This window comes from Rutidosis leptorrhynchoides, chromosome 3 (genome assembly GCF_046630445.1).
Source record: "Rutidosis leptorrhynchoides isolate AG116_Rl617_1_P2 chromosome 3, CSIRO_AGI_Rlap_v1, whole genome shotgun sequence".
NCBI lineage: Eukaryota > Viridiplantae > Streptophyta > Magnoliopsida > Asterales > Asteraceae > Rutidosis > Rutidosis leptorrhynchoides.
Window position 1 is genome coordinate 384,827,972 of NC_092335.1, and position 144,179 is coordinate 384,972,150.

Sequence of the window (144,179 nt, forward strand, 5' to 3'; positions counted from 1 at the left end):
GGCTATGTTTGAAGCTAGAAAAGTACGGAATTCCTCTTCATTCATATTCACGGTGTGTCGAGTAGTCGGTGCCATTTCCTTCAAAATAGTCAAATGGAATAATTTAATCATACAGAATATTAAGAGTAGTTAATAGTATTTCGTAGCATAATATGAACTCATTTATAAAAGCTTTTTCTTCATATTAGCATTTTATAAGTTTAAATTCGGGTAGTACCTACCCGTTAAGTTCATACTTAGTAGCTAATATACAATTCAACTACTACAATTATATATGAAAAACTGATTATAATAATATTTCGCGTTCAAACTTTTATACAATATTTTACAAACTTACAATACCGCTTATTTTACATAAAGCATGAAATATAGCACACAATAACTTTGATACAAGAGAGTTGTGAAGATAATTCTAGCTAGTACACAAGTCGTTCAGCAAAGGCAATAAATACACGTAATTCATACGTCCAGAAACAAGTCATGCATTCTGGTTTTACTAGGACTACTTCCCATCCTTGGTCTTGTGGAACATAACCGTTATGGCCGTTGATAAGACAGCGTGTTGTAACGTCGTCAAAGGGACGAGGGTTACGTAATGACCAACAGTCTCGTAATAACCTAAAAACCTCATTTCTTACCCCAATTACCGACTCCGTCACTTGTGGGAACGTTTTGTTTAATAGTTGTAGCCCGATGTTCTTTTTCTTACTTTGGTGAGAAGCGAACATTACTAACCCGTAAGCATAGCATGCTTCTTTATGTTGCATGTTAGCCGCTTTTTCTAAATCATGAAGTCCTATATTCGGATACATTGAGTCAAAATAATTTCTTAACCCGTTGCGTAAAATAGCATTTGGGTTCCCCGCAATATATGCGTCAAAGTAAACACATCGTAACTTATGGGTTTCCCAATATGATATCCCCCATCTTTCAAATGAAAGTCTCTTATAAACCAAGACATTCTTGGAACGTTCTTCGAATGTCTTACAAACTGATTTCGCCGTAAATAGTTGTGCCGAAGAATTCTGACCGACTCTAGACAAGATTTCATCAATCATGTCTCCGGGTAGGTCTCTTAAAATATTGGGTTGTCTATCCATTTTGTGTTTTTATACTATAAAATAGACAAGAGTTAGATTCATAAAAAAAAATACTTATTAATACAAGCAATTTTTACATATATCATAAAGCATAAGCACACTATATTACATATATTACACCACACGAATACAACTATCTTATTCCGACTCACTCATTTCTTCTTCTTCAGTTTTGGTTCGTTTTGCCAAGTTTCTAGGGATATATGATGTTCCCCTAATACGAGCTGTCGTTTTCCACAACGGTTTAGAAAAACCTGGTGGTTTAGAGGTTCCCGGGTCATTGTTACAACTTAAGGGCTTAGGGGGTTGACGATACATATAAAGTTCATCGGGGTTGGAATTAGATTTCTCTATTTTTATGCCCTTTCTCTTATTATTTTCTTTTGCCTTTATAAATTCAGTTGGGGTAATTTCTATAACATCATCGGAATTCTCGTCGGAATCCGATTCATCGGAGAATTGGTAATCCTCCCAATATTTTGCTTCCTTGGCGGAAACACCATTGACCATAATTAACCTTGGTCGGTTGGTTGAGGATTTTATTTTACTTAACCGTTTTATTATTTCCCCCACCGGTTCTATTTCCTCCTCCGGTTCCTCCTCTTCCGGTTCTGATTCTTCTTCCGGTTCTGATTCTTCTTCCGGTTCTTCTTCGGGAACTTGTGAATCAGTCCAATATATATTCGACTCTTCGTTATTATTAGGTGAGTCAATGTTATTCGTGCTAGAGGTAGACATCTATCACACAATATCAAACATGTTAAGAGATTAATATATACATGTTAATAATATATAGTTTCCAACAAAAATGTTAAGCAATCATTTTTAAAGAAAAAACGGTCGAAGTCCAGACTCACTAATACATCCTAACAAACTCGATAAGACACACTAATGCAAATTTTCTGGTTCTCTAAGACCAACGCTCGGATACCAACTGAAATGTCCCGTTCTTATTGATTAAAAATGTTCCATATTAATTGATTTCGTTGCGAGGTTTTGACCCCTATATGAGACGTTTTTCAAAGACTGCATTCATTTTTAAAATAAACCATAACCTTTATTTCATAAATAAAGGTTTAAAAAGCTTTACGTAGATTATCAAATAATGATAATCTAAAATATCCTGTTTACACACAACCATTACATAATGGTTTACAATACAAATATGTTACATCGAAATCAGTTTCTTGAATGCAGTTTTTACACAATATCATACAAACATGGACTCCAAATCTTGTCCTTATTTTAGTATGCAACAGCGGAAGCTCTTAGTATTCACCTGAGAATAAACATGCTTTAAACGTCAACAAAAATGTTGGTGAGTTATAGGTTTAACCTATATATATCAAATCGTAACAATAGACCACAAGATTTCATATTTCAATACACATCCCATACATAGAGATAAAAATCATTCATATGGTGAACACCTGGTAACCGACATTAACAAGATGCATATATAAGAATATCTCCATCATTCCGGGACACCCTTCGGATATGATATAAATTTCGAAGTACTAAAGCATCTGGTACTTTGGATGGGGTTTGTTAGGCCCAATAGATCTATCTTTAGGATTCGCGTCAATTAGGGTGTCTGTTCCCTAATTCTTAGATTACCAGACTTAATAAAAAGGGGCATATTCGATTTCGATAATTCAACCATAGAATGTAGTTTCACGTACTTATGTCTATTTTGTAAATCATTTATAAAACCTGCATGTATTCTCATCCCAAAAATATTAGATTTTAAAAGTGGGACTATAACTCACTTTCACATATTTTTACTTCGTCGGGAAGTAAGACTTGGCCACTGGTTTATTCACGAACCTATAACAATATATACATATATATCAAAGTATGTTCAAAATATATTTACAACACTTTTAATATATTTTGATGTTTTAAGTTTATTAAGTCAGCTGTCCTCGTTAGTAACCTACAACTAGTTTTCCACAGTTAGATGTACAGAAATAAATCGATAAATATTATCTTGAATCAATCCACGACCCAGTGTATACGTATCTCAGTATTGATCACAACTCAAACTATATATATTTTGGAATCAACCTCAACCCTGTATAGCTAACTCCAACATTCACATATAGAGTGTCTATGGTTGTTCCGAAATATATATATATGTGTCGACATGATAGGTCGAAATATTGTATACGTGTCTATGGTATCTCAAGATTACATAATATACAATACAAGTTGATTAAGTTATGGTTGGAATAGATTTGTTACCAATTTTCAAGTAGCTAAAATGAGAAAAATTATCCAATCTTGTTTTACCCATAACTTCTTCATTTTAAATCCGTTTTGAGTGAATCAAATTGCTGTGGTTTCATATTGAACTCTATTTTATGAATCTAAATAGAAAAAGTATATGTTTATAGTTGGAAAAATAAGTTACAAGTCGTTTTTGTAAAGGTAGTCATTTCAGTCGAAAGAACGACGTCTAGATGACCATTTTAGAAAACATACTTTCACTTTGAGTTTAACCATAATTTTTGGATATAGTTTCATGTTCATAATAAAAATCATTTTCCCAGAATAAAAACTTTTAAATCAAAGTTTATCATAGTTTTTAATTAACTAACTCAAAACAGCCCGAGGTGTTACTACAACGGCGTAAATCCGGTTTTACGGTGTTTTTCGTGTTTCCAGGTTTTAAATCATTAAGTTAGCATATCATATAGATATAGAACATGTATTTAGTTGATTTTAAAAGTCAAGTTAGAAGGATTAACTTTTATTTGCGAACAAGTTTAGAATTAACTAAACTATGTTCTAGTGATTACAAGTTTAAACCTTCGAATAAGATAGCTTTATATGTATGAATAGAATGATGTTATGAACATCATTACTACCTCAAGTTCCTTGGATAAACCTACTGGAAATGAGAAAAATAGATCTAGCTTCAAAGGATCCTTGGATGGCTTGAAAGTTCTTGAAGCAGAATCATGACACGAAAACAATTTCAAGTAAGATTTCCACTCGAAATAAGATTGTTATAGTTATAGAAATTGAATTAAAGTTTGAATATGATTATTACCTTGTATTATAAACATAACCTACTGTAAGTAACAAAGGTTTCTTGATCTTGGATGATTACTTGGAATGGATTTAGAAAACTTGGAAGTAAACTTGCAATCTTGGAAGTATTCTTGATTTTATGAAACTAGAACTTTTGGAATTTATGAAGAACACTTAGAACTTGAAGATAGAACTTGAGAGAGATCAATGAGATGAAGAGAATTGAAGAATGAAAGTGTTTGTAGGTGTTTTTGGTCATTGGTGTATGGATTAGATATAAAGGATATGTAATTTTGTTTTCATGTAAATAAGTCATGAATGATTACTCATATTTTTGTAATTTTATGAGATATTTTATGCTAGTTGCTAAATGATGGTTCCCACATGTCTTAGGTAACTCACATGGGCTGCTAAGAGCTGATCATTGGAGTGTATATACCAATAGGACATACATCTAAAAGCTGTGTATTGTACGAGTACGAATACGGGTGCATACGAGTAGAATTGTTGATGAAACTGAACAAGGATGTAATTGTAAGCATTTTTGTTAAGTAGAAGTATTTTCATAAGTGTCTTGAAGTCTTTCAAAAGTGTATGAATACATATTAAAACACTACATGTATATACATTTTAACTGAGTCGTTAAGTCATCGTTAGTCGTTACATGTAAATGTTGTTTTGAAACTTTTAGGTTAACGATCTTGTTGAATGTTGTTAACCCATTATTTATTATAACAAATGAGATGTTAAATTGTTATATTATCATGATATTATGATATATAATATATCTTAGTATGATATATATACAGTTAAATGTCGTTACAACGATAATCGTTACATATATGTCTCATTTCGAATTCATTAAGTTAGTAGTCTTATTTTTACATATGTATTTCATTGTTAATACACTTAATAATATATTTACTTATAATTTAACATAATTAACCAAGTGTATCAATATCTTAATATGATTCATATGTACCTAGTAAGACGTTGTTATAATGATAATCGTTATATATATCGTTTTCGAGTTTCTTAAATTAATAGTCTCATTTTTATGTATATAACTCATTGTTAAAATACCTAATGAGATACATACTTATAATAAAATCATGTTAACTATATATATAACCATATATATGTCATCGTATAGTTTTTACAAGTTTTAACGTTCTTGAATCACCGGTCAACTTGGGTGGTCAATTGTCTATATGAAACCTATTTCAATTAATCAAGTCTTAACAAGTTTGATTGCTTAACATGTTGGAAATACTTAATCATGTAAATAACAATTTCATTTAATATATATATAAACATGGAAAAGTTCGGGTCACTACAGACGCGAACGCCGTTTGGAGGCGTATGTCAAACTATAATGTTTTTACACTGGGAGGAAAACACTCCTACTTACATATTAACAAAGCCGAGCTTCGTGTAATTCATAGATTTTTGGCTAACTTGATTACATAGAGAGGTCACAATAAGGAAAAAATGACCTTACATGATTTATTTTACCTAAAGTGTATTCGAGACCCGAGAAGCTTTGTTAATATCCCTTACTGTGTTGGTTTTTATTTATCTAAAATGGTAGAAGGAATGCAGGACGGGAGTATAATAGGAGGAGGTATTTTTGTTACTCTCATTGGAGAGTATTTAGGTGTTGATAGGAACCAAGGGGGTCCATTACAGATTTGTAGAGAACAGGATGAGACCACAGGATTGCGGGTTTATGTGGGTGCTAAGGTATTGAAGAGTAGACGCAACCAGGCATTGCCCTATGAAGGTAATCATCCTCAGGTAGAGAGAGGCTCAGACGAGGAAATGGAGGAAGCGGAAGACATTAGGGATGTCTTTTGAGATGCTATTCTTGACGTCCATGTTCGTATAGATGAGGAAGCAATGACGAGCGCGGCCAGACATAGTATGTACGAGCAGTGGTACTCCGAGCGAGTATATGAGGATTATAGGCGACGCCAACACGATAGCTGGTTAGTTCATCAGCACCAAATCATGAGCCAGCTATCATATCAGGTACCAAATAATTACGTGCCTACTCGACCTGCACATTTTCCGCCACACAACCCTGACATCCGACCACCCTTTAACCGGTATGACTATAACCAAGCCTATCAGAACACCTATAACCAACAATGGAACCCACCTGACGAGATGAACTGGAACCCCTATCCAGACTGATTTAGTTCCATTGGTTATTTTTATGATTTTTATGATTTTTATCTTTTTACTTATTCATGTTTAAACTTATGTTATTGGATATTTTTATGTAATTTTTATCATTTTTATTATTATTGTGTACTAATATTTCACATTTAGGATTTGAAAGTGGGATATTAAGTCCCATTTCAAATTGCCATACATGTTTATATTTGTATGTATGCATATTGTCGATTGTACAAAACAGGGTAAAACAGCGCATTTTCAAAGACTGGCATTAAGTTCAGCAAAAGCTAGTAATTTTGACGACAAGATGAAAAATAAATGTGATGTAACAACAAGATGGAATGAACAAATAATATGCACCATTTGTCATTCAGCAAACAAACGCCAATATGTTTGGAAACTTTGGTAAAATTTAATCATTTTTCTACGCTATTTACCCTTAATAATTTAAATTGTTACTGATTTCTTGCAAATGAGGGCATTGCAAGATCTTAAGTGTTGGAAGGGGTTAAATTCTTTCGGAATTTTAAAAATTTTTTGATTTATACACTTGGTTACCATTAGAAATACTAGTAAAGCAGTAGTTGTATTAGAATCTAGTGCTCTCTGATAATAAAGAACAGCCCTAGTCTTATATACTGACTACCCAATTTTAGTAAAATTTTTCAAAATTTTTAATTAAATGAATTCAAAATCATGTTTATACATATTTATGAATGATAAAACTAGGTGTTAACACCGAAATTATTGTTACCTCGGAAAGGACATAAATTGAGAAACAACCCAAAATGTTAGAATTCATTTAAAATTGAATAGAGGACAATAAAAAGGAAAATAAAAGCCAAGTGTGGGAAAATTTACCAAGTTATTTAAAACATATATCACACATATTTTTGTAGCAAATAACTGAAGATACTTTTGTTTTGGACGATTTTAATCAGTTTTACCTGATTTAATGTAATATATTTGAAAGAAAGATGGATCTAAACGGTGAATCAATTCCATCATTAAAATAAAGTAAAGTCTTCCGAAAAAGAAACGCGCTTCTTGATTTAGGTCATGAAGTTGTCGTCCAGACCAGCTGTAGGTTGACGAAAAATCTAGAAAAGTCATCACTAAAATCAGCAGGAAATCCACGGACCTCAGCATCAAACAGGGTCGCCAAGTGGTCAGACTTATCCTAACCATGAGAGGATCTGTCTCGTAAAATGGGGAGGACTCCGTGAAAATTAGCTTGATAAGACTAATGAATCAGATCCCCAGAAAAGGATAATCTCCTTAAAGATCAAAAATCAGCTTTTAAGCCTGATATTACTCAATCCTAGAGATTGACCTTAAAGATTGAGAATTACAAACTCATAGAATTCGATGATATCTAAACTCGAACTTGAACGAGAAAATATATTGATCAAAATTACAAACCGATTTGTTTTCTGAAAACCCATTTTCAATGCGTTCATTACCATTGAACGTAAAATCCTAGGAATTCACCTGGAATTCATTAGGTCACCTGAACCAAATCGGGTGTCAACCGTAAGAACGGTGGTTGCATAGCATGGTCAAAGACAGGACCTTGTGCCAGACCGAAAAATTATAAGGGTGAGCTTTATTATTGCTCCTAAAAAGGATAGTAATTGCATCCGACATGTTATAGACCATAATTAAAAGCATGTCAGGGGACATTGCCTTAACAGTTGCTTGTTCAACACTTTCCTTTACAACCGGACGGTAGTTTACCGAAAGGTAATATACGGAGCAAGTATACTGGACGTGTTGCTTTCTCAATACAAGGTTAGCAAGTGGATGACACAAAACCACAAGTTTTGAGCAAAAGTTTTCAAATCTGAAACCCACCAAACCCACAAAAAGAATTTGCAAACACCAGAGAAGGGTTATTCCGGAAAACTTATCTAGGGTAAAAACTAGATTGAATTTTCAAAAGATCAAATGTTTTCATAAAGATCCAATTTCTTTAATGGATCTAAATTTTTATAGTCATGTGGGACTGTAAACCACATCGTTACTACCATTGTTTATACCGCCGTAAAGAAATCACTGATGTACAAAGTGTGAAGAATAAAGAAGTGATTCTAGTATATTTCAAGACTATATTGCTTGAGGACAAGCAGCGCTCAAGTGTGGGAATATTTGATAATGCTAAAAACGAACATATATTTCATAGCATTATCCCTCAAGAAAGACAAGCTTTTAGTTGCAATTTTTCTATTTACAAGTGATATTCGTTTAAATAATAAAAGGTGAAGACAAAAGACAGATTCGACGAATTAAAGATGCAAACGACCAAAAAGCTCAAAAGTACAAAATACAATCAAAGAGGTTCCAATTATTGATGAGAAACGTCTCAAAATTACAAGAGTACAAGATTCGAAACACAAAATACAAGATATTAAATTGTACGCAAGGACGTTCGAAAATCCGGAACCGGGACCAGAGTCAACTCTCAACGCTCGACGCAACGGACTAAAAATTACAAGTCAACTATGCACATGAATATAATATAATATATAATTAATTCTTAAAATTAATATATATATTATATTATATTATAAAAACCGTCGGCAAAAAAAACAAGAGCATGTGAGCCTCCCCAGCTGGCCATGCGATCGCATGGCCTTGAAGAGTAATCTTCATGCGATCGGATGAGCTCCTTTTCCAGCTTACAGGCCTATAAATTCGCGTGTTTGGTTCAGTTTAATCCATCCATCCAACTCTCTCAACGTGTATATATATATATATATATATATATATATATATATATATATATATATATATATATATATATATATATATATTATAATTTTAATTTTAATTTTAATTCTAATAATAAGGGTATGTTAGCGAATGCTGTAAGGGTGTAAGTCGAAATTCTGTCCGTGTAACGCTACGCTATTTTTAATCATTGTAAGTTATGTTCAACCTTTTTACATTAATGTCTCGTAGCTAAGTTATTATTATGCTTATTTAAAATGAAGTAATCATGATGTTGGGCTAATTACTAAAATTGGGTAATTGGGCTTTGTACCATAATCGGGGTTTGGACAAAAGAACGACACTTGCGGAAATTAGACTATGGGCTATTAATGGGCTTTATATTTGTTTAACTAAATGATAGTTTGTTAATTTTAATATAAAGATTTACAATTGGACATACCCATAAATAACCATATACACTCAATCGGACACGATGGGCGGGTTATTTATATGTACGAATAATCGTTTATTTAACCGGACACGAGAATGGATTAATAGTCTATAGAATTATTAAAACAGGGGTGAAATTATGTACAAGGAAACTTGGCGTAATTGTTAACAAAGTATTAAAACCTTGGATTACACGCAGTCGATATCCTGGTGTAATTATTAAGCAAAGTATTAAGACCTTGTTACAGTTTAAGTCCCCAATTAGTTGGAATATTTGACTTCGGGTATAAGGATAATTTGACGAGGACATTCGCACTTTATATTTATGACTGATGGACTGTTATGGACAAAAACCAGACGGAAATATTGAATAATCCAGGACAAAGAACAATTAACACATGGGAATAAACTAAAATCAACACGTCAAACATCATGATTACGGAAGTTTAAATAAGCATAATTCCTTTAATTATCGCACTATTTAATTATCGCAAGTTTATTTTATCGCACTTTTATTTATCGCAATTTCATTATCCTTATTTACTTTACACTTTAAATTAAGTCTTTTATTTATTTAATATTTTTACATTAGGTTTTAACTGCGACTAAAGTTTTAAAAATCGACAAACCGGTCATTAAACGGTAAAAACCCCCCCTTTTTATAATAATAATATTACTTATATATATATTTGTATTTTTATAAATTAAAACTAATATAGCGTTAAGCTTTGTTTAAAGATTTCCCTGTGGAACGAACCGGACTTACTAAAAACTACACTACTGTACGATTAGGTACACTGCCTATAAGTGTTGTAGCAAGGTTTAGGTATATCCATTCTATAAATAAATAAAAATCTTGTGTAAAATTGTATCGTATTTAATAGTATTTCCTAGTAAAATATAAGCTATTTCATATACGCCTCGCATAACATCAATATACCAATAGTAATTACATTTAGAAGCTGTGTATTGTACGAGTACAAATACGAGTGCATACGAGTAGAATTGTTGATGAAAATGAATGAGGATGTAATTGTAAGCATTTTTGTTAAGTAGAAGTACTTTGGTAAGTGTCTTGAAGTCTTTCAAAAGTGTATGAATACATATTAAAACATTAAATGTATATACATTTTAACCGAGTCGTTAAGTCATCGTTAGTCATTATATGTAAATGTTGTTTTGAAACCTTTAAGTTAACGATATTGTTAAATGCTGTTAACCCATTGTTTATTATATCTAATGAGATATTAAATCATTACATTATCATGATATTATGATGTATTAATATATCTTAATATGATATATATACATTTAAATGTTGTTACAACGATAATCGTTACATATATGTCTCGTTTCGAAATCCTTAAGTTAGTAGTCTTGTTTTTACATATATAGTTCATTGTTAATATACTTAATGAGATACATACATATCATAATATCATGTTAACTATATATATATATCCATATATATGTCATCATATAGTTTTTACAAGTTTTAACGTTCATGAATCGCCGTTCAACTTGGGTGGTCAATTGTCTATATAAAACCTATTTCAATTAATCAAGTCTTAACAAGTTTGATTACTTAACATGTTGGAAACACTTAGTCATGTAAATATCAATTTCATTTAATATATATAAACATAGAAAAGTTCGGGTCACTACAATTCTTACTTCCAACACTCGTTAGCAAAACTTAGGATATTGCACCCAAAGAAAAACCCCGAAGGAACCTTGCTAGATATGGACAGAACCCACCATTTACAAGAAACCTCGGAGGACTCCACAACCAATTGCAAAGGAAATTATATTATGAAATCCCTACTCGAGGCTCGAACTCGAGACCTCTCAAACACCCAAGATGGGGCGGTAATGGAGATGGTTAATTATAGATTGGGATTGGGAGTCGCAAAATTTGAATAAAAGTTAGGAGAATAAAAAAGGTTCACTTTTCTTTATATATTTATATTTATTAGTGGCTTATACTATAGAATGAACTAATTTTTAAATATTTTTTTAGTGGGTCATACAACAAAATTATAAACTTGAAAAATATATGGGATTTCTGTAAAAATTTTAATTAATGTTTGTAAAAAAATTTCCGTAACTAGTGGTGTCAAGGGACCCTACGGGTAAAGAGATAGGTTCGCCACTCTATTGAGGTGAGATTCAAGGGACCCCACGGGTAAAGAGATAGGTTCGCCACTCTATTGAGGTGAGATTCAACTTGGAGTACTGCCAACCCAGGTTGAATCCTCACTCTAAATATAACCAGGTTCAAATAATCAGGTTCAATGATATCGCCGTTAAAAAAAATCATGAGCCCATTATATTCAGCTCCTCGTCTTGCTTCTTGATATCATTATCACACGTTTCAAACTCTACTCGAGTATAACCACGTAAATATGTGTTTTAGTTTATTGTTTTTTAAGGAAATTAATCGATATGCCTTTTTCCTAAACTTTTTAACGAGACGCCGTTAAATTCATGAAATGATTATTTAAGACTACTTGTGAATTTGAATAATGTAGTTTTCTTGATATGTGAGTGAAAGTCTCTCGAATTAAGTTAGTCAAGGTAATTAGTAGTTTTAGATTTTTGTTGCAGTTAGTATAAATCTGATTATTTGATGGTTAAATAATGCTAAAAAATCATAAGCGGAATCTGTTAGAAGAATTACCAACATTAGTCTAATAATTATGAGAAATAAACGAATCGCATTTAACTCAGTGACAGTATTTAGTAATCTGATACCGATGATTATGGCTTGAACGTGAGCTGTGATGCTGTCGTAATGCTTTTCGTTATGTTTTTAAACTCAATCGCTTTTTCATCTGATAGAACATGGTTATCAACTCTGTTATTCGAACATCGCGAACCTCGATACAAAATATATTTGTGTCAAAACCTTGGTTAAGAAAACGTACTCTTCCAGATACATTGTGCATTGGAAGGACGCACAACGGTTGTAGGACATCCACCTACACTATGAACTATGACAAATGAAGCTTTTATAACGGAACATCTCTTTAATAGCTTGGAGTACAAACTCGAGCTATGCGGTGTAGTCACAAGCATAATAAGCATAGTAAGAACGCACTGAAACACAACAGTTGTAGTGAGTCGTAACACTAGTATGTACAACTCTGGAAATAACCTCTAGGATAGGTAAAGTACATTATGTCATAACATGGCTTGAGCTGTTCATTAAGCTCAGAGACTTTAATTAAATCAAAGATTATTTGTTGATAATTGATATTGTCAATTTTATACATGTTTTTATATATATATTTTATAGGCAATATGACGGTTACTTTATATGTATATGGATCAATTTCATGAACTTTCGATAATTAATTATGTTTGAATTGATTTCAGATAAATTGGTAGAAAAGATGAGGTTTTAGAGCTAAAAGGACGATTGCTAGATGATATTCAGATTCTTGTTAGCGCGCCTTCACCATATTGGGCATAACTCGGTCATACGGAATCTTATTTAGGTGAATCAAAAGTCCAGACGTCCATAACTAAGAGCTTTACAATTTTCATTTTTTGAGTTTGATGAGAAACAAGGGGCAAGCGCCGCTTCCAATGTGGAAGAGCTGTTTCGACTCTAAAAAGCACATTTTCTGACTTTTAGAGCGGGTGGCGCTTTAAGAAGGAAAGCGGCCCTTTGGCAGCCCCTCAGACCTGACACATGCGCGTAAAAGCCTATTTAAACCCACTTTTCAACCCTAATTCATTAGGTATCAACCCTAGACGTTTGGGGCCGTTTTTGAGGCAATTTTGAGAGCTTTTCAAGGCCATTAACACCATTCTAACATGAAGGATTAAAGAATCAATGGCAAACAGAATTACATCTTTTATTAGGTTAATTCTTGTAATTTTCATTATGAGTTCTTGTTCCATGATTTGTTGCCATTGCTTTGAACATGATTTTGGCTAAAATAAATATGGTTGCTTAGGCCAAATACTGATTTTGTTGGGATAACTTTATGTTATGACAATTGGATTGATTGTGTGATGAATTATTTCTTAGTAAAGATCGCCTTTTGTTTAGTATTATTAAATTGTCATTTCTGATTGTTATGCTTGTCTAATTGAATTGACAACTCATAAGATAAAATAGAATAATTTATATCCCATGACATAAGTTATGCTTGCTATATGACAATTAGCTTGAGAATGAGCGATTAAAGAAACTAAAAAACGTGAATCGAATGTGACGACTAGTTAGCGCAATTAATCCAGGTTAACATTTTAGGTGAAAAGTAATTTAAAGTGTATAGATGTTCTGTTACATTGATTATTATAAGACCGAGTGACACTGATATCGGCTAAAAAGTCACATTTTCACCCCAGTATTGAGGCCCAAAAACAATAAAGTTTCAAAGTTTATCGCCAAAATACTCGCTTTGTCGGTAAAAAGTGAAGATCAAGTAATTACAAAGACGGTGCAAATAGAATCAAGAGAATCGGAGCTAAAACAAATATTCTAGAGCGAAAACGGTGAAAGATAAGTTACGACCGCGGAAACCAAGTTACGATCCCGGGAACGAGCAAAACGATCCAAGCAAATAGCAAGACCAGGGGCAAGAACCGGCCTACCACACCGCCTTGCCCACCGGCCTGCCATATGGCGCCAGCTTGCCTATTGGCTTGGCCACCGGCTACAAGAAATGGCCACAAGAAACGGGCTGCCCGGGCACCGGCCCTTGACGCCGGACTGCCAGCTGGCCCAAGCCAAAATTCAACTATTGAAAGGGGCCATTTGTCATCCATTTTCCACACACTTCAATTCACTTCATTCTCTCTCTTTCTACAATAATTAGTCATACTTTCAAGGTCTTCGACTCTGTGCGGTAAATTTAGTACCTAGAGAAGAACGCCAAAGATTGTATTAGGAGCGCTCTGGAGATTGAAGTTGTCACTTTTGTATTTTTGGAACTTGTTTAATCTACTGGTACTTCTATCCTTTGTCTTTACATAATGTCTTCCATTATTATGTTTTATGATATTGTTACCCTTAATGATGCGCATAGCCACACATCTGTTTGCGCAATATTAGATTAGCGCGCATCGCCCTATATAATCTCACAGGATTATATCCATACCCTGGCTAAACGTGCCATCTAATCACGCTTTTATAATATGCCCACAAACTTTGGTCGCACAGTTTAAACATGGCGCCATATTTAGGGCACGAATAAGGCTAGAAATGTACTATGGCTACACTAAAGATGAAAGGACACCTGTGGCAGCCCGATACGATCCTGACATCGCAGGATGGCCAGAAAAGGACAGCAGGGTATAAAGGGGACAACACTAAGGTAATGGCAGCACTTTTACAGCTTTTTGGAATAAAAGGAGACAATACAACATGGCACCAACATATCCTTTTGTCCCCTTACGTGGCATTAAAGGACAAAAGCTCACGATTTTAAATAGAAGTAACTTGAACAAGAAAGACAGAATAATTCTGCTAATGATACGCATACCCGACTAGATCGTGTTACGCATCAAACAGCAACGCCACAAGGACTTACGAGGGCGCGCGTTAAGGAATAAGAGCGCTACGCTCATAGCGGGCGCCAGTTCCATCTGCGCGCGAGATCAGCGCCCATATGCCAGGCGATGCTGTAACTAGCAGAGGACACCTGGCAGACAAGGTCATAACCGACAAGAACACTTTTTACTTTTGTCGGATCAGCTCTCCTGAAAACGTACTATTTGCAGGCCACGATCCTTTTAACCTTATTACGTGGTGATAGAAGACAAGAAAGGTTATCCTATAAATACAAGACTTCATCCACAGAACAAGGGATCCTGGAATTCACTTTCACACACATATATTCTGAGAACAGCAACGCATAGCGCAATTATACCCGTGCTACCGGACTCATAGCCTTACACTAGACATTCTTGATATACAGGTAAAGTTCCATGAACATAAACCCTAACAACTAGCGCGATCCATCGATGTTCGGCCTACCCGCCGATGGTGGGTCTACGTTTAACCACCCCTGTTGAGATCCTCATCTCGCAAGGGGTTATTCACGGTACTCCGGACCGGAGAATTATACTCAATTGACCCTTAAATCCCCCCTTATCGATGTCAAGCATGGACCGAACCCGACCCGATCATTCTATGCTTAATCATTTGGCGCCATCCGTGGGACACTCAAGTTAAAAGATTTTGATTTGATCTTTTTCTGTATGTCCACTAACAACTCGCTTGTTTCCCTCTGATATATACAGTAACATGTATTGAGATGGCCAGCAAGCAGGAAGCACCAAAGCCCGTGCAAGCGCGAGCTACCTCACCTACAGGACCTAAGCCAGCCACCAAGGGACCGGCAGGAATTTCTGATAACGCGCCACCAAGGGGCGCCCAGATGCCTCCCCCTGGCGCATCCGCGTCGTCCTTCAAGACTCCGGAAGCAATTAGGCCAATACCATGGGCCTCGAACACCACAAGCACGGGATTTGTACCCATCTACCCAACGACTGAATCTGCGCGCAATAACCCTAGCCACACTAGCAGTCTGGCTGGTTCACAGGGCGCACGTCCTTCACCGTCGCCTCAAGAGATACCTCCCCAAATACCCCAGGATCTAGCGCTACTACTTTTGCTCATGGAACTTCGTCTGCAGGGAGAGGTGCATCCACAGAGTCACCGGCTCAAACACGCGAGCAACCCGCCCAGAGCCAAGCAAATCTGATCTATGCTTTGATGAACACCGCTCCAGATGATATGGTGCATGAATTTGAGCAACCCAGAAAGGCCGAGCTCATGATTAAAAACTTGTATGCAGGAATGAAAGGAGCACCCGTCAAACCCTCTTTTGAAACAGCTCCCACTGGAGAAAAGTTTTTAGCACAAATACTGTACCACATCTCGACGCCGCTACCTGTGATACCGATAACGTTGGGGTACTATGATGGATTCTCAGACCCAGATGACTTCTTACAAAAGTATGAAGGTATAGTACGAAACCAGCGCTGGGCTGACGAGACAAAGTACATGGAGTTCCCGCCGCTACCTGAGCGCGTGGCTCGACAGTACTTCAACGACATGCCAGCACCAGTTATAAGCTACTATGATGATCTCTGAACGCGTTTCCTGCTTAACTTTCATAACATACGCGCGACTCGAAGGACGCATGTTGAATGTCATGACATCAAGCATGAGAGAGGGGAGTCCTTGAGGCAGTTCATTGACAAGTATTGCCAAGAGGAAGTTAGAATTCCCAACTGCGCGGAGTCACTAAAAGTATCCGGTTTCATACACGGGATCTGTCGGGAGTGCCACCTAACGTTGGGGCAAACGTTAAGGACTCCAGAGACATTGGCAGAAGTGATAAGGGAAGCGCACGAACACATGCGTGAAAGGACTAGTTCATATACATTATAAACGATTCACAATAGTTGATTACATCGCGAGGTATTTGACGTCTATATGATACATTTTACAAACATTGCATTCGTTTTTAAAAGACAAACTTTCTTTACATCTAAAGTTGACGGCATGCATACCATTTCATAATACATCCAACTATAATTGACTTAATAATAATCTTGATGAACTCAATAACTCGAATGCAACGTCTTTCGAAATATGCCATGAATGACTCCAAGCAATATCCTTAAAATGAGCTAATGCACAGCGGAAGATTTCTTTAATACCTGAGAATAAACATGCTTTAAAATGTTAACCAAAAGGTTGGTGAGTTCATTAGTTTATCATAATCCATCAATTCCATAATTTTAATAGACCACAAGATTTCATCTTTCATAAACAATCTTACACTCGCAAGTGTATAAAAATCATTCCTATGATGAACACCTGGTAATCGACATTAACATAATGCATATAGAATATTCCCCGCATACTCGTAAGTATGCCATATATCAACAATCGCAATCACCATTTAATTAAAGTACTAAAGCATTCCAAATTCCAGAATGGGGTTTGTTAGGCCCATAGATCTATCTTTAGGATTCGCGTTAATTAGGGGCCATTTCCCTAATTCTTAGGTTACCAGACTTGAAGGGGCAATATTCGGTATAGTAATCCAACCATAGAATGTAATTTTGATTACTTATGTCTATTTCGTAAAACAATTATAAAAGCAGCGCATGTATTCTCAGTCCTAAAAATATATATTGCAAAAGCATTTAAAAAGGGTGCAAATGAAACTCAAAATACTGTATTTTGTAGTAAAAATATATATGACGTCATTGAACAAGTGCAAGGTTCGCCTTGGATTCACGAACCTATATTAATTATATATATTTATATGTTTGATCAATATCTATCTAACAATTTAGGTCAAGTCGTAGTGTATCACAATTCTGATGCTCGAGACTAAATATGCAAAAGTCAACAAAAGTCATATTGACCAAAATGTCTTCCAAAATTTATACATGATTATTATATAGTTTAAATATAGTCATTTTATATATTTAAATATTTTTAACAGATTTTATTAAAGTAAATAATATAGTTCTTTTATTAATAAATAAAATTTTATATTAAAATTTATATAATAAAAATATACTTTTATATATCTTAAGTAATAAAATTTATAAAGTTCATTTAATATCATAAAAATAATATGATAGGTATTATTAATGTAATTATATTATACGTAGTAAAATATCTTTGTATCACATATTTATTTGATAAAATAATATTGATAATAATAATAATAATAATAAGTAAAAGTTGTATTATTTTGTAATAATTATTATTCTTCTACTAATAAAATTTAACAATAATTATATTTTCTAAAAATGATAAAATGATAATTTTTATTAATAATAGTACTAAAATGATAATAATAATGATGTTTCATATTAACAATGATATTTTTATTAAAAATAATAATTTTAGTAAAAATGATAGTTTTAATATTAATAATTCTTTTAATAATAATAATAGTAAAATAATAAAAACAATATTTTTCCTTTAAATCAATATCTTACAATATCTTAATTTCATCATGATACTCATACTCATTATTTCCTAATCGCTTCGTTTAATAGCTTTTAGTCATCTTTTATATCGCGTTCATATTAATAATAATAATAGTAATCATAATAATTAGATGTTACTAATATTAGTTTTAATTATAATAATACTAATAATAATAATATTAATGATAATACTAATAACTATTTGAATGATAATAATAATAATAATAATAATAATAATAATAATAATAATAATAATAATAATAATAATAATAATAATACTAATTATAACCTTAACGATAATAAGGATAATAATAATAATAAAAATAACAATAATATATTTTATTAATAACGACAATGATGATGATAATAATAATAATAATAATAATAATAATAATAATAATAATAATAATAATAATAATAATAATAATAATAATAATAATAATAATAATAATAATAATTAGATTATAATGACGATAATAACGACGATAATAATAATCATTTTTACAAAAATTAAATTGACTATAACTTCTAAACCGTTCATCGAAACCATTCGATATCTAAATGAAAAGTTCTCAATTTTTCGCTAGCTTTCCAACGACATGCATATCATATACCTTATCTTAATAGCATATGTATTTAATTCAAGATTCAACATAACCTATCTAATGACAATAACGAACGTATAAGCATGCATAATACTATATACTCGAGCACTAGTCAGAGATACACTAATAATATATAAACAGTATATGTATACATATAACCTTTATCTCTTAGAATTATGACCTTCCATTTTGAAATTTTGAAAAGCACCCAGTCTACGAATTAATACTCGGAATGTTGAAAAAGCTGAATACAGTAGCAAAGACTGTATACGACCTTAACCGTCGAAAGTTTGATGATAACGAATGGAGTATTGGAAACACTCAATAGAAAATTTAGTACCAAAAAGCGGATTATGCGAAACAATGAAGGAAACCGTGAACAAATCACAAAGAATAAGTTTGACTTCAAAGAATCCTGAAGATTATGTTTCTGATGAAATCTTTAGCGAATACCTTGATTCTGACTCCAAACTCATGTGGATAAATTTTCTTCACCATCCTTCGATATGAGAAATTCCAAGATATCATCGTATCTTTCATTATAAATATCCTTCATATTTCTGAAGATATTTTCATAACTATTCTTATCTAAAATCATTAAACTCTTCATGCTATCAGTGTTACATCATATAGAAATAGTTAGTTTCAATATTCTGTAAACTTTCGAGCTTAAAAATATGAATGTTATTGAAGTAATGTTGGAAACTGATGCATGAGTTAGTATAATATGATGACACTTGATCAACGTGATTATGTTACAGTAATTCATGCTGAGTTTCTAAATGGACTGTGATGATTCACAGATCATAACATCATCTTATGCCATATTACATGACTCTTACGTTCTGTCTAATCTATAAACATATCAAGAACATATTTTCTTGATAGTCCTATCTTTCCTTAAACTCTGGTAATTTGACAAGTCCAATTGTGCTATTACCATTTCTTTCTTAGGACATTAACAATGTTCATTCTGAAACTTATATCTACGAATTCTGGACCATTACAAGAGATGTCCAATCGCAAGAAGAAGAAACGAAGGGACAAAGCTCCGAAATAAATAAAAAAAATAAAAAATTTGGAGTATAAATCGTAGCAAATAGGGGGAAGTATTAACTGAGGATGACAGTGATTATAGAAGATAGAAGCAGGGACTTCGAAATATCAGGGAAGATATAAAGCCCAGAAACAACACATAAATTACAAACCGTGAATATCAGTACGTATAGCAATATAAAGACACGGGAGAATTATAAATACAATAATCACTAGAGCATAGTAGAAACAAATAGATGCATCATGTGGAAGTTGGAAAGGAGAATGATTGTTACGACAGTCAGGATAAGGACAAGGATCAGAACTGGATTAAGCATTTTCACAATCTTTTGAATTTGGGAATTGAGTATAGGAGTGGTAAAAGTTATGGAACGGAAAAAGTTTAATTTATAATGGAAATATCAGACAGAGTAATCAAGGCAGATCACCGTATTTAATTATAGAGGTCTTAATTTCCTTACTCGCCGAAGAACCAAATCTTTTAGATTTCGAAGATTTTCTTTAAATCCCTTGAATTTCGGAATTCAACCCTAACTCTGTCAAAAGTTAAGACAAATCTTTACTTTTCCTATTTCAATCTTTTGTAATAGCTTCATTCGTGCTCTTCGAATAATCGAATTATTTTATCTGTATTATTCAATAATGATAAAACTCTATTTATCAGCTCATATTCGTTAGGAAAACATATTTATTGTTAACCATGACGACCTCACTCAAATTTCGGGATGAAATTTCTTTAACGGGTAGGTACTGTGATGACCCGAGAATTTCCGACCAAATTTAAACTTAATCTTTATATGATTTAGATACGATAAGCAAAGTCTATAATGTTGAGTCTCGAAAGTTTTGAAATTTATATTCATGTAAACAATTACCCTTTGACTGTGCTCAACGATTCACGAACAATTGTATGTAAATAAATATGTATACTTATATAAATGTATGTATATATAATAATTTTAAATTATAAAATAAATATTATAATTAAATATGTAAAATAGGATACGAAGTAATTAAGTGTAAATTTAAAATGAATCTATACATAAATATATATGATTCTATGTATAATTATTATATATATATATATATATATATATATATTGTAATTAATATAAAATTTATAAATATTCAATAAAAGTTATTATAAATGTGACATTACATAATTAAAAATATATAATACAAGTTAAAATATAATTATTATTAGTACTTCATTATGAATAAAATAAATATTAATATTAATATTAACATCAGTATTATTAATGCTATTATATGCATAAGAAAATAAAAAATATGATATATTTGACTCTGTTATAATAAAATTATTGTATCATTGTTAATATCATTATTATTATAACTAGTAGTAAAAGTATAATTTTAGTTATTATGATTATTAGATATTATTATTAAAATATATAAAAAATTTAATACTCATTATTATAATGTAGTTATATTACATAATCTATAATATGTAAATACTAATATATTAATTATAAATGTTATGATAATATTTTTAATATCTATTTCTACAAGTGATATTAATATTTGGATTTTAAAAATATAATATATAAAAATTTGATTTATGTAAATTTTATTATCAATACTAAAATGATTAGTGTTATTATTATAACTATCATTAATGATATTATTATTATCGATTTCATTAAAATTCTTATGACTTATTATTATTATTTGTATTTAGATTATTAATAATATAATTATAATTATTAAATATTAACAATAATTATAAAAAGATCATTACGTACGAATTAGAATCAATTCCGTTGCCTATCTCAATCAGTTGTAGTGGATTTTTGTTTCCTACCTCTAATTCTGTTTCAAAAATCAAATCTCAACCTCACTAAGAACAAAAACTGTTAGCAATCGTACTCACCTTTTATATTTTTTATTTTTTTTCCTGACCCCGGTTGTCTGATTTAGAAATTGATACCATATTCATTATATACTCGATCAATTTATGTTACAATTCAGACATCCAATTCCTTTTCACTATCTTTATCAAACTACATCAGTCTGTGGTAGATTATATCCATTAATTTTTTTTTATATATTATACAGCTCGCTACCTCTGTTTATCCCTTATTTTTTTTAAACTTCGAATTTGAATGAAATCCTAAAATGTAATAATGTGGTTTTGTTAATAATATTTTTCTAAAACTATCTGGAAAGTTGCACGATCCAATTTCTCAAATTGAGGTTGAATTTCGAAGTCAAAGTTAATATTCAAAAAGTCAAATAATCTGTTCTTGATAAAATTTGAAATTTCTGTTACGTTTTAAGTTGAATTAGCAATCCAGAAAGTTTCTAGGAATGGATTACAATGTATTTCATGTTGTGATCGTGGTCTATAACGGTCTTAATTTCAAAATCAAAGATCGAGTTCATTTTTTTTTTCTCTTCGTGTTTAACAGCTGGTTTGTTTTTTTTATTATTTTTGTTACTTTTCGTTTTTCTATTAATTCCATCAGATAATAAAGATCACTTACACGTTTAATATGTTTAAGTCGAGTAGTTCATGTTTGGATTTGATTCCTGGGATTTGTTCAGTGGGCGACGGTTTTAGAAGAAGAAGGGATAACATAAATGTCTAAATAAATATAAACGGGTTACCAATAAAATCAGAAAATCGGGCAAAAGCCCAATGGTTCAATGTATTGGCGGGTATTCGGGAGGTCGTGGGTTCGAGTCCCGTTGTGAGCAGTTTCTTCCTTTTTAATGCTATTAAGGTATTAATTGATATCTTAATTATTATTATCATTATTATTATTATTATTATTAATGTTATAAATTTTAATATTATTATTATTAGGATTGTTATTATTGTTATTATTATTAACTAGTATTATTGTAAAATGTAAGTATTATTATCATTATTTCAAATATTATCATTAACTTAGTTATTATTAATGGAATGTATTATTATCATTATTATGATTGTATTTATGAAAGATAACACAAGTTATTATTATTTTCATTAATAGTAGTATTAATATAATCTTATAAGTATTAGTATTATTATTATTAAGTGTTATAAATATATTGGTTATTATTATTATTATCACTAATAGATGTATTATTATTATTATCATCATTATGATTAGAATTAGTAATATGAAAATAATACAAGCTATCATTATTTTATTATTAGTATCACTTTTGTAACTATTAGTATAATTATTATTATTATTAAACAAAATTATCGTTATTGACAATATCATTATTATTATTATTAATATTATCATTTTGATAGAGTTATTATTAATATTATTAGTAAATTATTAATATCAAAACTATCATTTTCAAACAGATAAATATTTTGTACCTAAAATATACTTATTACATATATTAAAATTATATTAAAATTTCATATAACTACATATATCAAATTTATTAATATTAGTTACATAAATACATACAAATAACAAAACTATCGATTTTTAAGTATAACATTTAAACAATCACGTATATGAATATGGATATAATAATATAACTATATGAATATTAACCATTTTAAATATACACACAAATTAAATATACAAAATAAAGATATAATAAATAAATTTGTTCAGTTACGATTATATGTATTAATAAATAAACAAATGATATAGGTTCGTGAATCCGAGACCAACCCTGCATTGTTCAATATGTCGTATGTATTTTTACTACAAAATACATTAGGTGAGTTTCATTATTCCCTTTTTATATATATTTTTGGGACTGAGAATACATGCAATGTTTTAATAACTATTTTACAATATTTATATGCGTGAGTTTCATTACTCCCCTTTTAAATGCTTTTGCAATATATATTTTTGGGACTGAGAATGCATACGCTTTTATAAATGTTTTACGAAATAGACACAAATAATCGAAACTACATTATATGGTTGAATGATCGAAATCGAATATGCCCCTTTTTATTAAGTCTGGTAATCTAAGAATTAGGGAACAGACACCCTAATTGACGCGAACTCTAAAGATAGATCTATCGGGCCCAACAAGCCCCAACCAAAGTACCGGATGCTTTAGTTCTTCGAAAATTATATCATGTCCGAAGGAGGATCCCGGAATGATGGGGATATTCTTATATGCATATTGTGAATGTCGGTTACCAGGTGTTCAATCCATATGAATGATATTTTGTCTCTATGCATGGGACGTATATTTATGAGAAATGAAAATCTTGTGGTCTATTAAAATGATGGAAATGATTATTTATGATAAACTAATGAACTCACCAACCTTTTGGTTGACACTTTAAAGCATGTATACTCTCAGGTACGAAAGAAATCTTCCGCTATGCATTTGCTCATATTAGAGACATTACTTGGAGTCATTCATGACATATTTCAAAAGACATTGCATTCGAGTCGTTGAGTTCATCATGATTATTTAACGTCAATTATAGTTACATATATTATGAAATAGTATACCTGTCGTCAACTTTCGATGTAATGAAAGATTGTCTTTTCAAAAACGAATGCAATGTTTGTAAAATGTATCATATAGAGGTCAAGTACCTCGCGATGTAATCAACTGTTGTGAATCGTTATAATCGATATGGACTTCGTCCGAATGGATTAGGATGGGGCATCACAAATGACATAGTCACGATTGATTTCCGGAATTCAAGGAATTTAGAGAAAATCTTCGTAATAAGATTTGGTTCTTCGGTAATTAAGAAAGTTAGGATCTGCTTTGATTAAATGCGATAATCTGTTTTGATTGCTCTGTCGAATATTTTACTATATATCCACCCTCTTCGTTTCCTTATTTCCACAACTCACACCTTTTATTCTTTCTCCCTCATTTCATAATTTATAGCATTCACTAATATGCTCCATCCAGTTCTGATTATTGATATACTCCTAACTTTCATATCTGTCATTCTTCTTTTTTATCTGCCTCCAGAAGAATCTATTTACTTCTACTATACTCTTGGTTTTATAGTGTTTTTAGTTCTCCCGTGTCTTTATATTGCTATATGCATCGATATATATATATAGTTTGAATTTTCTCGGTTGTTGTTGAGTTTTATATCTTCTCTTATATTTCAAAGTCCCTGCTTCTGTCTTCTATAATCATTGTCATCCACAGTTAATACTCCCTCCTAATTGCTGCGATTTATACTCCAATTTCTATTTTGGAGTTTTTTCCTTTCGTTTCTTCTTCTTTCGATTAAGCATCGCTTGTAATGGTCCAGAATTCGCAGATATAAATTTCAGAATGAACATTGTTAATGTTCTAAGAAGGAAATGGTAATGGCGCTGTCTTGATTTGTTAAATTACCAGAATACTCTAGAAAAGACCGAATCATCAAGAAATATTTTTTTGATATTTTAGAGGTTAAATAGAATACAAGAGTCATGTAACATGGCACATGATGATGTTATAATCTGTGAATCATCACGTTCCATTTAGAAACTCAGCATGACTTACTGTAATATAATCACGTTGATCAAGTGTCATTATATTATACTAACTCATGCTTCAGTTCCCAACACTACTTCAAAACATTCATACTTTATACTCGAAGGTTTTAGAATTTAGAAACTAAAACAGTTTCCTTTATGATGTGATACAGATAACGCGAGGGGATAAATGATTTCAGATAAGAATGGTTATGAAAATATCTTCAGAAATATGGAGGATATTTATAACGGAAGATACGATGATATCTTAGAATATTTAAGATAAGAGGATGATGAAGAATATTGTCCGCAAGGGTTTTAGAGCTAGGAGCAAGGTATTTGTTAAGGATTTCAGCAGACACTGAATCATTTGGATTCTTTGAAGGTAGATTTCATCCTTGTGATTTGTCCACAGCCTCCTTCATACTTTGCTCAATCCGTTTTCTAATTCCAAACCTTCTCTTTTTCTGAGCTTTGCCAACCCACTATTCTTTATCATCAAACTTTTTACTGTTAAGGTCATTTAAAGTTCTTGCTGCTTCATCAGCATTTTTCAAAATTTCGAGAACTAGTTCATAGTTTAGTGTGTTTTTCAGAAACTTCACATTCGCAGTATGTAAGTCCAGGAGATAGACGTTATATGTATAACTGTTGGCGTCGACATGCTGCGAGATTTTAAAATACTGACTGCTAATTCCCAATGATTCATATGGTAATTCTCGTTACAAGATGCAGATTGGTAAATGATGGGGTTTTGATAATTATAATGATTTTTCGGAAAATCAAAAATCAGTGAAGTTGTTGGTAAGTTTATTGCTAATGTGATGGAACATAAAAGGTTCCCCGGTAACGATGGCGAAAGGACAATGTATATATCAAGGTTATAATAAGGTTGTTTCAACTGAAAAGTCGAAGTTGAGTTGCTGGAGCTGTGACAAAACTGACTACTTTGGAAAGGAATTGAAAAGTCATTTTAGCTAATAAACGCCAAAGGGTCTGACACATATACGTGTTAAACAATGACTTTGGTTTTATAAGTTTTTCAGGTACATAACTGTGGGTAACATGTGGTTGGATCATCATCTCGATTGTTCATTATTTGAAGTGTCTTCAAGAATTTCGGAGGGTTTGAACACAGATTGTAATCGTTAATATACATATGATGTTCTAGCACAGTTTTGAAGTCAAAGTATAACTTGGAAAGATATAGGAATCTAAGAGTGATGATACTGGTTATATTTCGAATTGAATTCTGCGATTTCAAGATCAGCATATGTAATTGAATTTGAATGAGTATGGTTGTTTTGATTTTTATAAAAGAATGTGTATTGTTAAGAAAATAGTGTGTATAGTTGTTGATTGCTGAATCAGATTCGAAGAATGTACCATATTAATCGTGAATTTATATATCCCTCGGGTATTACCTACCCGTTAAATTTTTTTTTAACAATTAATATTTTGTACAAAAGAATTTTATTACAGTCTTTACGAAAATATATATGTGTATATTTTCTTTAGATGTAACATAGATTTAATGAGTTAATATTAAATTAAACTCATCTGATTTATGGTTGAAACTAGAATTGAGTAAGTCTAAAACTTTAGAAATTACATAAGTATTTCTTCAATAATATTATGAATCAATACTTCGTTATTTGTTGATACATGATGCTGGTTTTTGTGAAATTCTTGTGAACTTCGCCAGGTACGAATGATGTTATTTGGAAAGTTTCGAGTACATCGATGATGAAAGTGTAAAATCAAACATATATTTAAATAATACACTTGGTTTATTATGAGTTGGAATTTATTGAATTGAGACCGAAATTGTAGCTATCGATGGTTAAGTTGCGGACGAAGGACGTTCCTCATTGCATATTAGTAATATGAATTAACCGAGTAGTTAAGATTCACACATAATAGCTTAGTATGAAAAGATTTATTTTGATCTCAAAATTTATATATATACAAAATATACATATAATTTCTTCAGAGGGAGTGAGTTAATACTTCATAACTCATTGATACAATATATGCGTTATTGATTCGTAATGATGTCCACAGTGATTCTTGAATTGACGGAGTTTGTGATGTTATAGGTGCTGCTGATTCTGATGACACTGACGGCACTGACTGTGATGGTGATGCTATAGTACTGTTGATGCTGTTGGTAAAACAAGTCTAGCTTATAAATCACGCATCATTCTTATCAGGGTTTCTACTCCTCATTCTATCATTTCGATTCACTCATATGATTTATGGTTAGGGTTAGAATAGATAATCTCTAAGACTTTAGAGATTACATAATCGCCGCGGAGTGTTTCTCCAATGAAGTTATGAATCAACACTTCATCGTTTTTTGTTGTTGGTATTCCTTGGTATCTACAGGGCGTATGACATTGGTGCTCGTGGGACAGATTATAAAGTTGAGGTTTACCACGCGGTTGTGCTTGGGGGTGGTAACGGTACTGTTGGCATTGATGATGGTAGTACTGGTTATGCTGCTGGTGCTGCTGCTGGTGTTTGTAACCTTTGCACCATATTCTCCAAAGCCACTACCCGAGCGCGAAGCTCGTTGACTTCTTTTATTACACCGGGGTGATTGTCGGTTCTGACGAGCTGATAAATAAAATCTAGAATTTGGTGTAGTATATAATCATGACGAGATACTCTGGAAATGAGAGAGAAAATGGTGTTTCTGACAGGTTCGTCGGTAAGTGCTTCAGGTTCTTCGCTAAGAGGGCAATGTGGTGGATGGAAAGAATCGCCTTCTACTTGTCTCCAATGATTGAGTAGGCTACGAACCCATCCCCAGTTCATCCAAAACAGATGATGGCTGATTGGTTGATCCATTCCAGTCACACTGCTTTCGGAGCTTGAGTGGGATTCCATATCGGAATTCGAGGGACTTGAACTAATGACGAATTCCATTTCGTTCGATTGAATAAAGGATTTTTCGATATGAAATGATTTTCCAGCTATCGGGTGGTATTCTAATTACATAGAATATCTAAATATATAGCGCAAAAGATTTCGTAGATTACGGAGGAATTTACGGGATATGTCAGGCAAAGTTTACAGTAACAGATACACTAAGATATGAATTTTTTCTATACACTATTCATACAATCAATGCAGTAAGACGTGTCTAGACTAAGAATGATAAGCAGGAAATTTCTGACAAAAATGATAAGCAAAACTTTTGACATGCAGACACGGTCGAAGTCCAGACTCACTAATGTATCCTAACGACTATCATTTAGACACACTAATGCAGACCTGGTTCGCTAAGACCACCGCTCTGATACTAACTGAAAGGACCCGTTAATATACATTATAAACGATTCACAATAGTTGATTATATCACGAGGTATTTAACCTCTATATGATACATTTTACAAACATTGCATTCGTTTTTAAAAGACAAACTTTCTTTACATCTAAAGTTGACGGCATGCATACCATTTCATAATACATCTAACTATAATTGACTTAATAATAATCTTGATGAACTCAATGACTCGAATGCAACATCTTTCGAAATATGCCATGAATGACTCCAAGTAATTTCCTTAAAATGAGCTAATGAACATCGAAAGATTTCTTTAATACCTGAGAATAAACATGCTTTAAAGTGTCAACCAAAAGGTTGGTGAGTTCATTAGTTTATCATAATCCATCAATTCCATAATTTTAATAGACCACAAGATTTCATCTTTCATAAACAATCTTACACTCGCAAGTGTATAAAAATCATTCCTATGATGAACACCTGGTAACCGACATTAACATAATGCATATAGAATATTTCCCACATACTCGCAAGTATGCCATATATCGACAATCGCAATCACCATTTAATCGAAGTACTAAAGCATTCCAAATTCCAGAATGGGGTTTGTTAGGCCCATAGATCTATATTTAGGATTCACGTCAATTAGGGGTCATTTCCCTAATTCTTAGGTTACCAGACTTGAAGGGGCAATATTCGGTATAGTAATCCAGCCATATAATGTAATTTCGATTACTTGTGTCTATTTCGTAAAACATTTATAAAAGCAGCGCATGTATTCTTAGTCCCAAAAATATATATTGCAAAAACATTTAAAAAGGGTGCAAATGAAACTCACAATACTGTATTTTGTAGTAAAAATACATATGACGTCATTGAACAAGTGCAAGGTTGGCCTTGGATTCACGAACCTATATTAATTATATATATTTATATGTTTGATCAATATCTGTCTAACAATTTAGGTCAAGTCGTAGTATATCACAATCCTAATGCTCGAGACTAAATATGCAAAAGTCAACCAAAGTCATATTGACCAAAATGTCTTCCAAAATTTATGCATGATTATTATATAGTTTAAATATAGTCATTTTATATATTTAAATATTTTTAACAGATTTTATTAAAGTAAATAATATAGTTCTTTTATTAATAAATAAAATTTTATATTAAAATTTATATAATCAAAATATACTTTTATATATCTTAAGTAATAAAATTTATAAAGTTCATTTAATATCATAAAAATAATATGATAGGTATTATTAATGTAATTATATTATACGTAGTAAAATATCTTTGTATCACATATTTATTTGATAAAATAATATTGATAATAATAATAATAAGTAAAAGTTGTATTATTTTGTAATAATTATTATTCTTCTACTAATAAAAATAACAATAATTATATTTTCTAAAAATGATAAAATGATAATTTTTATTAATAATAGTACTAAAATGATAATAATAATAATAATGATGTTTCATATTAACAATGATATTTTTATTAAAAATAATAATTTTAGTAAAAATTATAGTTTTAATATTAATAATACTTTTAATAATAATAATAATAGTAAAATAATGAGTTATCAAATGTGGTTCTAGATATTTATAAAAGTTATATACGTTTTAATAATAAAGTTCTTTTTAAACGGAAAACGTTTTTGTACATTTGAAACTAAATCAAATAAATATGATAATTTTGTTTTCCAAAACTAAATATATTTAAGAATCATTTTGTTTAAAGGTTAAAATAATGGAAATCGTTATATCATAAAACGTTTTAGAAAAGTAGAATCATATATATTCATAATAGGTTTCAAGTTTTTAAATTACAGTCTGTTGGTGAAACATGGGATAAAGTTCAAAGGTTAAATAAACGTATGAAATCATCTTAATAAAAAATGTCGAGTTACTTAACTTGTCGATATCCAACATCTAAGTTATTTACACTCCACGTTCTTACTTATAAATCACTTTACCATTTTCCGAATGTTGTCAAAAAGAATAGATTTCTTAAATCACAGTGGACCTCATAATATGGACCCGTAATCATATCACAATGTATCTGATAAATCAATCATTTGATATTATCTTCTAATTCCGTCGATAAACATATTGAAACAAATACGTTCGTGTAAAGTATTATACGTTTAATACTTTATTAATATTCTCAAGTTATAATATATATATATATATATATATATATATATATATATATATATATATATATACACACACATATATATACATATCTATTTATATATAACGGTTCGTGAATCGTCGGAATTTGGTCGAGGTTATAATGAATGTATGAACACCGTTTAAAATTCTTGAGATTTAACTTAACAAACTTTGCTTATCGTGTCGGAATAATATAAAGATAAAGTTTAAATTTGGTTGGAAATTTCCGGGTTGTCACAATACGAGCTGAAGAAGACACCACGAGATACTCTGTAAGACCCGTATAATTATTGTACAGTGGTGTAAATAGGGTACTTGGAGTGTGGGAAATATTGTGCAGTTAAACAGAGGTCAGAGCCTATCCATAGCAGGGTGCGCTCAGCGCATACTTAAGGGTGCGTGTGGTGCACTGCTACTATAGTCGGATTCTGTTTCTTTTAATTGATATTTTGGAAGGGCTTTTTGGTAAATTAACTTAGGGTCGATTTAAGGGCCACATGATCAGTGGATGGAGTGTCATAACTCCACTTTCAACCACCTTCATCTTTCTACTTCAAGTTTAGAGAGAGAAACCACTTTTGAGAGAGAGAAAGCTCAAATCAAGGAGGAAGAAGTTGATTTCGGGCCAAACTGCGTGTGTTAAAGTTGTTCATCTAATCACTAGCTACGTTGTGATTGTGGTGGTAAGCGCTAACTTTGATTTCCTTATTTTAAATTGTTTAAGGGTTAGGGTTTGGGTTAGTGATGAATATAAAATCCATATTTGGTGATTTTGGGTGTTCTTGGGTAAGATTGGGTCATGAGGACCCAAGGATGACTAACCTAGGGTTTTGGAAATGTTAAATGGACTTATGAGTCATAATTGGTTAGTTAATTACTAGCACACCTAGTTATTAAGCAAATGGGTGTTAATGGGGTTAGTGGATGACCCGATATGGGTGTGTGACTTTAAAATGGTTAAATGGGTAATAATTGACCTAGTTGGGAAAGATGGGTATGAAATACCCTAATTGTGTATTAGTTAGTGTTGTTGGACCTTAGTCACTAGCTTTTAGTGATATGTGATGGTCTTGACCTTAAATGGATGGTTTTGGTGAAATTGGGCATTTAATGCATTTAAGTCATTAAATGCACATGAGTAAGTTGTTGGCGTTTAGTCCAACTAGTTTGTGTGTTGATCGAGTACTTATTGTTTTAGGTACTTTACCTTGAAGCTCGCGGAAGTATAGAACCGTTACCAAATTGTTAAGGTGAGTGGAATAATTATGCGTGTACGTATATAATGTATTTATTTGTGTAGCGTGGAATGATGAATTGTTGCAATGTTCAAGACACCACATTCTATGTAACGAGTGAAATTGTTGCGGTGTTCAAGACACCACTCATTGATTTGATTGACATGTGGAATAGTCGCGGTGTTTAAGACAACACATTGTCATGGGAGTGGAATTGTCGCGGTGTTCAAGACACCACTCATTTGGTTTGACTGACATGTGGAAGTGTCGCGGTGTTCAAGACACCACATTGTCATGGGGATGAAATTGTCACGGTGTTCAAGACATCACCCGAGGGATTAGTGATTACGCGTCGTATGTACACTAATAGATGTTATGAACTCCTATGGTTTCTAGCGAGTACCGTTCCCTTGTACGATTGGTTAACCATGGTTGTGTAAATTTTGTGTTAGCATATTTAATTGTGAACTATATGCTTTTGGTGTCGCTAGCTTATTATGAATTGCGGATATTGGTTTATGCATAATTTTTGCGTAGTTTTCGATTTGCTAGCTTGTATGCGGTATTGTGTAAGTGATTGCAAGTAAGTAGGTTATATATGTATATGTATAATTATTTCATTCACTAAGCTTTAGCTTACCCTCTCGTTGTTTACCTTTTTATAAGCTCTGGCGTGGACAAGGGTAAGGGCGTTCGTTCGGATTAGTGATCCCGCTTTGTTTTCATATGGGATGCTTTTGGCATATAGCTTTTGGAGTTTAACCGAGATTTGGGTAGTTTAACCCCCAAACACCATGCTCATAGTGTCGTTTGAAATTTAAACTAGTGTCGTCGAAACTCATATTTTGTACGAAACTCGTATTACGGCATATGTGGGCTCGGTTTCGTAAAACTTATTTTATTTTTGAATCGTGTGAGTTTTAACTATTATAACATGTTTTAAAAAGCGTTTCATCTAAATATGTCCGGAAGTGGGAGATCTTTAATTGAAATTTGACAAAACTGGACAGAAGCTGATGAGGCTCGTGCGCGCCGCGTACCTTAGGGTGCTGCGCGCCGAGCACCTGTGCTGATAAAAATAAAAAATAAAAAATGATTCTCGTATTCGGTTGGATATTGGGTTGGGTTGTTACAAGTGGTATCAGAGCATGGTCTAAGGGATTTAGGCGACTTGAGATAGGTGCCTAGACTTAGACTTGTATTGTGTATGCGCTTTATGCGTGACTTGTAGGAGACGGGTCGGACCAGGAATTTGTTAGTGCCTAGGTTTAGGTGAACTAACTATGCACTAATTGTTTTGTGTTGTGTTGCAATCATCAAGCGAGATAGATGTTGTACTAGCAAGTTAATGCGACGTGCTCGCGTAACAATGATTAGCTACCATTGTTACGGGTTCAAATCGTGTCAAACAAGCGATGTACGACGATTGTTGAGCAAGATGGGGCGGTGAGGTGTACATATATATATATATATATATATATATATATATATATTTGTGTCTTGTCCTCTCGTTTCATTATTTAATCTATTTCCGTTTTATAGTATGAAGACGAGAAACGGACCCGAAAACCATGAAGGAGGTACGAGTGAGGATGCCGAGTTTACGGCCAAGGTTGAGGCCATTTTTAAACGCCAAAAAGCGGAGTTTCTCGAAGATGTCAAGAAGATGTTTCTAGATTCAATTGATGAGCAATTAGTCAATATGGTTAAGGAACAAGTTAAGCTTGTTCTACAAGAAGACAATGTGGGAAGGCGGGACTTCTTTTATAAGAATTTCAAGGATTCTCAACCTCCCACTTTTGATGGCGAAAGGGATCCGCTAAAAAGCAATCGTCGGATCTCCGATATGGAGGGGGCTTTTAGAACTTGTGAATGCCCTCTTGAAAAGAAGATGAGGTATGGTTGTAGCATGTTACGGGGTGATGCCAAGTTGTGGTGGGACGCGAAAATCCAACTTTATGGTGAAGAACAATGCATGGATTTCACTTGAGATGAGTTCAAGGTGGAGTTTTTCAACGAGTACCGAACTTTGGCCGATCTTACCAGACTTAAGGACGAGTTGCGTGCCTTGAGGCAAGGGTCGATGGATTTGAACACTCTCAAATCCGTTTTCTTGTCAAAGACCCAATTTTGCCCAAAGTATGTCGGGAATGATAAAATGTTGAAGGAAGACTTCTATCGAATCTTGAATGACAACTATCAACATAAAATTAGTGTAAACGTGGTGAAAAGCTTTGATGAGTTGTTTGATATGGCCAAAGCTTTTGAGTCGCTCGCTTTGAGAAAGAGTGGCTTCACTTTTGGCAAAAGGAAGTTCGCAGCTACTAGTCATTCGAACAAGAAGAGTAAAGGTGTAACCAAGAGTGTTGGTAGTGTGAAGAAAGGGGCTTCCGGAGCTTTTCCATATTCTTGTCACAATTGTGGACGAAGGGGGCATATGCCCCGTGATTGTACCAAACCATCTACTACAACCAAACTCACTTGTTATAATTATGGTAAAGAAGGGCACCGAAGGCCGGAGTGTCCCGAGTTACGGGATGATCATGTTAAGAAGTTGGAGAAGGCAGCGGGTACGGCTCGGGGACGAAATTACTTAATAACCCATGATGAGGCCAAGAAATCAAACGAAGTTGTCTCGGGTACTTTCATGGTTAACTCTAATCCGGAAAGGATCCTATTTGATAGCAATGCTAATTTATCGTTTGTTTCTCCAAGTTTTATGTCTAAGCTTGATAAACCGCTAGCTAAGTTAAGTCATCCGGTATAAGTCAAAATAGCGGATGGTAAGACGGTGCTAGGGGTTGATGTGTGTAGCGATTGTGATATTGTGTTTGGTTTCAAAACGTTTAAAATTGATCTTATCCCGATGACCTTCGGTGAATTTGATATTGTCCTTGGTATGGATTGGCTCGATCGTTATAGAGCCAATATTGCATGCCATGAAAAATCTATTCGTGTGAAGACCCGAAGTGGGGGATAGTTAATTATTCATGGCGAGAGACGGAGAAGACTTGTGCCATTATGCACCTTTGCACGGGCACTTCATTTTCTTGTTAGTGGTGGCATGGCTTTCCTTGCTCATGTAGTTGTTACTCGCGAAGCGCCACCATCCATTCGTGAAATTCATGTGGTTAGTGAATTTGAAGACGTTTTCCGGATGAATTTCCAAGTGTTCCGGCGGAAAGACAAGTTGAATTTCGCATTGAGTTGGTTCCGGGGGCTACTCCCATTGCTAAAACTCCTTATTATCTAGCACCAGCGAAAATGCAAGAGTTGTTAAATCAAACACAAGAATTACTCGAAAAGGGTTTTATTCGACCGAGTGCTTCTCCATGGGGTGCTCCTGAAATGTCCCGTTCATATCAATTATAAACGTTTCATATTAATTGATTTCGTTGCGAGGTTTTGACCTATATATGAGACGTTTTTCAAAGACTGCATTCGATTTTTAAAATAAACCATAACTTTATTTTATCGATAATGGTTTAAAAACATTACGAAGATTATCAAATAATGATAATCTAAAATAGAGCGTTTTCACACGATCATTACATAATGGTTTACAATAATATTACACAATAACTTAAGTCTTCGAATGCAGTTTTTAAACAATATAATACAAGCATGCAGACTCCAATCCTGTCTTTATTTAGCATGCAATAGCAGAAGCTCTTAATAATAACCTGAGAATAAACATGCTTAAAACGTCAACAAAAATGTTGGTGAGTTATAGGTTTAACCTATATATTTATCAAATTGTAATATTAGACCACAAGATTTCATTTATTCAATAATCTTACACTCGCAAGTGTATAAATATCATTTATATGATGTACACCTGGTAACCGACATTAAATTTAATGCATATAGAATATTCTCCGCATACTCGCAAGTATGTTATAAATTGGCAATCGCAATCACCATATAAATCGAAGTACTAAATCCATTCATAACTTGAATGGGGGTTATGAGGCCCAATAGATCTATCTTTAGGATTCGCGTCAATTAGGGGCCATTTCCCTAATTCTTAGGCTACCAGACTTGAAGGGGCAATATTCGGTTTAATAATCCAACCATAGAATGTAGTTTCGCGTACTTGTGTCTATTTTGTAAAACATTTATAAAGTTGCATGTATTCTCATCACAAAAATATTAGATTTTAAAAGTGGGACTATAACTCACTTTCACAAATTTTTCCTTCGTCGGAAAATAACACTTGGTCACTGGTCGATTCACAAACTTATAACAAATATATACATATATATCAAAGTATGATCGAAATATATTCACAATATGTTTTATTATGTTTTAATGATTTAAGTTTGTTAAGTTAACAGTCCAACGTTCGTAGTCCACAATTAGTTGTCCACAGTTAGTAGTACAGAAATAAATCAATATATATTATCTCGAATCAATCCACGACCCAGTTTATACAAGTCTTAGACTCGATCACAACTCAAAGTATATATATTATTTTGGAATCAACCTCAACCCTGTATAGCTAACTCGAAAATTACCGCATATAGAGTGTCTATGGTTGTTCCAAATAATATATATAGATGACGTCGATATGATATGTCAAAACATTGTATACGTGTCTATGGTCTATCAAGGTTACATAATATATGTTAAATTACATGTATAATACAATATAAGTTAGTTAAGTTATGGTTAGTATAGATTTTTGTAAATTCATCCTGTAGTCAAATTAACCATTTTTAACCAATTTGGTTTTACCCATCATTTCTTAGTTTTAAATCCGATTTGAGTGAATCAAATTGCTAGGGTTTCATATTGAACTAAAATTTATGAATCTAAATAGAAAAAGTATAAGTTTATAGTCGGAAATATGAGTTACAAGTCATTTTTGTAAGAGGTAGTCATTTCAGTCGAAAGAACGACGTCTTGATGACCATTTTGAAAAACATACTTCCACTTTGAGTTTAACCATGATTTTTGGATATAGTTTCATGTTCATAAGAAAAATCATTTTCCCAGAAGAACAACTTTTAAATCAAAGTTTATCATAGTTTTTAATTATCTAACCCAAAACAGCCCCCGGTTTTACTACGACGGCGTATGTTCAGTTTTACGGTGTTCTTCGTGTTTCTAGGTTTTAAATCATTAAGTTAGCATATCATATAGATATAGAACATGTGTTTAGTTGATTTTAAAATTCAATTTAGAAGGATTAACTTTGTTTGCGAACAAGTTTAGAATTAACTAAACTATGTTCTAGTGATTACAAGTTTAGATCTTCGAATAAGATAGTTATATATATATGAATTGAATGATGTTATGAACATCATTACTACCTAAAATTTAGTAGGTAAACCTACTGGAAGTGACAGGAAATGATCTAGCTTCAAAGGATCTTGGATGGCTTGAAAGTTCTTGAAGTAGAATCATGATACAAAAACAAGTTCAAGTAAGATTTTCTACTCGAATTGATATAGTTATAGTTATAGAAATTGAATCAAAGTTTGAATATGAGTGTTACCTTAAATTAGAATGATAACCTACTATAAGTAACAAAGGTTTCTTGATCTTAGATGATTACTTGGAATGGATTTGAAAGATTGGAAGTATACTTGCAAACTTGAAAGTATTCTTGATTTTATGAAACTAGAACTTATATAATTTATGAAGAACACTTAGAACTTGAAGATAGAACTTGAGAGAGTTCAATTAGATGAAGAAAATTGAAGAATGAAGGTGTTTGTATGTGTTTTAGTTCGTGATATATGGATTAGATATAAAGGATATGTAAGTCTATTTTCTTGTAAATAAGTCATGAATGATTAATAATATTTTTGTAATCTTGCTAAATAATTCATACTAGATTATAAAGAATGGTTCCCACATGTTTGATGACTCATTAAGGGCTGCTAAGAGCTGATCATTGAAGTGTATATACTAATAGTATGTACATCTAGGAGCTGTGTATTGTACGAGTACGAATACAGGTGCATACGAGTAGAATTGTTGATGAAAATGAATGAGAATGCAATTGTAAGCATTTTTGTTAAGTAGAAGTGTTTTGATATATGTCTTGAAGTCTTCCAAAAGTATAATAATACATCTTAATATACTACATGTATATATATTTTAACTGAGTCATTAAGTCATCGTTAGTCGTTACATGTAAGTGTTGTTTCGAAACCTTTAAGTTAGTAGTCTCATCTTACTTGTGTAGTTCATTGTTAATACACTTAATGATATAATTAATTATAATTTTATCATATTAAACATAATGTGTTCATATCTTAATACAATTCATATGTATTTATTTTAATTAAAACGTTGTTATAACGATAATCGTAATATATATCATTTTGAGTTTCTTTAATTCAGTAGTTTCATTTTATGCATATAACCCTTTGTTAATATACTTTGTAAGATACTTACTTATCATAATATCATGTTATATATATATATATATATATATATATATATATATATATATATATATATATATATATATATATATATATATATATATATATATATATATATATATATTCATATATATAATATCATGTCATATATAAGTTATAACGTTCGTGAATCATCGGACAAACTGGGTGGTCAAACGTTAACACAAAAACCAATTCAATTAATCAAGTCTTAAAAAGTTTGATTGCTTAACATGTTGGAAACATTTAATCATGCAAATATAGTTTTCATTTGAAATGTCCCGTTCTTATTGATTAAAAACGTTCCATATTAATTGATTTCGTTGCGAGGTTTTGACCTCTATATGAGACGTTTTTCAAAGACTGCATTCATTTTTAAAACAAACCATAACCTTTATTTCATAAATAAAGGTTTAAAAAGCTTAACGTAGATTATCAAATAATGATAATCTAAAATATCCTATTTACACACGACCATTACATAATGGTTTACAATACAAATATGTTACATCGAAATCAGTTTCTTGAATGCAGTTTTTACACAATATCATACAAACATGGACTCCAAATCTTGTCCTTATTTTAGTATGCAACAGCGGAAGCTCTTAGTATTCACCTAAGAATAAACATGCTTTAAACGTCAACAAAAATGTTGGTGAGTTATAGGTTTAACCTATATATATCAAATCGTAACAATAGACCACAAGATTTCATATTTCAATACACATCCCATACATAGAGATAAAAATCATTCATATGGTGAACACCTGGTAACCGACAATAACAAGATGCATATATAAGAATATCCCCATCATTCCGGGACACCCTTCGGATATGATATAAATTTCGAAGTACTAAAGCATCCGGTACTTTGGATGGGGTTTGTTAGGCCCAATAGATCTATCTTTAGGATTCGCGTCAATTAGGGTGCCTGTTCCCTAATTCTTAGATTACCAGACTTAATAAAAAGGGGCATATTCGATTTTGATAATTCAACCATAGAATGTAATTTCACGTACTTGTGTCTATTTTGTAAATCATTTATAAAACCTGCATGTATTCTCATCCCAAAAATATTAGATTTTAAAAGTGGGACTATAACTCACTTTCACAGATTTTTACTTCGTCGGGAAGTAAGACTTGGCCACTGTTGATTCACGAACCTATAACAATATATACATATATATTAAAGTATGTTCAAAATATATTTACAACACTTTTAATATATTTTGATGTTTTAAGTTTATTAAGTCAGCTGTCCTCGTTAGTAACCTATAACTAGTTGTCCACAGTTAGATGTACAGAAATAAATCGATAAATATTATCTTGAATCAATCCACGACCCAGTGTATACGTATCTCAGTATTGATCACAACTCAAACTATATATATTTTGGAATCAACCTCAACCCTGTATAGCTAACTCCAACATTCACATATAGAGTGTCTATGGTTGTTCCGAAATATATATAGATGTGTCGACATGATAGGTCGAAACATTGTATACGTGTCTATGGTATCTCAAGATTACATAATATACAATACAAGTTGATTAAGTTATGGTTGGAATAGATTTGTTACCAATTTTCACGTAGCTAAAATGAGAAAAATTATCCAATCTTGTTTTACCCATAACTTCTTCATTTTAAATCTGTTTTGAGTGAATCAAATTGCTATGATTTCATATTGAACTCTATTTTATGAATCTAAACAGAAAAAGTATAGGTTTATAGTCAGAAAAATAAGTTACAAGTCGTTTTTGTAAAGGTAGTCATTTCAGTCGAAAGAACGACGTCTAGATGACCATTTTAGAAAACATACTTCCACTTTGAGTTTAACCATAATTTTTGGATATAGTTTCATGTTCATAATAAAAATCATTTTTTCAGAATAACAACTTTTAAATCAAAGTTTATCATAGTTTTTAATTAACTAACCCAAAACAGCCCGCGGTGTTACTACGACGGCGTAAATCCGGTTTTACGGTGTTTTTCGTGTTTCCAGGTTTTAAATCATTAAGTTAGCATATCATATAGATATAGAACATGTGTTTAGTTGATTTTAAAAGTCAAGTTAGAAGGATTAACTTTTGTTTGCGAACAAGTTTAGAATTAACTAAACTATGTTCTAGTGATTACAAGTTTAAACCTTCGAATAAGATAGCTTTATATGTATGAATCGAATGATGTTATGAACATCATTACTACCTTAATTTCCTTGGATAAACCTACTGGAAAAGAGAAAAATGGATCTAGCTTCAATGGATCCTTGGATGGCTCGAAGTTCTTGAAGCAGAATCATGACACGAAAACAAGTTCAAGTAAGATCATCACTTGAAATAAGATTGTTATAGTTATAGAAATTGAACCAAAGTTTGAATATGATTATTACCTTGTATTAGAATGATAACCTACTGTAAGAAACAAAGATTTCTTGAGGTTGGATGATCACCTTACAAGATTGGAAGTGAGCTAGCAAACTTGAAAGTATTCTTGATTTTTTGAAACTAGAACTTTTGGAATTTATGAAGAACACTTAGAACTTGAAGATAGAACTTGAGAGAGATCAATTAGATGAAGAAAATTGAAGAATGAAAGTATTTGTAGGTGTTTTTGGTCGTTGGTGTATGGATTAGATATAAAGGATATGTAATTTTGTTTTCATGTAAATAAGTCATGAATGATTACTCATATTTTTGTAATTTTATGAGATATTTCATGCTAGTTGCCAAATGATGGTTCCCACATGTGTTAGGTGACTCACATGGGCTGCTAAGAGCTGATCATTGGAGTGTATATACCAATAGTACATACATCTAAAAGCTGTGTATTGTACGAGTACGAATACGGGTGCATACGAGTAGAATTGTTGATGAAACTGAACGAGGATGTAATTGTAAGCATTTTTGTTAAGTAGAAGTATTTTGATAAGTGTATTGAAGTCTTTCAAAAGTGTATAAATACATATTAAAACACTACATTTATATACATTTTAACTGAGTCGTTAAGTCATCGTTAGTCGTTACATGTAAGTGTTGTTTTGAAACCTTTAGGTTAACGATCTTGTTAAATGTTGTTAACTCAATGTTTATAATATCAAATGAGATTTTAAATTTTTATATTATCATGATATTATCATGTATGAATATCTCTTAATATGATAGATATACATTAAATGTCTTTACAACGATAATCGTTACATATATGTCTCGTTTAAAAATCATTAAGTTAGTAGTCTTGTTTTTACATATGTAGTTCATTGTTAATATACTTTATGATATGTTTTCTTATCATAGTATCATGTTAACTGTATATATATATATCCATATATATGTCATCATATAGTTTTTACAAGTTTTAACGTTCGTGAATCACCGATCAACTTGGGTGGTCAATTGTCTATATGAAACATATTTCAATTAATCAAGTCTTAACAAGTTTGATTGCTTAACATGTTGGAAACATTTAATCATGTAAATATCAATCTCAATTAATATATATAAACATGGAAAAGTTCGGGTCACTACATCATTTAATATATAATCATGGAATAGTTCGGGTCACTACAGTACCTAGCCTTTAAATAAATTTCGTCTCGAAATTATAAGCTGTTGGAGGTGTTGACGCATCTTCTGGAAATAGGTGCGGGTATTTCTTCTTCATCTGATCTTCACGTTCCCAGGTGAACTCAGGTCCTCTACGAGCATTCCATCGAACCTTAACAATTGGTATTTTATTTTGCTTAAGTCTTTTAACCTCACGATCCATTATTTCGACGGGTTCTTCGATAAATTGAAGTTTTTCATTGATTTGGATATTGTTTAACGGAATAGCTAGATCTTCTTTAGCAAAACATTTCTTCAGATTCGAGACATGAAAAGTATTATGTACAACGGTGAGTTGTTGAGGTAAGTTAAGTCGGTAAGCTACTTGTCCGACACGATCTTTAATCTTGAATGGCCCAATGTACCTTGGATTTAGTTTCCCCCGTTTACCAAATCGAACAATTCCTTTCCAAGGTGAAACCTTAAGCATGACCATCTCTCTAATTTCAAATTCTATATCTTTTCTTATACTGTCTGCGTAGCTCATTTGTCGACTCTGGGTGGTTTTCAACCGTTGTTGAATTTGAATAATTTTCTCGATCGTTTCTTGGATTATCTCCGGGCCCGTAATTTGTCTATCCCCCACCTCATTCCAAAAAATCGGAGACCTGCACTTTCTACCATAAAGTGCCTCAAATGGTGCCATCTCAATACTCGAGTGGTAACTATTGTTGTAGGAAAATTCTGCTAACGATAGATGTTGATCCCAACTGTTTCCGAAATCAATGACACATGCTCGTAGCATGTCTTCAAGGGTTTGTATCGTCCTTTCACTTTGCCCATCAGTTTTTGGGTGATAGGCAGTACTCATGTCTAGACGAGTCCCCAATGCTTGTTGCAACGTCTGCCAGAATCTTGAAACAAATCTGTCATACCTATCAGAGATAATAGAGATGGGTATTCCATGTCTGGTGAAGACTTCCTTCAAGTATAAACGTGCCAACTTCTCCATTTTATCATCTTCTCTCATTGGCAAAAAGTGTGCTGATTTGGTGAGACGATCGACTATTACCCAAATAGTACCATAACCACTTGCAGTCCTTGGCAATTTAGTAATGAAATCCATGGTAATGTTTTCCCATTTCCATTCCGGTATTTCAGGTTGTTGAAGTAGACCTGATGGTTACTGATGTTCAGCTTTGACCTTAGAACACGTCAAACATTCTCCTACGTATTTAGCAATATCGGCTTTCATACCCGGCCACCAAAAGTGTTTCTTTGTACATCTTCCCCGCTCCGGGATGTATTGAATATCTGGTTTTATGTGCTTCCTTAAGTACCATTTCTCTCACATCTCCAAACTTTGGTACCCAAATTCTTTCAGCCCTATATCGGGTTCCGTCTTCTCGAATATTAAGATGTTTTTCCGATCCTTTGGGTAATTCATTCTTCAAATTACCTTCTTTTAAAAATCCCTGCTGCGCCTCCTGTGACGACCCAGAAATTTCCGATCAAATTTAAACCTAATCTTATTATGATTTCGACACGATAAGCAAAGTCTGTTAGGTTGAGTCTCAAAATTTTGAACTGTTTCATATATTCAATTGACCTTCGATCATTCTCGACGATTCACGAACCATTATTTGTAAATAAATGTGTATACATATAAAGATAAAAATAAATATATGTATAGAGTATATTAAATATAAATATTTAATTATTGTAATACTCGTTGAACGTTTCAATTATTATTTAGAGAAGTTTAATTCGAACTTATGTGATTTACAAAAAAAATAATAATAATAATAAACGGTGATCCGAAAATGAGTTCTATAAATTTTAGGCTTACTAAAAATGTATTTAGGATTTAGTTATTTAATTTTAGCATTTTTTTTATTTTACCAAGAATTGAGAGGGACAGTTAGTGTAATTTTTATTTAACAAATTGAGGATCGAATTTTATACCATAATGACGAATATAAACAAAAATATTTAATTAAAAAATATGGGATTTTTATGATAACTTTTTATTCGCCACTGAGTGAACAACGGGGCACGATATAATATCCCTGAACACTGTGGACAGATGATTTAAAACTAAGGCTGCTAAGACTAATTCACATGTTTACTAAATTATTATTATATTATTTTATTTAATGTCACCTGTAACTGAATTTGTATACATATGTTATGTAAAGAATCTTGAGTCACCACTTTTTTCATTTCTTTTCTTCTCTCGTGTCCTACCATCTATCTATTCTCAATAAATTTTTACTCAAACACTGTATCTAGAGATATAATCATATCTCTTTCTCTATTATATATGTACATATAGATAGTTAGATGCAGAGAAAAACCATCAATTTATATTGATATTCGATGACACACAACTCAACCCACATCACCATTCATACTTACACTTTGAGAACCATCAACACATGGGTCGATGTTACAACTGTGAAACCAACATCAATATCACCCCACTCCCTCATCACATTCGTTGAAACAATCACCACCCTCAAACCACTTCAAACATCATGAGCAACCACCTCTTAAAATCAATATTTTCGTTTCTATTTACTAATATAGAACCACCAAGGATAACCTCACCACCATTGTGAATCACCACACCACCCCCACTATCGTGACCATAACCACCATGTTCGATATCATTACCTTCATTATTTTCGCTACTATTATCGTGTCTACTGCTGCTATTATAGTTTCCTTACAGCTATAAACTACCAAACTCTCAAACCGCCATGATAAACCATCGTGAACCTCTATTCTCTCGGTTACTTTTTATTTACTTCTTCGTAAATTCTCTTGCTACCTCTTGAATCTGTTTTGCTCGACAACTAGCATAAGGGTAAGGATTTATTGCTGTTATTCAGTTCATGCATCGATTTCTGTTTCTATTTAAAATGGCATGAATGATGGGTAAAGATAAAAGGTTAATGGTAATGTGAGTGGGATAGTAATGAAATGATTAAAGGGACAAAGACAATACTTACACCATACTTAAATATCTATTTATTTATACAAATCGTTATTGATTGATCAATAAATTGTCTGTTTATGATAATGGGATATGACAAGAGCAAATGGATTTTTAGTGGGCTGTTCCATACATAGTTTTGTTGAGCCATCACTTTGTATCTTCTTATTAGGCCGAGATATGTTTTTCTATGTGGGCCGTAAAGTTGAGCTAGTACTTCTGTGTTCTTGTACATATCGATTATGGTAATGATTATATATGACAATTATAATAAGGATCGTAAATAAAGGAAGTGATGATGATTAAATGGTAACGAGTATGATTAGGATATGATTATGATAGTGATATATGGTATATGATATAACATAGTTTAGAGGAAGATTAAATGACGATTAGTTGTTGATTAGGATCATACTTAATTATTTATTTATTTATACGAAGTATTAATAGGTATTTGCGGGATTACATCCGTTATGATTATTATTAGATGATCACTAAGATGATAAGCATGATTGTTAGAGACGATTATAACAATGAAAAAGAAACGGATACAGTATAGGATAAATAAGTTTAAGATATAAACTATAACAGAAATGGAATGGCAGTTGAATGGTTGGAGTGTTTGTGTTTAATCAAGAGGTCCTGGGTTCGAACCCAGGCAACCACAATATTTTTTATCAAGAGAAGCTGGCTTTGTTAAAAGCTTTGGCCTGTTGAGTCAATTAAACATTGGGCCGTATAACAGTAGTTGGGCCAAATCCCTTCATTTCTGGTTGGGCCGTAATTGGTTCTTGAGCTGAGACTTGTTTCCTGGTGGACTAATATGAATATGAAGAAGGAAGGGAACCCGTTAATTCGGGATATAATTAATTCAGTTGGTTTTAAAGTAGAAAAGTAGAGATGGCAGCGTGGTTGTTGGTGTTGTCACTGAGCGGGAGGTCGCTGGTTCGAGTCCGGGCAGGAGCGTATTATTTTTGAGGGTCTATTTCTTGAGGTAGTGAATTATTATTATTATTTTTATTATTACCATTATTATTATTATTATTAACATAAGTATTATAATTAATATTATCATTAACATTAATAGTGTCATTATTAGTAAAATTTATCATTTTCTTTTTTGTTATTAGTATTATCATTATTAATAAAGTTATTATTTTTATTATCAGTACATTAATATTTTCAAGACTATCATTTTAACAAATAAATATTTTGTACATTAATATATTTAATATTACATAAAAATTATGTTTTAACTAATACAATATTATAACGTTAAATGAATTATATATCAAATAAGTATTATAACATATTATAAGTATTAATAAAATATATATAAGAATATTAATCTTAATACATAACAAAATAAATATAAAGTTTATCGATTACAATTATATGTGTTAATATATATATGAATAATATAGGTTCGTGAATCCGAGGCCAACCCTGCATTGTTCAGTTGTTCAATATAGTCATATGTATTTTTACTACAAAATACATTAGGTGAGTTTCATTTGCCTTTTTTACCCTTTATATTTTTGGGCTGAGAATACAAGCGCAACTTTTATAAATGTTTTACCAAATAGACACGAGTACTTGAAACTACATTCTATGGTTGGATTATTAAACCGAATATGCCCTTTTTATTAAGTCTGGTAATCTAAGAATTAGGGAACAGAAACCCTAATTGATGCGAACTCTAAAGATAGATCTATCGGGCCCAACAAGCCCCATCCAAAGTACCGGATGCTTTAGTACTTCAAAATTTATATCATGTCCGAAGGAGGATCCCGGAATGATGGGGATATTCTTATATATATATATATATTGTGAATGTCGATTATCAGGTGTTCAATCCATATGAATGATATTTTGTCTCTATGCATGGGACGTATATTTATGAGAACTGAATATGGAAATCTTGTGGTCTATTAAAATGATGATAATGGTCATTTATTTTAAACTAATGAACTCACCAACCTTTTGGTTGACACTTTAAAGCATGTTTATTCTCAGGTACGAAAGAAATCTTCCGCTGTGCATTTGCTCATTTTAGGGATATTACTTGGAGTCATTCATGACATATTTCAAAAGACGTTGCATTCGAGTCGTTGAGTTCATCAAGATTATTATTAAGTTAATTATATTTGGGTATATTATGAAATGCTATACATGTCTGTCAACTGTCGATGTAACAAAAGTTTGTCTTTTAAAAACGAATGCAATGTTTGTAAAATGTATCATATAGAGGTCAAGTACCTCGCGATGTAATCAACTGTTGTGAATCGTTTATAATCGATATGGACTTCATCCGGATAGATTAGGACAGGTCTCTATAGTTGGTATCAGAGCAGAGGTCTTAGCGAACCAGGTCTTGCATTAGTGAGTCTAACTTATAGTCGTTAGGATGCATTAGTGAGTCTGGACTTCGACCGTGTCTGCATGTTAAAAGTTTTGCTTATTGTTTTTGTCGGAAATCATCTGCTTATCAACCTTAGGAAATTACCTGCTCATTATTCTTAGTCTAGACACATTTTACTGCATTGACTGTATGAATAGTGTATAGACAAAAAAATTCATATCTTAGCGTATCTGTTACTGTAGACTTTATCTGACACGTTTCCTTAATTTTCTCCGTAATTCACGGGATCTTTGGAAGTATGTATAGATATTTTATATATAATTAGAATATCATTCGATATTCGAAATTCATTTCATATCAAAACCCTTTAACTGATCGGGAGAGATGGATCCTACACCTAGCTTGGATTTCATTAGTTCCGGAAGCGATTTCGAGATGTATATTGATGCAAACTCCGAAGTCAATGAACCAGAAGTGCCTCAACCATTTAGTTATTTTACTTTCTGGAGGAGATGGGGGTAGGTCTAAGACTTACTCACTTGATGGAGAAATGAAGATGGTGAGCCCTACTGCGAACCAAACTTACCTCCTAACATCGGAGAAAACGATGTACTTACCGGTGAACCTATGCGCAACACTGTATTCACCCTTCTTGCTAAAGTTTTCCACCTCGAAGGACGCGTTACTGCAATCTCAGAAAATATTCAAGCTCTACTTCCGAATACCAATCGAAAGGGAATATTAGAAGAAGTTAGGGAACTTCGAATTGATAATCAAGATCTATCGAATCAGATGAGTGGATGGATAGAGATGATAGAGGGTAGAATAGAAAACCTGACAAGAATGGTGTGTGATTTATAAACTATACTTACTACACCAACATCATCACCAACCTTAGCACCAACAACACCTGTAGCACCGACAACAATAGTACCACCATCAGCAGCACCAACAGCATAATCAGAACCAACAACAACAACATCATCACACGTCTCAACCTCGCAATCTATACCTCAAGCATAATCATCGTTCTACGAATCATTCTACATAAACTATCTTCGTCCTTCATGGTGATCATGTAATCTCTAATGTTTTAGAGATTATTTATTCTAGTTCCAACCAGAAACTAAATGAGTTTAATATTATGTTAACTCATTAAATCCATGATTACATCTGAAGAAAATATATAAGTATATATGTTTTCATAAAGATTGTAATTAAAAATTCTTTTGTACAAACTGTTAATGGTGAAAATATTTTAACGGGTAGGTAATACCCGAGAAATACTTAGATTTTACATTAATAAGTTACATTGTACGTTCTTCAAATATGATTCAACATTCATTTACTATCCTACTTACATCCACAGATATACGAATCCGTTCACCGCAGAATAACCATTTTTATTCAATTTCATATTTAGATTTTGATCTATCAGAATCCAACAAGTGGCATAATGAAGAAATAATGGACACAATAAAAATTGATTAAAAACAGACTAATTAACAATATGAATTTTTGTTAAGAAACCACGCTAACAAAATCCTAGCTAACTGTTCCTAGCTAACTGATTACATTTTATTTATCGCAATATATTTTATCGCAATTTAATTCTCACAATTTTATTTATCGTCATTTAATTTCTATTATTTACTTTACGCACTTTATTTATCGTTATTTAATTTCTGTTATTTATTTTACGCACATTAAATATCGGGACACGTATACAAGGTTTTGACATATCATATCGACGCATTTATATATATTATTTGGAATAACCATAGACACTCTATATGCAGTAATGAACGAGTTCTCTATACAGGGTTGAGGTTGATTCTACAATAATATATATAATTTGAGTTGTGATCGAGTCTGAGACATGTACACGGGTCACGATACGTATTAATTAATTCGAATATTATATATTAAACTATATATGAATTATTGGACTGTCAACTGTGGACTATCGACTGTGGACTAATAACATTAGACAATTAAAATAAATTAAAACATTGATTATAACATATGAAACTAAACATTTCTTCAAGTTTGCCACTTGATTTCATCTTAAACTTCATTTGTATCTTGACGATTACAAATCTGCGTTCAAAATCTTTCATGATTCTTGAAAACACCTCAATCGAAAGGATGAACCAACTGCACATTACCTACGGAAGAAAAGATCGATGCATATTGTTATGCACCTGAAAACTCTCAAAAATTGAGTAAATGTTTAACGCGTAGCTGTGCTAATTCCTTTAGCGTTATTATTATTATTATTATTATCAAAAATAACTTGCAATCTCTTTCCAAATTAGCCAATTTTGTCACAGCTCCAACAAGTCAACTTCGACTTTTCATTCGAAACAACCTTATTATAACCTTGATATATATATACGTGCTCTTTTATTGTTACCGGGGAACCTTTCATATTTTACCATATTACCAGCAGACGTACCAGCAACCTCGTTGCTTCTTGGTTTAAATCTCTCTGATAAATCATTATATTTATTCATTGAAACCCTATCATATACTCATCTGCATCTTGTAACGAGAACTGCCATACCAATTACCGGGAATCAGCTATCAGTACTTTGAAAACTCACATCATATCTACATCAACAGTTATATGTATCCATATAACATTTATCTCTTAGAATTATGATCTTTCATTCTGAAATTTTGAAAAGCACCCAGCCTACGAATCAATACATTGAACTTTTAAAAAAACTGAATGAAGCGGCAGAAATTGTGGGCAACTGTAAACGACCTGAATCATCGGAAGTTTGATGATAAAGAATAGTATGTTGGAAAAGCTCAGAAAAGTTGGAACTGAAAAACTGATTGAGCAAACTATGAAGGAAGTCGTGGACAAATCACAAAGAATAAGTTTGACTTCAAAGAATCCAAATGATTCAATGCCTGCTAAAGTCTTTAGCGAATATCTTGCTCTTTACTCTAAACCCGTGCGAACAATAGTTTCTATCATCCTTCGATCTTAGATATTCCGAGATATTATCGAATCTTTCATTATAAATATCCTCGATATTTTTGAATATATTTTCATAGCTAATCTTATCTGAAATCATTAATCTCTTCGTGCTATCAGTATTACATCATATAGAAACTGTTAGTTTCTATATTCTGTAAACTTTCGAGCTTAAGATATGAATGTTATTGAAGTAATATTGGGAACTGATGCATGAGTTAGTATAATATAATGACACTTGATCAACGTGATTATATTACAGTAGGTCATGCTGAGTTTCTAATGGAACGTGATGATTCACAGATCATAACGTCATCATGTGCCATGTTACATAACTCTGTCATTCTGCTTAACTTCTAAACATATCAAGAAAGTATATTCTTGATAGTTCTATTCTCAGTGATTCTGGTAATTTGACAAATCAAATCGTGCTAATACATTAATTCTTAATTAGAACACGATGTTTATCCAAAATTCCATACTTACGAATTCTGGACCATTACTCGCTTTACTAGAGGTCGAGAAGAGAATAAAAAAAAAGCAAAGGGCTCCAAAATATAAGGGAAAAATATAAAGCCCAATAACAACACGGAGGTTACAAACCATGGATATTAATACGAATAGCAATATAAAGACACGGTATAAATAAGAATAGTATCACCCCAAGGTAATAGTAGAAGTAAACGGATTCTTCTGGTGGAAAATTGAAAAGAAGGATGTATGAACTAAGAAAGAAAGTATAGGAATGGTGAGAATAATGGAACGGAAGAGCTTAATTTATAATGGAAATATCAGACAGAGTAATCGAGGCAGATCACCGTATTTAATTATAGAGATCTTAATTTCCTTACTCGCCGAAGAATCAAATCTTTTAGATTTCGAAGATTTTTTTTTTAAATTCCTTGAATTCCGGAATTCAATGCTGACTCTGTAAAAAGTTAAGACGAATCTTTACTTTTCCTATTTCAATCTTTTGCGATAGCTTCACTCATACGCTTCGAATAATCGAATTCTTTTATTTGTATTACTCAATAATAATAAAACTCTATTTATCAACTCATATTCATCATGAAAACATTTTTATTGTTAGCCATGACCACCTCACTCAAATTTCGGGACGAAATTTCTTTAACGGGTAGGTACTGTGACGAACCAGAAATTTCTGATCAAATTTAAACCTAATCTTATTATAATTTCGACACGATAAGCAAAGTCTGTTAGGTTGAGTCTCAAAATTTTGAACTTTTTCATATATTCAATTGACCTTCGATCATTCTCGACGATTCACTAACCATTATTTGTAAATAAATGTGTATACATATAAATATAAAAATAAATATATGTATAGAGTATATTAAATATAAATATTTAATGATTGTAATACTCATTGAACGTTTCGATTATTATTTAGAGAAGTTTAATTCGAACTTATGTGATTTAAAAAAAAAATTAAAAAAAATAATAAACGGTGATCCGAAAATGAGTTCTATAAATTTTAGGCTTACTAAAAATGTATTTAGGATTTAGTTATTTAATTTTAGCATTTTTTTTTTATTTTACCAAGAATTGAGAGGGACAGTTAGTGTAATTTTTATTTAACAAATTGAGGATCGAATTTTATACCATAATGACTAATATAAACAAAAATATTTAATTTAAAAATATGAGATTTTTATGATAACTTTTTATTCGCCACTGAGTGAACAACGGGGCACGATATAATATCCCTGAACACTGTGGACAGATGATTTAAAACTAAGGCTGCTAAGACTAATTCACATGTTTACTAAATTATTATTATATTATATTATTTAATGTCATCTGTAACTGAATTTGTATACATATGTTATGTAAAGAATCTTGAGTCATCACTTTTTTCATTTTTTTTCTTCTCTCGTGTCCTACCATCTATCTATTCTCAATAAATTTTTACTCAAACACTGTATCTAGAGATATAATCATATCTCTTTCTCTATTATATATGTACATATAGATAGTTAGATGTAGAGTAAAACCATCAATTTATATTGATATTCGATGACACACAACTCAACCCACATCACCATTCATACTTACACTTTGAGAACCATCAACACATGGGTCGATGTTACAACTGTGAAACCAACATCAATATCACCCCACTCCCTCATCACATTCGTTGAAACAATCACCACCCTCAAACCACTTCAAACATCATGAGCAACCACCTCTTAGAAAAGTAGAGATGGCAACGTAGTTGGTGGTGTTGTCACTGAGCGGGAGGTCGTTGGTTCGAGTCCGGGCAGGAGCGTATTATTTTTGAGGGTCTATTTCTTGAGGTAGTGAATTATTATTATTATTTTTATTATTACCATTATTATTATTATTATTAACATAAGTATTATAATTAATATTATCATTAACATTAATAGTATCATTATTAGTAAAATTTATCATTTTCTTTTTTGTTATTAGTATTATCATTATTAATAAAGTTATTATTATTATTATCAGTACATTAATATTTTCAAGACTATCATTTTAACAAATAAATATTTTGTACATTAATATATTTAATATTACATAAAAATTATGTTTTAACTAATACAATATTATAACGTTAAATGAATTATATATCAAATAAGTATTATAACATATTATAAGTATTAATAAAATATATATAAGAATATTAATCTTAATACATAACAAAATAAATATAAAGTTATTCGATTACAATTATATGTGTTAATATATATATGAATAATATAGGTTCGTGAATCCGAGGCCAACCCTGCATTGTTTAGTTGTTCAATATAGTCATATGTATTTTTACTACAAAATACATTAGGTGAGTTTCATTTGCCTTTTTTACCCTGTATATTTTTAGGCTGAGAATACATGCCCAACTTTTATAAATGTTTTACAAAATAGACACGAGTACTTGAAACTACATTCTATGGTTGGATTATTAAACCGAATATGCCCTTTTTATTAAGTCTATTAATCTAATAATTAGGGAACAGAAACCCTAGTTGACGTGAACTCTAAAGATAGATCTATCGGGCCCAACAAGCCCCATCCAAAGTACCGGATGCTTTAGTACTTCGAAATTATATCATGTCCGAAGGAGGATCCCGGAATGATGGGGATATTCTTATATATATATATATATATATATATATATATATATATATATATATATATATATATATATATATATATATTATTTATATATATATATATATATTGTGAATGTCGATTACCAGGTGTTTAATCCATATGAATGATATTTTGTCTCTATGCATGGGACGTATATTTATGAGAACTGAATATGGAAATCTTGTGTGTAGTGACCCGAACTTTTCCATGTTTATATATATTAAATGAAATTGTTATTTACATGATTAAGTGTTTCCAACATGTTAAGAAATCAAACTTGTTAAGACTTGATTAATTGAAATAGGTTTCATATAGACAATTGACCACCCAAGTTGACCGGTGATTCACGAACGTTAAAACTTGTAAAAACTATACGATGACATATATATGGTTATATATATAGTTAACATGATTTTATTATAAGTATGTATCTCATTAGGTATTTTAACAATGAGTTATATACATAAAAATGAGACTATTAATTTAAGAAACTCGAAAACGATATATATAACGATTATCGTTATAACAACGTCTTACTAGGTACATATGAATCATATTAAGATATTGATACACTTGGTTAATTATGTTAAATGATAAGTAAATATATTATTAAGTGTATTAACAATGAAATACATATGTAAAAATAAGACTACTATCTTAATGATTTCGAAACGAGACATATATGTAACGATTATCGTTGTAACGAAATTTAACTGTATATATATCATACTAAGATATATTATATATCATAATATCATGATAATATAACAATTTAACATCTCATTTGTTATAATAAACAATGGCTTAACAACATTCAACAAGATCGTTAACCTAAAGGTTTCAAAATAACATTTACATGTAACGACTAACGATGACTTAACGACTCAGTTAAAATGTATATACATGTAGTGTTTTAATATGTATTCATACACTTTTGAAAGACTTCAAGACACTTATCAAAATACTTCTACTTAACAAAAATTCTTACAATTACATCCTCGTTCAGTTTCATCAACAATTCTACTCGTATGCACCCGTATTCGTACTCGTACAATACACAGCTTTTAGATGTATGTACTATTGGTATATACACTCCAACAATTAGCTCTTAGCAGCCCATGTGAGTCACCTAACACATGTGGGAACCATCATTTGGCAACTAGCATGAAATATCTCATAAAATTACAAAAATATGAGTAATCATTCATGACTTATTTACATGAAAACAAAATTACATATCCTTTATATCTAATCCATACACCAACGACCAAAAACACCTACAAAAACTTTCATTCTTCAATTTTCTTCATCTAATTGATCTCTCTCAAGTTCTATCTTCAAGTTCTAAGTGTTCTTCATAAATTCCAAAAGTTCTAGTTTCATAAAATCAAGAATACTTCCAAGATTGCAAGTTTACTTCCAAGTTTTCTAAATCCATTCCAAGTAATCATCCAAGATCAAGAAACCTTTGTTACTTACAGTAGGTTATCTTTCTAATACAAGTTAATAATCATATTTAAACTTTAATTCAATTTCTATAACTATAACAATCTTATTTCGAGTGGAAATCTTACTTGAAATTGTTTTCGTGTCATGATTCTGCTTCAATAACTTTCAAGCCATCCAAAGATCCTTTGAAGCTAGATCTATTTTTCTCATTTCCAGTAGGTTTATCCAAGGAACTTGAGGTAGTAATGATGTTCATAACATCATTCGATTCATACATATAAAGCTATCTTATTCGAAGGTTTAAACTTGTAATCACTAGAACATACTTTAGTTAATTCTAAACTTGTTCGAAAATAAAAGTTAATCCTTCTAACTTGACTTTTAAAATAAACTAAACACATTTTCTATATCTATATGATATGCTAACTTAATGATTTAAAACCTGGAAACACGAAAAACACCGTAAAACCGGATTTACGCCGTCGTAGTAACACCGCAGGCTGTTTTGGGTTAGTTAATTAAAAACTATGATAAACTTTGATTTAAAATTTGTTATTCTGGGAAAATGATTTTTATTATGAACATGAAACTATATCCAAAAATTATGGTTAAACTCAAAGTGGAAGTATGTTTTCTAAAATGGTCCTCTAGACGTCGTTCTTTCGACTGAAATGACTACCTTTACAAAAATGACTTGTAACTTATTTTTCCGACTATAAACCTATATTTTTTCTCTTTATATTCATAAAATAGAGTTCAATATAAAACCAAAGCAATTTGATTCAATCAAAATGGATTTAAAATGAAGAAGTTATGGGTAAAATAAGATTGGATAATTTTTCTCATTTTAGCTACGTGAAAATTGGTAACAAATCTATTCCAATCATAACTTAATCAACTTGTATTGTATATTATGTAATCTTGAGATACCATAGACACGTATACAATGTTTCGACCAATCATGTCGACACATCTATATATATTTCGGAACAACCATAGACACTCTATATGTGAATGTTGGAGTTAGCTATACAGGGTTGAGGTTGATTCCAAAATATATATAGTTTGAGTGGTGATCAATACTGAGATACGTATACACTGGGTCGTGGATTGATTCAAGATAATATTTATCAATTTATTTCTGTACATCTAACTGTGGACAACTAGTTGTAGGTTACTAACGAGGACAGCTGACTTAATAAACTTAAAACATCAAAATATATTAAAAGTGTTGTAATATATTTTGAACATACTTTGATATATATGTATATATTGTTATAGGTTCGTGAATCAACCAGTGGCCAAGTCTTACTTTCCGACGAAGTAAAAATCTGTGAAAGTGAGTTATAGTCCCACTTTTAAAATCTAATATTTTTGGGATGAGAATACATGCAGGTTTTATAAATGATTTACAAAATAGACACAAGTACGTGAAACTACATTCTATGGTTGAATTATCGAAATCGAATATGCCCCTTTTTATTAAGTCTGGTAATCTAAGAATTAGGGAACAGATACCCTAATTGACGCGAATCCTAAAGATAGATCTATTGGGCCTAACAAACCCCATCCAAAGTACCGGATGCTTTAGTACTTCGAAATTTATATCATATCCGAAGGGTGTCCCGGAATGATGGGGATATTCTTATATATGCATCTTGTTAATGTCAGTTACCAGGTGTTCACCATATGAATGATTTTTATCTCTATGTATGGGATGTGTATTGAAATATGAAATCTTGTGGTCTATTGTTACAATTTGATATATATATATATATATAGGTTAAACCTATAACTCACCAACATTTTTGTTGACGTTTAAAGCATATTTATTCTCAGGTGAATACTAAGAGCTTCCGCTATTGCATACTAAAATAAGGACAAGATTTGGAGTCCATGTTTGTATGATATTGTGTAAAAACTGCATTCAAGAAACTGATATCGATGTAACATATTTGTATTGTAAACCATTATGTAATGGTCGTGTGTAAACAGGATATTTTAGATTATCATTATTTGATAATCTACGTAAAGCTTTTTAAACCTTTATTTATGAAATAAAGGTTATGGTTTGTTTTAAAAAATGAATGCAGTATTTGAAAAACGTCTCATATAGAGGTCAAAACCTCGCAACGAAATCAATTAATATGGAACGTTTTTAATCAATAAGAACGGGACATTTCAGTTGGTATCCGAGCGTTGGTCTTAGAGAACCATAAAATTTGCATTAGTGTGTCTTATCGAGTTTGTTAGGATGCATTAGTGAGTCTGGACTTCGACCGTGTTTTCTTTAAAAATGATTGCTTAACATTTTTGTTGGAAACTATATATTATTAACATGTATATATTATGTGATATATTAATCTCTTAACATGTTTGATATTGTGTGATAGATGTCTACCTCTAGCACAAATCCCATTGACTCACCTAATAATAATGAAGAGTCGAATATATATTGGACTGATTCACAAGTTCCCGAAGAAGAACTGGAAGAAGAATCAGAATCGGAAGAAGAATCAGAACCGGAAGAGGAGGAACCGGAGGAGGAAATAGAACCGGTGAGGGAAATAATAAAACGGTTAAGTAAAAGAAAATCCTCAACCAACCGACCAAGGTTAATTATGGTCAATGGTGTTTCCGCCAAGGAAGCAAAATATTGGGAGGATTACCAATTCTCCGATGAATCGGATTCCGACGAGAATTCCGATGATGTTATAGAAATTACCCCAACTGAATTTAAAAAGGAAAAAGAAAATAATAAGGGAAAGGGCATAAAAATAGAGAAATCTAATTCCAACCCCGATGAACTTTATATGTATCGTCAACCCCCGAAGCCCTTAAGTTGTAACAATGACCCGGGAACCTCTAAACCACCAGGTTTTTCTAAATCGTTGTGGAAAACGATAGCTCGTATTAGGGGAACATCATATATCCCTAGAAACTTGGCAAAATGAACCAAAACCGAAGAAGAAGAAACGAGCGAGTCAGAATAAGATAGTTGTATTCGTGTGGTGTAATATATGTAATATAGTGTGCTTATGCTTTATGATATATGTAAAAATTGCTTGTATTAATAAGTATTTTTTTTTATGAATCTAACTCTTGTCTATTTTACAGTATAAAAACACCAAATGGATAGACAACCCAATATTTTAAGAGACCTACCCGGAGACATGATTGATGAAATCTTGTCTAGAGTCGGTCAGAATTCCTCGGCATAACTATTTAAGGCGAAATCAGTTTGTAAGACATTCGAAGAACGTTCCAAGAATGTCTTAGTTTATAAGAGACTTTCGTTTGAAAGATGGGGGATATCACATTGGGAAACCCATAAGTTACGATGTGTTTGCTTTGACGCATATATTGCGGGGAACCCAAATGCTATTTTACGCAACGGGTTAAGAAATTATTTTGACTCAATGTATCCGAATATAGGACTTCATGATTTAGAAAAAGCGGCTAACATGCAACATAAAGAAGCATGCTATGCTTACGGGTTAGTAATGTTCGCTTCTCACCAAAGTGTGAAAAAGAACATCGGGCTACAACTATTAAACAAAACGTTCCCACAGGGTAAGAAATGAGGTTTTTAGGTTATTACGAGACTGTTGGTCATTACGTAACCCTCGTCCCTTTGACGACGTTACAACATGCTGTCTTATCAACGGCCATAACGGTTATGTTCCACAAGACCAAGGATGGGAAGTAGTCCTAGTAAAACCAGAATGCATGACTTGTTTCTGGACGTATGAATTACGTGTCTTTATTGCCTTTGCTGAACGACTTGTGTACTAGCTAGAATTATCTTCACAACTATCTTGTATCAAAGTTATTGTGTGCTATATTTTATGCTTTATGTAAAATAAGCGGTATTGTAAGTTTGTAAAATATTGTATAAAAGTTTGAACGCGAAATATTATTATAATCAGTTTTTCATATAGAATTGTAGTAGTTGAATTGTATATTAGCTACTAAGTATGAACTTAACGGGTAGGTACTACCCAAATTTAAACTTATAAAACGCTAATATGAAGAAAAAGCTTTTATAAATGAGTTCATATTATGCTACGAAATACTATTAACTACTCTTAATATTCTGTATGATTAACTTGTTCCATTTGACTATTTTGAAGGAAATGGCACCGACTACTCGACACACCGTGAATATGAATGAAGAGGAATTCCGTACTTTTCTAGCTTCAAACATAGCCGCAGTACAGGCTGCGCTACATACCAACAATAATCTTGGATCTAGCAGTACAGGAAATCGTGTAGGATGCATCTACAAAGAATTCATTGCCTGCAAACCTTTGGAATTTGATGGAACCGAAGGACCGATCGGATTAAAACGGTGGACCGAGAAGGTAGAATCGGTGTTTGCCATAAGTAAGTGTACTGAAGAGGACAAAGTGAAGTACGCTACACATACCTTCACAGGTTCTGCGTTAACATGGTGGAATACCTATCTAGAGCAAGTGGGACAAGATGATGCGTACGCACTACCGTGGTCAGCATTCAAGCATTTGATGAACGAGAAGTACCGTCCCAGAACCGAGGTCAATAAGCTCAAGACAGAACTTAGAGGGTTACGAACCCAAGGATTTGATATTACCACATACAAAAGACGATTCATAGAATTGTGCCTATTGTGTCCGGGAGCGTTCGAAGATGAGGAAGAGAAGATCGACGCATTTATGAAAGGATTACCGGAAAGAATCCAAGAAGATATAAGTTCACACGAGCCCGCCTCCATACAACAGGCATGTAGAATGGCTCACAAACTAGTTAACCATTTTGAGGAAAGAATTAAAGAACAGACGGCTGAAGAGGCCAATGTGAAGCAAGTCAAAAGAAAGTAGGAGGAAAACGGTGATTAGAATCACCAATACAACAACAACAGCAATTACAATAATAATCGCAACAATTATCCCAACAATCGCAACATCAATCGCAACTACAATAAACGGCCCAACAACAACAACAACAACAACAGCAACTACAACAATCATCCCAACAACAATAACAACCGCAATAACAACAACAATTAGAAGCAGCTATGCCAAAGGTGTGAAAAGTATCACTCGGGGTTCTGCACCAAATTTTGCAACAAGTGTAAAAGAAATGGTCATAGCGCGGCGAAGTGTGAGGTCTACGGACCAGGAGTTAAAAGAACGAAAGGAACAAATGGTGTCAGAATGAGTAATGGCGGAGCAAGTAGTGTCGGAGCAAGTTATGCCAATGTAGTTTGTTATAAATGTGGAAAACCGGGCCACATTATTAGAAATTGCCCGAACCAGGAGAACACGAATGCACAAGGCCGCGGAAGAGTTTTCAATATTAATGCGGCAGAGGCACAGGAAGACCCGGAGCTTGTTACGGGTACGTTTCTTATTGACAATAAATCTGCTTATGTTTTATTTGATTCGGGTGCGGATAGAAGCTATATGAGTAGAGATTTTTGTGCTAAATTAAGTTGTCCATTGACGCCGTTGGATAGTAAATTTTTACTCGAATTAGCAAAAGGTAAATTAATTTCAGCAGATAATATATGCCGGAATCGAAAAATTAAACTGGGTAGCGAAATATTTAAGATTGATTTGATACCAGTAGAGTTAGGGAGTTTTGATGTAATAGTTGGCATGGACTGGCTGAAGAAGGTGAAAGCAGAGATCGTATGTTATAAAAATGCAATTCGCATTGTACGAGAAGAAGGAGAACCCTTAATGGTGTACGGAGAAAAGGGCAACATGAAGCTACATCTTATTAGTAATTTGAAAGCACAAAAACTAATAAGAAAAGGTTGCTATGCTGTTCTAGCACACGTCGAGAAAGTACAAACTGAAGAAAAGAGCATCAATGATGTTCCCGTCGCAAAAGAATTTCCCGATGTATTTCCGAAAGAATTACCGGGACTACCTCCACATCGATCTGTTGAATTTCAAATAGATCTTGTACCAGGAGCTGCACCAATAGTTCGTGCTCCTTATAGACTCGCACCCAGCGAGATGAAAGAACTGCAAAGCCAACTGCAAGAACTATTAGAACATGGTTTCATTCGATCAAGCACATCACCATGGAGAGCTCCTGTTTTGTTTGTCAAGAAGAAGGATGGTACATTTAGGTTGTGTATTGACTACAGAGAGTTGAACAAACTTACCATCAAAAACCATTATCCACTGCCGAGAATTGACGACTTATTTGATCAACTACAAGACTCGTCGGTTTATTCGAAGATCGATTTACGTTCTGGATATCATCAAATGCGAGTAAAGGAGGATGATATTCCAAAAACTGCTTTTAGGACGCGTTATGGTCATTACGAGTTTATGGTTATGCCGTTTGTATTGACTAACGCACCAGCTGTGTTCATGGACCTTATGAACCGAGTGTATGGGCCATATCTTGACAAGTTTGTCATTGTTTTCATCGATGACATACTTATTTACTCAAAGAATGATCAAGAGCACGAAGAACATTTGAGAAAAGTGCTAGAAGTATTGAGGAAAGAAAAACTGTACGCTAAGTTTTCAAAGTGTGCATTTTGGTTGGAAGAAGTTCAATTCCTCGGTCACATAGTGAACAAAGAAGGTATCCAGGTGGACCCGACAAAGATCGAAACCGTTGAAAAGTGGGAAACCCCAAAAACTCCGAAGCATATACGTCAATTTTTAGAATTGGCTGGTTACTACAGAAGATTCATCCAAGATTTCTCCAAAATTGCAAAACCCTTGACTGTATTAACGCATAAAGGGAAGAAATTTGAATGGAAGGATGAACAAGAGAAGGCGTTTCAATTATTGAAGAAAAAGCTAACTACGGCACCTATATTGTCATTGCCTTAAGGGAATGATGATTTTGTGATTTATTGTGACGCATCAAAGCAAGGTCTCGGTTGTGTATTAATGCAATGGACGAAGGTGATTGTTTATGCGTCTAGACAATTGAAGATTCACGAGCAAAATTATACGACGCATGATTTGGAATTAGGCGCGGTTGTTTTTGCATTAAAGACTTGGAGGCACTACTTATATGGGGTCAAAAGTATTATATATACCGACCACAAAAGTCTTCAACACATATTTAATCAGAAACAACTGAATATGAGGCAGCGTAGGTGGATTGAATTGTTGAATGATTATGACTTTGAGATTCGTTACCACCCGGGGAAGGCAAATGTGGTAGCCGACGCCTTGAGCAGAAAGGACAGAGAACTCATTCGAGTAAAATCTATGAATATAATGATTCACACTAACCTTACTACTCAAATAAAGGAGGTGCAACAAGGAGTTTTAAAAGAGGGAAATTTAAAGGATGAAATACTCAAAGGATCGGAGAAGCATCTTAATATTCGGGAAGACGGAACCCGGTATAGGGCTGAAAGAATTTGGGTACCAAAATTTGGAGATATGAGAGAAATGGTACTTAGAGAAGCTCATAAAACCAGATACTCAATACATCCTGGAACGGGGAAGATGTACAAGGATCTTAAGAAACATTTTTGGTGGCCAGGTATGAAAGCCGATATTGCTAAATATGTAGGAGAATGTTTGACGTGTTCTAAGGTCAAAGCTGAACATCAGAAACCATCAGGTCTACTATAACAACCTGAAATCCCGGAATGGAAATGGGAAAACATTACCATGGATTTCATTACTAAATTGCCAAGGACTGCAAGTGGTTATGATACTATTTGGGTAATAGTTGATCGTCTCACCAAGTCAGCACACTTCCTGCCAATAAGAGAAGATGACAAGATGGAGAAGTTAGCACGACTGTAATTGAAGGAAGTCGTCTCCATACATGGAATACCAATCTCTATTATCTCTGATAGGGATGGCAGATTTATTTCAAGATTCTGGCAGACATTACAGCAAGCATTGGGAACTCGTCTAGACATGAGTACTGCCTATCATCCACAAACTGATGGGCAGAGCGAAAGGATGATACAAACGCTTGAAGACATGCTACGAGCTTGTGTTATTGATTTCGAAAACAGTTGGGATCGACATCTACCGTTAGCAGAATTTTCCTACAACAACAGCTACCATTCAAGCATTAAGATGGCGCCGTTTGAAGCACTTTATGGTAGAAAGTGCAGGTCTCCGATTTTTTGGAGTGAAGTGGGGGATAGATAGATTACGGGTCCGGAGATAATACAAGAAACTACCGAGAAAATCATCCAAATTCAACAAAGATTGAAAACCGCCCAGAGTTGACAAAAGAGCTACGCGGACAGTAAAAGAAAAGATATAGATTTTGAAATTGGAGAAATGGTCATGCTTAAGGTTTCACCTTGGAAAGGCGTTGTTCGATTTTGTAAATGGGGGAAACTAAATCCAAGGTACATTGGACCATTCAAGATTATAGATCGTGTCGGACCAGTAGCTTACCAACTGGAACTACCTCAACAACTCGCGGCTGTACATAACACTTTCCACGTCTCAAATTTGAAGAAATGTTTTGCTAAAGTAGATCTCACTATTCCATTGGACGAAATCCAAATCAATGAAAAACTTCAATTCATTGAAGAACCCGTCGAAATAATGGATCGTGAGGTTAAGAGACTTAAACAAAACAAGATACCTATTGTTAAGGTTCGATGGAATGCTCGTAGAGGACCCGAGTTCACCTGGGAGCGTGAAGATCAGATGAAGAAGAAATACCCGCATTTATTTCCAGAAGATACGTCAACACCTCAAACTGCTTAAAATTTCGGGACGAAATTTATTTAACGGGTAGGTACTGTAGTGACCCGAACTTTTCCATGTTTATATATATTAAATGAAATTGTTATTTACATGATTAAGTGTTTTCAACATGTTAAGCAATCAAACTTGTTAAGACTTGATTAATTGAAATAGGTTTCATATAGACAATTGACCACCCAAGTTGACCGGTGATTCACGAACGTTAAAACTTGTAAAAACTATACGATGACATATATATGGTTATATATATAGTTAACATGATTTTATTATAAGTATGTATCTCATTAGGTATTTTAACAATGAGTTATATACATAAAAATGAGACTATTAATTTAAGAAACTCGAAAACGATATATATAACGATTATCGTAATAACAACGTCTTACTAGGTACATATGAATCATATTAAGATATTGATACACTTGGTTAATTATGTTAAATGATAAGTAAATATATTATTAAGTGTATTAACAATGAAATACATATGTAAAAATAAGACTACTATCTTAATGATTTCGAAACGAGACATATATGTAACGATTATCGTTGTAACGACATTTAACTGTATATATATCATACTAAGATATATTATATATCATAATATCATGATAATATAACAATTTAACATCTCATTTGTTATAATAAACAATGGGTTAACAACATTCAACAAGATCGTTAACCTAAAGGTTTCAAAACAACATTTACATGTAACGACTAACGATGACTTAACGACTCAGTTAAAATGTATATACATGTAGTATTTTAATATGTATTCATACACTTTTGAAAGACTTCAAGACATTTATCAAAATACTTCTACTTAACAAAAATGCTTACAATTACATCCTCGTTCAGTTTCATCAACAATTCTACTCGTATGCACCCGTATTCGTACTCGTACAATACACAGCTTTTAGATGTATGTACTATTCGTATATACACTCTAATGATTAGCTCTTAGCAGCCCATGTGAGTCACCTAACACATGTGGGAACCATCATTTGGCAACTAGCATGAAATATCTCATAAAATTACAAATATATGAGTAATCATTCATGACTTATTTACATGAAAACAAAAATACATATCCTTTATATCTAATCCATACACCAACGACCAAAAACACCTACAAACACTTTCATTCTTCAATTTTCTTCATCTAATTGATCTCTCTCAAGTTTTATCTTCAAGTTCTAAGTGTTCTTCATAAATTCCAAAAGTTCTAGTTTCATAAAATCAAGAATACTTCCAAGATTGCAAGTTTACTTCCAAGTTTTCTAAATCCATTCCAAGTAATCATCCAAGATCAAGAAACCTTTGTTACTTACAGTAGGTTATCTTTCTAATACAAGGTAATAATCATATTCAAACTTTAATTCAATTTCTATAACTATAACAATCTTATTTCGAGTGGAAATCTTACTTGAAATTGTTTTCGTGTCATGATTCTGCTTCAAGAACTTTCAAGCCATCCAAGGATGCTTTGAAGCTAGATCTATTTTTCTCATTTCCAGTAGGTTTATCCAAGGAACTTGAGGTAGTAATGATGTTCATAACATCATTCGATTCATACATATAAAGCTATCTTAATGATTTAAAACCTGGAAACACGAAAAACACCGTAAAACCGGATTTACGCCGTCGTAGTAACACCGCGGGCTGTTTTGGGTTAGTTAATTAAAAACCATGATAAACTTTGATTTAAAAGTTGTTATTCTGGGAAAATGATTTTTATTATGAACATGAAACTATATCCAAAAATTATGGTTAAACTCAAAGTGGAAGTATGTTATCTAAAATGGTCATCTAGACGTCGTTCTTTCGACTGAAATGACTACCTTTACAAAAACGACTTGTAACTTATTTTTCCGACTATAAACCTATACTTTTTCTGTTTAGATTCATAAAATAGAGTTCAATATGAAACCATAGCAATTTGATTCACTCAAAACGGATTTAAAATGAAGAAGTTATGGGTAAAACAAGATTGGATAATTTTTCTCATTTTAGCTACGTGAAAATTGGTAACAAATCTATTCCAACCATAACTTAATCAACTTGTATTGTATATTATGTAATCTTGAGATACCATAGACACGTATACAATGTTTCGACCTATCATGTCGACACATCTATATATATTTTGGAACAACCATAAACACTCTATATGTGAATGTTGGAGTTAGCTATACAGGGTTGAGGTTGATTCCAAAATATATATAGTTTGAGTTGTGATCAATACTGAGATACGTATACACTGGGTCGTGAATTGATTCAAGATAATATTTATCGATTTATTTCTGTACATCTAACTGTGGACAACTAGTTGTAGGTTACTAACGAGGACAGCTGACTTAATAAACTTAAAACATCAAAATATATTAAAAGTGTTGTAAATGTATTTTGAACATACTTTGATATATATGTATATATTGTTATAGGTTCGTGAATCAACCAGTGGCCAAGTCTTACTTCCCGACGAAGTAAAAATCCGTGAAAGTGAGTTATAGTCCCACTTTTAAAATCTAATATTTTTGGGATGAGAATACATGCAGGTTTTATAAATGATTTACAAAATAGACACAAGTACGTGAAACTACATTCAATGGTTGAATTATCGAAATCGAATATGCCCCTTTTTATTAAGTCTGGTAATCTAAGAATTAGGGAACAGATACCCTAATTGACGCGAATCCTAAAGATAGATCTATTGGGCCTAACAAACCCCATCCAAAGTACCAGATGCTTTAGTACTTCGAAATTTATATCATATCCGAAGGTTGTCCCGGAATGATGGGGATATTCTTATATATGTATCTTGTTAATGTCAGTTACCAGGTGTTCACCCTATGAATGATTTTTATCTCTATTTATGGGATGTGTATTGAAATATGAAATCTTGTGGTCTATTGTTACGATTTGATATATATAGGTTAAACCTATAAATCACCAACATTTTTGTTGACGTTTAAAGCATGTTTATTCTCAGGTGAATACTAAGAGCTTCCGCTGTTGCATACTAAAATAAGGACAAGATTTGGAGTCTATGTTTGTATGATATTGTGTAAAAACTGCATTCAAGAAACTGATATCGATGTAACATATTTGTATTGTAAACCATTATGTAATTGTCATGTGTAAACAGGATATTTTAGATTATCATTATTTGATAATCTACGTAAATCTTTTTAAACCTTTATTTATGAAATAAAGGTTAAGGTTTGTTTTAAAAAATGAATGCAGTCTTTGAAAAACGTCTCATATAGAGGTCAAAACCTCGCAACAAAATCAATTAATATGGAACGTTTTTAATCAATAAGAACGGGACATTTCATTGTGGTCTATTAAAATGATGATAATGGTCATTTATGTTAAACTAATGAACTCACCAACCTTTTGGTTGACACTTTAAAGCATGTTTATTCTCAGGTACGAAAGAAATCTTCCGCTGTGCATTTGCTCATTTTAGGGATATTACTTGGAGTCATTCATGACATATTTCAAAAGACGTTGCATCCGAGTCATTGAGTTTATCAAGATTATTATTAAGTCAATTATATTTGGGTATATTATGAAATGCTATACATGTCTGTCAATTGTCGATGTAACAAAAGTTTGTCTTTTAAAAACGAATGCAATGTTTGTAAAATGTATCATATAGAGGTCAAGTACCTCGCGATGTAATCAACTGTTGTGAATCATTTATAATTGATATGGACTTCATTTGAGTAGTAAGATTAGTACGAATAATTATATTCATAGCTTTTACCCGCATAGGTTCTCTGTCCTTTCTACTCAAAGCGTCTGCTATCACATTCGCCTTCCCCGGGTGGTATCGAATCTCAAAGTCGTAATCGTTCAACAGTTCAATCCATCTACGCTGCCTCATGTTCAGCTGTTTCTGATCAAATATATCTTGGAGACTTTTGTGGTCGGTATATATGATACTTTTGACCCCATATAAGTAGTGTCTCCAAGTTTTTAATGCATAAACAACCGCGCCTAATTCCAAATCATGTGTCGTATAATTCTGCTCATGAATCTTCAATTGTCTAGACGTATAAGCAATTACCTTCATTCGTTGCATTAATACACAACCGAGGCCTTGCTTTGAGGCGTCACAATATATCATAAAATCATCATTCCCTTCAGGCAATGACAATATAGGTGCCGTAGTTAACTTTTTCTTCAACAATTGAAACGCTTTCTCCTGCTCATCCTTCCATTCAAATTTCTTTCCTTTATGCGTTAATGCAGTCAAGGTTTTTGCTATTTTGGAAAAATCTTGAATGAATCTTCTGTAGTAACCAGCCAATCCTAAAAATTGGCGTATCAGCGTAGAAGTTTTCGGTGTTTCCCACTTCTCAACGGTTTCAATCTTTGCCGGATCAACTTGAATACCTTCTTTGCTCACTATATGACCGAGGAATTGAACTTCTTTCAACCAAAATACACACTTTGAAAATTTAGCGTACAATTTTTCCTTCCTCAACAATTCTAGCACTTTTTTCAAATGTTCTTCGCGCTCTTGATCATTCTTTGAGTAAATAAGTATGTCATCAATGAAAACAATGATAAACTTGTCAAGATATGGTCCACACACTCGGTTCATGAGGTCCATGAACACAGATGGTGCATTAGTCAATCCAAATGGCATAACCATAAACTTATAATGACCGTAACGAGTTCTAAAAGCAGTCTTCGAAATATCATCCTCCTTCACCCGCATTTGATGATACCCGAAACGTAAATCAATCTTCGAATAAACCGACGAACCTTGTAGTTGATCAAATAAGTCGTCGATTCTCGGTAGTGGATAACAGTTCTTGATGGTAAGTTTGTTCAACTCTCGGTAGTCGATACATAACCTGAATGTACCATCCTTCTTTTTGACAAGACAACACTGGAGCTCCCCACGGTGATGAACTTGGTCGAATGAAACCACGCTCTAAAATTTCTTGTAATTGACTTTGTAATTCCTCCATTTCGCTAGGTGCGAGTCTGTAAGGAGCACGAGCTATTGGTGCAGCTCCTGGTATAAGATCTATTTGAAATTCAACAGATCGGTGTGGAGGTAGTCCTGGTAATTCTTTCGAAAATACATCAGAAAATTCTTTTGCGACGGGAACATCATTGATGTTCTTTTCTTCGGTTTGTACTTTCTCGACATGTGCTAGAACAACATAGCAACCATTTCTTATTAGTTTTTGCACCTTCAAATTACTAATAAGATTTAGCTTCGCGTTGCTCTTTTCTCCGTACACCATTAAGGGTTTTCTTTTTTCTCGCATAATGCGAGTCGAATTTTTGTAACAAAAGATTTCTGCTTTCACCTCTTTCAACCAGTCCATGCCAATTATCACATCAAAACTCCCTAACTCTACTGGTATCAAATCAATCTTAAATATTTTGCTAACCAGTTTAATTTCTCGATTCCGACATATATTATCTGCTGTAAGTAATTTACCGTTTGCTAATTCGAGTAAAAATTTATTATCCAAAGGCGTCAATGGACAACTTAATTTAGCACAAAAATCTTTACTCATATAGTTTCTATCCTCACCCGAATCAAATAAAACAATGGCAGATTTATTGTCAATAAGAAACGTATCCGTAACAAGCTCCGGGTCTTCCTGCGCTTCTGCCGTATTAATATTGTAAACTCTTCCGAGGCCCTGTCCATTAGTATTCCCCTGATTTGGGCATTCATTTCTGATATGACCCGGCTTCCCACATCCATAACAAATAATGGCGGTATTATTTGTTCTGACATTATTTGTTCCTTTATTCTTGTTAGCCATTGATCCGTAACTTCACACTTCGTCGTACCATGACCCTTTCTATTACACTTAGTACACAATATCGTACAAAGCCTAGTCGGATGGTATCATTCACACCTCTGGCATGGTTTCTGCCTCTGGTTGTTATTATTGGGATTGTTGTTGTTGCGGTTGTTGTTATTGTTGGAACGGTTGTTGTAGTTGTTGTGACGACCCGGGAATTTCCGACTAAATTTAAACTTAATTTTTATATGATTTCGATACGATAAGCAAAGTATGTAATGTTGAGTCTAGAAAATTTTGAAAAAAAAAAAATGTTCATATATTCAATTGACCTTCGACTGCTCTCGACGATTCACGAACAATTAATTGTAAATAGATATGTGTGTATGCATATATAAATAATAATTCGAAATATAATTTGAGGTATTATATGTTGTTATTAAAAATTAATAAAAAAATAGGATATTATAATAATTATTAATTAAAATATATATATATATATATATATATATATATATATATATAAAGTATATTAAAAATAAATATTAAATGATTGTAATACTCGTTTGTTGTTTCGAGTGATATTAAGCAAGTTAAATTCAAACTTATATGATTTTAAAATAAACGGTGATCCGAAAATGAGTTATACGAACTATAGGCTTATTAAAAACACAATTAGGAACTATTTGTTTAATTTTAAAATTTTTTATATTTTACTTAGGGTTGGGAGTGAATAATTAATGTCATTTTTTTTATTTAATAGATAATGCTTGAATTTTATATCATAATGACCAAAATAAATAAATATAGTTAATTTAAAATTTTGGGACTTTTAGGAACACTTTTATACGTTAACTGTTTAACAATGGACACGATATAACCATTCATGATAAACTGTCGGTAGAGTGAATTCATAATGTGAGGGCTGCTATATATATATTTAATATATTATATGTTATTCACACATGGGATAATTATATCCTTATATATTCTGTATCATTAATCACAGGACAAAATTTGTGCACACCTCATGTCAATTCCATAGCCTTTAATTTCATTAATTTACGGATACTAGTTTGACTTTTTGTTTCAATTTATTTATGAATTATGAATATAAACTATGCTAAACACTTTTGTCTTTTATTTTTACTAGAATATTACTCCGTATTATGCTAATAAAAAAATATATAAATAAATAAATAAACAACTATATTAATCTGAGAGTAAATAATCCATTATTAAATATTTAATTCTCCATATTTTTAGACGAAGTATGTACTATTTGATATGGCCTGCAAACAATATAATATATGTTGACATAAAAGAAATTCGAAAATATAAGATCACAAATTATCCCCAAAACTTTAGTCTCTTTATATAAGACCTGAAACAACTTCCAGTCACATTACAATAAGTCTATATTATCTCATCATCATGGTCATGACTATCACAAACGCAACAGTATCCTCAGCTTATGAAAAGTTTTGATTCGATAATCATTAGCTCACGGGCTGCTGTTGATGATTTTCATACCCGTTAGATCCATAAGCTGATGCAGATGCAGCAGCTGCACCTCCATACATGCCGCTACCTCCATCTTGATTCCCATACCCATAACCACCAACTGCATGAGACCCTCTTCATTTTACACTATGTAACCACTGCAACTACTACATGTTCTGTTTCAAATCAAGCAACATCAAACTGCTGTAGTTTGTTTCTTGGTTTCTGTACGAGTTAAGAACACCACCAACTGTACAAAATAACAATCTAAACACCAGAACTGAGAACAAAACTTTGTCAAAATATATTAAAAACTATGAATCAGTCGAGAAACACAATAATCAATTGTTCAAATTATATTGAACAATTGTAGAGATTACACACAAGAATAAGAGATTCAATAACAAATAAGATTCAAGATGATTGAATCTTCACAATACAGAAAAATATGAAAACCCTAATTGAGAGATCACGAACAGTAGAATATGTGTGTGTATTTGATGTATATGAATGACTGAATGAATGAACCGGCTACAGTAGATAGCTTTTATACACTGTAAATAACTTGGGCACCAATCTTGGGCTTTTTCTCTAAACATTGCTCAAGCCCAAAAGACCTTTAATCCAATAAGCATTAGTCCATAATAGAAGTCCAAAGCATAATATATCACAATAGTCCAGTTCCAATTATTCAGCACTTTTGTCTACTTATCTGCACAAAATCAAAGCAAGTTACAAAGTAGATTGAAAAATATAAACATTTGTTTCAACACTCCCCCTCAATCTAATTTGTAAATACATCTTTTAAATTAAGATTTTTACAAAATAGATTGTGCTGAGCAGAAGTTAACCCCTTTGTAAACAAGTCTGCAGTGTTAAGGTTAGAATTAATTTTTTCAATTTTAATAACACCACTTGAAACCTTGTCTCTTAATAATGCCAATCAATGTCAAAATGTTTTGTCCTTTCATGATAAACTGGATTTGCTGTAATTTGTATTGCAGGAGAATTATCACAAAACATTTTCATTGGAATTAAATTCTTAAGTTTCAATTCAGAAAGAAGTTTTAAAATTCAGACCAATTCACAAGTGACAGCACCCATAGCCCTGTACTCTGCTTCTGCAGAGGACCTTGAAACAGTTGGTTGCCTTTTGCTTTTCCAAGAGATTAAAGAATCTCCTAAAAATATGCAAAAGCCAGTGATAGACTTTCTAGCCAATAAGTTCTTGCCCCAATCAGAGTCAACAAATGCAGTAATGTTAAAGTTTTTCATACATTTATTGATAGAAATACCCTTACCTGGGCAGCCCTTCAAGTACTTCAAAACTCTAAAAGCTAATTTTAAATGTGAAACAGTAGGAGCATGCATAAATTGACTCAATACATGAACAGCATAACTAATATCAGGCCTTGTCACAGTTATATAAATTAGCTTACCTACTAATTTTTGATAAATAGACATATTTTTAATAATTTCTTCATTTTCCCCTTTTAAAGATGACACATTGGCATCAATAGGTGTGTTAACAGGTTTTGCAGCCAATAAACCAAACTCATTTATTAATTCAAGACAATATTTTCTTTGAGATAGATTCAAACCTTCATCAGTATTAATAACTTCAATTCCAAGAAAGTATTTTAGTAAACCTAAGTCTTTAATCATAAATTTGGAACTTAGAAAAGCTTTAACAGATTTGATTTCATTAATATTATTACCAGTTAACACAATATCATCTACATATACTAATAAAACAATAAAGATGTCATCTTTAGTTTTAATATACATAGATGTATCAGATTTAGATTGAACAAAACCATTTTCATATAAACAATTTGAAAGCTTTTCATTCCATTTCCTGGGTGCCTGTTTTAACCCATATAAAGACTTAGTTAACTTGCAAACCCTTTTATCATTTTTATCAAAATAACCAGGAGGTAAAGACATATAAACCTCTTCATCAAGGTCACCATAAAGAAAGGCATTATTTATATCTAATTGATATAATAACCACCCTTTGTTAACAGCAAGAGTAAGAACACACCTAACAGTAACCATTTTCACAACAGGTGAAAAAGTCTCATCATAGTCAACACCTTCAGTTTCACTAAACCCTTTTGCAACTAACCTAGCTTTATATCTCTCTATCACTCCATTAGATTTGTATTTTATTCTATAAATCCATTTGCAGCCTATAGGCTTTCTATCAGGAGGAAGATCAGTTAGAATCCATGTTTGATTTCTATTTAAAGCTTCCATTTCAGCATTCATTGCATCATTCCAGACTTGATTAACACAAGCTTCATAATAGGATTTAGGTTCAACATTTTTATTTAATGAAGCAGTAAAGGCAAGATTTTTATTACTTAATTTAGCACAATTAAGATATCTTTCAATGCCATATTTAACTTTACCAGTTAAATGATAATCATCCAAGTGTTTTGGTAAAAAAGACTCTCTAGTGGACCTTCTCAAGTTAGTGTCAAGTGGAACTTGAACACCATTTCCCTCAGTATGTTCATTATTAGTATTCTGAGTAGAAGTACTTTGATTGTTATCATAAGGGTCCATCATTGGTGTTGCTGTGTCATCATCTATATGAGTACCATGATCTGGACCAGTTTGATCTTGACAATCATCACTGGTGTGATCAATTCCAGAGGATTCACAAGAACTGGTGTGCACAGATTCTTGACTTCTCAATATAGATGTGTCACTACCTTCACCATGATCAGAATGATTGTCATCATAGGGATCTTGAGAAGGAGCACCTTGATTATTTTCAAAATCTGTATCAAAAAACTTAACATAATCAGATTCAATGAAATCAATTTTGCCAGAAGTAAAAATATTTTCATAGAATTTAACATCTCTTGATATCAAAATTGATTTTGTATCAAGAGCAAACAATTTGTATCCTTTCTGAGTATTTGAATACCCTATAAAGACACATTTTTCAGACTTAGAAGCAAACTTATCATGATTATTTAAGTTTGTAGCAAAACAAAGACAACCAAAAACCCTTAAATGATTAAGTGAAGGTGGTTTATTGTATATAAGTTCATATGGTGACTTTCCTTTAAGAACAGATGAAGGAGTCCTATTTATCAAATAGGTGGCAGTAAGAACACAATCACCCCACATATTCAAGGGTACTCCCCCTTGAAACAGTAGAGATCTTGCAACATTAAAAAGATGTCTATGTTTCCTTTCTACAATCCCATTTTGTTGAGGTGTATAAACACAAGAAGTTTGATGTATAATACCATTTTATTTTAAAAAATTAGAAAGAGTATGATTAAGAAATTCAGTACCATTATCACTCCTAAAAACTTTGATTGTCTTGTTAAATTGATTTTTAAACATGTGAACAAAGTTTATAATATTTTCAGAAGTATCACTCTTATTTGATAAAAGAAACACCCAAACTGCTCTAGAAAAGTCATCAACAACAGTCAAGAAATATCTAAATCCTTCTCTAGTAGTGACTTTGTATGGTCCCCATACATCCAGATGAATAAGTTCACCAATTTCAGTTGAAATATGATCACTTAAAGGAAAAGGATCCCTTGTTTGTTTTGCCTTATGGCATACATCACAAGGAGAAATAACATCATTGCTAAACCCCAGAGTGTCCTTTAGAACCTGCATAACAGGTTCTGCAGGATGACCTAACCTATTATGCCATGTGTGTTTAGTTAAAAAACATGTATTAATAGTGGAATTAGCAGATTTACCTAAAACAGACAAGTTGTCAAACACATATAAACCACCATGAACACTACCAGTCCCCAATGTCTTTCCCATTACACCCTTGTGGGGTAAGTCCTGAATATAGCAATTAAATTCATCAAAACAGATAAACTTTTTACTGTCTTTAGCTAATTTGTATACAGACATTAGGTTAACAAGATAGTCTGGAACAACCAACACATCAAACAAAGTAATATCAGAAGACACAAAATAGTCTCCAATTTTCAAAATTTTTGCCAAAGATCCATTTGGATGTTCAACAGCCAGATTTAAATCAGAAATATCAATAACATTTTTAAGACCATGTTCACTTGTTGTGTAATGTTGATTTGCTCCAGAGTCTATAATCCAGCTAGGTTTAGGAAAACCTGAGCTGAGATTGGTCATATTGGATTTAGAAAAACTGGAACAACAAGAATAATAAGATCCAATACCTGCCATATTGGCTTTTGGATCATTTGAAGAACTCCTTGAATTGAGGAGAGACATAAGAACAGAAATCTGTTCTTCAGAGAAAGGCATATTGCCTTGAGAAGAAGTATCTGCAGCAGCAGAATTACTAGCAAAATTTTTATTATTGTTGTTATTATTATTCCAAGAAGGTGTATAGTTATGATTGATTTTATTATTAACCATTTTTCCCTTGTAATTAGGTGGATAACCAACCACTTCATAACACCTATCAATAGTGTGCCCAATCTTTTGACATTTAGAACATTTTAGGTTAGGATTAGGACCTCTGCCTTTAATAGATGTATTTGAAACATTAGATTGATTTGTTATCATTTTAGATTTGAAAGCAGAAGCATGAGGCTTCTTGGAGGTGTTTTGAGAAGTAATTCTGTGAGATTCTTCTCTAGAAATAAGAGAATATGCTGTTTTAACAGAAGGTAATGGTTCAGTGGTTAAAATGTTACTTCTTAATGAATGATAGGAATCATCCAAACCCATTAAGAACTGCATAAGTTTAATCATTTGATGATGTGATTTTAATTCATCTGAATTATCAGGTATTTCAACCATAGCATCAAATTGTTTCCAAAGAGAATTAAGTGTATGATAATATTCAGACAGTGAACTCCCATTTTGTGTTAAAGAGTTAATTTTTTGATGTAGATTAAAAACCATAGCCCCATCAACCCTATCATAAGTCTCTTTTAACTCAAGCCAAATCTCAGAAGCAACTGTTGAAAAAATTTGACCTAAATAAAGTTCTTCTGAGATTGAACCAAGAATCCATGAGAGTACAACAGAATTACACCTCTCCCATTGTTTAATTAAAACTTCATTTGATTCATCCTTTTTAACAGAACCATCAACAAAACCAAATTTATTTTTAGTTTTTAAAGCAAGAGTCATAGCACATTTCCAGACTCTAAAATTTTCAGTACCAAGTAATTTGAAAGTAATAATAGGTGTACTAGTAATATCACTTGGATGTAAAAATAATGGATCATTGAAATCCAATTTGGAAATAGGATTATCTGATGTACCCCCTGAATCACCCATTAAAAAATAAACAAACAAAGGACAATAAAACAAGATAAAGAGAATCCTAATACACAACTGTGCTTGATCAGGTATTCGCCAGTTTCAAGAACTGGGATCAAGAGTTGGGCACAGTTTATGTCTCTTCTACACAAAAAAACAAGTTAGTACAATTCAATAGATAAAGAAGGGATAGAAGTAACCGAATAATCCAGAAGACAGAGCACAAGAAAAGAAAAGAAGCAGCAGCAGTGAAGACAAACCCTAATTGTCAATTAGGGTTTCAAAGAACACTAAGAATAGATTTAGCAATCTATTCTAACCAGAAACCCCTTCGATTCTACAAGAATATCAACCAATCAATGATACGGCTACAGATAAGAAGAAGCCCCAAATTGTCGAAACCCTAATTCCAGATCTCAACAAAAAATCACCAATCGATTGAGAAGAACAAGTTGTAGATTCGATTCCGCTCTGATACCATGTACAAAATAACAATCTAAACACCAGAACTGAGAACAAAACTTTGACAAAATATATTAAAAACTATGAATCAGTCGAGAAACACAATAATCAATTGTTCAAATTATATTGAACAATTGTAGAGATTACACACAAGAATAAGAGATTCAATAACAAATAAGATTCAAGATGATTGAATCTTCATAATACAGAAAAATATGAAAACCCTAATTGAGAGATCACGAACAGTAGAATATGTGTGTGTATTTGATGTATATGAATGACTGAATGAATGAACCGGCTACAGTAGATAGCTTTTATACACCGTAAATAACTTGGGCACCAATCTTGGGCTTTTTCTCTAAACATTGCTCAAGCCCAAAAGACCTTTAATCCAATAAGCATTAGTCCATAATAGAAGTCCAAAGCATAATATATCACAATAGTCCAGTTCCAATTATTCAGCACTTTTGTCTACTTATCTGCACAAAATCAAAGCAAGTTACAAAGTAGATTGAAAAATATAAACATTTGTTTCAACACCAACCCACCATCTTACTCTTTGCCTTCCCTTCTTGATCCGGCAACAACCATTCACCACCATTAACCGGTGGTAGATATTTAGTTTTCACCCATATCAACGACCATCGCCAACCATCAAATGATGTTGTGATTGTAACCTTTCGACTCACAACAACCGTGAGCCACCACCACTCCCGGCAACCACCACGAATCACTATGATCATCACCATAATTCACCACCGTCATTACCTCACCACCTCTCAACTATTGAGCAACCACGTATACCTGCAACTTATGTTGTATGTTTCTAATTTAAACCGTCAAACAACCATTAGAACCGTCCAAGAACTCACCTACAATGATCCATCCTCGATCACCACCACTGCAACCCTCACCACCATTTCGAATCCATAGATTTTTCTGTGTAATCGTAAACATCACCATCATCTTTAATGATTTTATTTCGTTTTCATTCTGACGTGAGCTGCTACTGTTGTAGCCTATAACCGCTACTTGTTACTCAATTCTGTTTATATGTTATGTTCTAAAACAACCACCATTTAAACCTCCTACTGTTACTAATATTGGTTTCGATTAAACCAAACAACTTCGAGCTATTACTGTTTCTGTCTTTGTCTCCTGTCTGGCGATCGATTACCATCAACAACAAAATCATGTTGTTGTTGCTTATTGCTACTATTAACCATCACCAAACTAATTCACCTCTTTACTCTTGTTTTTTTTTTCTACCTTCCTCATCATCTTCATCGATCAAACAAGCCGTTAACATACATCCATCACCATCGAAACCCAATATCATCGAACCGCCACTACCACTGCTATTGTTGAAACGGAGATGAAGATAAACGAATATGAGGATAACGGTTGATGATGAAATGCTCGAATGAAGATGATGATGAATAGTGACGAAAGAATTACGATGATGATGTTATGCTATGATAACGATGATGTCGTGATAAATATTAGAGGATAACTGGCGACTGCTTATTATATTTTTCTTTTTCTTAATTTCGGTCGAGCTCCATGTAAGAAACCAACAGCCCACGAAATTCTGTTTGGACTTCTTTTTCTTAACAGGCCATAAATTTTAAAAAGGTTAATGGACTATTAGTTTGGGCTTAGATGATTGGGCCAAGTTCCTGTTTTTGTTACTGGGCTGAGAGGATGCTACGTATTGCAGTTGGGTTAAATATTATTAAGATATGAGTTAAGACAGTTAAACGATTTAGATGAGATGGTTAGGGTGATGTCTTGATGTGCGAGAGGTCATGGGTTTGAGCCCGCTCCAGGCAATTTTTTTAGGAAAAGCTTTTAAGGAGGTTTACACTCTTATTTTTACCATTATTACTATTAGTTATGATTATGTTTATTATTATTATTGTTAATGTGTTAATACTAATTATTATTATTATTATTATTATTATTATTATTATTATTATTATTATTATTATTATTATTTTTGATATGATAAGTATTATTATTATTATTAATATTACTATCATTTTTATTATTACTAGTAACATTATTATTATTATTATTATTATTATTATAAGAACTATATTCACAATATTACTATTAATCTTATTATTATTATTATTTTATTATTACAATAAAAATTGTTATTAAACTACTTATATAAAATATATATAGATATAAATATATAACTAATAGAAATAATATATATATATATATATATATATATATATATATATATATATATATATATATATATATATATATATAACCTGTTCGATTACGAGTATATGTGTTAATGCATATATAAATGATATAGGTTCGTGAATCCGAGGCCAACCTTGCATTGTTCAGTTTCGTCATATGAATATTTTTACTACAAAATATCGTATTGTGAGTTTCATTACTCCCTTTTTAAATGCTTTTGCAATATATATTTTTGGGATTGAGAATACATGCGCTTTTATAAATGTTTTACGAAATAGACACAAGTAACCGAAACTGCATTATATGGTTGAATGATCGAAGCCGAATATGCCCCTTTTGCTTGGTAACCTAAGAATTAGTAAACCGATCTACTAATTGACGCGAATCCTAAAGATAGATCTATTGGGCCTAACGAACCCCATCCATGATTGCGGATGCTTTAGTACTTTGATGTTGTTTTTATCATGTTCGAAGGATTTTCCGGAATGATAGGGGATATTCTTATATGCATCTTGTTAATGTCGGTTACCAGGTGTTCAATCCATATGAATGATTTTTATCTCTATGCATGGGATGTATATTTATGAGAAATGGGAATGAAGTTCTTGTGGTCTATTAAAATGTTGAAAATGATCGATTATGATAAACTAATGAACTCACCAACCTTTTGGTTGACACTTGAAAGCATGTTTATTCTCAAGTATGAAAGATATCTTCCGCTGTGTATTAGCTCATTTTAAGGATATTATTGGGAGTCATTCATGGCATATTTCGAAAGATGTTGCATTCGAGTTGTTGAGTTCATCAAGATTATTATTAGGTCAATTATAGTTGAATGTATTATGAAATGTTATGCATGCCGTCAACTTTCATTGTAAAGAAAGTTTGTCTTTTAAAAACGAATGCAATGTTTGTAAAATGTATCATATAGAGGTCAATTACCTTGCGATGTAATCATATGTTATTGTATTCGTTCTTATGGATTAGGACGGGTCTTTACAGTTGTTATAGTTGTTGTTGGGATTGTTATTGTTGTTGCGGTTGTGGTGGTAGTTATTGCGTTTGTAATTGCGATTATTTTTGTTGTTCTTGTTGTTGTTGTTGTTGTTGTTGTTGTATTGGTGACTCTTGTCACTATTTTCTTCCCACTTCCTCTTGACTTGTTTCGTGTTGGCTTCTTCGGTCACCTGCTCTTTAATTCTTCCCTCAATCTGATTTATGAGTTTATGAGCCATTCGACTTGCCTTTTATATGGAGGCGGGTTCGTGTGAACTCACATCTTCTTGAATTCTTTCTGGTAACCCTTTTACAAATGCGTCGATCTTCTCTTCTTCATCTTCGAACGCTCCCGGACACAATAGGCACAACTCTGTGAATCGTCGTTCGTACGTGGTAATATCAAACCCTTGTGTTCGTAACCCTCTAAGCTCTACCTTGAGTTTATTAACCTCGTTTCTGGGACGGTACTGCTCGTTCATTAAGTGTTTGAATGCTGACCACGGTAGTGCGTAAGCAGTATCTTGTCCCACCTGCTCGAGATAGGTGTTCCACCATGTTAACGCAGTACCTGTGAAGGTATGCGTAGCATACTTTACTTTGTCTTCTTCAGTGCACTTACTTATGGCAAATACCGATTCGACCTTCTCGGTCCAACGCTTCAATCCGATTGGTCCTTCGGTTCCATCGAATTCTAGAGGTTTACAGGCAGTGAATTCTTTGTAGGAGCATCCTACACGAGTTCTTGTGGCATTAGTTCCATTGCTGGATTTAGAGTTATTGTTGTTTTGCATTGCAGCTTGTACTGCGGCTATGTTTGCTGCAAGGAAAACACGGAAGTCTTCCTCGCTCATATTCAAGTTCTGACGAGTAGTCGGTGCTATTTTCTTCAAAAATAGCCAAAAGAATTAAGTTAATCATATAGAATATTAAGAGTAGTCAATAGTATTTCGTAGCATAATATGAACTTATTTATAAAAGTTTTTTCTTCATATTAGCGTTTTATAATTTTTCATTCGGGTAGTACCTACCCGTTAAGTTCATACTTAGTAGCTAATATACAATTTAACTACTACAATTCTATATGAAAAACTGATTACAATAATATTTCGCGTTCAAACTTTTATACAATATTTTACAAGCTTACAATGCCGCTATTTTCGATATAGCATAAAATATAGCACACAATAACTTTGATACAAAGCAGTTGCGAAGACAATTTCTAGTTTAATGCAAGTCGTTCAGCAAAGGCAATAAAGATACGTAATTCGTAAGTCCAGAAACAAGTCATGCATTCGGGTTTTACTAATACTATTTCCCATCCTTGGTCTTGTGGAAAGTAACCGTTATGATCGTTGACTAGGCAGCATGCTGTAACATCGTCAAAAGGACGGGGGTTGTAACGACCGTGGATTTTCCCAACGATTAATTATTAATAATTTATTATTAATGCTTGCGTTTTAATAAACATGTTCTTATACGTGTTACTTGTTACCGTATTTAACTTTTCATGGCCCGAATTGTCTTTGTGACGCACGTACGTATCACGAATAATATTTCCGAATATTATTTACATTCATGATTTAATTATTATTAATCATTTTAATTAACTAAGGTTACTAGTTAATTACTTGGGCTTTGTTTATTTAATTTGTTACATACTTACATACTTGGGCCTTTTATTAATGGATTCTTGTTAATGGACTTAGAGGCCCACCCTACATCCTTAATGGATTAATTAGGCCATCTTATTATGCAAGTATTATACTTAGATGAAACTAGATTGATTAATTAAAGTGAAAGACTAGTTACTTATACAATTACACATCTTCCCCATGCAAACTTACTTTATTACCATTCTTAGATAGCATCTTCACCAATACATGCATGTAACTAGTGGGTTTTTCCCTTCCCCCCTTTTTTTTGAAACCGTTGGCCTAGGTAGTGTACAAGGGTGGTTTTGTTTCAAATTTTGATTACTTATTACTTGTATTCATCTCACTTTTACACACACACACATTTACTTGCAATTTCTTTTACTCTCTTTTTTCTCTAAACTTGTAAGTAATAAGCTTTATGTTCTTCCTTTTCTTGTCTTAAAACCGAAACCTTACATACATCATCATCATCATTTGCTTGTTTTAATACTTGTTCTTTGTTGTTGTTTAATTACTTACTTTGTTAGTTTGTTGTTTGTTGTTTGTTGTTGCTAAGAATCAAACTACATAGTTTATTTTTCATATTATCTTGTCATTTTAAGAACAAACAAGAACCTAAACTCTCTGGTTATGGTTCTACATTTAATATTTTGAAAGAAAGTTCATGAGTTGTAAAAATAATTACTTGTATTCATGTTTGTAAACTTAAGGTTTACTTTCTTAAAGATCAAAGCCTTGGCTTGAATCTTTAAAGTATGAACAACCAGGAACTTGTTACTTGTAAACTTAGTTTATTTCTTCATTTTGTGCATATTTGAATTCGTGTTTGTTGTTTATATGGTCAAGTATTACAAGTTAATCTTGATCTCATACTTCTTGAAACTAAAAGTTAACTTTATAAGTTCAAGAACATGGAAGTATAACTTTCTAGTTATAACTTCATATACTTGTGTTGGATCTAAGTTTATATAACTTATGGTCTACTTATTTTGTTGTAAACAAGAGCTTACAAGCTTACATACACTTTACTAGTTGAAAATCTAAGTTTCATAACTTATGGTTTCATTAAAAGTAAAGATTCAAGTGTTATGACTTAGGATTTAACTTAGTAACTTTAGATCTAGACTTTTGGGTCTTGGATATTCAAGATCTAACTAAGAACTATGTTCTAAAACTTAAAGATCTTGATTATTTAGTTTACTTTCAAGTTTGTAGTTTAATATTACTTTTAGAGTTCATGTATGTGTCGGATCTAAGATCTTGATGTAACTTTGGTTCATCGAACTACTTACAACACTTAATTGAGTTGTGCTACTTATCTTAGAGTTACACTTGTGTTATGATGGTCAAAACTTGGTAAAGATGATGTAAACACATCAACGAGTTGTACACTTGAAGCTATATGCATCAAGGATGAGAACCGTGATGAACATCAAGCACCAAGAACCCACCGGAACACACTGTTTACTATTTTCTGGAACTGATCAAAATACCTGGGCTACTGTAAAGTTTATTTTTAGTTAGCTCTATTCGAGTAGATAATTTTTCGTTCAAGACCCGTCTTAATCCGAGTTACGGTTTAGGATCTATGGCCCTCCGAACGTCACTATGTCCTTTTAACGTTGTGCTGAAAAATTCGGACCTACTCGCACTTAAACTGTCGCCACGGTCAAACGAAGATGAGTTTGGTTCTGGAATTTTTACAGAAACTAAAGGACTCATATACGGAGCCATGGCCACTGGTCCCACCTTAATTGAGTTTATATAGAGGCTGTGGCGACTGATCGAAATCAGCCTTTGTTTTAAACTCTTTTCTAGAATGAAACATACTTTATACTTTTTGTTTGACGATGAATGATGATGATACTTAAGACCTAATTTACATACATTTAAACCTTTGGGAACGATTTACTGACTTAGTAACTTTTGACTTAGGTTGACGACTTTCCGGACCTACATACTTTCATACTTTTTCCGAGTCAACTTTACTACTACTTTTTCACTGTGAGTTATAGCATCCCTTTTTACTTTAACTATTTTGGGAACTGAGAATACATGCGCATTTTACGTTTTACATACTAGGCACGAGTACTTAAACTTTATATATGTGTGGGTTATACAACGGCATAAACTTTCCCCTTAGCTCGGTAACGTTTAGTCATCGGTCTTTGAACCGGTGAACGCGAATCTTAGATATGGATCCATAGGGTTTGACATACCCACTCGGGCTAGTAGCGCTAGCATTTAACGGGTGTTTAATACTTCGTAAACATACGCACTCGTCAAGTGTACTTTTAGGGGGTCATAAACGTTAAGTTAGTTATCAAGTGCCCACGGTTAAACATATACTTTTCATACTGTTTTGAAACGCTGTTGAAGCACCGAAATCTCGTGGCCTACCTTACATACTGTTATACTTAAACTATAGCTCACCAACCTTTGTGTTGACGTTTTTAAGCATGTTTTTCTCAGGTGCTTAAGGTTTCTTGCTTCCGCTGTTGTACTAGTCATGCCTTGTAGACACCCGCTGCGCTTGTTAGAGTTGTCACCGCATGAAACATTTTATTTGCATTCAAACCATGTTACCTTTTGAAACAATGATTTGTGACGACCATTGGGTCACGTACTATTACTAATTGCTTCTGTTCATTGAAGCATACCTTGTTGTAAGACATTTGACATTGGTTATGACGTCACCTTTTATCATGAATGCAAACTTCTTTTGAAACAAGATATAGTATTTGACCTTGTAATGATCCTGTTGTTGATGATTCGTACACGATGGTTTTGTACGGGGCATCACAGGGGTTACGTAATGTCCAACAGCCCCGTAACAATCTAAAAACTTTATTTCTCACTCCAACTACTGAATCCGTTACTTGTGGGAATGTTTTATTTAAAAGTTGCAACCCGATGTTCTTTTTCTCAATTTGGTAAGAAGCGAACATCACTAACCTGCAAACATAACATGCATCTTTATGTTGCATGTTTGAAGCTCTTTCTAAAGAACGAAGTCCTACGTTGGGATATGTGGAGTCAAAATAGGCTCTCAACCCATAGCGAAAACTTGCAGTAGGGTTTCCCGCACTTAATGCCTTAAAGAAAACATGGCGTAACTTAGGTTCTCCCCAATGTGATATACACCATCTATTAAAGGAAAGCCTTTTATAAACCAAGGAATGCCTGGAATGTCTTTCAAATGTCCTACAAACTAATTTCGCCATAAATAATTGTGCTGATGAATTCTGACCGACTTTAGACAAGATTTCATCAATCATATCCCCTGGTAAGTCTTCTAAAATATTTGGTTGTCTATCCTTAACGTCCATTGTGTGTTTTTTATACTGTAAAATAGACGAGGATTAGATTCATAAAAGATAATTAACACACAATACAAACAATTTTTACATATAAAATAAAAGTACAAGCATACTATAATACATATATTACACAACATGATTACAACTCTTTATTCCGACTCACTTGTTTCTTCCTCCTCGGACTTGGTTCGTTTCGCTAATTTTCTAGGGATATATGGTGCTCCTCTAATACGAGCCATTGTTTTCACAAATGGTTTAGAAAAACCTGGTGGCTTAGATGTTCCCGAGTTATAGTGAAAGTTTAAGAAATACGGGTGTTTACGGTACACCCCATCAGGGTACTTCATGTTAACATAAAGTTCATCGGTTTTGGAATCAGGTTTTTCTATTTTGATAGCTTTTCCCTTATTATTTTCTTTTGCCTTATTAAATTGAGCTGGGGTAATTTCTATAACATCATCGGAATCTTCGTCGGGATCCGATTCATCAGAAAATTGGTAATTTTCCCAATATTTTGCTTCCTCGGCGGAAACACCATTGACCATTTTTAACTTTGGTCCATTGGTTGAAGATTTTCTTTTATTTATCTGTTTTACTGTGATTCCTAATATTTTCTCCAGAACCTCTTCTTCCGGTTCCTCTTCTTCCGGTTCCTCTTCGGGAATTTGTGAATCTTCCCAAAATATTTTCGACTCTTCATTATTATTAGGTGAGTCGATGGGATTTGTACTAGAGGTAGACATCTATCACACAATATCAAACATGTTAAGAGATTAATATATCACATAATATTTATATGTTAACAATATGTAGTTTCCAACAAAAAGTGTTAAGCAATCGTTTTTAAATAAAACACGGTCGAAGTCCAGACTCACTAATGCATCCTATCAAACTCGATAAGACACACTAATGCAATATCTGGTTCTCTAAGACCAACGCTCGGATACCAACTGAAATGTCCCGTTCATATCGATTATAAACGTTTCATATTAATTGATTTCGTTGCGAGGTTTTGACCTCTATATGAGACGTTTTTCAAAGACTGCATTCGATTTTTAAAACAAACCATAACCTTTATTTTATCGATAAAAGTTAAAAAACATTACGAAGATTATCAAATAATGATAATCTAAAATATAGCGTTTTCACACGACCATTACATAATGGTTTACAATAATATTACACAACAACTTAAGTCTTCGAATGCAGTTTTTAAACAATATAATACAAGCATGCAGACTCCAATCCTGTCTTTATTTAGCATGCAACAGCGAAAGCTCTTAATAATCACCTGAGAATAAACATGCTTAAAACGTCAACAAAAATGTTGGTGAGTTATAGGTTTAACCTATATATTTATCAAATTGTAATAATAGACCACAAGATTTCATTTATTCAATAATCTTACACTCGCAAGTGTATAAAAATCATTCATATGATGAACACCAAGTAACCGACATTAACTTTAATGCATATAGAATATTCCCCGCATGCTCGTAAGTATGTCATAAATTGGCAATCGCAATCACCATATAAATCGAAGTACTAAAGCCATTCATAACTTGAATGGGGATTGTTAGGCCCAATAGATCTATCTTTAGGATTCACGTCAATTAGGTTCCCTAATTCTTAGGCTACCAGACTTGAAGGGGCAATATTCGGTTTAATAATCCAACCATAGAATGTAGTTTCGCTTACTTGTGTCTATTTTGTAAAACATTTATAAAGCTGCATGTATTCTCATCCCAAAAATATTAGATTTTAAAAGTGGGACTATAACTCACTTTCACAAATTTTTTCCTTCGTCGGAAAATAACACTTGGCCACTGGTCGATTCATGAACCTATAACAAATATATACATATATATCAAAGTATGATCGAAATATATGTTTTAACAATTTAAGTTTGTTAAGTTAACAGTCCAACGTTCGTAGTCCACAATTAGTTGTCCACAGTTAGTAGTATAGAAATAAATCAATATATATTATCTCGAATCAATCCACGACCCAGTGTATACAAGTCTCAGACTCGATCACAACTCAAAGTATATATATTATTTTAGAATCAACCTCAACACTGTATAGCTAACTCGAACATTACCGCATATAGAGTGTCTATGGTTGTTCAATATAATATATATAGATGACGTCGATATGATATGTCAAAACATTGTATACGTTTCTATGGTCTATCAAGGTTACATAATATATGTTAGATTACATGTATAATACAATATAAGTTAGTTAAGTTATGGTTAGTATAGATTTTTGTAAATTTATCCCGTAGTCAAATTAACCATTTTTGTTTTACCCATCATTTCTTCGTTTTAAATCCGATTTGAGTGAATCAAATTGCTATGGTTTCATATTGAACTGAAATTTATGAATCTAAACAGAAAAAGTATAATTTTATAGTCAGAAATATGAGTTACAAGTCGTTTTTGTAAGAGGTAGTCATTTCAGTCGAAAGAACGACGTCTTGATGACCATTTTGAAAAACATACTTCCACTTTGAGTTTAACCATGATTTTTGGATATAGTTTCATGTTCATAAGAAAAACCATTTTCCTATAAGAACAACTTTTAAATCAAAGTTTATCATAGTTTTTAATTATCTAACCCAAAACAGCCCCCGGTTTTACTACGACGGCGTATGTCCAGTTTTACGGTGTTCTTCGTGTTTTCAGGTTTTAAATCATTAAGTTAGCATATCATATAGATATAGAACATGTGTTTAGTTGATTTTAAAAGTAAATTTAGAAGGATTAACTTTGTTTGCGAACAAGTTTAGAATTAACTAAACTATGTTCTAGTGATTACAAGTTTAGATCTTCGAGTAAGAGAGTTATATATATATGAATTGAATGATGTTATGAACATCATTAATACCTAAAATTTAGTAGGTAAACCTACTGGAAGTGACAAGAAATGATCTAGCTTCAAAGGATCTTGGATGGCTTGAAAGTTCTTGAAGTAGAATCATGACACAAAAACAAGTTCAAGTAAGATTTTCTACTCGAATTAAGATAGTTATAGTTATAGAAATTGAATCAAAGTTTGAATATGAATATTACCTTGAATTAGAATGATAACCTACTATAAGTAACAAAGGTTTCTTGATCTTAGTTGATTACTTGGAATGGATTTGAAAGCTTGGAAGTATACTTGCAAACTTGAAAGTATTCTTGATTTTATGAAACTAGAACTTATAGAATTTATGAAGAACACTTAGAACTTGAAGATAGAACTTGAGAGAGTTCAATTAGATGAAGAAAATTGAAGAATGAATGTGTTTGTATATGTTTTAGGTCGTGATATATGGATTAGATATAAAGGATATGTAAATTTGTTTTCTTGTAAACAAGTCATGAATGATTAATAATATTTTTGTAATCTTGCTAAATAATTCATACTAGATTACAAAGAATGGTTCCCACATGTTTGATGACTCATTAAGGGCTACTAAGAGCTGATCATTGAAGTGTATATACTAATGGTATGTACATCTAGGAGCTGTGTATTGTACGAGTACGAATACGGGTGCATACGAGTAGAATTGTTGATGAAAATGAATGAGAATGCAATTGTAAGAATTTTTGTTAAGTAGAAGTGTTTTGATATATGTCTTGAAGTCTTCCAAAAGTATAATAATACATCTTAATATACTACATGTATTTACATTTTAACTGAGTCGTTAAGTCATCGTTAGTCATTACATGTAAGTGTTGTTTTGAAACCTTTAAGTTAGTAGTCTCATCTTACTTGTGTAGTTCATTGTTAATACACTTAATGATATAATTAATTATAATTTTATCATGTTAAACATAATGTGTTCATATCTTAATACAATTCATATGTATTTATTTTAATTAAAACGTTGTTATAACGATAATCGTAATATATATCGTTTTGAGTTTCTTTAATTCGGTAGTTTCATTTTATGCATATAAACCTTTGTTAATATACTTTGTAAGATACTTACTTATCATAATATCATGTTATATATATATATATATATATATATATATATATATATATATATATATATATATATATATATATATATATATATATATATATATATATATATATATATATATATATATATATATATAATATCATGTCATATACAAGTTATAACGTTCGTGAATCATCGGTCAAACGTTAACACAAAAACCATTTCAATTAATCAAGTCTTAAAAAGTTTGATTGCTTAACATATTGGAAACATTTAATCATGCAAATATAGTTTTCATTTAATATATAATCATGGAAAAGTTCGGGTCACTACATCTCCGGTTTTATTCGTGAAGAAGAAGGATGGTAGTATGCGGATGTGCATTGATTATCGTGAGTTGAACAAGGTAACAATCAAGAATCGTTATCCATTGCCTCGGATTGACGATTTATTTGATCAACTCCAAGGCGTGACTTTCTTTTCTAAAATTGACTTACGGTCCGGCTATCACCAAATGCGGGTCCGTGAGGAAGATATTGAGAAAACGGCCTTTCTAACGCGTTATAGACATTTTGAGTTTGTAGTTATGCCTTTTGGTCTTACGAATGCACCAACGGCATTCATGGATCTTATGAACCGAGTGTGCTAACCTATGTTGGACAAGTCGGTGATTGTGTTCATTGACGACATACTTGTCTATTCAAAGAGTATGAAGGAACATGAACATCATTTGCGTGGTGTGTTGAAGACGTTGCAGAAGGAGAAATTGTATGCAAAATTCTCCAAATATGAATTTTGGCTAAGGGAAGTTCAATTCCTTGGCCATATTGTGAACAAAGTTGGTATTCAAGTAGATCTGGGGAAGATTGAGACGGTAAAAAGTTAGGGATGACCGAATACGCCTACGAAAATCCGAAGTTTCCTCGGATTGGCCAGTTATTATCGTCGGTTTATCCAAGACTTTTCTACAATCGATTCTCCTTTGATGAAGTTGACGAGGAAGAACGCGAGATTTAATTGGGAGAATGAGCAAGAAATTGCTTTTCAATTATTAAAAGAGAACTTATGTCAAGCTCCGGTGTTAGTGTTGCCGGAAGGGGTAGAAGACATGACGGTTTATTGTGATGCGTCTTTAAATGGGCTCGGGTGTGTTCTAATGCAAAGAGGTAATGTCATCGCTTATGCCTCTCGACAATTAAAGGAACATGAAACGAGATATCCGACTCATGATCTTGAGTTGGCGGCAGTTGTTCATGCGTTGAAAATTTGGCGCCATTACTTGTATGGTGTCAAGTGCAAGATTTATTCAGATCAGAAGAGCTTAAAACATCTTTTTGATCAATGAGAGTTGAATTATCGTCAACGTAGATGGATGGATGTGGTGAAAGACTATGATCGTGAAATACTTTATCATCCGGGTAAGGCGAATATGGTCGCAGATGCGTTAAGTCGGAAGAGTCAACATCCGGCAATACGAGTAGGGTCGTTACGCATGATTATTACTAAAGCTTTTCTTGTAAAGCTCGGTGAGATTCAAATTGAAGCTTTTGTTAACAATAAGCCTGAGGAACGAATCGTGGGGCAAACGGAGTCTATTACTTTACGTCCGCATGGTTTGTTGTCCTTTTAAGGACGAGTGTGGGTGCCTAGAATGGGAGATTTCCAACGAGTGCTACTTGATGAAGCACATAAATCAAAGTATTCCATTCATCCGGGTGCGACGAAAATGTATCTTGATTTAAAGAAGGAGTATTGGTGGCCGGGCATGAAACGTGATGTCGTAAAGTATGTTGAACAATGCGTCACGTGTTTGCAAGTTAAAGCCGAACATTAAAAGATGTATGGTATGTTACAACCTTTAGAAATTCCAAAATGGAAATGGGAGCACATTACCATGGATTTCATCACAAAGTTACCAAAGACGGCGAGAACCTAATTTGACTCGATTTGGGTAATAGTTGATCGATTGACGAAAAGTGCTTTGTTTCTTCCCATTCGGGAAGCGATATCGTTGGAGACCTTGGCTAAGTTGTTTATCAAGGAGGTGATATCGAGGCACGGGGTTCCTATATCTAATCGAGATACTCGTTTCACATCTCGGTTTTGGGAAAAGTTTCATGAAGATATGGGTACACAATTGAAATTGAGCACGGCGTACCATCCTCAAACGGACGGTAAAACCGAACGTACGAATCAAACATTGGAGGATATGTTACGGGCGTGTATTATTGATTTCGGGGGTAGTTGGGATGAGCACTTACCATTCATGGAATTCTCGTACAATAATAGTTATCATACTAGTATCGGGATTCCACCTTACGAGATGCTTTATGGGCGTAGGTGTCGAACCCCAATTTGTTGGGGTGAAGTGGGTCAAAGAGAAATCGGGAGTACCAATTTGGTTTTAGCGACGAATAGCAAGATTGATATGATTCGGGCTCATTTGAAAAAGGCTCAAGATAGACAAAAGGCGTATGTTGATAAACGAAGGCGACCGATCCAGTTTCAAGAAGGTGACATGGTGATGCTTAAAGTTTCACCATGGAAAGGTGTTATTCAGTTTCGAAAACGGGGAAAGTTAGCTCCTCGGTTTATTGGGCCATTTAAAATTTTAGCTCGTGTTGGTGAAGTTGCGTATCATTTGGAATTACCCGAAGAGCTTGCGGGGATCCATAATACATTTCTTTATGGGTGCCATTAGACGAGATTGAGCTAAACAATAAGTTGGATTATGTTGAGGAGCCGATTGCTATACTCGATGAGAAGGTCAAAAGTTGAGAAATAAAGAGGTAAGAACTTTTAAAGTTCAATGGCGTGGTAGCATAGGTTCCGAGTTTACTTGGGAGCCCGAAGAGTTTGTGTTGGTTTATCTTCCCTCTTGTCATGCGGCTTGGATAGCGAGAACGCGCTCCAATTAAAGTGGGGGAGAGTTGTAAGACCCGAATAATTATTGTACAGTGGTGTAAATAGGGTACTTGAAGTGTGGGAAATATTGTGCAGTTAAACAGAGGCCAGAGCCTGTCCAGAACAGGGAGCGCTTAACGCACACTTAAGGGTGCGTGTGGCGCACTACTACTGTAGTCGAATTCTATTTCTTTTAATTGATATTTTGGAAGGGCTTTTTGGTAAATTAACTTAGGGTTGAGTTAAGGGCCACAAGATCAGTGGATGGAGTGTCATAACTCCACTTTCAACCACCTTCATCTTTCTACTTCAAGTTTAGATAGAGAAACCCCTTTTGAGAGAGTGAAAGCTTAAATCAAGGAGGAAGAAGTTGATTACAGGCCAAACCGCATGTGTTAAAGTTGTTCATCTAATCACTAGCTACGTTGTGATTGTGGTGGTAAGCTCTAACATTGATTTCCTTATTTTAAATTGTTTAAGGGTTAGGGTTTGGGTTAGTGATGAACATAAAACCTATATTTGGTGATTTTGGATGTTCTTGGGTAAGATTGGGTCATGAGGACCCAAGGATGACTAACCTAGGGTTTTGGAAATGTTAAATGGACCTATGAGTCATAATTGGTTAGTTAATTACTAGCACACCTAGTTATTAAGCAAATGGGTGTTAATGGGGTTAGTGGATGACCCGAAATAGGTGTGTGACTTTAAAATGGTTAAATGGGTAATAATTGACCTAGTTGGGAAGGATGGGTATGAAATACCCCAATTGTGTATTAGTTAGTGTTGTTGGACCTTAGTCACTAGCTTTTAGTGATATGTGATGGTCTTGACCTTAAATGGACGATTTTGGTGAAAAGGGGGCATTTAATGCATTTAAGTCATTAAATGCACATGAGTAAGTTGTTGACATTTAGTCCAACTAGTTTGTGTGTTGATCGAGTACTTATTGTATTAGGTACTTTGCCTTGAAGCTCGCAGAAGTATAGAACCGTCACCGAATTTTTAAGGTGAGTGGAATAATTATGCGTGTACGTATATAATGTATTTATTTGTGTAGCGTGGAATGTGGAATTGTCGCGGTGTTCAAGACATCACATTCTATGTAACGAGTGGAATTGTCACGGTGTTCAAGACACCACTCATTGATTTGATTGACATGTGGAATAGTCGCGGTGTTTAAGACAACACATTGTCATGGGAGTGGAATTGTCGCGGTGTTCAAGACACCACTCATTTGGTTTGATTGACATGTGGAAGTGTCGCGGTGTTCAAGACACCACATTGTCATGGGGGTGAAATTGTCGCGGTGTTCAAGACATCACCCGAGGGATTAGTGATTACGCGTCGTATGTACACTAATGGATGTTATGAACTCCGATGGTCTCTAGCGAGTACCGTTTCCTTGTACGATTGGTTAACCATGGTTGTGTGAATTTTGTGTTAGCATATTTAATTGTGAACTATATGCTTTGGTGTCGCTAGCTTATTATGAATTGCGGATATTGGTTTATGCATAATGTTTGCATAGTTGTCGATTTGCTAGCTTGTATGCGGTATTGTGTAAGTGATTGCAAGTAAGTAGGTAATATATGTATATGTATAATTATTGCATTCACTAAGCTTTAGCTTACCCTCTCGTTGTTTACCGTTTTATAGGCTCTCGCGTGGACAAGGGTAAGGACGTTCGTTCAGATTAGTGTTCCCGCTTTGTTTTGATAGGGGACGCTTTTGGCAAATAGCTTTTGGTGTTTGACCGAGATTTGGGTAGTTTAACCCCCAAACACCATGCTCATAGTGTCTTTTGGAATTTAAACTAGTGTGGTCGAAACTCATATTTTGTACGAAACTCGTATTACGGCATATGTAGGCTCGGTTTCATAAAACTTATTTTATTATTGAATTGTGTGAGTTTTAACTATTATAACATGTTGTGAAAAGCGTTTTGTCTAAATATGTCGGGAAGTGGGAGATCTTTAATTGAAATTTGACAAAACAGGACAGAAGCTGATAAGGCTCGTGCGCGCCGCGCACCTTAGGGTGCTGCGCGCCGCGCACCTGTGCTGATAAAAAAAATGATTCGCGTATTCGGTTGGATATTGGGTTGGGTTGTTACATACTCGAGTTACAGGAATTCAGGAAATGGTCGGCGTGACGGTTACGATTTACCCAGGGGTGGGCACCAGTCAGGTGGTTTCGGGAGAAGCCAACACGAATATAGCCTCTACCGCCACCACATCAACAATCACCACAATGATAGGAAGCACCAGTGAAACCACCAAGGGAACAACAACAACCAGAAACATCATCGAAATAGGGACAATGACACCAGGGAAAATAAGCAAGCTTTGATCAAGAGCTTCACAAAGAGTCTGAAAGAGATCTACGTGACTGAGCCAATACCTAAAACGTTTGAGAAGCCCGCGAGCATGTCTGAGTACACGCGACGTGATAAGTCCAAGTTCTGCGACTTTCACGATGACTTCGGGCATGAAACCAATCGCTGTAAAGCATTGGTTGACAAGGTGGTTGCGTGCCTCAAACGCGGAGAGTTGAAACATTTGAAACCGGGCAAGGATGAATCAGGAGGGTATAAGAAGGAGAGCGAAGGAGTTGAGAAAGATAAGGTCATTTACGTCTTCTCATGGGAGAAGAAGAAGGGGGTTGAGAAAGAACCACTGCTGCTGTATGAGACCCTGAAGGCGCACCTCCCGCACGAACAAATTTTCGAAAGAAAATGTGCCCCTCTAGTGGTAGAAGGTTATATGCCCGAATGCACTCAGCATATTGAAAAAATTCTCATCGATACTGGCAGCTATGTTAATGTCCTGTTCTTTCATTATTTTGAGAACCTAAACTACACCGTGAAGCGCAATTTGAGGAAGGTAAGACATCAGTTCAAGGGGATAAGTGGGGACCCCGCATGGTTGAAGGGGATACTTGGGGCAGCGTTAACCTTGAGAGACGATGAACACAAGAATAGGGCGCACACGACGGTGGTCGACTTCAGAGTGATACGTGCCGAATTGGAGCACGATGCTATCCTTGGGTAACCGGCGCTAACACATTTCGCCATCAGCACCTGTCTCTACCGAGGGATCATAATGCTACCTACCCCTCAAGGAGAAGCAACACTCAAGTCCAAAGTCACCGTAGAGGACTTTCGAGTTCGACAGGTACACGCCAACATGCATAATAAATCGTTTTGAAAATTAAAGTCACAGGTCGCTCGTACCTTCTTTACAGCAAAGTCGGCGCTTTCATACTTCGCTGGATGAAATACAATAAACGCGCAACCAGTCTGCGTGCTTACCACATTAAAATGAGCACAATCTTACATAATCCGAAACATAAGACGCATATTAGAGTGCGCCTGCACACCTACTCACGCTTTCGTTGATTTGTAACACTATTTGACTGGTATCCACAGATCCGAAGTATTTAAGCTGAGGCAAAGGCGTCGAGAGATGGGGCTGGCTCTTCTGGAGCTAGAAATGACGAGGGAGATGGAATTGCTGGCGTGGACTACGAGTTCGAAGAATACAAGGATGAGAAGTTGAGAGAGGACAGAGCATGTGGCTATAGTTATTATTGGCATTGAAGAATTTGGAAATTTGTCAGCGCGTCTTGTTTACCGCATTTTTGGAAATTTGTAATGACAATCCTTAAGCGCGTTACGCGCACTATCTATGCATGTTTAATTAATTGTATCTAAGTTATCGTCTGCCATAATCTTTGTACCATTATATGTAAAGTAGCTCTGTAACTTGAAAATGGTGCGCACAATCTCTTAGGCGGCGCACTCCTGCCTTTGAAGGGTTGCTTTCTCCGGCACCCATGCGGCAGAAGCTTGTTTGGCGACAAGCTAGTCTATTATAATCGGACGGTTAAGCGTCATTGGGTTGACCTAACCAACCTGCGCAGAACTCGAGATCTGCAAGTCATGACTATAAACGACAGCGTTGGTCGTGCCTGAACTCAATCCTAAGTGTTGGCGCACTTAGAAGACTCCCACTGCGCACACATGGATGCTTAACTTAAGCATATATTGTGTGCACAACAATATATGTGATAAGTTAAATGTTGACATGCCTCGAGTATAATTACGATGAAAATCAATGAAAACTTAGCCAAACATATTAACAAACAATCTTACAGGCATGATCATACAAGAATCGCGAACATAACCCATATACTTGGCCACACTGATATTTAACAATTATAACTTAGAAACATACAAGTGGCAAAAGACAGATTCAAGTCTAGCGCGCATACACAACCTATGGCTGACAATGCAATATGCTTAAAGTATAAATTGCTAACGCGCACTTGTAAACTGTGAAGTGCACTATAACATGTAAACCACGCACAATATAGACAAGTAAACAAGACCAGTTTTCATTATTATTAAGAAAGTGATTACATTGTTAAAGAAAATTACAAAATTACAACGGGTCGTTTAGCCACAGCCTTGCTCGGATAAAGCCACAAGTGAAGGGACCCTAATGTTTATCAGCGTCGGCTCCACAGCCTTGCTCTTCTACGCTACAAGAGGATCCAATTCCTTAGCAATGAGAGCTTCCAGGGCCTCGGAAGATTGGACGTGAGGCTGAATCTTTCTCCAGAAAACAAGCCTCTCCTCCGCCTTGAAAGTAAGAATGGCGTCAACAAGAAGATCGCTCACGTATTTCGGGCCGCATGCATGACCAACAAGCGTAGGGAGACCCTTCTTCAAAGTCTCAAACTGACACTTTGTCGTGTCGCGATCAATCTGACAAGAAGTTAAGTGATCAGTCAAGTTGTCGCGCTCTCTTTCCCAAGCGATATTTTCAGACTCGAGAGACTTGACCTTTTTAGCCAACTCCTCAACCTGAGAAGCCAAGGATGCTTTCTCCCCACCTAGAGCCGACGAGGTGTTGACCGCCTTGTTACGAGCCTTTTTTGAATGCTCGAGATCAGAAGTCAGATGCACGATGCGGTCATGCATCTGCTCAGCAGTCAGCGCACCCGGCGTGGAAGAGCCGGCGCCGTCCAGGCGTGCCTTCGCCTCCTTAAGGCAACTTTTAGCACGCATCAAGTTCAGCATAGCCAGCTGAACGTCAAAGCGCCATGCTGCCACGAGCAAGAGATGCCCAAAGTAGTTGGGAAGCTTGATGTCTTCCAAGTAGTCAAACTGACAGGCCGCCATAGCCTCCGGAATACACAACTGATCATTCATGCCATAAAACTGCAGGAGAGCTTCTACAAATAAGAAGGCAAATGGTTAGTAACAAGAAAGGCATCGCAATGTCCCAGCACTTGAAAAAAGGAAAAAATTACCTTTTCCCTTTTTAGCGCGCTTGCGCTTACTCCCACCTTTAGTTGGGGGCTCACTTGCCTTGCCCCCTTCAACGTCTGTCTGATGAGAGTCTTCATCCGCATGACTCTCGCGCTGACTACGCTACCAGACCTACTAGCACCAATATCGATATCACCCTGAACCTGGGTATCAATGTCCATGTCCTGATCACCCTGATTCTCCACGCCGGGCATCTCAGTATGAATGCCCTCGATGTCGCGCGAAGCAAGAAGTCTGTCTAGATGCATCTCTGTAAATAAAACATGCTAAGTTAGACACAAGTGATGAAGAGAAAGCAAGTACAAAAAATAACGCCCATCTGCCGCCTACCATTATCATCGGCGTCTAAGATAACTGGCAGGGCAGGCGGATAGGGACACATATTAGCAACCCGTAAAATATCAGAGCTATATTGACGGATAGGGAGTTCGCGGTTGTAAAAATGAACAAGTCTCTGCTGCTCCTCTGGGGAAAGGAGAGGCCTAATGTTTAACTGCGCATTGGTAGCGTCAGTATGCCACGCACAGATATTTCTATACGCGAGCGGGATAAATGAATCATCGATGAAGAAGAATGAGTTCTTCCACTTCTTGCTTACCCCAGCTTTTAGGCGCTGTACAAACTTAATGCTGTCGTTGAAAGAGTACCAGCTCTATTGATTCTTACGATATGAAAAGACATTCTTAAACAAGTTCAGCGATGGAGGAAATTGGTAGTGCTGACAAATCATCTCGAAGAGAATAACGCGACATGCACTATAACTATGCAGCTGTCCGATGCCAACATTGAAGTGACTAAGAACCTCCATAAAGAAAGAAGTGGGAGGGTAGCGCACATTCCCATCCACCATAACCTTCCCATATAAGGTAACCTTACCATCGATAACATCGCTAGCGCGCTGATTAGCCAGGGGCGCTACAGGATTCAAATCAGCCAAAGGTAGGTACCACTCCACCAACTGCGCGACTTTGCGCCGCGTCATAACAGACTTAATAACCTCACAAATTGGAGGCTCAGAATTAGAGGAAGAAGATGCCATCTATTAATAAATAAATCAAAGAATCGTAAGAGGAAAGACTAAATAGGCGCTAACCTGAAAAAGCTAAAAGACGAGGTCGAAGTAGTAAGCTGATAAGATTTGCACGAGGATGAAGAGCACAGACGAAGTAAAAAATTGAGAAAGATGATTATGAGGTATTTATAGGAGAGTGAAAACATGGAAGAGGCCCTATGGGAAGTTGAAAATGGGCGGTTAAAACATGTAGGGCAGAGATTGAGCCACGTGTCAAAAGATGGAAAGGGAAGAGTATGAGGCAATCAAAGGCGGCGTAATCGGCGGCATGGCAACTGTAGCATCTGACAAAACATCGCTTCGGCTTTTCTGCATTTAATGAAACATGATAAAGTATTTTTAAATATAAAAATAGATGAAGGTGAAGGCGCACAGTAAAGAATAGCTAAGTGGCAGCTACGAGTCGAGTTCAACGCCATGCGCTGTACTCGCGCACACCATCGAATTATAATACGAGTTTAATTCAACGTCATGCATCGTACTTACGCATACCATTGAGTGACGGTTGCGAGTTGAGTTCAACGCCACACGCCGTACTTGCGCATACCGTTGAGTGGCAGTTACGAGCTGAGTTCAACGCCATGCGCTGTACTTGCGCATACCATTGAACTGGGGGGGGGGACTTAATGATACGCATACTCGACTAGATCTTGTAGCGCATCAAACAGCATCGCCACAATGACTTACGAGGGCGCGCGTTAAGGAATAAGAGCGCTACGCTCATAGCGGGCGCCAGTTCCATCTGTGCGCGAGATCAGCGCCCATATGCCGGGCAATACTGTAACTGGCAGAGGACCCCTGGCAGACAAGGTCAGAGCCGACAAGAACACTTTTTTACTTTTGTCGGATCATCTGTCCTGAAAACATACTATTTGCAGGCCACGATCCTTTTATCCTTATTACGTGGCGATAGAAGACAAGAAAGGTTATCCTATAAATACAAGACTTCATCCACAGAACAAGGGATCCTGGAATTCACTTTCACACACATATATTTTGAGAACAGCAGCGCATAGCACAATTATACCCGTGCTACCAGACTCATAGCCTTACACTAGACATTCTTGATACACAAGTAACGTTCCATGAACATAAACCCTAAAACCTAGAGCGAGCCATCGATGTCCGGCCAACCCACCGATGGTGGGTCTACGTTTAACCACCCCTGTTGAGATCCTCATCTCGCAAGGGGTTATTCACGGTACTCCGGACCGGAGAGTTATACTCAATTGACCCTTAAATCCCCCCTTATCGATGTCAAGCATGGACCGAACCCGACCCGATCATTCTATGCTTGATCATCTGGAATTACATTCCATATCACCTACAAGAACACTCTCAATTATATCCCCTCACAGCTAACCCGCGCAACCGGAAACGCTCCCTCAAACACTCAGCGATTTCAGGTAGCGCATACGACGTAAATCCTAACATCACACTTGTGCCATCAACTCCGGTTAAGCCGAATGATGGTGGTTTACATTTAAGCACCCTTTCTGAGATCATCATCTTGTATGAGGGTTATTCACGGTACTCCAGATCGGAGAATTAAACTCAAAAAACCTTTAAACCCCCCAAACTTGTTGATCTCGCATGAACCAAACCCCTTGGATCATTTTATGCTTGATCAAATGGCGCCATCTGTAGGACTCTAAGTTAAAAGGTTTTGTTAAAATCTTTTTTCCTTAAAGTTCTTTACATTCAAACGTTTCTTTTTTGTGTGTGTTTCTATCCTAGGTAACTTTAAGCTTATCGCAAAGAAATGACGAGTAAATCGGAGGCTTCAAAGGCAGTTCCAGTGTGCCCGCAAGTACTACGTATATCCAAACCTGTGGGTACACAGGCGAGCAGTGGCACAAGTGCGCTACCAATAAGAACCGTTCTTCCTCCCTCACTAGAGACACCTACTCAGGGCTTCAAAATCGCAGAAACTACGCGACCGATACCATAGGCGGTGAACACCGCATACGTGGGAACCATTCCCATCTACGTTGGCGTGTCTGGGTCCTCTGCACACGGTACTAAAGCTGAGTTTTCAAGTATCAAATCGTGCACACCCACTACGCCAGCCAGCGCAATAGAAGCTTTGCAAAAATTGGGCTTTGACACACAAGAGTTGAACATTCAGAGCACTCAGCTAACACTTCTCAGCGGAGTGTCTAACTCTGCGCCAAACACTTCAATACTTGAAGAGCACGCCCAAAACCAAGCTAATTTGATCTACTCACTAATGAAATCTGCACCAGATGATATGGTCGAAGACTTTGAACAACCAGGAAAGACAGAACTCATGATCAGAAACTCATTTGCAGGCATATAGGGAGTCAGTGTTAAGCCTAACATTGAGACTGTGCTCACTTCTGAAAAGTTTGCATCTAACATACTTTATTACATTCTCCCTACCTTGCCCACGACCCCGCTCACGTTAGGATACTATGATGGACTTTCAGATCCTGATGATTTCTTGCAGAAATATGAGGGTATTGCTCGCAGTCAAAGGTGGGCTGATGAAACAAAATGCGCAGAATTTCCTCCCCTTCTCGAGGGAATAGCGCGACAATTGTTTAACAACCTTCCCTTGCCGCTTGTCACCTCTTACCATGATTTTAGAGAACACTTCTTGCCCCATCTTCATAACATGAGAATGCCTAAGAGGACTTATGTCGAATTTCATGACATCAAACAAAGACACTGAGAATCTGTGGGATAGTTTCTGGATAGGTACAGTCGGGAAGTCGCGCGTATTCCCAATTTGGTGGAATCATAGAAAGTTTCCGGATTCGTTCATTGAATCTATAGAGAGCGCCACTCACAATTATGACAAAAGTTGAGAAATACAGACCGGGAACACAATCAAACGCTCATCAAAAACTCGGCAAAAAGTTTCAAAGAAGTTCTTGCATCAGAGTCAATATCTAAGACTTTTGGCAGGCCCGCGTGCATGTCTGAATGCACAAAGCACGACAAGGCTAAGTTCTACGATTTCCTTGTTGTCACAAAGGAGCGTATCATCGCGAAGGCAAGACCTGCACACCCTCGAGAATACATGCAGGTCCCATTTTCAACCAGTAAAGTTCAAGAAGCTAAGAGCGACCTTATCATGATTGGTGGATGTTTGCTGGAGTTAAGACTCAAGATCGGGCACCTTTGCGTAGACACTGGAAGCAGCACCGACATCATGTTTGAATGATATTTCTAAAAGGTTGAAGCAGCGCTCTCCATCCCACATGGCTTGTTCAAATTTCCCACGAAAGATGGAGTTGCAATGATGATGTCAAAATTGCCAGAAAACAGCAATGATCGGGCATTTTACCAAACTATAGACTCCGCAATTATAAGATGGTTACTTGATCTGGATAGATGCTTAAACACGCAAACAGTCCAGCGCACTTACCGTATTAAAAATGATCACAGTCTTGTACAATCCGAAACATAATACGCACGTTTTAAATGCACATTAACGCATATCCACGCGCATTCGTTGATTTACAAAAAATATTCAGCTGGTCTAAACAGGTCCCAAGGAACAACGCAATGGGAGTTAGAGAAGAAGCAACCCGACCAAAGGAGCAAAGGATGAAGGGAACTGCGGCATCTAGCCATGAAGTTGAGCACAACTTATGCAAGGACGCGTTTAGAGTCTTTGTAATTTTAGTCCTTTTCTTCATATGTTGTTCCTAGAAGAAAACCATCGTACTATCTATGTAACTGCCCTAGTAGGAAAAACTATCGTAATCAATTTCGGCAATGCGCCTATGTTAATTTTATTTTCCAAGATATTGTCTGCGAAAATCTTTGTGCCATATATAATGCAAAGTAGTTCTTTAACTTGGATTGGTGTTTACGGTCGCTAATACCCTACGCATTCCTACCTTTGAAGGGGTGTTTACTCCAACCCCAGCGCGGCAGAAGCTTGTTTGGCGACAAGCTAGATTTTATTACCGAAAGGTGATGGACATTGATTTATCCTAGCCACACCCGAGCAGAGTGTGATGACCCGTCAAGTACCCTTAACGGCTCCGTCACTTGGTCCCACAGCTTGATCGAAACTCTAAATGAATTATTAAACACCAGTGTATTCTTTATTTAAAATAATTACCTATAAAGGAAATTTACCAAAATATGTAGTTTAAAAAAACCCAACATATTGAAATATCCAAAGTTGCCCAAAACATTGACAACCAAACACCCACAATTTAACAAACCAAAATAGAATGCAATGTTTAATGTTTAACAAAAATCTGCCAAAATGCATGCAGACTCTCTACCACAGCGGAAGCCATATAATCAAGTACCTGAGAAAACATGCGAGTAACGGTCAACAAAAATGTTGAGTGAATTATAGGTTTTAAAATAACGAATAAACTTTAGACCACAAGATTTCAAATGTTAAAAAACATAAAACATTATTCCATTAATCCATGAGTCACATGGTAACCACTTAACCATTTCCATACCCTTACCAAACACAATATACACTGACAATGTGTATCTTCAAAAATAACGAAGTACTAAAACATTTCGATTATAAATTGCTAGCGCGAGAATCAAAAATCAACTCTGGTAGCTTTCATATTGTAATAAATTGATCCTTCTGTCTCCAAATATGTACGAATCACAATCTGATCAGGAGTACAATTCAAAATCAGTTATATATCGATTTCCCTTTTATTTTTTTTATATATATTGTGTACTGGAGAATAATTTCTTGTCGACAAATCATTTAAGGGTCGATTTCAATTACCAAATACAAACAATTGTGATAAATTATAACTGCTACATCGAGTATTTTATCAAGCTATATAAGTCTTCTTCTGCAGATCATGATTAAAAACCGAAAAGATATAAAATAAAAAAATAAAATAAACGTTTCTGCTCTGTTTATAAACCAAATTTTAAATTCTTCGAATTCTTAACGAAATTGAAAATCTATTAAAGCTATTATGTTAGAAATCTTTGGTTTAAACTATCTGAAAAGTTTCAGACTTCAATTCATTGAATTGAAATCGAATTTTAGAAGTCAAAGTTATTTTTCAAAAAGTCAACCGATTCGTTTATTGAGAAATTCGTATTCGTTTGAATGTTTTAAGTCAAATTGATGAGTGAAGAAGATTATATAAATGATTTGAAACATAATTCATGTTATCACTTTTATCCAAAACAAACTCAAATTCAAAATCACGATTTGAGTTTTTATATTTATTTTTTTTACAGCGAGTGCTCTTTAAATTTTTTTTCTTCTTTTTGTGTCTGGTAATCTAAATCATCATTTCGTTGTTCCTGTCCCAACCCAAGCCTTAAATTAGTCGTGATGTCCATTAAATGGGTTCTCTGGTTGTCTAGTTTGTTTGAAGAAGAAGATGAATACGGGAAACAGAAACATGGGTTTAAACTAATAATATGTATCCAATATAAAATAGAAATACTGAAATGGCGTATTGGTTAAGTGGTATTTCGGTTGAGCAAGAGGTCGCGGGTTCGATCCCGGTTCATGGCATTTTTTTTTGAAAAGTTTTTTAAAGGTAGATTTCTAATTATGATTATTATTATGATTATTATTATTATTATGATGATTATTATTATTATTATTATTATTATTATTATTATGATTATTATTATTATTATTATTATTATTATTATTATTATTATTATTATTATTACTACTACTACTATTATTAATATTATTATTATTATTATTAATTATTAGTATTATCATTATGGTATTATTGTTATTATTATATGAACATGTTAATAACAGTGATATTTTGAGTTTAACCATAAAAGTTGATATAGTAAAAATTATGAAAAATGGTTATAATAATATGAATATTTGTATAATTGTGAATATGATTATGAATTTAAGATATAGGAACTGAAATTATAAGTCTATGAAATTTAACACCAAGTCTATGATAAATCTAATTATTATTAACCCTATTATTATTATTACCATTATATCATTAAAGTAAATTATCATTATTAATAATATTAAAAATTTTATTACTATCACTTCTATTAAAAGTATCATTATAACAAAAATTATCAAAGTATCGTTAAAACTATCATTTGCACTAAGAGTAAAATTATTATTATTATTACTCTTATTACTATCATTATTAATATCATTATAAGTATTATTACAAATAGATATTTTTTAATAATAATTAATAATACATATCATTATATCTTTATTACTAAAATGATAATAATTAATCATATGTAAAATATATAAATTAATATATAAATATATATTTTTGTCATACAAATTTTGATATAAATGATAAATAATAGATATATAAAATATATAACTTAAATATAATAAATTTAACTATATAATATATAAAATAACAAGTGTATTATTAATAATATATATATATATATATATATATATATATATATATATATATATATATATATATATATATATATATAAAATTGTTCGATTACAATTATGTATAATAATAAGTACACAAATGATATAGGTTCGTGAATCCGAGGCCAACCCTGCATTGTTCAATGTTGTTATATGTATTTTTACTACAAAATACAGTATGGTGAGTTCATTTGATTCCCTTTTACTCTTTACATTTTTGGGACTGAGAATACATGCACTGTTTTTATAACTGTTTCCTAAATGCTTTTGAGATATATTTTTGAACTGAGAATACATGAACTGCTTCTATAAACGTTTGAAGAAATAGACACAAATATTCAAAACTACATTCTATGATAGAATTATTTGGATTCAGAGGTTCGATTTCTATAAAGATTATATTATCGACCATCGGTGAGATGATTTCGTCATTGCACTACGCGTTAGCTACCGATATGGTTCGATTTAGTAGTTAGTAACGGTGAGATGATTTTGTCATTGCACTACGCATTAGCTACTGATAATGCTAAAAATGAACATATATTTCATAGCATTATCCTTCAAGAAAGACAAGCTTTTGGTTGCAATTGTTCTATTTACAAGTGATATTCGTTTAAATAATAAAAGGTGAAGACAAAAGACAGATTCGACGATTTGAAGATGCAATGACCAAAATGCTAAAAAGTACAAAGTACAATCCAAGAGGTTCAATTTATTGATGAGAAACGTCTAAAAGTTACAAGAGTACGAGCCGCGAAACGCAAAGTACACGATATTAAATGTTACGAAAGGACGTTCGAAAATCCGGAACCGGGACATGAATCAACTATCAACGCGCGACGCAATGAAGCTAAAATGACAAGTCAACTATGCAAATGAATATAATATAATATATAAATAACTCTTAAAATTATATATATATTATATTATATATTAAAAACCGTCAGCAAACTAGCAAACAAGTGAATGTGAGCTGTCCCAGGGGGCCATGCGATCGCATGGCCTGGAAGAGCAATTGCCATGCGATCACATGGCAGCTAAATGATGGTCAGGTCCTATAAATAGCCAACGAATTCGACGAGTAATGTACACATAATTCAATCTCTCTCACTCTCAATATATATTTATATTTATATTTTAATTTTAATTTTAATTTTAAGTTAATAATAATAAGGTTATAGTGGCGAATGTTTTTAGTTTGTAAGTCAAAATTCTGTCCGTGTAACGCTACGCGATTAATACTCATTGTAAGTTATGTTCAACCTTTTTAAATTAATGTCTCGTAGCTAAGTTATTATTATGCTTATTTAAATTAAAGTAATCGTGATGTTGGGCTAAATATTAAAGATTGGGTAATTGGGCTTTGTACCATAATTGGGGTTTGGACAAAAGACCGACACTTGTGGAAATTAGACTATGGACTATTAATGGGCTTTATATTTGTTTAACTGAATGATAGTTCGTTAATTTAATATAGAGATTTATAATTTGACATATCTATAAATAACCATATACACTCAATCGGACACGATGAGCGGGATATTTATAAGTACTAATAATCGTTCATTTAACCGAACACGGGAATGGATTAATAGTCAATGGACTCATTAAAACAGGGGTGAATTATGTACAAGGAAACTTGGCGTAATTGTTAACAAAGTATTAAAACCTTAGGTTACACGTAGTCGATATGCTGGTGTAATTATTAAATAAAGTATTAAGACCTTGTTACAGTTTAAGTCCCCAATTAGTTGGAATATTTGACTTCGGGTATAAGAATAATTTGACGAGGACACTCGCACTTTATATTTATGACTGATGGACTGTTATGGACAAAAACTAGATGAACATATCGAATAATCCAGGACAAAGGACAATTAACCCATGGTAATAAATTAAAATCAACACGTCAAACATCATGATTACGGAAGTTTAAATAAGCATAATTCCTTTAATTTATATCTCATCGTACTTTTATTTATCGCACTTTTAATTATCGCATTTTTATTTATCGTCATTTACTTTACGCTTTAAATTAAGTCATTTTTATATTTAATATTTTACATTAGGTTTTAATTGTGACTTAAGACATAAAATCGACAAACCGGTCATTAAACTGTAAAACCCCCTTTTTATAGTAATAATACTACTTATATATATATATTTATATACAAATATAGTTTAAAATAAAATATAGCGTTAAACTTGGCTAGCTCTCTGTGGAATGAACCGGACTTACTAAAAACTACACTACTGTACGATTAGGTACACTGCCTATAAGTGTTGTAGCAAGGTTTAGGTATATCCACTCTATAAATAAATAAATAACTTGTGTAAAATTGTATTATATTTAATAGTATTTCGTAACAAAAATATAACTATTTCGTATACACCTAGCATAACATCAAGTATTTTTGTCGCCGCTGCCGGGGATCGTCTTAAACGCCGAAGCGAAACGCTATAAATTTTTTTTTATTAAGTTTTAATTTATTTTCATAAAAATACGTTTTAATAATAAAAAAAAAAATTTAAAACATAAAAAAAAGAGTAAAACGAAAATATATATTTTATAAAGTATAAAAGTTTTTTTTTATATCTTAAAAATATAAGTGTATTTTAATTACTTATTTTAAATTTTGTAAAATTATAAAGTAAAAAGTAAAAAAAAAAAATTTATACGCTGAACCTGCATTTTTCTGGCCTGCATCTGATCTGAACCTGCACTCCATGCGATCGCATGAGAGTGAAGGTATAAACCCATGCGACCGCATGGTTTGATCTGACACGCCTGATCTGACCTGGTATTGCAATTAAGTACGGAGTATTATTAATTATTATTATTATTAAACCCTAATTAGGGTTTAGTTATTTAATAATTAAGTTTTAGTTTATTTTATTTTGTATTTTTAAGTTCTAATTAGTTTTATTAATATATAAAATTAATACTTTTATAAAATAATAATATCAAATAATATTTTTATAAAAATAAGTAATTTTATCATTTTTTTATCTTTTTATAAATTGTATATTTTAATCATTTATTCGTATATTGTATATTTTTCATTCGTACTTAGTTTTAAACTTAGTTTTTGCCTTAGTTATTTAATATTTCTAGATTTTTAGGCTTTGCCGTAAAATCCCTTAAGTGCTTTTTCTTTAGACTAAGATTTAGGTGCTTTAGAATTTTACGACGTCGTTTTAAGATTTTAGTACTTTTTAAGTTATTGCCGTTTTGGATTTAGAATTCCTTTAAGCTTTAATACCTTTAGACGTAAGTTTTAATTCTTAGTTTTTAGGCTTTTAAGTTTCGACGCTTTACTTTCTTTTTATTATTTTTCGACCTTTTATTTATTGACGTTTTCCGACGCGGTCTTTTTCTTTCTTATTTTATTACATAGAATTTTCTTTATTTTCTTTAAAACTTCAACGAAAAATTATTTTAAGCGGTTAAATTGATAGACATCCAAAATTTTCTGGTTCGTAGTAATAGTTGAATTTGTTAGTGGCGAGTTGTGGGCTTCCGATTTAAAGGGTCCTGGCTACCTGCTACATCTATTGGCTATTCGAAACGTGGGCAAAATCAGAAAAGTCTATTAATTTGATAACTTATATAATTTTTATTTTTATAACTAATAGGATATTCTGTGAATGCACCGAGCAAAACGTTCACCACCTTTCATACGTTCACCACCTGTAACTCGATCAAGACATTTAGCCAACATTGTCACCGTTGATTTTTCTTTAGAACTGTCATCTAGTCGACCAAGTACTTCAATTCAAATTTCCGATAATCCATTTTTTGAACCCGACCTAACAATTGAGAATCCGGAGGATATTCAAGGACAATTCAGAAATCCTGAACCACTAATCATTCCTCCTGAACCATAAATTACTCATCCAGATATTGTCGAGGAAGAAACTATTAAATCAGAATCCTCTAGTGATTCAGATTCAACAAACTCAATCGTGGAAAATTTGGAACCTCTAAGTATGGAAGACCGAATGAGAGCTAAACGCACTGGCCAAGGTCACGCAATTACTCAACCAGACATTAATGCCCAAGATTATGAAATCAAAGGACAAATCCTACACATGGTAACTAATCAATGCCAATTTAGTGGTGCGCCGAAGGAAGATCCAAATGAACATCTTCGAACCTTTAATAGGATTTTTACTCTATTCAAGATCAGAGAAGTTGAGGATGAACATATATATCTCATGTTATTTCCCTGGACTTTAAAGGGAGAAGCCAAAGATTGGTTAGAATCGTTACGTGAAGGGGCGATTGATACATGGGATGTCTTAGTTGAAAAATTTCTTAAACAATTCTTTCCGGCATCTAAAGCCGTGAGACTTCAAGGAGAAATTGTTACGTTCACGCAAAAGCTAAATGAAACTCTATATGAGGCGCGGAAAAGATTTGGAAAGTTGTTGAGAGGATGTCCACAACATGGTTTAGACACTAATCAAATAGTATAAATATTCTATCAAGGATGCGATATTACAACAAGAAAAGACATCGACATAGCAGCTGGTGGTTCCATTATGAAGAAAACCGCAACTGAAGCTTACAAAATTATTGATAACACTGCTTCCCACTCACATGAGTGACACCAAGAAAAAGATATCGTTAGATCATCTAAAGTGGCTAGAGCCAATTCTAGCCATGACTTTGATTCCATGTCCGCAAAGATAGATGCTTTCGAGAGATGAATGAAAAAAATGAATAAGGATATTCACGCAATACGAATTAGTTGTGAACAGTGTGGAGGACCACATTTGACAAAATATTGTCTCAGTATTGAACAAACAATGAACAACGAGAGAATGTTTCGTACAAGAACCAAAGGCCTGGAAATAATTATCAGAATAATTATCAACCACCAAGACCAATCTACAATCAAAACCAGAATTATAACCGAAATGTTCCATACAACAATCAACAAGGTCCTAGTAATCATCAAGTATCCAATCATACTTACAATCAGCAAAGACCTATTTTTCTAATTAAACCACCACAAACCGATGATAAAAAGCCAAATTTAGAAGATATGATGTCAAAGCTAGTTGAATCTCAAATGCAATTTTTCACATCTCAGAACACAAACGAATGAACAAAATGCTCAAGCATTTAGAAATCAACAAGCTTCTATTCAAAATCTGGAACAAGAAGTAAGTAACCTAGCAAGGTTAATAGGTGAAAGAAAACCGAGAAGTCTACCTAACAACACAAATGCTAACCCCCGGAATGAAACAGCTAAAGCCATTACCACAAGAAGTGGTATTACACTAAAACCACCTGAAATACCAGTAATTTCTGATGACTCTATTCCTACTACACAAGAACCACAGTCTGAGCAAGAAAAGGAAAAAGAACCGGTAGTTGAAAAGATTAATGAAGATAACACAGTTAAGGCTAAACCTTATGTTAAACCATACCAACCACCACTTCCTTACCCGAGTAAAATGAGAAAAGAAAGACTTGAAGCCGAACAATCCAAATTCTTAGATATGTTTAAACAAATAAATGTAAATCTTCCTTTCATTGATGTGATTTCAGGAATGCCAAGATATGCTAAATTCTTGAAAGATCTAATCACAAATAGAAAGAAAATGGAAGAACTCTCGGCTGTTACTATGATTGCTAATTGTTTAGCAGTGCTGTTGAATAAGATACCGGAAAAATTATCAGATCCAGGAAGTTTCACAATTCTATATTTTCTGGGTAGTTTTAGTTCAATAGAAGCATTGGCAGACTTAGGTGCTAGTATCAATTTAATGCCGTATTCACTATACGCTAAACTAGAACTTGGAGAATTGAAACCAGCACGAATAAGCATACAACTAGCCGATCGATCAGTAAAATATCCTAGAGGGATAATGGAAAACATGCTAGTTAAAGTTGGTACTTTAGTATTTCTAGAAGATTTTGTTATTCTGGACATGGAAGAAGATTCTCGAGTTCCTCTTATATTAGGAAGACCATTCTTAAACACGGCTAAAGCAATAATAGACGTGTTTGGTAAGAAACGGACCCTAAGTATAGAGGACGAGAGTGTTACCTTTTCTGTGGATAGACACATGCAACAACCACAATCTACAGATGATACATGTTATCATATTCAAACTATAGATTCACATGCAGAATTGTTAGAAGAATTTCCAGAATTACAAGGAACAGGAGAATGTTCTTTAGGAGAAGGGACTGAACCAATTAATGAAGCTGAAATGTTAGCTACACTTATGGCTAATGAATACGAACCAATAACATAAGAACTTCAAATGCTAAAAGAGGAAGACAGATATCGATACAAATCATCGATAGAAGAACCACCGACGTTAGAGTTAAAGCCACTTCCAAACCATTTGGAATATGCTTATTTACATGGTGAATCTGAATTACCAGTAATAATATCGTCTTCTCTTACGGAAAATGAAAAATCTTAACTCATTTCTGTGCTAAAAGCTCATAAACCAGCTATTGCATGGAAGATTCATGACATTAAAGGCATAAGTCCTTCGTATTGCACACATAAAATCCTTATGGGAGAAGGTCATAAAACCTATCTGCAACGCCAACGAAGACTAAATCCTAATATGCAAGATGTTGTTAAGAAAGAAATTATTAAACTGTTAGATGCAGGTTTAATTTATCCAATCTCTGATAGTCCATCGGTAAGCCCAGTTCAATGCGTGCCTAAGAAGGGTGGAATGATTGTCATCACAAGTGAAAAAATGAGCTTATTCCTACTAGAACTGTAACAGGATGGCGAGTTTGTATTGATTATAGAAAATTAAATGACGCCACCAGAAAAGATCATTGTCCCTTACCTTTCATTGATCAAATGTTGGAAAGGTTAGCCGAAAATAGTTACTATTGTTTTCTTGATGGTTTTTCCAGATATTTTCAAATTCCAATAGCACCCGAGGACCAAGAGAAAACCACATTCACATGCCCTTATGGTACTTTTGCTTACAAACGCATGCCATTTGGACTTTGCAACGCCCCTGCAACCTTTCAAAGGTGCATGATGGCGATTTTTCACGACATGATAGAAGAATGCATGGAAGTTTTCATGGATAACTTTTCAGTCTTCGGTGATACTTTTGAAACATGTCTAGTTAATCTTGAACGAATGCTTATTAGATGCGAGCAATCAAATCTAGTTCTTAATTGGGAGAAATGCCATTTCATGGTTAAAGAGGGCATCGTTCTTGGTCATAAAATTTCAAAGGAAGGAATTGAAGTAGATAGAGCTAAAGTATATGTAATTGCTAAACTTCCACATCCCACCAATGTTAGAGGAGTTAGGAGTTTTCTAGGGCATGCCGGTTTTTATCGATGTTTCATAAAAGATTTTTCTAAAATTGCCACTCCTATGAATAAACTCCTAGAAAAGGATGCTCCATTCATCTTTTTAGATGAATGCATCAAATATTTTAATATTCTTAAAGAAAAACTCACTAATGCGCCGATCATGATAACTCCAAATTGGAATTTATCATTTGAACTCATGTGCGATGCAAGTGATTTTGCAATGGGAGCCGTTTTAGGACAAATGATTGAAAAACGATTTCAACCTATTTATTACGCTAGTAAGACGTTACAAGGAGCACAAACAAACTACACAACTACTGAAAAAGAACTCCTTACTATTGTCTTTGCTTTTGACAAATTTCGTTCATATCTCGTTGTAGCTAAAACGGTGGTCTATACTTACCATTCTGCTCTTAGATACCTATTTTCAAAACAAGATGGCAAACCACGATTAATCCGTTGGATCTTACTCTAACAAGAGTTAGATATTGAAATCCGAGACAAAAAGGGAGCATAGAATCTCGCCGCTGCTCATCTTTCTCGTCTTCAAAATCCTGAATTAGAAGTTCTAAATGAATCGGCCATACAATATAACTTTCCAGATGAATATCTACTGAAGATAGATTATAATAAAATTCCATGGTTTGCAGACTATGCAAACTACTTAGTATGTGGATTCCTTAAAAAAGGGTTGTCGTACCAAAAACGAAAGAAATTCTTTAGTGATATAAAACACTATTTTTGGGAAGATCCACATTTATTTAAAAGTTGTCCCGATGGAATAATACGACGATGTGTATTCAGAGATGAAGCTAGTCAAATCTTAAATCATTGTCACACAGGACCAACAGGAGGGCATTATGGGCCTCAACTAACAGCAAGAAAAGTTTACGATGCTGGATTCTATTGGCCTACAATTTTCAAAGACGCACACCTTCTTTGTAAATTCTGTGATGCTTGTCAAAGGGCTAGAAAAATAAGTCAACGTGATGAAATGCCACAAAATGTCATTTAAGTATGTGAAGTATTTGACATTTGGGGTATTGACTTTATGGGTCCATTTCCAAAATCTCATAATAATCTCTACATTCTCGTTGGCATTGATTATATATCTAAATGAGCAGAAGCACAAGCTCTCCCAACTAACGATGCGCAAGTTGTAGTCAACTTCTTAAAATGTCTTTTTGCTAGGTTCGGAACACCGAAAGCTTTAATAAGTGATCGGGGTACTCATTTTTGTAATAATCAACTTAAGAAAGTTCTCAAAAGATATGGAGTAACTCATAAAATCTCAACCGCTTATCATCCACAAACAAGTGGACAAGTTGAAAACACAAACCGAGTTTTAACGTATTCTAGAGAAAACCGTAGGATCAAATCTGAAGGAATGGTCCATGAAATTGGAGGATCCACTCTGGGCTTTTAGAACAGCTTACAAAACTCCAATTGGTACCACGCCTTTTAAACTTATTTACGGAAAAGCATGTCATCTTCCAGTAGAATTTGAGCACAAAGCATTTTGGGCTTTGAAGACATGTAATCTTGATTTGCATGAAGCCGGACGTCTACGGTTAAGTCAACTAAACGAATTAGAAGAGTTAAGACATGATGCATATGAAAATTCGTTAATCTATAAAGAAAGAACGAAGAAATGGCATGATAAAAGAATCAGAAGTTCAAAAGAATTTAAAGAAGGAGACAGAGTTCTTCTTTTCAATTCACGATTCAAGCTATTTCCTGGAAAATTGAAATCAAGATGGTCTGGACCATTCATAGTTAAAAGAGTTTTCCCATACGGAATAGTAGAATTAATAAATTCAAATGGGATTGAATTTAAGGTTAATGGTCACATAATTAAACATTACATAGATAATCCAATGGAAGTTGAAGATGAAATTAATCATAATTTCGACACCACATCTAACTAAGTGTGGGAAGATTCGAATATTTTTAGGGTAATATGTATTTCTGTTAGAGTTAGATATTCTGTTTTCGTATAGTTTTCGAAAATGGAATCCGAATGGTCTTTCCCTAGCAGACCCTAAAGAACTAGTCTTCTCCCTCCATTCTGAATTTTTATTTCTTTTAGGTTTTACGAGATGAAGAATTCATTTGATCTGAACCATGGTTTACTACTACACGCTATGATTACTAAACGTAATAATAACATCTTCCCGAGTGAACTTGTATCATTCATAAGAGGCAAAATGGACGAAGTGAGAAAAGAACTCAGGAAGAATCATCATAAAACACATTTTGGTAAAGGAAAATCAAAATCCGCAATAGAAAGAAGAGCACGACACCTTGAAAGATGTCATAAATGCGGAAAATGGTCACACGAAGGTAAATGTTCGAACAATCAAACATATTCAAATACCGAAATTGTTACTCTATGCAGAGAAGGACCATTCATATGTTTAGAAGAAAACTTATTGAAGAATCGAGGTTACGCTTATGTAGCTATGGAAAACCAAATCACACGACTCTCCTATGAGTCGGCTAAAGCAGGTCTCTGAGAATTCTATCTCACAGGTAACTATGTACATTTTTTATTTATTATTTTTAACCTTTTGATAATAAACGCTGAATCGTTCGCTATAAAGTATTAAATTGATATTCAATAAAATTAGGTATGCGTAACCGAAATTATTGATATCATACAAAAAAATTTATTAAATCACTGCGAAATTTACCGTTTATTCTTGAGGTATAAATATCTTTAATTAATCAATTCAAAATATTTCAGAAATTCGTCAGGTGTAAAACTAGGTAAAATAACCAAAATTACTTTACCCAAAAGAGGGGCGTATATTTTTGATAATATTTGATTGATTAAAGTGGGATAAAAGACCAAAAAGATTTTTAATTTTAATTTTTACCTTGATTAATTAATATTAAATTATTATTGTAAATCTTTTTAAATCAATATATTTAAGTTTTTAAATATTTTAACAATTAATATTTTCAATATAAGTTTGTAAAATTAATGTATAAAAATATTAATGATATTTATATGAATTTTTAAATTTTATGCATTTTAAAATTTAAGTTTGGTGTGAATTTAAAAAAAAAACAAAAAACAAAAAACAAAAAGGTACTTTATTTCATTAAGTTAAAAATGTGATTTCTAAAAATTTGTCGTGAGTTGAAGACTAGGTCGTTAAACCGAAATTGCTTTACCCAAGGGAGGGACGAGAAATTTTATTATCATTATTTTTAATCTTATTGATTTAAAATATGCCAAAAACAGTTAAAAAACCCAAAAATCTTTGCTTTTAAAACAATCGATTTAAAATGACAAATTTTAAAATTTTGTCGAGAGACGAACTAGGTCGACGTACCGAAACGCCCTCATTCTTAAAAGAAACAAAATTTTAATTAATTTAATTTTCGTTTTATTAGTCAAAGGTTTTATATAAAAAAAAAAAAACATTAGACCCCATGCGATCGCATGGGGTTTGTGCTGAAAAGCCATGCGGTCGCATGGCACTAAAATGCTGGACAGGATCAAAAGCCATAGAGCAGCTCTCTGTCTTCATTACACCCACATACACATACACGAACATATACACAAAAACACCCCTAAAATCACCAATTTTTCACCAAAATCAACGAAATTCGTCAAATAATCCGCTCTAATCATGTCTTTTCTCAGATGGGGAAGCATGAAGGTAAAGATTTCACCCCTAAAACTCTTTAAATTCGAATTTTTTTGTGTTATTGAGCTAATTTTTACCTAATTTGATTTTGTTAATTTCTAGTGTAATTAGAGTTAAATTATTAGTATATTATGCATGTATAACCTAGATTGATGCTATTTAACATGATTTGAAGCCAAAAACTTCAAAAATTTTAGAAATCTAGGGTTTGTATTCTTGAGCAATTTGGGGCTTTTTGATATAAACAGGTTATGGCCGATTTTTTCCATGAATTATTTCTAAATTAAGTAGTGTAACATGTTTAGGTAGCTAAATGATCTAAACATTGATCCTAAATATGATTTTTGAGAATTAAAGTGGACTTTTTAAGTCTAAAATTCATGAAATTAATTAAAGTGATGTAAATGCCATTTGAAACTTGTTTAATTGCTAGTAATGGTTATTTTAACATGTTATTTGAGTTGAATGCTTATGAACTTTGTAAACATTTACATATATGCTTATTTGAAAAAGTGTAGAATTGATAAAAAATATGAAAATGAGTATAAGTTTAATATGGATTAAACATGTTATTGTAATTGTTTTAATTTGTTATTTTGCTAACACTAATGCATATTTGGATACACAAATTTTGTGTTTAATGTGTCTTACAGAAAAATACCGATACTGATAGTGCATCATCATCATCTAGGCAACCTGCTCCGAAACCATAGTCAGAGATGCAATATCACGAACCGGAACACCAACCTGAACAACAACAACATTATGATCAACATGTACCATACTATGAACCAGACCCACAATTTTTTATTGCCTATGTTGTATTTCCTGTTTACCATATAATAGAACACCCAACAATTCATGAAGAACAGTTGCATCCCAATTTAAGGATTGATAGAAGTTGGAGAGATTACTCGACATACCAAAGTAACAAATTTAAGCTTTGGACCAAAAATGTAGAAGTTCCAAGGGTAATAGATTGGGACCCTTTGGAAAGGGTCCACCTAGCTAACCCAGTTAGGCAGCATCTAATCCAAAGGTATGGTAGCTCTTCTTTTACTAATTGAGAACGTTTATTTATCACTCGTAGACCTGTATATAAAGAGTAGTGTGTTGAGCTAATGAGTACTATCACTTTTAATAAGGATGTAGATAGGTTAGACGATAAGAGTTTTCTTAGATTTTTACTTGGCCGTAGGATGTACAGGATGTCCATGCTGGACATGGCCAGGGCTTTACAGATTTACACTCCAGCTGAATTACTATCACCTGATTGTACAAATTTGATTTATCATGGTGAGCGGGTAGATAGGAATTTTGACGCCAACGCCATCAGGAGGCGTATGTCAAATTTTAATGTGTTTACGCTGGGAGGAAGACACTCCTATTTAGATATTAATAAAGCCGAGCTTCGTATAATACATAGATTCTTAGAAAACTTGATTACACAAAGAGGTAACAACAAGGAAAAAATTACCTTACACGATTTATTTTACCTTAAGTGTATTCGAAACACTAGAAGCTTTGTTAATATCCCCTACTGTGTTGGTTTTTATCTGTCCAAAATGGTGGAAGGAATACGGGAAGGGGGAATAATAGAAGGAGGTATTTTTGTTACTCTCATTGGAGAGTATTTGGGTGTAGATAGGGATCAAGGGGGTTCGATGATGGTATGTAGGGAATAGGACGAGACTTTAGGTTTGCAAGTCTATCAAGGAGCAAAGGTAGTGACTAGGAGACGCAATCAGGCAGTACAATATCAGGGCCGCCATCCACAGGTAGAGAGGGGTTCGGATGATGAGATGGAGGAGGCGGATGACATTAGGGATAGTGCTACTGACGTTTTCTAGCGTATAGATGAGGTAGAAATGACTAATGAGGATAGGCATCGTCGGTATGAGCAGTGGCAAGCCGAGAATGAGTATGAGACTTCTAGGCGACGCCAACATGATAGCTGGGAAGTTCATCAGCACCAAATCATGAGCCAGCTATCATATCAGGTACCAAATAACTACATCCCGACTCGGCCTACTTTTTATCCTTCACATCAGCCCGATATGCGACCACCCTATGACTTGTACGACCGCAATCAAGCATACCAGAACACCTATCACCAACCATGGAACCCGAACGACGATATGAACTGGAACCCCTATCCAAATCAATAGCGTTCCATTGGTGATGTCTTCTCTTTTATTATTTTATCTATTTATGTTAAACACTTAACATTTTAATACTTTAATGTAATGTTTAATATTTTTATTATTTTGTACTAATATTTCATTTTTGTAATTTTAAAGTGGGATATTAAGTCCCATTTCAAATTACCATGCATGTTTATATTTGTATTGTATGTATTTTATCTCATGTACACAACAGGGTAAAACAGCGCATTTTCAAAGACTGGCATTAAGTTCAGCAAAAGCTATTAATTTTAACGACAAAACAAAAAACAAGTGTGATTTAACAATAGACGGAATGAACAAATGATGTGCACCATTTATCATTCAACACAAACAACAATATGTTTGGAAACTTTGGTAAAATTTAATCATTTTTCTACGCTAATCACCCTCAATAATTTAAATTGTTACTGATTTCTTGCAAATGAGGGCATTGTAAGATCTTAAGTGTGGAAGGGGTTAAATTCTTTCGGATTTTTAAAATTTTAATTTAAACACTTGGTTACCATTAAAAATACTAGTAACGCAGTAGTTGTATTAGAATCTAGTGCTCTCTGATAATAAATAACAGCCCTAGTCTTATATACCGACTATCCAATTCTAGTAACATTTTTAAAAATTTTAAAATAAATGAATTCAAAATCATGTTTATACATATTTATGAACGATAAAACTAGGTGTTAACACCGAAATTATTGTTACCTCGGAAAGGACATAAATTGAGAAACGACCCAAAATGCTAGAATTCATTTAAAATGGAATAGAGGAGAATAAAAAGGCAAAGAAAGGAAAATAAAAGCCAAGTGTGAGAAGAAGTTACCAAGTTATTTAGAACATATATCACATATTTTTGTACAAATAATTGAAGATACTTTTGTTTTGGACGATATTAATCAGTTTTACCCAGTTTATTGTAATATAAATAGAATTTAAAAGGAAGTAAAGTCTTTCGAAAAAAAGACACGCGCTTCTTGATTTAGGTCAGGAAGTTGTCGTCCAGACCAGTTGTAGAGACTACGAAAAACCTTGAAAAGTTTTCTCGAAAATCATCTGGAAATCCACGGACCTCAGCATCAAACAGGATCACCAAGTGGTCAGACTTATCCTAACCATGAGAGGATCTGTCTCGTACAATGGGGGGCACCGTGCAAATTAGCTTATAAGACTAATGAATCAGATCCCCAGAAAGGATAATCTCCTTAAAAATCAAAAATCAGCTTTTAAGACTGATATTACTCAATCCTTGAGATTGACTTTTAAAGATTGAGAATTACAAACTCATGGAATTCGATGATATCTAAACTCGAGCTTGAACGAGAAAATATTTTGATCAAATTACAATCCGATTTATTTTCTGAAAATCCATTTTTAATGCGTTCATTACCATTGAACGTAAAATCCTAAGAATTCACCTGGAATTCATTAGGTCACCTGAACCAAATCGAGTGTCAACCGTAAGAACGGTGGTTTTATAGCATGGTCGAAGACATGACCTTGTGCTAGACCGAAAAACTATTGGGTGATCTTTACTATTGCTCCTACAAAGGATAGTAATTGCATCCAACACGATATAGATCATAATCAAAAGCATGTCACGGGACATTGCTTTAACAGTTGCTTGTTCAACGCTTTCCTTTACAACCGGATGATAGTTTACCGAATGGTAATATACGGAGCAAGTATACTGGACGTGTTGCTTTCCTAATACAAGGTTAGCAAGTGGGTGACACAAAACCATAAGTTTTGAGCTAAAATTTTCAAATCTGAAACCCACAAACATTTTGCAAACACCGGTGAAGGGTTATTCCAGAAAACTTATCTAGGGTAAAAGCTAGATTGAATTTTCTAAAGATCAAATGTTTTCATAAAGATCCAATTTCCTAAAGGATCTAAATTTTCATAGTCATGTAGGACTGTAAATCACAACGTTACTATCATTGTTCATACCGCCGTATAAAAATCACTGATGTACAAAGTGTGAAGAATAAAGAAGTGATTCAAGTATGTTTTTATTCAAGTTCTATATTGCTTGAGAACAAGCAACGCTCAAGTGTGGGAATATTTGATAATGCTAAAAACGAACATATATTTCATAGCATTATCCTTCAAGAAACACAAGCTTTTGGTTGCAATTGTTCTATTTACAAGTGATATTCGTTTAAATAATAAAAGGTGAAGACAAAAGAAAGATTCGACGATTTGAAGACGCAAATGACCAAAACGCTAAAAAGTACAAAGTACAATCCAAGAGGTTCAATTTATTGATGAGAAACGTCTAAAAGTTACAAGAGTACGAGCCGCGAAACGCAAAGTACAAGATATTAAATAGTACGAAAGGTCGTTCGAAAATCCGGAACCGGGACATGAACCAACTATCAACACGCGACGCAACGAAGCTAAAATGACAAGTCAACTATGCACATGAATATAATATAATATATAAATAATTCTTAAAATTATATATATTATATTATATATTAAAAACCGTCAGCAAACTAGCAAACAAGTGAATGTGAGCTGTCCCAGGGGGCCATGCGATCGCATGGCAGCTAAATGATGGTCAGGTCCTATAAATAGCCAACGAATTCGACGAGTAATGTACACATAATTCAATCTCTCTCACTCTTAATATATATTTATATTTATATTTTAATTTTAATTTTAATTTTAAGTTAATAATAATAAGGTTATAGTGGCGAATGTTTTAAGTTTGTAAGTCGAAATTCTGTCCGTGTACGCTACGCGCTTAATACTCATTGTAAGTTATGTTCAACCTTTTTAAATTATGTCTCGTTGCTAAGTTATTATTATGCTTATTTAAATTGAAATAATCGTGATGTTGGGCTAAATATTAAAGATTGGGTAATTAGGCTTTGTACCATAATTGGGGTTTGGACAAAAGATCGACACTTGTGGAAATTGGACTATGGACTATTAATGGGCTTTATATTTGTTTAACTGAATGATAGTTTGTTAATTTAATATAGAGATTTATAATTTGACGTATCTATAAATAACCATATACACTCGATCGGACACGATGGGCAGGATATTTATAAGTACTAATAATCATTCATTTAACCGGACACGGGAATGGATTAATAGTCAATGGACTCATTAAAACAGGGGTGAATTATGTAAAAGGAGACTTGGCGTAATTGTTAACAAAGTATTAAAACCTTGGGTTACACGCAGTCGATATCCTGGTGTAATTATTAAACAAAGTATTAAGACCTTGTTACAGTTTAAGTCCCCAATTAGTTGGAATATTTGACTTCGGGTATAAGAATAATTTGACGAGGACACTCGCACTTTATATTTATGACTGATGGACTGTTATGGACAAAAACCAGATGGACATATCGAAGAATCCAGGACAAAGAACAATTAACCCATGGTAATAAATTAAAATCAACACGTCAAACATCATGATTACGGAAGTTTAAATAAGCATAATTCCTTTAATTTATATCTCATCGTACTTTTATTTATCGTACTTTTAATTATCGCATTTTTATTTATCGTCATTTACTTTACGCTTTAAATTAAGTAATTTTTATATTTAATATTTTACATTAGGTTTTAATTGTGACTTAAGACATAAAATCGACAAACCGGTCATTAAACGGTAAAACCCCCTTTTTATAATAATAATACTACTTATATATATATATTTATTTACAAATATAGTTTAAAATAAAATATAGCGTTAAACTTGGCTAGCTCCCTGTGGAATGAACCGGACTTACTAAAAACTACACTACTGTACGATTAGGTACACTGCCTATAAGTGTTGTAGCAAGGTTTAGGTATATCCACTCTATAAATAAATTAATAACTTGTGTAAAATTGTATTATATTTAATAGTATTTCGTAACAAAAATATAACTATTTTGAATACACCTCGCATAACATCAGCTACCGTTTTAACTACCATTGGTGAGATGATTTCGTCATTGTACTACCCGTTAGCTACTGATTTATTGTATTCTATTGTATTATAGTCGACTTTGTAGTTGGTAACGGAGGGATGATTTTGCATTGCGTACGCATTAGCCCCCGTTTCAGTTACCGTCAGAGGGATGATTTTGCATTGCGTACGCATTAGCCCCCGTTGTAAGAATTATATTGTATTAACTACCACAGTGAGATGATTTTTTCATTGAACTACGCATTAGCTACCGTTGGTGAGTTGTTTGAAAGGTTCCGGTGTTCTTCTTATGAATGATTTTACAGCAGGAATAGACCTGCACAGATTGTTTTCTAATTATGAGTATCTTGTGGTCTATTATATTATTGAAAATGATTGATTATGAAAAACTAATGAACTCACCAACCTTTTGGTTGACACTTTAAAGCATGTTTATTCTCAGGTATGAAAGAAATTTTCCGCTGTGCATTTGCTCATTTTAGAGATATTACTTGGAGTCATTCATGACATATTTCAAAAGACGTTGCATTCGAGTCATTGAGTTCATCAAGATTATTATTAAGTCAATTATAGTTGGATATATTATGAAATGGTATGAATTCCGTCAACTATCGTTGTAAAGCAAGTTTGTCTTTTAAAAACGAATGCAATGTTTGTAAAATGTATCATATAGAGGTCAAGTACCTCGCGATGTAATCAACTATTATGAATTGTTTATAATCGATATGGACTTTGTCCAGATGGATTAGGATGGGTTATGAAAAGCTTGTCGTGTCAGAGCGACACGACGTGCTAGCCTTAACGATTAAGGGCCCAGAGTACTCTTGGGCATTCCTTCACGATGAAGGTACGCTTTGAAAGCTCGGTAAAGTCTCTGCTGGTCTTCAAGTACTGCCCAAGTAACATTTGGATCGTTCAAGGTGGTTCCATAATGAATCACAGTCTACAGCTCACGTGTCTCTGGTAACTCTGGAAACTCAGCTGGTCTCGAAGCTAAACGTCGGGAGCGTCATTCTCGAGGGGCTGGTGGTTCCGTACTAATGTCCTCCTCAACACTCTCAAGGATCATACGTCTTGGACCTAACTGTCATATGGATGGCCTAAACTGATCTGTGCTGCTCTCGGATAGGTAGACTCAGGGAGTCCTCCTCCCGTAAACTGGAATACAATAAGAAGCTCCTGAGCTTGGCATTTTGCCTGAATACATTCAACAAACTTGTAAGTACTAAGCGCAAGTATGGTGCTTAGGGTTAGTGCACAGAGATAGTATATTTGTAGACTGAAAATAATTATAAAATAAAATAAATAAATAAAAGGATAAGCAAGGGGTGCCTCCCAAGAGCGCTTTGTTTATCAAGTCGTTAGAGCTCGACTTTTCCTGCCAGATCTTCAGAATGGATCGAATGAGAAGAGGTGATCCTCCTTATCGTGGTCTTCTAGATAAGCCTTTAACCGGTGGCCGTTGACTTTGAAGTTGCCGGTGGGTCCTTCCAATTCTACGGCTCCGTGTGGAAAAGCATGAATAACTTTGTATGGGCTACACCATCTTGATCTGAATTTTCCAGTGAACTTCTTGAATCGGGAAAGTAGGACTTTATCTCCAGGAGCGAAATTTGTAGGAATCCATTTTGCATCATGCGTCAGCTTTTTTCATTCCTTGTAGACATATGACGTCTCGTAAGCTTGGTCTCTTAAATCAGTGAGTTCATTCATTTGCATCTTTCGATGTCCAACAGTTGCTGAAGGATCGAGGTTATAGGTTTTTAGTGCTAAGAGAGCTTTATACTCTAGTTCCAGCGGAAGATGACAAGCTTTTCCATAGATCATTCGGTAGCGTGTAGTTCCTAGGGGATTCTTGTAGGCAGTCCGGAATGCCCACAGAGCATCATCTAATTTCTCGGCCCATTTATTCCCATGATGGACGACGGTACATTCTAAAATTCTCTTGAGTGCTCTGTTAGTGACCTCTGCTTGTCCGTTCGTCTGCGGATGATAGGCAGTGGTCATTTTGTGGGTAACTCCATATGGTTGAATCACTTTCATAAATTGGGTGTTACAAAAGTGCGTGCCTCTATCACTTATTATGGCGCGGGGGTCTCTGAATAGGCAGAAGAGTCTTTTCAGGAAGTTGGTGACGACCTTGGCATCATTAGTTGGAAATGCTTGGGCTTCTACCCATCTGGAGACGTAATCTACTGCTACGAGGACATATTCTTTCCCATTAGACTTAGGAAATGTCCCCATAAAGTCTAATCTCCATATATCGAAGATCTTGCAAGCTTGAATATTAGTCCGAGGCATCTCATTCTTCATAGAGATAATATCTTGCCTTTGGCACGCATCGCAACGCTTTACAAGCTCTTGCTCATCTCGGAATATAGATGGCCAATAAAATCCTAATTCGTAGACTTTTCTTGCGGTTAAGTTTGCTCCATGATGACCTCCTGTTGGTCCATGGTGACATTGGTGAAGAATTCCTGCTACTTGTTTCTCATCTACGCATCTCCTGATTATTTGATCAGGGCAAATTCTAAACAGGTAAGGGTCTTCCCAGTAATAGTACTTGGCGTCCCTGAAGAACTTCCTACTTCGGGATGTGCTCATTCCTTTTTGTATTACTCTAGCAACTAGGTAGTTGGCTATGTCAGCATACCAAGGGGTATCAGTAAATTGCAATCCTATGTTAGCTTCTTCTAAGCTCATAGGCTGTTCTTCCGGAAATTTGTGTCTGATATCTTGTTCAGCAAGTTATTCCATCTCTGGGTTCTCCAAACGACTGAGATGGTCTGCTGTGACGTTCTCTGCTCCTTTCTTATCTTTGATCTTAATATCATATTCTTGTAGGAGTAAGATCCATCGTAGGAGTCTTGGTTTAGCATCTTACTTAGTGAATAAATTTTTAAGAGCTGAGTGATCTGTGTAAACCGTAGTTTTGGACAGGATGAGGTAGGAATGGAAATTGTCGAAGGAGAAAACTACGGCTAGCAGCTCCTTTTCCGTGGTGGTATAATTCTCTTGAGCTCCGATCAAGGTTTTGTTGGCGTAATAGATTGGATGAAAGTGTTTATCTGTCTGTTGTCCTAGTACATATCCAACTGCGAAGTCACTTGCATCACACATGATTTCGAATGGTAAACTCCAATCAGGAGCAATCATGATGGGCACATGTGTGAGCTGTTCCTTCCTTCAGATAGTTGAATGCTTTACTGCATTCTTCATCGAAAACAAACGGAACTTCCTTTTCGAGGAGATGAGTGAGAGGTCGAGTGACCTTTGAAAAGTCTTTAATGAAGTGTCAGTAAAAATCGGCGTGTTCAAGGAAACTCCTTACTGCTTTTACAGTGGTAGGTTCTGGAATTTTAGTAATGGTCTCAATCTTGGCCTTATCAACTTCTATTCCTTCTTTTGAAATTTTATGTCCTAAAACTATCATTTCTTTAACCATGAAGTGACATTTCTCCCAATTTAGAACTAAATGCTAATCTTCACACCGGATGAGCATCTTGTTGTAGTGACCTGAACTTTTCCATGTTTATATATATATATATATATATATATTAATTGAGATTGATATTTACATGACTAAATGTTTCCAACGTGTTAAGCAATCAAACTTGTTAAGACTTGATTAAATGAAATAAGTTTCATATAGACAATTGATCACCCATGTTGACCGGCGATTCACGAACGTTACAAAATTATAAAAACTACATGTTGTGGTATATATATAGACATATATATATATGGTTGACATAAGATTATGATGAGTAAGTATCGCACTAAGTATATTAACAATGTGTGATATACATAAGAAATGAGATTACTAAGTTAAGAAACTCGAAATGATATATATAACGATTATCGTTATGATAACGTCTACTAAATACATATGTATCATTTTATGATATTGATACACTATATTTAACATGATAAAATTATATTTAAATATATCATTAAGTGTGTTAACAATGAACTACATATGTAAAAACAAGACTACTAACCCAAGAATTACGAAACGAGACTTATATGTAACGATTATCGTTGTAACGATATTTTAATGTATATATCATATTAAGAGATATTCATACATCATAATATCATGATAATATAATAATTTAACATCTCATTTGATATAATAAACATTGGGTTAACAACATTAATTGAGATCGTTAACTTAAAGGTTTCAAAACAACACTTACATGTAACGACTAACGAAGACTTAACGACTCCATTAGAATGTATATACATGTTATGTTTTGATATGTATTCTTACACTTTTGAAAGACTTCAAGACACATATCAAAATACTTCTACTTAACAAAAATGCTTACAATTACATCCTCGTTCAGTTTCATCAACAATTCTACTCGTATGCACCCGTATTCGTACTCGTACAATACACAGCTTTTAGATGTATGTACTATTGGTATATACACTCCAATTATTAGCTCTTAGTAGCCCATGTGAGTCACCTAACACTTGTAGGAACTATCATTTGGCAACTAGTATGAAATATCTCATAAAATTACAAAAATATTAGTAATCATTCATGACTTATTTACATGAAAACAAAATTACATATCCTTTATATCTAATCCATATACCAACGACCAAAAACACCTACAAACACTTTAATTCTTCAATTTTCTTCATCTAATTTATCTCTCTCAAGTTCCATCTTCAAGTTCTAAGTGTTCTTCATAAATTCCATAAGTATAGTTTCATAAAAATCAAGAATACTTCCAAGTTTGCAAGTCTACTTCCAAGCTTTCTAATCCATTCCAAGTAATCATCTAAGATCAAGGAACCTTTGTTATTTATAGTAGGTTATCTTTCTAATTCAAGGTAATATTCATATTCAAACTTTGATTCAATTTCTACAACTATAACAAGCTTATTTCGAGTGAAAATCTTACTTGAACTGTTTTCGTGTCATGATTCTGTTTCAAGAACTTTCAAGCCATCCAAGGATCCTTTGAAGCTAGATCCATTTTTCTCATTTCCAGTGGTTTTATCTAGAAAACTTGAGGCAGTAATGATGTTCATAACATCATTCGATTCATACATATAAAGCTATCTTATTCGAAGGTTTAAACTTGTAATCACTAGAACATAGTTTAGTTAATTATAAACTTGTTCGCAAACAAAAGTTAATCTTTATAAATTGACTTATAAAATCAACTAAACATATGTTCTATATCTATATGATATGCTAACTTAATTATTTAAAACCTGGAAACACAATGAACACCATAAAATCGGATATACGCCGTCGTAGTGAAACCGGGGGCTGTTTTGGTTTGGATAATTAAAAACTATGATAAACTTTGATTTAAAAGTTGTTCTTCTGGGAAAATGATTTTTCTTATGAACATGAAACTATATCCAAAAATCATGGTTAAACTCAAAGTGGAAGTATGTTTTCTAAAATGGTCATCTAGACGTCGTTCTTTCGACTGAAATGACTACCTTTACAAAAACGACATGTAACCTGTAATTCCGTCTATAAACTTATACTTTTTCTGTATAGATTCATAAATTTAAGTTCAATATAAAACCATAGCAATTTGATTCACTCTAAACGGATTTAAAATGAAGAAGTTATGGGTAAAACAAGATTGGTTATTTTTGCTTGTTGTAGCTACGTGAAAATTGGTAACAAATCTATATTAATCATATCTTAGCTAACTTATATTGTATTATACATGTATTCTAATATATTATGTAATCTTGGGATACCATAGACACGTATGCAAATGTTTTGACATATCATATCGACCCATCTATATATATTATTTGGAACAACCATAGACACTCTATATGCAGTAATGTTGGAGTTAGATATACAGGGTTGAGGTTGATTCCAAAAATATATATAGTTTGAGTTGTGATCTAGCCCGAGACGTGTATACACTGGGTCGTGGATTGATTCAAGATAATATATATCGATTTATTTCTGTACATCTAATTATGGACAACTAGTTGTAGGTTACTAACAAGGACAGCTGACTTAATAAACTTAAAACAGTAAAACGTATTAAAAATATTGTAAATATATTTTGAACATACTTTGATATATATGTACATATTTGTTATAGGTTCGTGAATCGACCAGTGGCCAAGTCTTACTTCCCGACGAAGTAAAAATCTGTGAAAGTGAGTTATAGTCTCACTTTTAAAATCTAATATTTTTGGGATGAGAATACATGTAGGTTTTATAAATGATTTACAAAATAGACACAAGTACGTGAAACTACATTCTATGGTTGAATTATCGAAATCGAATATGCCCCTTTTTATTAAGTCTGGTAATCTAAGAATTAGGGAACAGACACCCTAATTGATGCGAATCCTAAAGATAGATCTATTGGACTTAACAAACCCCATCCAAAGTACCAGATGCTTTAGTACTTCAAAATTTATATCATATCCGAAGGGTGTCCCGAAATGATGGGGATATTCTTATATATGCATCTTGTTAATGTCGGTTACCAGGTGTTCACCATATGAATGATTTTTATCTCTATGTATGGGATGTGTATTGAAATATGAAATCTTGTGGTCTATTATTATGATTTGATAATATATAGGTTAAACCTATAACTCACCAATATTTTTGTTGACGTTTTAAGCATGTTTATTCTCAGGTGATTATTAAGAGCTTCAGCTGTTACATACTAAAATAAGGACAAGATTTGGAGTCCATGCTTGTATGATATTATGTAAAAACTGTATTCAAGAAACTTATTTTTGATGTAATATATTCTTATTGTAAACCATTATGTAATGGTTGTGTGTAAACGGTATATTTTAGATTATCATTATTTGATAATATACATAATGCTTTTAAACCTTTATCGATAAAATAAAGGTTATGGTTGTTTTAAAAATGAATGCAGTCTTTGAAAAACGTCTCATATAGAGGTCAAAACCTCGCGACGAAATCAATTAATATGGAACGTTTATAATCAATATGAACGGGACATTTCAGTTGGTATCCGAGCGTTGGTCTTAGAGAACCAGAAAATTTGCATTAGTGTGTCTTATCGAGTTTATTAGGATGCATTAGTGAGTCTGGACTTCGACCGTGTTTTCTTTAAAAATGATTGCTTAACATTTTTGTTGGAAACTATATATTATTAACATGTAAATATTATGTGATATATTAATCTCTTAACATGTTTGATATTGTGTGATAGATGTCTACCTCTAGCACAAATCCCATTGACTCACCTAATAATAACGAAAAGTCAAATATATATTGGCAAGATTCACAAGTTCCCGAAGAACCGGAAGAATAGGAAACGGATCCGGAAGAAGAGGAACCGGAAGAAAAGGAACTAGAAGAAGAGGAACCGGAAGAAGAAGAGGTTCCGGAGGGGGAAATAGTAGGAACCACATAAAACCGGTCAAATAAAAGAAAATCCTCAACCAATGGACCAAAGTTAATAATGGTCAATGGTGTTTCCGCTAAGGAAGCAAAATATTGGGAAAATTACCAATTTTTCGATGAATCGGATCCCGATGAGGATTCCGATGATGTTATAGAAATTACCTCGACCCAATTTAATAAAGTGAAAGAAAATAATAAGGGAAAAGGTATAAAAATAGAGAAACCCGATTCCAACCCCGATGAACTTTATATGTATCGACAACATCCGTATTTCCTAAAATGTAACAATGACCCGGGAACCTCTAAACCACCAGGTTTTTCTAAACCATTATGGAAAACGACGGCTCGTATTAGAGGAACACCATATATTCCTAGAAAATTAGGAAAACGAACCAAGTCCGAAGAAGAAGAAACCAGTGATTCAGATTAGAAGGTTGTAATCAAGTTGTGTATTATATGTATTGCAGTGTGCTTGTACTTTTATGTTCTATGTAAAAATTTCTTGTATTGTTTGTTAATTATCTTTTACGAATCTAATCCTTGTCTATGATTGAGGAAATCTTGTCTAGAGTTGGTCAGAATTCATCAGCACATTTAGTTATGGCGAAATTAACTTGTCAAACATTTGAAAGACTTTCCAGAAATGCCTTAGTTTATAAAAGTCTTTCCTTTGATAGGTGGGGTATATCACATTGGGGAGACTTTAAGTTACGCCGTGTTTTCTTTAAAGCGTTAAATGCGGGGAACGCAAATGCAATTTTACGCTACGGGTTAAGAACCTATTTTGACTCAACATATCCCAACATAGGATTTCGTGAATTAGAAAGAGCTTCTAACATGCAACATAAAGAAGCATGTTATGCTTACGGGTTAGTGATGTTCGCTTCTTACCAAAGTGAGAAAAAGAACATCGGATTGCTGCTTTTAAATAAAACTTTCCTACAAGTGACGGATTCAGTAATTGGGGTGAGAAACAAGGTTTTTAGATTATTACGGGGCTGTTGGACATTACGAAACCCTCATCCTTTTGACGACATTACAACATGCTGCCTAGATAATGGTCATAACGGTTATTTTCCACAAGACCAAAGATGGGAAGTCGTCTTAGTAAAACCAGAATGCATGACTTATTTCTGGACTTATGAACTACGTGTCTTTATTTCCTTTGCTGAACAACTTGCGTATTAACTAGATTTATCTTCAAAACTATCCTGTATCATAGTGTACTATATTTCATGTTATATGTAATATAGCGAAGTTGTAAGTTTGAAGAATATTTGTATGTGATATATTATTATAATCATTTTTTATATGGAATTGTAGTAGTTGAATTGTATATTAGCTACTAAGTATGAACTTAACGGGTAGGTAGTACCCGAATTTAAACTTATAAAACGCTAATATGAAGAAAAAGCTTTTATAAATAAGTTCATATTATGCTACGAGATACTATTGACTACTCTTAATATTCTGTATGATTAAATTGTTTCATTTGACTATTTTGAAGGAAATGGCACTGACTACTCGACACACCTTGAATATGAGCGAAGAGGAATTTCGTGCCTTTCTTGCTTCAAACATAGCCACAGTACAGGCCGCGCTACATACCAACAATAACTCTGAATCTAGTAATACAGCTAACGGTGCAAGAAATCGTGTAGGATGCTCTTACAAGGAATTCACTGCCTGCAAACCTTCAGAATTTGATGGGACCGAAGGACCAATCGTATTGAAACGGTGAACCGAGAAAGTTGAATCGGTGTTTGCCATAAGTAAGTGTGCTGAAGGAGACAAAGTGAAGTACGCTACGCATACCTTCACAGGTATTGCGTTAACATGGTGGAATACCTATCTAGAGCAAGTGGGACAAGATGCTGCTTACGCACTACCATGGTCCGCATTCAAGCACTTGATGAACGAGAAGTACCGTCCCAAAACTGAGGTCAATAAGCTCAAGTCAGAACTTAGAGGGTTACGAACACAGGGATTCGATATTTCTTCGTACGAAAGACGATTCACAGAATTGTGCCTATTGTGTCCGAGAGCGTTCGAAGATGAGGAAGAGAAGATCGACGCATTTGTGAAAGGGTTACCGGAGAGAATCCAAGAAGATATATTAGTTCACACGAGCCTGCCTCTATGCAAAAGGCATGTAGAATGGCTCACAAGCTAGTGAACCAGATTGATGGAAGAATTAAAGAACAGGCGGCCGAAGAGGCCAACGTGAAGTTAGTCAAAAGAAAGTGGGAGGAAAACGGTGATAAGAGTCACCAAAACAACAACAACTATCCCAACAATCGCAACTACAACAAACGACACAACAACAATAACAACTACAACAATCATCCCAACAACAATAACAACCGCAACAACAACAACAACAACAATCAGAAGCAGTTATGCCAAAGGTGTGAAAAGTATCACTCGGGGTTCTGCACCAAATTTTGCAACAAGTGTAAAAGAAATGGTCATAGCGCGGCGAAGTGTGAGTTCTATGGACCAGGGGTTAATAGAACGAAAGGAACAAATGGTGTCGAAACGAGTAATGGCGGAGCAAGTAGTGTTGGAGCAAGTTATGCCAATGTAGTTTGTTGTAAATGTGGAAAACCAGACCACATTATTAGAAATTGCCCGAACCAGGAGAACACGAATGGACAAGGCCACAGAAGAGTTTTCAATATTAATGCGGCAGAGGTACAGGAAGACCCTGAGCTTGTTACGGGTACGTTTCTTATTGACAATAAATCTGCTTACGTTTTATTTGATTCGGGTGTGGATAGAAGCTATATGAGTAGAGATTTTTGTGCTAAATTAAGTTGTCCATTGACGCCATTGGATAGTAAATTTTTACTCGAATTAGCAAACGGTAAATTAATTTCAGCAGATTATATATGCCGGAATCGAGAAATTAAACTGAGTAGCAAAATATTTAAGATTGATTTGATACCAGTAGAGTTAGGGAGTTTTGATGTAATAGTTGGCATGGACTGGCTGAAGGAGATGAGAGCAGAGATCGTATGTTACAAAAATGCAATTCGCATTGTACGATAAGAAGGAGAACCCTTAATGGTGTACGGAGAAAAGGGCAACATGAAGCTACATCTTATTATTAATTTGAAGGCACAAAAACTAATAAGAAAAGGTTGCTATGCTGTTCTACACACGTCGAGAAAGTACAAACTGAAGAAAAGAGCATCAATGATGTTCCCGTCGCAAAAGAATTTCCCGATGTATTTTCGAAAGAATTACCGGGACTACCTCCACATAGATCTGTTGAATTTCAAATAGATCTTGTACCAGGAGCTGCTCCAATAGCTCGTGCTCCTTACAGACTCGCACCCAGCGAGATGAAAGAACTGCAAAGCCAACTGCAAGAACTATTAGAACGTGGTTTCATTCGACCAAGCACATCACCATGGGGAGCTCCTGTTTTGTTTGTCAACAAGAAGGATGGTACATTTAGGTTTTGTATTGACTACAGAGAGTTGAATAAACTTACCATCAAAAACCGTTATCCACTGCCGAGAATTGACGACTTATTTGATCAACTACAAGGCTCGTCGGTTTATTCGAAAATCGATTTACGTTCTGGATATCATCAAATGCGAGTAAAGGAGGATGATATTCCAAAAAACTGCTTTTAGGATGCGTTATAGTCATTACGAGTTTATGGTTATGCCGTTTGGATTGACTAACACACCAGCTGTGTTCATGGACCTTATAAACCAAGTGTGTGGGCCATATCTTGACAAGTTTGTTATTGTTTTCATCGATGACATACTTATTTACTCAAAGAATGATCAAGAGCACGAAGAACATTTGAGAAAAGTGCTAGAAGTATTGAGAAAAGAAAAACTGTACGCTAAGTTTTCAAAGTGTGCATTTTGGTTGGAAGAAGTTTAATTCCTCGGTCACATAGTGAACAAAGAAGGTATCCAGGTGGAACCGACAAAGATCGAAACCGTTGAAAAGTGGGAAACCCTAAAAACTCCGAAGCATATACGTCAATTTTTAGGATTGGCTGGTTACTTCAAAAGATTCATCCAAGATTTCTCCAAAATAGCAAAACCCTTGACTGCATTAACGCATAAAGGGAAGAAATTTGAATGGAAGGATGAACAAGAGAAGGCATTTCAGTTATTGAAGAAAAAGCTAACTACGGCACCTATATTGTCATTGCCTGAAGGGAATGATGATTTTGTGATTTATTGTGATGCATCAAAGCAATGTCTCGGTTGTGTATTAATGCAATGAACGAAGGTGATTGCTTATGCGTCTAGACAATTGAAGATTCACGAGCAAAATTATACAACTCACAATTTGGAATTGGGTGCTGTTGTTTTTGCATTAAAGACTTGGAGGCATTATTTATATGGCGTCAAAAGTATTATATATACCGACCACAAAAGTCTCCAACATATATTTAATCAGAAGCAACTGAATATGAGACAACGCAGGTGGATTGAACTGTTGAATGATTATGATTTTGAGATTCGATACCACCCGGGGAAGGCGAATGTGGTAGCCGACGCTTTGAGTAGAAATGACAGAGAACCTATACAGGTAAAAGCTATGAATAAAATTATTCGTACTAAGCTTACTACTCAAATAAAGGAGGCACAACAGGGGGTTGTAAAAGAAGGAAAGTTGAAGAATGAGATACCCAAAGGATCAAAGAAACATCTTATTATTCGGGAAGATGGAACCCGGTATAGGGCTGAAATAATTTGGGTACCAAAATTTGGAGATATGAGAGAAATGGTACTTAGAGAAGCTCATAAAACCAGATACTCAATACATCCTGGAATGGGGAAGATGTACAAATATCTCAAGAAACATTTTTGGTGGCCAGGTATGAAAGTCGATGTTGCTAAATACGTAGGGAATGTTTGACGTGTTCTAAGGTTAAAGCGGAGCATCAGAAACCATCAGAAAACATTACCATGGATTTCATCACTAAATTGCCAAGGACTGCAAGTGGTTTTGATACTATTTGGGTAATAGTTGATCGTCTCACCAAATCAGCACACTTCTTGCCAATAAGAGAAGATGACAAGATGGAGAAGTTAGCACGACTGTATTTGAAGGAAGTCATCTCCAGACATGGAATACCAATCTCTATTATCTCTGATAGGGATGGCAGATTTATTTCAAGATTCTAGCAGACATTACAGCAAGCATTAGGAATTCGTCTAGACATGAGTACTGCCTATCATCCACAAACTGATGGGCAGAGCAAAAGGATGATACAAATGCTTGAAGACATGCTACGAGCATGTGTTATTGATTTCGAAAATAGTTGGGATCGACACCTACCGTTAGCAGAATTTTCCTACAACAACAGTTATCATTCTAGTATTGAGATGGCGCCGTTTGAGGCACTTTATGGTAGAAAGTGCAGGTCTCCGATTTGTTGGAATGAAGTGGGGGATAGACAGATTAAGGGTCCGGAGATAATACAAGAAACTACCGAGAAAATCATCCAAATTCAACAACGATTGAAAACCGCCCAGAGTTGACAAAAGAGCTACGCGGACAGAAAAAGAAAAGATATAGAGTTTGAAATTGGAGAAGTGGTCATTCTTAAGGTTTCACCTTGGAAAGGCGTTGTTCGATTTGGTAAACGGGGGAAACTAAATCCAAGGTACATTGGACCATTCAAGATTATAGATCGTATTGGACCAGTAGCTTACCAACTGGAGCTACCTCAACAACTCGCGGCTGTACATAACACTTTCCACGTCTCGAATTTGAAGAAATGATATGCTAAAGAAGATCTCACTATTCCGTTGGACGAAATCCAAATCAATGAAAAACTTCAATTCATTGAAGAACCCATCGAAATAATGGATCGTGAGGTTAAGAGACTTAAGTAAAACAAGATACCGATTGTTAAGGTTCAATGGAATGCTCGTAGAGGACCCGATTTCACCTGGGAGCATGAAGATCAGATGAAAAAGAAATACCCGCATCTATTTCCAGAAGATTCGTTAACACCTTCAACAGCTTAAAATTTCGGGACGAAATTTATTTAATGGGTAGGTACTGTAGTGACCCGAACTTTTCCATGTTTATATATATATTAATTGAGATTGATATTTACATGACTAAATATTTCCAACGTTTTAAGCAATCAAACTTGTTAAGACTTGATTAAATGAAATAAGTTTCATATAGACAATTGATCACCCATGTTGACCAGCGATTCACGAACGTTACAAAATTGTAAAAACTACATGTTGTGGTATATATATAGACATATATATATGGTTGACATAAGATTATGATGAGTAAGTATCGCACTAAGTATATTAACAATTCGTGATATACATAAGAAATGAGATTACTAAGTTAAGAAACTCGAAATGATATATATAACGATTATCGTTATGATAACGTCTACTAAATACATATGTATCATATTAAGATATTGATACACTATATTTAACATGATAAAATGATATTTAAATATATCATTAAGTGTGTTAATAATGAACTACATATGTAAAAACAAGACTACTAACCCAAGAATTACGAAACGAGACTTATATGTAACGATTATTGTTGTAACGATATTTTAATGTATATATCATATTAAGAGATATTCATACATCATAATATCATGATAATATAATAATTTAACATCTCATTTGATATAATAAACATTGGGTTAACAACATTAATTGAGATCGTTAACTTAAAGGTTTCAAAACAACAATTACATGTAACGACTAACGAAGACTTAACGACTCCATTAGAATGTATATACATGTTGTGTTTTGATATGTATTCTTACACTTTTGAAAGACTTCAAGACACATATCAAAATACTTCTACTTAAAAAAAATGCTTACAATTACATCCTCGTTCAGTTTCATCAACAATTCTACTCGTATGCACCCGTATTCGTACTCGTACAATACACAGCTTTTAGATGTATGTACTATTAGTATATACACTCCAATAATTAGCTCTTAGTATCCCATGTAAGTCAACTAACACTTGTGGGAACCATCATTTGGCAACTAGCATGAAATATCTCATAAAATTACAAAAATATTAGTAATCATTCATGACTTATTTACATGAAAATAAAATTACATATCCTTTATATCTAATCCATATACCAACGACCAAAAACACCTAAAAACACTTTAATTCTTCAATTTTATTCATCTAATTGATCTCTCTCAAGTTCCATCTTCAAGTTCTAAGTGTTCTTCATAAATTCCATAAGTATAGTTTCATAAAAATCAAGAATACTTCCAAGTTTGCAAGTCTACTTCCAAACTTTCTAATCCAATACAAGTAATCATCTAAGATCAAGGAACCTTTGTTATTTACAGTAGGTTATCTTTCTAATTCAAGGTAATATTCATATTCAAACTTTGATTCAATTTCTACAACTATAACAATCTTATTTCGAGTGAAAATCTTACTTGAACTGTTTTCGTGTCATGATTCTGTTTCAAGAACTTTCAAGCCATCCAAGGATCCTTTGAAGCTAGATCCATTTTTCTCATTTCCAGTGGTTTTATCCAGAAAACTTGAGGTAGTAATGATGTTCATAACATCATTCGATTCATACATATAAAGCTATCTTATTCGAAGGTTTAAACTTGTAATCACTAGAACATAGTTTAGTTAATTCTAAACTTGTTCGCAAACAAAAGTTAATCCTTCTAACTTGACTTTTAAAATCAACTAAACACATGTTCTATATCTATATGATATGCTAACTTAATTATTTAAAACCTGGAAACACGATGAACACCATAAAATCGGATATACGCCGTCGTAATGAAATCGGGGGCTGTTTTGGTTTGGATAATTAAAAACTATGATAAACTTTAATTTAAAAGTTGTTCTTCTGGGAAAATTATTTTTCTTATGAACATGAAACTATATCTAAAAATCATGGTTAAACTCAAAGTGGAATTATGTTTTCCAAAATGGTCATCTAGACGTCGTTCTTTCGACTGAAATGACTACCTTTACAAAAACGAATTGTAACCTGTAATTCCTACTATAAACTTATACTTTTTCTGTATAGATTCATAAATTTAAGTTCAATATGAAACCATAGCAATTTGATTCACTCAAAACGGATTTAAAATGAAGAAGTTATGGGTAAAACAAGATTGGTTATTTTTGCTTGTTGTAGCTACGTGAAAATTGGTAACAAATCTATATTAATCATATCCTAGCTAACTTATATTGTATTATACATGTATTCTAATATATTATGTAATCTTGGGATACCATAGACACGTATGCAAATGTTTTGACATATCATATCGACCTATCTATATATATTATTTGGAACAATCATAGACACTCTATATGCAGTAATGTTGGAGTTAACTATACAGGGTTGAGGTTGATTCCAAAAATATATATAGTTTGAGTTGTGATCTAGCCTGAGACGTATATACACTGGGTCGTGGATTGATTCAAGATAATATATATCGATTTATTTCTGTACATCTAATTATGGACTACTAGTTGTAGGTTACTAACAAGGACAGCTGACTTAATAAATTTAAAATAGTAAAACGTATTAAAAATGTTGTAAATATATTTTGAACATACTTTGATATATATGTACATATTTGTTATAGGTTCTTGAATCGACCAGTGGCCAAGTCTTACTTCCCGACGAAGTAAAAATCTGTGAAATTGGGGTCCGATTGTTGAGAAATTTAACTTCAGGTTATCGGAATGGAAAGCACGTTCGATTTCATTTGGTGGTCGATTAACCCTTGTCAAAGCAGTTCTTCATAGTTTGCCGCTATACTACTTCTCCCTCTTTCGAGCTCCAGAGAGTGTCATTATTCATCTTGAGAGTGTAAGACGTAATTTTTTTTAGGGCGGGTCGAGTGAGGTTTCTAAAATGTCTTGGGTAAAATGGGGGGATGTTATCTCTTCGTATGGGGTTGGGGGTTTAAACATCGGGTCTCTTAAAGGGAAAAATCTTGCCTTTATGGGCAAGTGGTGGTGGCGATTTAAGTGGGGAGGGAGGGCTAATAAGTGGGGATATCTCATCTAGACCGCAAGGCAAAGGTGGGACGTGGATTAACATTGTTCGTGCAGGATGGGATTTAGAGAAATTTGTTCCAGGATTCAGAGCTTCTTTTTCTAAAATTATTGGTGACGGGTCAGGAACTAAATTCTGGGATGAACCGTGGTTACTGGAGGTCCCTCTGAAACAACAATATTCGAGGCTATTCCAACTCGAATCGAATAAAAATGTCTCTGTTAACATGCGGGTTCTTTGGAGTAATAATGGCTGCGACATTAAATGGGACTGGCTAAGGCGTCTGAGGGGCAGAACAATTGACGAGGAAACTGAGCTAAAAAACATGATCTTAAACTACTCTAAATCAGCTATCCAAACAGATACTTGGCGATGGATATTAGCAGGTTCGGGTCAATTCACGACAAAGGAGCTGACCAAATTAATTGATGAAGATATATTCTTTCGGGAAAATTCTCTTATACATGATGAAACATTGCGAAATCACTTGGCACCTCTAAAAGTCGAGGTATTTATATGGTGGCTAATTAGGGGTAGATTACCGGTCCGATTGGAACTTAATAAAAGGGGCATTGACCTTCACTCGGTATTATGCCCCTTATGTGATGACTATCCAGAATCTATAGATCATGTGTTTTTCTTTTGTAAAAGTTCTTATGATTTATGGGATCGAGTTTATAAGTGGTGGGGCTTCGGGGTTTGTCTAAATCTTAACACAAATGACGCATTTAGGGGTAAATCTAGTTCAGGGTTATCTATAGCTGAAGAGCAAGTATGGCAAGTAGTTGAATGGACGACCGCTTATTTTATTTGGAATAATCGCAATCGGAAGGTCTTCTCGAATCCAGACGGTGTTTGTGCGAATACACTTATGGAAATTCAGCTCAAAGCCTATGAGTGGGTTACGGGAAGATTAAGAAACAAGAAGATAGATTGGTTATGTTGGTTGACGGATCCAAAAGCTAGTATAATAGACACTTAGTTGCACGTGGTTTTATTTGTAATAGTACTAGTTGACTACTCTTCAACAAGTATTAAGTCTTGAGTCTTTCTGTTTGATGTTTCAGTCTGGAGGTTCTTTGTACCATTTTCAGTTTTAATGAAATTTTCTGCTTTTCGAAAAAAAAAAAATCTAATATTTTAGGGATGAGAATACATGCAGGTTTTATAAATGATTTACAAAATAGACACAAGTATGTGAAACTACATTCTATGGTTGAATTATCGAAATCGAATATGCCCCTTTTTATTAAGTCTGGTAATCTAAGAATTAGGGAACAGACACCCTAATTGACGCGAATCCTAAAGATAGATCTATTTAGCCTAACAAACCCCATCCAAAGTACCGGATACTTTAGTACTTTGAAATTTATATCATATCCGAAGGGTGTCCTGGAATGATGGGGATATTCTTATATATGCATCTTGTTAATGTCGGTTACCAGGTGTTCACCATATGAATGATTTTTATCTCTATGTATGGGATGTGTATTGAAATATGAAATCTTGTGGTCTATTATTATGATTTGATAATATATAGGTTAAACCTATAACTCACCAACATTTTTGTTGATGTTTTAAGCATGTTTATTCTCAGGTGATTATTAAGAGCTTCCGCTGTTGCATACTAAAATAAGGACAAGATTTGGAGTCCATGATTGTATGATATTATGTAAAAACTGCATTCAAGAAACTTATTTTTGATGTAATATATTCTTAATGTAAACCATTTTGTAATGGTCGTGTGTAAACGGTATATTTTAGATTATCATTATTTGATAATCTACGTAATGCTTTTAAACCTTTATCGATAAAATAAAGGTTATGGTTGTTTTAAAAATGAATGCAGTCTTTGAAAAATGTCTCATATAGAGGTCAAAACCTCGCGACGAAATCAATTAATATGGAACGTTTATAATCAATATGAACGGGACATTTCACTTGTCAATGTTAGAAAGGCATGAATCAAAGGTGTTACCAAAGACTGAGAAGTTATCCATGAAGACTTCCATACAACGTTCAATCATATTGTGGAATATTGCCATCATGCATCGTTGAAATGTAGCTGGTGCATTGCATAACCCAAAGGGCATGCGTCGATAGGCGAATGTTCCATAAGGACATTTGAAGGTTGTCTTTTCTTGGTCCTTTGGATCAAGAGGAATTTGAAAGTAGCCGGAAAAACCATCAAGGAAACAATAGAATTCATTTCCTTATAGACGTTCCAACATTTGATTGATGAAAGGTAATGGGAAATGATCCTTCCGGGTTGCATCGTTAAGTTTACGATAATCTATGCAGACCCTCCAACCGGTGACCTCCCGTGTTGGAATAAGTTCATCATCCTCATTTTGGAATACGGTCATTCCTCCTTTCTTAGGTACGACTTGAATAGGACTGACCCACAGTGAATCAGAAATAGGATAGATTAGACCGGCATCCAGAAGTTTGATTACTTCTTTCTTGATGACTTCTTGAATTATAGGATTGACCCTTCTTTACCTCTGAACTGATGGTCTGAAATCATCTTCCATGAAGATCTTGTGGGTGCAATAGTTGGGAGTGATTCCTTTTATGTCGGAAATCTTCCTAGTAATTGCCTTCTTATGTGATTTCAAAACTTGAATCAATTTCGCCTTCTCATGTGGCGTGAGGTCTTTCGAGATGATTACAGGGAGTTGCGATTCTCCTTCTAAGAATGCATACTCCAGAAGTTCGGGTAATTTTTTCAATTCTAATTCTGGAAGTTCCTCGATAGATGGCATCATCCTAGATATCTCCTTTCGGTCTAACGAGTCATACTTCTCCTGGAATTCTGATTCTTCAGTAGCGGTCACTGATGCTATCCGTTATCCATTTTTGGAAATTGTCCTTCTTAATGCTTCTGCTTCAGAAATGTCTTCCTTAGTTCCGAAGGTAGGTTCAGGAACTCCACACAGTCCTCTTTTGACTGGGGTTCCTGATATACTGGAATGAAATCTGTTTCTTCATTCGGTCTTATCCTTAACAGAGGTAGAGGAATGCCTTGTCCTAGTGGTACTACATATTTGGATAGTTTTGCCGAGAAAGTTACTTTCAGAGAGGGGAGATTTGTTTTGACCAGGATCTATGGCTAAATGGGTGTTGAGATTTTCTTCAGGAGGTGTAAAGAACAGATCCTTAGAAATTTGATCTTGACTGCATATAGCCATTGTATCCTCCATATATTCATTAACGAGTTCTTGAAAAGATTAGTGAGATTGATATCTTCCTCGCGGGGGTGGCTCATGAGTCGGTCGACATTTGTAACGACCCGGATTTTTCCGATCGTTTTATACTTATGAGATTAATATTTACATAAAATAAACCTTACCAACATGATAAGCAATCCAAACTGTTGAGACTTATGTTTTTGAAAAGAGTTTCACACAATGTTTGACCGTCCAATTTGACCGATGATATCACGAACTATATAACACACGATAATTATACGATTATGTATATGTACATATCTATACATATTTAACATGATTTAATGACGGTTTAACATTTCATTGTAAACTAACAACAATAAGTTATAAGTATACTTTGAGACCACTAACTTAAGTTTTCAAAACGATAACTATATGTAACGTTCTTTGACATATATACTTACAATCTATAATGTGTTGGTGATCTATGTCACCAATATGATTTAAGTGTAATGGGATTAATTTGTAACCAAAATAATCTTGATAAATATCGATCAAGTTTGGGGAAGTGTGGAGTGCACACTTGTTTGAACTTATCTTGATTATGACGGGGGTTCGGGGGCAGCGCCCCCGATAAGCGGGGTCCAAGGGGTGGCAACCCCTGGCGGGGTCCAAGGGGCAGAGCCCCTGGCTTTCAAAAATAAAAGCCCAGTTTTGAACCTCTTTTACAGTTATAAACCCGTCCATATTTGAATTCTCGTTCCGATTCCTCAAAATTTCTACAAGTATATCTAGGGTATATGTAACCGTATCATACCCAACTTCTATACGTATTTACTATTGGTATATACCAACAATAAACTTCAATGATCAGCCACTAGACATGATGTTACATGTGGGAACCAGCCATTTAACCTCATGTGTGACTTTTGTGCAAGAAAACAAACTAAATCTCCTATATATCCATTCCATAATCATGCTATTTTGCACACACACACATACAATTTCATTTCCAATTTTCTTTCAAGTTAATTCACTCCCTAATCTCTCTTCATTTACCTACTCAAGAACGTATCAATATAGTCATCCGATTTCAAGGAGATTACTTCCAATCTTTCAATCCCACTCCACCACTCTTTTGATTCCAAGATTTTTCTTACCTTTTTCAGTAGCTTTGTCCAAGTAACTTGAGGTAGTAACCTTATTCATAACCTTATTCGATTCATATTTATATAGCTATCTTATTTTGTGTTGTAAAATTTTAACAACAAGAACATAGTTTGAGTGATTTCAAACTTGTTCGCAAACTAAATAGATCCTTCTAATTTGATTTTTAAAAACACTTCAAGACCTGTAATATATCATATTATGACAAAATCGGATTAATCATATCTTGGCTAATTAACATAATATTTAATATATATTTACTTATGATTTGATTTTATATATTTCAGGACCACCCGTAAACAACACGAGAAGATTAATCATAAGACCTCATGATTGTACGCAACACGTCATTTGACAACACGGTACTTTATGTACGCAACACGTCACTTGACAACATGGTACCATGGGTCGAGATTAATTCTGATCAATACGAATACGATGGGGTCTTTATTTATTTTATTTAAGCAACAAATTGTGGACCACTAACATCGGACTGCTAACTACGGACTAAGAAAATATTAAAAGTATTAAAAGTATATATATATATATATATATATATATATAACGATTACTTGAAAAGAAAATATGTTGATATATTATATATATAGTTAGGTTTGTGATATCAATCGGAGACCAAGTCGTGTTTATTATGTGACGCCCCGTACTAAATCATCATGTACGGACCATCATCAACAGGATCATTACAAGGTTAAGTACTATATGCGTTTTCAAAACAGAGTTTGCATTCATTAATAAAAGTGACGTCATAACATACGTCAATTGTTTTACAAATCAAAGTATGCTTCACTAAGTAGAAGCATTAAATAAGTGTACGTGACCATAATGGTCGTTACATAACATAAATTCATAAGTAAAAAGTTTGAATGCAACATAAGTAGTCATGCGATAACAACTCTAGGCAGCGGGTTTTACAGCACGACTAGTAAGATAGCGGAAGCGACTTCAAGCACCTGAGAAAATACATGCTTAAAAAGGTCAACACAAAGGTTGGTGAGCTATAGTTTAAGTATAACAGTAATGTAAGTAGGCCACGAGATTTCAGTGCTACAACGAGCGTTTCAAAAGTATGTAAAGGTATATGCTTAACCGTGGGCACCCGGTAACTAACTTAACGTTTAATGTACCCCCTTAAAGTGCACTTGGAAAGTGCGTATAACCTCGAAGTATTAAACACTCGTTAAATGCTAGCGCTACTAGCCCGAGTGGGGATGTCAAACCCTATGGATCCATATCTAAGATTCGCGTTCACGGTTCAAAAACCAATGATTAAACGTTACCGAGCTAAAGGGAATGTTTCTGCCGTTATATAACCCACACATATATATAGTTTAAGTACTCGTGCCTAGTATGTAAAACATAAAATCCGCATGCATTCTCAGTTCCCAAAATAAGTTAAAGTAAAAAGGGAATGCTATAACTCACAATGATTAGTAGTAATGGTAAGGTAGTAGTCGGAAAGTGGTGTGCAAGTAACGGTCCAAACGTCCTCAACCTAAGTCAAATAGCACTAAGTCAATAAGTCGTCTCAAAAGGTTTACAAGTACGTAATTAAGGTCATAAGGGTCATCATCAATCATCGTTAAACAAAAGGTAACAAGTAAGAC